At 37.0% G+C, this 107,266-nt stretch overlaps 10 protein-coding genes, 1 non-coding gene and 1 pseudogene across 12 annotated transcripts; 5 read left to right on the top strand and 7 right to left on the bottom strand.

Moving 5' to 3' along the window:
• Positions 1-9,588: 9,588 nt before the first annotated feature.
• Positions 9,589-12,081, bottom strand: LOC149013200 (putative purine permease 11). The gene is made up of 2 exons (XM_089158841.1): positions 11,895-12,081; positions 9,589-10,850 (listed from the first exon to the last, which is right to left on the bottom strand). Exons 1-2 carry the CDS (start codon positions 11,932-11,934, stop codon positions 9,793-9,795), a joined length of 1,098 nt encoding a protein of 365 aa, XP_089014967.1. The 5' UTR covers positions 11,935-12,081; the 3' UTR covers positions 9,589-9,792.
• Positions 12,082-14,462: 2,381 nt separating this feature from the next.
• LOC149013199 (putative purine permease 11) lies at positions 14,463-18,035 on the bottom strand. Of its 2 annotated transcripts, none has more exons than XM_089158084.1 (2): positions 17,612-18,035; positions 14,463-16,392 (listed from the first exon to the last, which is right to left on the bottom strand). In XM_089158084.1, exons 1-2 carry the CDS (start codon positions 17,616-17,618, stop codon positions 15,293-15,295), a joined length of 1,107 nt encoding a protein of 368 aa, XP_089014210.1. In that variant the 5' UTR covers positions 17,619-18,035; the 3' UTR covers positions 14,463-15,292. The 2 variants fall into 2 exon arrangements, with proteins under 2 accessions (XP_089014210.1, XP_089014211.1); XM_089158085.1 differs by having other exon boundaries at positions 14,463-16,365.
• Positions 18,036-27,093: 9,058 nt separating this feature from the next.
• On the top strand, positions 27,094-27,289 carry LOC149013198 (U2 spliceosomal RNA). The gene has a single exon (XR_016174169.1). It is a non-coding gene; the product is annotated as a U2 spliceosomal RNA (small nuclear RNA).
• Positions 27,290-30,150: 2,861 nt separating this feature from the next.
• On the bottom strand, positions 30,151-39,472 carry RAB6A (Ras-related small GTP-binding family protein). The gene is made up of 6 exons (XM_089158083.1): positions 38,990-39,472; positions 35,127-35,197; positions 33,398-33,486; positions 33,067-33,178; positions 31,135-31,225; positions 30,151-30,868 (listed from the first exon to the last, which is right to left on the bottom strand). The coding sequence occupies exons 1-6, from the start codon at positions 39,104-39,106 to the stop codon at positions 30,722-30,724; spliced, it is 627 nt and encodes a 208-aa protein (XP_089014209.1). The 5' UTR covers positions 39,107-39,472; the 3' UTR covers positions 30,151-30,721.
• A 6,801-nt stretch (positions 39,473-46,273) lies between these two features.
• Positions 46,274-48,379, top strand: LOC149013196 (uncharacterized). Its single transcript, XM_089158592.1, has one exon. The coding sequence runs from the start codon at positions 46,277-46,279 to the stop codon at positions 48,254-48,256; it is 1,980 nt and encodes a 659-aa protein (XP_089014718.1). The 5' UTR covers positions 46,274-46,276; the 3' UTR covers positions 48,257-48,379.
• Positions 48,380-48,417: 38 nt separating this feature from the next.
• On the bottom strand, positions 48,418-62,027 carry LOC149013195 (SH2 domain-containing protein A-like). Its single transcript, XM_089158591.1, has 12 exons — positions 61,645-62,027; positions 60,143-60,331; positions 59,762-59,968; positions 59,598-59,687; positions 59,098-59,175; positions 58,831-58,995; positions 52,138-52,518; positions 51,068-51,351; positions 50,279-50,441; positions 49,369-49,706; positions 48,984-49,049; positions 48,418-48,769 (listed from the first exon to the last, which is right to left on the bottom strand). The coding sequence occupies exons 1-12, from the start codon at positions 61,795-61,797 to the stop codon at positions 48,739-48,741; spliced, it is 2,145 nt and encodes a 714-aa protein (XP_089014717.1). The 5' UTR covers positions 61,798-62,027; the 3' UTR covers positions 48,418-48,738.
• Positions 62,028-62,950: 923 nt separating this feature from the next.
• On the top strand, positions 62,951-68,126 carry MTACP-1 (mitochondrial acyl carrier protein 1). The gene is made up of 2 exons (XM_089159472.1): positions 62,951-63,231; positions 67,682-68,126. Exons 1-2 carry the CDS (start codon positions 63,031-63,033, stop codon positions 67,856-67,858), a joined length of 378 nt encoding a protein of 125 aa, XP_089015598.1. The 5' UTR covers positions 62,951-63,030; the 3' UTR covers positions 67,859-68,126.
• A 1,210-nt stretch (positions 68,127-69,336) lies between these two features.
• Positions 69,337-69,912, bottom strand: LOC149013193 (putative invertase inhibitor). Its single transcript, XM_089159471.1, has one exon. The coding sequence runs from the start codon at positions 69,910-69,912 to the stop codon at positions 69,337-69,339; it is 576 nt and encodes a 191-aa protein (XP_089015597.1).
• Positions 69,913-71,843: 1,931 nt separating this feature from the next.
• Positions 71,844-74,868, bottom strand: LOC149013191 (uncharacterized). Its single transcript, XM_089157710.1, has 3 exons — positions 74,802-74,868; positions 73,593-73,922; positions 71,844-72,376 (listed from the first exon to the last, which is right to left on the bottom strand). The coding sequence occupies exons 1-3, from the start codon at positions 74,866-74,868 to the stop codon at positions 71,844-71,846; spliced, it is 930 nt and encodes a 309-aa protein (XP_089013836.1).
• Positions 73,585-74,343, top strand: LOC149013192 (putative invertase inhibitor pseudogene; annotated as a pseudogene).
• Positions 74,869-86,224: 11,356 nt separating the features above from the next.
• LOC149013190 (putative invertase inhibitor) lies at positions 86,225-86,764 on the bottom strand. Its single transcript, XM_089157709.1, has one exon. The coding sequence runs from the start codon at positions 86,762-86,764 to the stop codon at positions 86,225-86,227; it is 540 nt and encodes a 179-aa protein (XP_089013835.1).
• A 6,634-nt stretch (positions 86,765-93,398) lies between these two features.
• LOC149013189 (TRIGALACTOSYLDIACYLGLYCEROL-like protein) lies at positions 93,399-105,864 on the top strand. Its single transcript, XM_089158808.1, has 5 exons — positions 93,399-93,785; positions 95,036-95,285; positions 97,660-98,041; positions 104,842-105,173; positions 105,456-105,864. Exons 1-5 carry the CDS (start codon positions 93,514-93,516, stop codon positions 105,651-105,653), a joined length of 1,434 nt encoding a protein of 477 aa, XP_089014934.1. The 5' UTR covers positions 93,399-93,513; the 3' UTR covers positions 105,654-105,864.
• Positions 105,865-107,266: the final 1,402 nt, after the last annotated feature.

Raw genomic sequence — 107,266 nt, 5'->3', positions numbered from 1 at the left:
CCACCCCTTCCCCTGATAGAATGTAATGGTCCACCAATATTGATGTTTCTGTACATGCTTTTAATAGTTCTAGTTGCATCTGAATATGACAAGACTGCTGCAAACAAACAAACCAACCATTGTTGGTCGGGGGCTGTCTATGATGATCAAGTCAATACTTCGTATAGCAAGAAAGAGAAGACTCTAGTTATAGGGCCTTAAGAACAATAATCAATATGAGTGAATTCAGTTATCTTTGCCCTATGCAACTCTAGGGTATTTTTAGTTCTACCTTGATGAACGATCGTTGTTAGATCTACTTGGCTGCCTTTTTCCTCATCCATTCAATTCATGTAGGAGACAGACTCCAAGTTGTTAACAATGTTTGGTTGTGTGTTGGTATGCTTGCATCTTACCTTGCCATTCGCATTCCTTTATTGCATGGACCCTCATCCTAGCTATCTGTAGAGGTAAGGGTACCCCAATCCCAATTGTTAGGTTTACATCATGCTATCTTGGCCTAAACTATTTAAGACCGTGCTCAGAAAAGGGGAATCTTTGCAGGCTAATCACTGTCGGATCTAGTTTGCCATTCCGGGTACAAAAAGTTCCAATACTAACATAAGGGCTGCTTCATCTTTAAGGAAACCTTATTCTATAATTGCGTTGAACTTGGATTTTTAACACGTGTTTAATCTCTCATTATCAAACTAGAGAAGTAGAGTAAATGTACTGTAGTATTTTGAAAAACAACAAAGAAAGACAAACCTGATATCAAAGGATTTTACATAGGCAAACTGAGAAGCCAAGGAAAGGATAATTTTTCTATGTATTTTTAACAATTTTCAGTGGTAAACTATTTTAGGGCTTGTTTGGTTACTTGAATCAGTAGATTTCAAAAATTTAAAGATTTCAAATCTATAGACTTCAAATCTCTGGAATCATGGTTCATAAAATTAACTGTTTGGTTAGCTTGAATTTTTTAAATGAAATTTCTAGATTTATCCTAAATTTTTTTATTGAATTATGGTTCAAATGTGTAACGTTTTGATAGTAAGGCTGAAATCTCTGGATTTCACCTCGTACCCATAAATTTACAGATTCATGTTTTTAGTGTAAAAAATTGAATCTCTAGATTTCATGAATCTAAGAATTCACACAATCAAACGGGTAAAATTCTCTCAAGTTGTGAATCTGGATTCACTAACCAAATAGGCCCTTAAATAAATAAACAACAAACCTTTTTTTTTTCCCTTTGTCCGCGTCATAATAAGGATGAATGGATGACACATAGGCAAGTCAAAATTAGACCATTTCATTTCAATATCTAAGAGACAGCTATGCCTAGCTTTTTTTAATTACATTACTTGTATTGTGATTAATTTATAATTAAAACATTACATAAGAAAATTCTCCATTAACCAATAGGTAAGGAATATCCATAAATAAAATATAAAGAGAAAAAATGATTTTCCTTTCTTAACATAGTGGATGACTTTATTAAAAATAAAAAATTCTGAGAAGCCAATGAATTTCAAAGCTTCTTCTCATCATGATTACGTCACCCAAACACTGCCTTGAGCCCCTCCCCAATAGTTTGCTTAAAGAGACATGGATAGAGATAAGATTGTTGTTTAGTACTTCTAAATCCAACATTAAGGAATACTAATTACTAAAACAACCATCGGGATTGGAACTTTCTTCCTTAATTCCCCACTTGGTAATTATAATAATAGAGAAAATTATTACATTGGAGTGCAAGTTTTGTCTCCACTGATTTTTGTCGGTTGGCACCAATAAAAGGTATTCCCGAAAGCTACAGTTTCGGTTTTTCACTATTTTGAGTGGGTTGGTTTAAAGGTTTAAAGTATCCCACGTTACCATACGATAATAGTCGATACTTATCCGTATTTGACTCAATCGATACGATACATTTCGATACGTCTCTCTATTAAATTACACTAAAATATATTAGTCAGAATAACGATATATCTCTTAAAATCACCTGACTGATATGATACTCGATACTGATACTTTAAACCTTTATTAATTATATCAAATTCATTGGATTGTATATATTAGTAAAACTATAATTTATTGAAGACCAGGGCAAGAGGAACACTCAAAAACTTGATTACAAAGATCAAGAAGCCAAGGCGAGGAAATGGGCTTATATTTGCCAAAGACAATGCCCTTCTAGCTAAAGCATTGGCTACACATATCCATCCCTCTATGAGAAGATTAGTGGCGTCCTTAGTAATGGATTAATGAATTGTTTCCGAGACATTGTTAGGTTAATGCTATTGATATAGTGGTACCTTTCGTTACATGCATGTCGTATGAATTCTATTAAATTTCAGTCGTTTAAAATATGATTCGATTTAATATGTACATGATATTTTGAGTAGTTGAAATTTGATAAATTCTATGTAGCGTACATCTATGGGTGAAACACCATCAAGCAAGATTCTTGTTTTTGGCATTGTAGTTATTAGAAGACATAAAAAATATCTAAAATTATTTGGTAAATTGAGTCATTTTATAGGTAAACTTTTTACAAAATAACTTTAACTTATTTCCTAAGAAATAAAAATAAAAAGTCTTAAACTAGAAGCGAAAAGGTACACCGCATGCAAATTTCATTTACAATGACTTTAAATTTCTTTCCCAAAAGAAAAATCTCCTTCTCTGGTCTTTGACGAGAACGTTATACCGTTCTCTTTCCGTGCCGTTTCGTTCGTAGCGGTTTTACAGAAACTAGTCCAAGAGTAAATGTGCCTGCAGAATGCGTGGGGTCACTTGGAACCGCGTGTCTTCAATAGAACCCAGTGCTTCAATCTTTGACCCTTCTCTCTCTACTAAATAAAAATAAAAGAAATTCTCAAAGCTCTCTTCCAAGTTCCAAGCTTCCAAGAACAATTTCCAGGTTCTCCTCATAAAAAGCCAATCTTTTTCATCTTTTCCGAATCTCTGTAGCAGACAAATCTCTGAGAAGACAAGGTAAAGAGGGACCGGCCCTGAGGCCTGGGTTCAGATTCTTTCGAAACTGCAATTCTGGAAAACAGGGATTTGGGGTATTATACTAAAGATAAATGAAGTGTAAGAAGCATTATCCTAACGACCCCAGCAGCGGCGTTGGCGTCTGTGCTTCTTGTCTCCGTGAACGCCTCTTTGCTCTCATCGTCGCCCAAAGTCGTCAACAAGCCCGAATCCAGGCGGAGGCGGAGGCCGCAGGCTGCCGGAAGTCTGATGCCCAACACCCTCCTCAGCTTATCTTCCCTCGCTCCGTCTCTCCTTACATCTACCGGAGCTCCGATATTGTCCACAACCTATCTGATCCACACTTCTACTCAAGTCCCCAGTTGGGTCCTGCCTCTGCTCCCTCCACCAACACCCATCACAGAGCTGCTCCCAAGAAGAAGCATCGTAAGTTCTCGTTTTTGACGTTTCTGTTTGGCTCCAAAACGGAAGAACCAGAAGCAGCAGTTGTTCCAGATCCAAGAGATTCGAGGGATTTCAGGTCACCTATAGCTACTTCTCCGTCTTCCCCGTCGATTTCGCAAACCTGGTTTTCAACCGTCTTACCCAGTCGCCGGAAGAAACAGTCTCGTCTTTTCTCCGTAGAAGACGTCGCCGCTACCGCAGACGCCGGCCGTCGAACTCGCCGAGAAGATCGTGGATTGTCGCCGGCAAGAGTCACCGTTGACGATCACTCCGGAGATTTTGACAGTTCTAATGGTTACTCGGTGGATTCTTCGCCGCACTGGCGGAAACAGGGGTTGCCGTCTCATACAACACCGCCCCAAGCAACACCGTCAAGAGATCGCCGGCGAACACAGCATAATCGGAATCCTTCGGGGTTAGCTATGTGTTTCAGCCCATTGGTGAGGGCAAGCCCAACTAGGCACCCCCGAAATGCAGGGGCCTCTCACGTCTGGTGAGAAAGATTCTCCTTTCTTCCCGAGCTTCGAGTAAGCTCCCATCTGTTGCCGACAAAAAATTTCAGGTTCCTGCAGGTACAACATTACAGCCTTGATGTTTTTGACCGTTGGTTGTTCACAACAGTAGATTACTAATTTTTTTCTTTTGGGAACGCTTTTGAATTGTAATTTGCGAATGGTGAGCTTTTGCTTTTGCACTTATAAAGATATAAACCTGCTGCATCTATCTCTTTCTCTCTTGTTTGGGACCCCTCTTGTTTTGTGTATTGTGTACTGTGTACTGTTCAATTCACCCCAAAAAGGAAAAGGGTACTGTTCAATTCAGAAAATTTAAATGACTTGAGTTGAATTCTCTCTCTAGAGACCCTCCACGTTTGTTGTTCCTCTGTTTAATAATAGAAAGATAGAGACCCTGAACGGTTGAATTGATTCATCGGGCTTCCCTGCTTGTGGTTTTTGGTGAGACCTTTATTAAATGGTTTAATGGTTCATGGTTTTCTGCTATTAGACTCCAAAAAAGGGGGAACCCTCCACCCTTAACCTTTATTCCTTCTGGCCTTTTGGGTAACTCTGTAGCTTACTGTTCTTTTGCAACTTCTGTGAGTTCACATTAATGGTGTCCTCTGCTTTTGTGGTTTAATGGTGAAATAAACTGAGACGGCAGAGAGACCTCGCAAGTCTAGAGAAGATGCAAGAGCCATCGTCATTGTCGTCGGTCGAGAAGGATTACCAGATTGGATTCTGTAGACCAATTTCTGCAATGAGATACGATCAAAGATTTTGATTTTCTTGGGAGTCAAAGTAACCCAGAAACAAAACAATGGGATTAAACTTTCTGTTTTGATTTACAAGCAATGGGATCCTCCCTTGCCTCCCTTAACTATTTATAAAATCTGTTGTATTGGCTACTTTGGCATTTTCACGAACAATTGGTGGGCAGTCGTTGGTGAGATTATAGGGCATAAATTTTTGGAAACCCTGGTGGGTTTAATTTGTCGGCTTTCTGGTGTCTCTTTTTGTTATGCAGCTTTTGGGTTTCCATTTTTTATGTATAATAATCTCCTCCATGCGCAGTTTCCAAAGCTGACATGAAGCTTTGTGGAAGCAATTTTCTTTCCAGAACTTAGAAAAGGCAGGAAAAAAAAAAAAAAAAAAAAAAAAAGAAGAAGAAGAAGAAGAAGAAGAAGAAGAAGAAAGGGAAGGAAGGAAGAAGAGAAGAATCTACCTTTCCAGGAAGACCCGTGTTTGACCTTCTTTGTAGTTAGTAGTTACACCAGTTTGAAGCTAAGCTGGTTCTGTTATTTTCTTCGAAGGCAAACAAAAATAACTGGACCCAAAGAATACTTTTGAGAAGTTTATGATTAAAGATCTTTTGGTCTACCTCACCAAAAAATATTTCCATGTTTCCAAACACCCTCTTAGACATTCAGTTGGGCTCTCCGTCTCTCACATTTTACAAGTGGGAGAAGAGAGCTGCAAGGAAAAACCAAACCAACTTCCTGTTTCAACCAAATAATTAATTCCTAAGAGTTTACCAAGCAAGTGAACAGACCAGTGGTTCCCATCAGAAAGTGACAAATGGGTTAGGTTGGGTTGGTCAATGGTCCAATTAAACCAACTCCAACAATCAAGGAATGTGGCAAAGCCATTATCTTTCAAATTTTGCCCAAAGAAAAATCTCTCTTAGCCAAGGCAATACTCATTCAGTAGGTCAACTTACTAAGAAAAGTATTAGTTATAGAAGAGTTTGAATATTTTATTCATCAAGATAGAAGTCCTCATTCTTTTCATACATTTTTATCACATATTAGGAAGGGAGGGTCCTACTTTGATTCATCTCATTAGAAATTAGAGATAATTCTTCCTCATAATGTAGAATAGAGAGATGTGATTGGAGCACCTGTCACTATCTTGAAGGCTGGAGGATCCCAATTTCTTTTAGAAGATTATTTATGCACTCCACGCTTAAGGGGAAGAATGGGCTTAGACTATTGTGGGGTTGGTCGATTGGTATAACCAACACCTTTTAGTGAAGAGGTTGTGGGTTCGATTTTGCCTGCTAGTATATTATATAATACTTCCATTGCTAGTATCTAAAAAGAAAAAGAACAAGAGAATGAGCTTGGCACTCCTGGCAAGTATATTTCAATACTCACTATAAAGAAGAAGAAAACTATATATATATATATATATATATATATATATATATATATATATATATATATATATATATATATATATATATATATATATATATATATATATATATGATAGTGATATTTGAATACTTTTTCAAAATCTTTAGGAAAGTTTTTTATGAAAAGGATATATTGTCATTTAATTCCACCTTATTTTTATTATTTCTTTGCTTCATCTTGTTTAATCTTGAGGGGTCCCTTAAGCATGATATTATCATTCCTAGTGCAACATGAAAGGTTCATTCTACATTGACAAGCTGTTTGACACCTACACTCAACAACCCTTTATCCCCCGAAGTTAAGAATTCTCTCTCTTTTGGATACCTTGTCTAACAAGAATGGCGATACGACTATCTTGCCCATGAAATGAAACTGCATCCCTTTCGGATACCTTGAAGCATAATACAGTTACCCTCTTACCCCTTGTCATAGGAAATGAATTTTTTTTTTTTTGGATGAATGGGAAAAGAAAATTCTATCCCTTTTGAGTGCTTTACATGTTCTCATTAGTCTTTTTTTTTTTGTTCCAACATATTCTCATTGGTCTAATATTAGTGTATTGACCAACGGAAGTTAAGGCAACCTGCCTTCCAAGGAAGGCAATGATCTCACTAAAATAAAAAGCTCATGTGGACAAACTTAATGGAACTAACTAATAGATTGCAACGAACCTTCTAGATCACTCGAAAGGTATAAACGGCTCAAGAATTGACCTTAAAAGGTATTTCAAAAGTTCTTGAAATAGAGAAAGCTTTCCCACCTCGAGAATCAACAACAACAACAATAAAATTTTTTTCCCTTATCTCTTACCCTGCAAAATGAAAATTCTATTTCTTTTGGGTACCCTGTATATTCTCATTCACCTAACCATGCAGAGTAGGGCAATCTCCCTCCCAAAAAAAATAGAAAAAGAGGATTTATTGGGGTCGTTTTGAATGGTTTTTCTGTTCTTTGGGTAGAATAATAAAATGGTTTACTCAACGATACAAATTGAATAACTAGAATGGTTTACATAAAGATGCAAATTGTATTGGAGTTAGGTTACCTAATACACAAATAATGATACAAGTAAAATTTTGGCTGTAAGCCTGCAAACACTTGTCATCCCTCACAACCAAAAGCTTCAAGATAGCTAAAAAAACTTCTTTGGTAGCTATAACTGTTGATGGAAATTTTTAGTCCTCCCAGAGGGCTTGATCTGGTGGATCTAAGATGACCTAAAATCCAATTTATTGTCTACAAAAAAAAAAAGGTGAATCAAGCGTTAGAGTTCAAATCTTTTATCTCTTAGGGTAGAAGTCTATGTTCCTTTGACAATTCTCTATCATACAATAAAAGATAGGAATCCCATATTCATTTATGACAAAAGATTTGAAAAGTACAGATAACTTTACCTTAACTAATGAATGATTGAAACACCAAATATAAACCCTATTTCTAATTGATTGAATACTATAATGAAAAAAATACAAAAGGAACATAGTCTTCTACCTCTGCAAGTAAACGTCCAGCTCCAGGTTTTATATTACACACATCTATCTTTTCCTTGATTTTTTATTTATTAATTATTATTTGGGTATTATTTGCTCATTGATTGTGAAAAGCAAACAAACTTGTCCTTCAATAAATTCATTATCTGTTCAAATTAATCTGAATCCAACGTCGGGCCTCATTATGGGTCTAATAAAAAACAGAACACCTCTCTGTCTGTTGAGTCTTCTTTGATTTTCTCCTCAGTTCTCACTTGCTCTGTTCATCGCTTCCCCAGTAGTAGACATTCTCAGATTCTAGTCTTGACTGAAAGTCTCTTTCTTCTTCTTCCACTTGGAATTCTTCCTTCCCTTCTTCTCTTTTAAAACGAACCCAGTTTACTATTTCATTTTCTTTCTTCTATTCTCACTTGTAGATACTTGCAAGATCTGAGCCAATATTCAGTAATGGAGAGAGAAGCTACAAAATCTAAGAAGAAAGAAGTGCGACTTCCCCCAAAGAGAGGGGAGATTAAAAAGAAGATATTTGCTGACTTGTTCACTTCGGTTTCAAAAGGGAAGGAGCAGGAACATGGGAAGAGAGAAGATGGGAATAGCTGCACTACAAGCTCCACCGCCTCTGCAACTACATCTCCAATCAACTACGCTTCTGACAATTGTTCTGATCCATGATTACTGGCTATTGCCTTCATGGCGTGTATGTATGATCTCTGAATTGATCAAATTTCATTTAAACTAACAACCACCATGGAAACAACTTTGTGGAAGTGGGTTTTTTTGTGATTGTGATTTTGTTGGAGGGAGATGTGGATGTATAAAGATGATAGGAACCTTTGTACTCTTGTTCTTATGGGTTTTTGGGTAAGATAAATTGTGCTTGTATAGTAAACAAATTCAATTTTATTGATTCTCAAAGTTCTGATTTCTTTTCTGTTTTTGAAGTGGATAGTGGTGCTGAGTCAGGGCTGGGCATGTAGTGATTAAGATTCTTAGACCCTGTTTCCATTCCAGAAAATGATTTTCATATTTTTATCAGTTGGCCAAATTTCTGGACAACAAATTTTTGTTGATACTTGGTAATGCACAACAATTCTATTTTGGGTCAGAATAGAAGCATAAATTCTGTTACCATGCTATTAATTTTAGTTTCTGAAATTCTGATGAACTCATAAAATTTTATTGAATACCAAAAAATACTGGGTAAGATGTCGGTGGTGGAGATGAATTCGGGAAGACAGGTCGAACATTTAGACATTATTTATCCGTTTTACCTATGAAAAGGAGAGTTTATCAGATTTTTAAAAATGATTTGCTGTCAAAATTAATTGTCTATATCTTGATGGGGAAAAAAGAAGAAGAAGCTGAAAGTCCTTAGCTTCGACGCTAAATTCAATAGCAACAAGTCAAATCAGATGAAATAATTCTTACAATTACTCAACATTTAAATCTCATCACATCAAGCGCCACAAACAAAGAAAGGATGCTTAAAGTAAATTTCTGCAAAAGAGTTTTCAGAAATAATTCGAAAGCAACAACACAACTTTACTTGATTGCATTTAGTGACTTATTATGCACAAAAGTTTACTAAGTTAAAGCTCAAATCGAAAAGGATTTGTTTCCTTACCAAAAATGGAAAAGAGAAAAGATTTGGGTTTCTAATCAACGATGAATGGTCCAACAGATTTGTGCCGGAAGTTGACCCCTTCCACTCCAGGTGAAGAATTTCATGCAATCATGCAAGAACCAAAAAGAATTCAAAATATTTTATTTTCTGTTTCTATTCGTGATTTCTTGATGTTCGTTCTAACGCATCAAGATTGTTGGCGTTATCCATTTCTGTTGAATTTTGCCGTCTATATTTCTTCCAGCATAGGAGAGAACATTCAGAAAGTCCTGTTCTGTTTCCTTCTCCCCCACCCCACCAAAAAAGGCAAAAAAAACAGAAAAGAAAAAGAAAAAAAAAATCCCATTAAAAATATACAAGATCACCATCTCAATAAGGAAGCTGTAATCTGAAATTAACAAAATAAAGTTTGCTACAACTTATACAACAACAGGATGAACTATACAAGAAATGTGATACATCTTCATCTATCAGAAAACAGAAGAAAAAGACAGATATCTTCAATACATACACAATATCTTCTTCCTGAAGTAGCTGTAGTTTTTAGAACTATCATTTGCTTATTCTGCAACTTTGTCTGGCTTTGACTTTAAATCATCGAGATAGTTCTGATACATGTAAGAGATAAACCCCCAAAAAGCTAGAAGCAGAGCCACCACTGTCACTCCATCCATTTTGTCATGAAAAAATATCACACCAAAGACGGGAATAATTGGCAAGGACACTGTATTAATGACATTCATAAAGAGTGAAGAAACCTCATAAATCAAACCCATTGTACCAACATAAAACACTGTCCATGCCATAGATGTAGAAACTAAGATCATCACATATGAAACCTCTCCAAATTGCTTCATTTCTCCCTTCAGGCTCCTCCATTCTCCACTAATGGAAAAACCCACCAGGCAAATACAGGTTGACACCATTGCTGGATATATTTGCATCTCCAATTTCACAAGAAATGTTTCATCATTCAGAACTTTGTCAAATGCAAGTTGGGTAAGTGAAATTAGCAGGGAGAACAAGGCAGACGCACCTATGGTGCACAATAAACCAACTATAAATTCTGTATTTGTAATTCCATAGACTACAGTGGATTCAGAGTTGAGAGCAATGAGGGAGGCAGACATGGTAAGTTGGACTACTGAATTGATAACAAAAGGAGTGACCTTAAGGGAGTTAAGGAAGTAAGAAAATAAGACATTAAAAGCCAATTGGGATGCACAGACAAGGGAAAATGTAGAAACAGGGAGATATAACATTCCATATGCATACATCAAGTTATTCGCAGTAAGGGATACACCAAAAAAGGTATAGAGTAGAATGAGGGTGATAGTAGAAGGTGAAGTGTCAGTGAGAATATTGACTTTATCATGGTTTGGGATAGAAGGACTACAGAAGTAGAATAGAGCAGGGAGTAAAAATGGAAAGCCTGCACTTACAACTATGGATTGCATCCATTTGCTATTCCCTCCATTGTCATAGTAGAGTCTTCCTAGAAGAACTCCAGCGGTTTGACCAAATAGAACAAAGAATATGTAAAGTGACACTAAGAGCCACCATTTAGAGCCTCTTTTTTTTGTAGGAAATGGTGGCATTTCATCTTTGGCCGCTTCCTCTGGATTGATCAGAAAGCAGAGAAGTTACTGTGTGATTAGAATATGATAAAGAGCAAAACCCGGCATAAAAGTATTTGCATTTGAGCATGAACAACTCATATTTGTGTTTCAGATGCATCTTGAGACATTTATTTTTAGTTTGTCTCGAATTTTTTTATGCTCATTTTCAAAGTTTGCCCCACTTTTAACATTTTTTTTGGGTGACTGCAAAGGATATTATCATGGTTGTTATTGGCCCTAGCTCTTAAGTACCATCACAAATCTTGTTTTGGAAAGCAGGGGCAAAGTCCTCGCGCTATGTGTAAGCAAAAGAGAGAAGTAAGATCTGGAGATCTTAGAGTTAAAATTTTTTGAGAGTGTTCTTATAACCTTTGATGTTCAAGAGGGATTTCCATATATGTTTCTTCTAATACATAGTAAATCATCTTAATTTTTTCCTGTGGATGCACTATGTCGCGTAAGTGTGTAGAACACATCAAGTATCAGCATAATCTGTGCTTGAATCTGTTTTGTTTTTTGATGTTTCTTGTTGTTTTCTACGGTAGTTTACATCAGAACAATTAGTTAACAACAAACAACTGATAGATTTGTACACAATGACCTTGCCTGAATGGTCATGAAAAGGGTTCCATCCTGAATAGAAAAGCATGCTCTTGAAAGTGCTTTATAGTTTTTTCGATTTTGCAGGAATTCCATAAGGAGCTACTTAATGGATAAAAAGGGGAAATCTAAGAAAGCCCACATCTATGAATACAGTTTGATCATAAAATCTGAAATCAAATGATTTATTATGCAGTAGCTTCTGCAAAGAGTTAGGTGAGGAACCAATAGTTTTGTGCAGTGAGCTGGAACTATAATCTTGAAGTTCTTAAGTGATGGTTTTACTACTGTCGCAACAAAAAGCAAGAAACCTTGCGTTGAAGAGTAAAAAGATTCTTGCAAAACTAGTAGAGCATGAATTCTCAAGACTTTTGCAGATCTAATGACTCTGTTAAACATAAATTGATTCAAGACAAGTAGGAAAGCCATCAAAATAAACTTACCAATGTCATGGAGGAGCAGTTGTTGATCTGCCTGCTCCATAAATCAGAAGAATAATGCTTGAAGATACCCACGAAGAGTAAGAAAGGCTTCTCCAAGAATGTAGGGGAGAAAACCCAACGAACAGTAAAAAGATGAATAGTTTTGTTGCTGATGGCCACTCTTTTATTGTTCTTTTGGTTCAGTGGTAGCCACTCTTACTCCACCAAACGATCAAAACTTGAACGAAAAGGTATAGAGAGCAACCACTTGCAATTTGTCTTTTTTCCATTATTTAGACAGAGACAGATACCTGAGTCTGCTTAGAAAAAGTGACAGGGGACCAATTCTTTTGCAGGAAAAAGGTTCAGAATCATGCGCCGTGTTGGAGTTGCATAGAACTTTAACAGCAATGCGTCCACTTTTGGGTTTGTTTATTCCACATGTTTATAATACTAAATCAACTCCTACGTCCTAACGAAAACGAAGGACTTTGCTTCAGTCCTGCACATTTATTGTCAAGCAAGATAGTTTCGATCGTCAAATCTAGATTAAAATCTCAACCAAGATTTGGAATCCGACATACCAAAATCTTGCTTGACAGCTAATGCGCATGATTGAAGCAATTTTGCCCTAAAGGGGTGTAAATTTGACCATGAAAACTCAAACCCAGCCCTACCCACCCCATGTCCATAAAAGATCTAGACTGGTTTTTCAACCCTGAGAACAAATTAGGGCTGGGTCAAAGCTAGGATGGATTAGAATTGAGGATTCAACCTAGCCCAACTTATCCATACCTAACCTTGATTTTAATCTTGATTAGATTAACGATTTAGAATGAATAAGATAGCTAATGCATGTTCTTGAGGACATGTATCTATAAATGGTTTTGGAATTGTATTTAAACATTTATTTTGAATATGACTAGAAGATGTAATCCCTCTTATTGACAATTCTGGACATCTGGTGATTTGTTGATTGCAATCGTTTGGATAAGTAAACATTTGAATGTTACCTTCTATCTCAAGGTTTCAGAAAACTCAAAATTCTTCTTTTCAGTGCAAGATTAAAAGATCATTTAACACCAATATGTTTAATCAGGACCAACTCGACCCTAACTCAACCTGATCCGGAGGGTGGCACTAGGCATAGGCCAAACCTCAACAGAATGTATATCTTTAAATCGTTGTCTTACCCCCATTTAAAGGTGGAATTTTTCAAGAAATTCCAAAGTGATTATGTCTTGAAGTGCTTGCTACCCTTAGCGTACAATCTATCCCCATATGAGTCTCATTAATTTTTATTATTTATTTGGGAATGGCCTCAATTATTGGATTGAGCTGAGAGTGAGAGCTCAAATCCATATAATTACGTATAAGAATTGCTATGACTTATTTGAGTGGATGCGTGTGTGATTGCAAGTCCTGTTAAGAACACGAAACTTAATTAATCCTAAGGGATGGCTCAGTTGACAAAGAATAATATCTTATAAATAATAAATGTCTAGAGCTCAAATTTCTTGGGAACCTAACATATAAGCTCTTCTAGGATTAGTCAAGGTGCAAATAAGCTGAGTCAAACACCTGAATCCGAAAAGGAAAAAAAAAAACGGAAAATACATGTAAAAGCCAGAGGGATATATCATAAATTCCACCCAAAAATGCATCAAAAAGAATCCTTACAAATCTCACTGCAATTGTCCTCTTTTATAAATGTCTTAATAATAGTTTCCATGCAAGGACAAATACTGTATTACACACAGCATTAATTTCTATCCTAACATAGGGCACTATCAAATGCAGAAAACCATCATTATCGAACTCAATCAGCAACATAACAGAGAAATGTTTGATGGGTTCCAAGTTCCAACAGCTCTGGGACCAAAGTTCGGTAAAAAAACCTTCAATTGTTGAAATTTTGTTGAAGACTTGGTGGGGGACCATGTTATTATTCTCTTAAACTATTAACATATGATCAGTGATATAACTAGATAAGAAATGATACTGACCATAAATTTGAAAGATTTTTCGATGCAATGATGTAGGAATCTACAACAGTGTAATATATGGATAAGCAGAAAGTAGATAGGTCTTTTGAATAACATGGCATTTAATTTCAGTTTCACTTGGGTTCCCCATTGAGTTAAGGAACAACAAAAGTGAATAAGAGGGAACACTATAATATTTAGATAAGCAGCTTCCATCAGAGACAGAATGGCGATGGACACAGCAGTTCAGTAGAGAGCAAAAGCATGAAAAAACTGCATATTACTTGGAAAACAAACAAGTACAGCTTAAGACTTGCAAAAGCACAACATTGTAGCATTTTCCTTCTGCCGGGCTCTGAACAGAGGCCAGAGTAAGCAGCTCTACAACTGGTGAATTTATGGCAGTAATTCAAGGCCTTCAATCATTGAGGGGCACTTCAATGTCATGCTCTTTTGGTTGCATATTTCTACAGGTGGACCTTGGAGATATATACATCTCATCTGGAAAGCCTTGTCCCTACAAAATTTCAAAGGGAGGATCACATTCATCAATGCAAGAAACAGCAACCCCCCCCCCCCAAACAAAAACCAGAAAAAGGCCACTTTCTTTCCTGCCTCAGGCTTCTGTAAAACTCGCAACTTAGGGTGCCTCGTCCTATGGTCGTCCTGCCGTATTCCTCTGGTTCCCTCTCTTTCCCTAACAAAAAATTAATTACTTTCTATTAGAAAACATCAAATAGAAAATTGTTGCTTGTCCCCTTAAGAATCCAAGTAGCTGATTCCATTAGGTTGGGACAAGGCTATGCTGTTGTGTTCCATACAAACTAGAACCCTCTTCATCACAAGAGATCATGAACAGGAACTTATTAGTTTATATAGCTCTGCTATGCAATGGAAGGTTGGGTTTCAAAAGGCCATAATTAACTGATACCAAACTTGCAGATATATCCCATACAGAACAAATTAATGCATTGAAGCATAATGTTCACAGCATCATGAGAGTGCTTGCCTCAGTGTCGCGAGAGGGCTTTTGTTCATTTTAAGACCAAGTCATATTGAAGTTTCAATTCTATCACCACAACAAATAGAGAGTGCTTAATAGGCTCAGATTGGAAGGACTGCTTCAGTTAGATTTTAAACCAAGTCATAGTGGAGTTTGTGTTCTATCGCTACAGGAAAGTACAGAGCACTAAGTTCAACTATAAGCCACAATTCGTATTTAAAAGATAAAATTAGCAATCAGTGAGCTAAAAGTACCCTATTCTAAGAGACATTAATGCCAAACTCTGATAAACACAAAACAAACAAATGAGGATGGATCAATGGTCCAATACATGTCATGCAACAATTTGGGAGAGAAAAAAAGGAGAGAATATATTAACCATCAAATAATTTGCAAGAATACTTCCCCTCCCTGTTTGACACAAATTTCATTCAAACGAGTCGCCTCTCTAAAGTAGTCTCATTCAGAACTTCATCCTTCTGCTTAGAATCATCAAGGTATTGCTGATACAAATAAGAAGCAAAACCCCAAAAAGCCATCAACATTGCCACAACTTTCACCCCATCCATCTTGTCATGGAAAAACAAAACAGCAGCAACTGGACCAAGAGCCAAAGCCAAGGTACTAATTACATTGGAGAAAAGTGAAGATAACATAAAAATCAACCCCACAACACCAACAGAGGACACTTGCCAAGAAACTGCCGTCCAAACTAATGTCATCACATAAGATAATCTCCCCTTACCAAACGCATCCATCTCTCCTTTCAAGCTCTTCCATTCACCACTGGCAAAGAGGCCTACAATGCAAGCACATGTGGCAACAACCGAAGTGTAGATCTGCATTTCCAATACCACAGTAAAATGCTCACTTTTCAGAACCTTTTGGAAGGAAAGCTGCATGAGTGAAAGCAGTAAGGAGTAAACGGCTGATGCACCAAGGGTGCACAGGAAGCTCAATATGTACTTCCCTCTAGAGACTCCAGCAGGTTCTGCGGAATCAGAACGCAACCCAATGAGGGCAGAAGATAAAGTAAGGATAACAACAGAATTGAGTATTAAAGGAGTGAATTTTTGAGAATTGATGAGGAAGGCAGATACTGCATTAAATGCCAATTGGGATGCACATATGAGGGAATAAGTTGAGGCAGAGAGATATAAGAGCCCATATGAGTACATCATGTTGTCAGCAGCTAGGAGAATCCCAAGTGAGACATAGACAAAGATGATAGCGGTAACAGAAGGTCGACTAGAGATGATTGTTTTGGGGGTGGTAGAAGATTCCTGGTAGGAGAGGATGAAGAGTGGAATAAAGAGTATGGGAAATGCTACAGTTTGGACAAGCGTTGCCATCCATTTACTATTTCCTCCCTGATCATAATAGAACCTCCCAAGAAGAACGGCAGTAGTTTGACCAACAATAAGGAAGAAAATATTTATTGACACCAAAATCCACCAGTACCAGCCCCTCAGACTGGGTGATGATTGACCAGTGGCTCTTCTGTCTGTGAGAAAATTTGGTTCATGAATATCTTGTACCAGAAAAAAAGACAACACTAAAATAAATTAGTATGTTGGAAATGCAACTGGGTTTGAAAAGATCACCACAACAATACAATTTTAGAAATTAAAAAAAATATATATGCAACGCAGAGACTGAGATGGAGATCAGTTGCTAAAGTTATTGAAAATCCTCGATTGATGAACTGAGTAATAAAGCATGACGGGGAAAAACACCTGGAGTGCAGATTAAAGTATGTTCAACAGGTTTACACTTTTGTATTCTCAATGACACAGTTGTTGCATTCCTTCTAGACTCAATATTATAGAAAAAATTTCACAAGGAAAAAAAAAGCATCTGATTGTCCAAGAAGCCCACTGCAAGCCACAAGCTTAGTAGTAATTTTCTACCCAAATCAGTGTTCAGATTTTCACAATTGTAAACAATTTAGTAGACCATTCAGTACTGTAAACCTAGGGATTTTGTATCATGGAAAAGCTGTTAGGACCTTTATATGTGCTTACAGGATAGTCAATTTAACAGATAAATCACTGTAAAGAATAAAAATGATACAGGGAAAAAAGTCAATGGAACCAGTATATCTTTTCATTTAGAACTTGGAAAACAAAATTATATGATTAATAAAGGTCTCTTGAATTATTGGTTTCCTATGAGGAAAGATAATATAAAAAATTTATAATAATAACCTGCAAGAAGGACAGTGAAATTATTCTAACGGTGAGTTCTTGGAAGCTTGAAGACAAATGAAATGAATCACAGGTTTTTCTTCAAAACCGCTTGGAGGAAGAACATCAGAGGCTGGGGGAAAGTAGTATTTATGATTCATGGGAAAACGGTAACAGCCCAATTTCTTAATACTTCTCAATCATTCGAAATAGTGAGGTTCCTATGTCTATACTGGAAAAGCAACCAGATGGTGAGAGAAAATAAACACTCTTTCCTACTTTTTCTCCTCGTCGAGGGTCTACTTCTATAATGATTCAAAAGGGTTTTCAACCCATAGCTTAAGATGAAAAGTGCGCCTATTTCAAACCCCACTGCAAACCCAACAAATTCAAAACCCACTTTTGGTTTCATCATCCCTTCGTTTCGACTGCTAAAGGATAAGTGAACGCAAATGGGTTTCAGCTTCTCTCATTATTCCGCAATCAGCAATTCACCACAGAAGGAATTCAAAAAGGCATGAATCATTACAAGAGGTAAGGTCAGAGAGAGAAAGAAAGCAATACCTGGCATGGTGATTTGCAGTGGTTGAAAGCTTGGAGTTCGGCGAACAAGAAAGAAGAGGAGACAGAGAAGGCAGAAGAGAGGAGGACAAGAGGTGACCCTTTTTATCCTTCTTCCTTCCCGTTAATCCGTATCGCATTAGAAATCAGATAAACCCGTTGAACCTTGTTAAGGAATTAGGGTTCTTCAGATTGCTTGAGACTGAATCACATACAAGACTAGGAAGAACCAATCTCCTTTGCTTCTGTCACTCTATTTTCTTTTGATATAGAACAGGGTGATGACATAGCGGGAAACCAAAGCCAGAGAGAGTACTGTGGTGCTAAATCGCAGAGAACGTTCTCCCCAATTATAGAACAAAACTTGGATCGACTGGAACGCCTTAAATAGTAAACCAACCGCACTGTACCAGCATGAGAAATGCGTTGATCCTTCTCCACATTTAAATTTTGGAACTGGAAGACAAATTCTTTTTAGAACGAAGGTAGCTTCACAAAAGTAAAATAATTTAATATTTAATTCTATAATATTTCTTTCCATGACATCATTCCTAATAAGGTTAGAATGATAGAGTATGAAGATTAAAATAAATCTCTACATTGATTAAAAAATCCAACTAAAAAATTCACATAAGAATACTAATGTCACCTCTTGAGTTATATTTATCAGCTAAATCCTCCTTTATTAATATTGTTAGTTTTAGTTAGTTTTTATTTATCCATTTATCATATTACTCGTACATCTTAAGTTTAAAAATGTTACCCATAAATCATTCTTTCAAATTATGAGGACGTATAATCAAGAAAGGAAAAAGTTGCACCTGGTAAAGGAAGATGAAGACACAAGTCGAACATAAGATTTTCTTATTTTAGGTTATTTTTGTCTTTTTGAACAAATTGAACTTGCTTATATAAGCATTTAACTATGATTTTTTTGAGAACATGGGACATTGGGATGTCATTTATGTGTAATTTTTAAATTCCAATTTTCGATTGATGATGCGAGGTAAGAGAGCAAGGAGGAAGAATTTGCAAGCAAGGGTGGGGTGGAGGTAGTATCGAGAGGCTTTCACCGTAGGACCATTTTTTCAAGCCTTGTTTCCTTGACTTATATTCTGCAACAGTCATTTTTCAAACCACCTTTCTCATTGGTTCATCTTTTAAGAGAAAAAGAATATTGAAGCCTCTCCAAACATCCCATAGATGTCAATTGTCTGGTTTCCCAATTGCCAACCAAGATTCTCATTTCGTACATGGTTGGCTATTCAAAGTCACTTACAGACGCAAATAGATCTACATCGCTGGGGAGTTGTAGATAATCCAAATTGCCCTCTCTGTAATTCGACCTAGAAACAGAGTCCCATCTCTTCTTACGCTGTGAATTTTTGGCAAAAATCTGGAAGGCAGTCCTTCACCTTAACGACTATCACAGGGATCCATTTGAAAGTTTGCAAGAAGAACTAGATTGGTTGCAAACCCATTTCACTGGTACCTCCATGATGTTGCAAATCCGGAGGTTCAGTTTTACTACCTTTGCTTACCGCATTTGGGAGGCTAGAAACAATGTCATCTTTAATAATGAAGAGGTTCGTACACAACTGGTACTTCATCGTATCTTCTTTGACACTCGGAATCGTTATCGCAGCAATTGACAAGTCATGGACAATGCAGAGCATCGTCGATTTTTTGTGTCTTGGTTTACTTCCATCCGCAGGAATGTCATTTAGTCTAGTCCAGGCCTTGAGATGGATGAATAGCCATTAATTGTGATGGATCTATGCGCTCTAACCATGGAGGCTATGGCGCAATTGGCCGTGATTCAGATGGGAAAGTTTTATTTGCAGTTGCAAGTAGTTGCCAAGACAATAATGTGCTACGAATGGAACTACAGGCCATGGCAAAGGGACTGCAAACTGCAATATACAAGGGTTTTCAATTGGTGGAAGTAAGGAGCGATTCCACCCAGGAACTTACTCAAGTTACTAATCCTGATGCGGCGCTTTGGTGTGTACGTGATCTTCTAAAATACATTTGGGACCTTTGCGAAGCCTTTGTTAATTGTGCTTTTGTTCGTAACCTACATGAGGTTAATGCGGCAACGGACTTCTTGGCGAACCATGTCCAAGAAGATGCTGAGATTTCTTTGCTTGTTAGACACTTGGCACACGTCTGAGTGACATTGTTCACGATGATAGGAGTGGTCATGTTTACTATTGTCTGTAATCTACTTTAAGTATATAATACTATACGTTGCAATCAAACTATTGCGCGTTAGCGCAACGGCTTTCACGCGTCGCGTATTTATTGTCGTTGGCATAATACGCACCTTTTATTCAAAAAAAAAAAAAATTAAAGCCTTTTAACATGCACCAAACACTCGTTCTTCTATTCTGTAAGGGAAAAAAATATGTCAGAATTATTCTTTGACATCCTAAGTTCTCTACTTTTATTTTCCTTTTCAGCCTTATATTAAAATATTGTACCTGTACAATGAAGCATATGACACTCTAAAATCCAACCATACAGAATCCAATCCAATATATATCATGATTGACTCTTAAAGGTATCATGTACCCCTAAACATTTCTTAACCTTCAATTGGTATTAAAAAGGGGAACACTGTTTTTTCGTTGAAATAAAGGAATATTAAATACCCATCCATAGAAAACGAATGAAAGAACATGCAAGAAAGAATGTAACTGGATGGAAAATCCATGAAAAGGATACGTTCTTTTCAAAAGCTAGGGCACTTAACCAACAAGGCCATATAGTATTCATATTTTAGTTTTGCTTATCTTTAATTCCTGTTCGCATTTTTAAAGCTAGGTTCTCTTTAATGTCACGCTAGATAGTCTCATTAGCCCAAAAAAGTATGCTGGTAAACCTTTGTCAATAATTTAAACTGTACATTCTGTTGGATGCTGTTTGGTATACCAAATTGATTTATGCTGTTTCATGAACCTCAAATCCAGTCAATTTCTTCCTTTTTGATGAAGACTTAAAAAGGAGTTTATGGGTGTTGCTCCAAAAATTTGAACGTTCTCTTTGAGAATGAGTATTTGCAAAACAATATGCTCGACCAATGATGATAAGAGCCTAAATACCAAAAGTGTGTAACTTTGCATGATATTCGATAAGAATGTATATCATAGGTTTAGGTGTTGCCAGCAGCTAGCTACCATGCTTATGGGACTTGCGTGGATACGAATCCAACAACTATGAATGAAAATTCATGGATTTAAGTGTAAATATAATTTTTATATTTTTAAAATCTCACTTAATTTTTTAAAATTTACAAAAAAAAGTCCCTGGTGTTCACTTGAGTCAGATGAACTCAATATTAGGCTTTTCGATATCTCCTTGAGTCAGATGAACTCAATATTAGGCTTTTCGACATCTCCTGCTTTCTTCTTCCTCTCTTCCTTCCATTCGTCAATCTTGAAGTCCCACATATATTACAAATAGCCACAAAAAACAAGAACTTCAATGCACCAAATCACTAGAACTAATTTCACAAGAAAAAATGAATACCACTTTGAAAGGAAAAACAAAATTTGTAGTTTGTTCTCCACGAAAAAAAAAATTTCTTCATTGCTTCACATCACCTATAGCCAACAAAATAAAAATGCTATGAACACTATAACTCAACTAGTGAACCTTTTGCGGTAGTTGGACGGACAATAAATCACACGAAAAGAAAAAAATAAAGCTACGAATCAATCTCTCAGCAACAAACTTTAGACCTTAAAGCTCGATGTTCATTAAACTAGAATGATCTTTAATCAAATCAAAATGAATTCCATTATTTCCTTCTTTTCCCTTAAGGTCATGAAAGACTTTGGAGGAGAAATCAAAAGCTTTAAATCAAGTCCATCCCACAGTGAGGGACATTTTTCTCGAAATTTCAAAGATTATGTAAGATTTTGTAAAAAAATAAAAAGAAATTACATTCATACTTGAATCCCTACATTTTCATTTGATGGATTTGTATCCGGACACATGGCGTGATCGTGGCCCACTCATACTTTTTCCTTATCAATAAATTTAGATTTAATGTTTCCTATTATTTTTAATTCCCCATGAAGGCATTTCTCTTTTTTTGTGGTTGGATTTTTGAATAATGATTATCATTATATACAAATAATAAATCTTGACAGATACTCTCCCTGATCTTTTAGCCAACAAGCCGAGACCGACTTGCTTTAGTCCATATTTCTATTTCGCTATAGGTTACGTCGGCACAGCCATTTTACCCTGAACGATGTGGGACCATATTTACACTATCACATGGATGGGTCGTACGTCCCTAAGTGTAAGCAGAAAACATCCGTGACACTAGTTTCTTCAACCATGTTAAACCTACAGGAATCACAAAAGCGATTGGGAAAAAAAGGTTTTAAGATTATACTGGATATAGAATTTGGAAATTCCTCAAAAACCCCCCGTATCCTTATGGCTACTGGTCTAATCTGTCTTCCAACTAAGGCTAAACCAAGTGTACCATGCGTAAGGACAATATATACATATAACACCCTTTTATGTTGGTGGTCACTTCTGCTTAGCTTCCATAGATTTAGAACACACAGGCTATTACTTGTGAGTCAAACATCTATTAAATAAACCATTTCTCGTTTTAAGTAGATCCACAAAGAATAGACTAGTGATCGCAGACGGGAATACTGATCCGCCGTTGGACCTGTATAACTCATAGCTGGGTTGTTCAGTAAAATTGCAACGGAAGTTTCTGTGACAAATCATAAGATATCTCAAAGTCGACCCCAGAAGAGACCTTCACTATATGAAACAGTAAACCTACCATTCTCATGATCCCACCAACCTGTTTGTCTCATGTGAAAGCAGTAGATGACAACAAAAAGCCACAAAGCAAAACGAAAAGAAAGTTTCCCGTTATCTCAAGTATATAGATGACTTACCAAATCCTTCACCATGATGAACTATGTTTTACCATGCCAATACAATAGGGCAGCTAACGAAACACAATAGACACCTAACAAAGACAAGCCCCTAAACCAATTGGCCTAAGCTTTTTCCCTTCTTGCTCTTTCCCCTTCAAGTCCACTCGAATTCTAAACCGAACTCCCATCACAGTACACCCAAACTCCAACTTAACAACCCAAACTCCCACGGTCCACTCATACTTCCCCGTAACAACCGGAACTCCGACGTTCCACACTAATTTCCACATAACAAACCAAATGGCAAAACTCACCGGACCACCTCTTCCGAATGAACTGTTACGGAAAATAGAAGAGTACACGGGAGAAGACAGAAATAGTAGAAATTCATGCACGGAATGCCACGTGGGTGGGCCTTCCTTTATTTATAGGCTCGTCTTCCTTGCCTTCTCCTATGGTTCATCAATGTGGGACTAAAACATAATCTCTGTGAACGACAAAGACTGATTGACGCTAGAAGTCTACATGCGCTAGAGTATGCTACGGCCTATGTGGCCTAGCAATGATCGATCTTCAGACATTAAGGCTGCGTTTGTTTGCAAAGGTGGGGTAGGAAAAAAGGGGTGAAAAAAAAAAACATATGGGTCCCACATGTAGTGGGGTGAGGGAGAAGAAAAGGAAAGGAAAGGGTTTTGTGGAAAAGTGATCGGGTGGGTCCCACTTTTTTACTTTTCCCAACTTTCCCACAAAATCCCATCAAATATGTGGGGTTTTAAAATAGCATGGGGTGGGAAAGTTGAACTGCCACATCAGCAGACAAGGTTCCTTGATTCAAGGAACCTTGTCTCCCACTTTCCCACCCCAAGCAACCAAACACTCTATCATTTTAGGATTTAAAGGAAAAGTAAGAAATTTACACATTTTTCAAGAATTTTCCCACCCCTTTTTTCCCACCCCACCTTTATTCCACAAAACAAACGCAGCCTAAGAGTAGATCCGTAAACGGAATGGATTCGGCTTGGATACATCAGTATTCGAATCCAAATTTAATTAGCAAATCATTATCTAAATTCAACTCCAAATCCACATGAGTCTAGAGATTTTAAATATCTAGAGATTTTAAATCTATGGAGTTATAATTTATAAAATTAGATGTTTGGTTGTAGAATGAAATCTGTGGATTCATCCTAAAAAACTATTTGATCGACGTGATTTTTGTGAATGTGCAAATGTATAGCTTTTTTGAAATCTCTGGATTTCACCCCTTACCCATAAATCTACAGATTCACGTTTTTAGTGTAAAAAGGTGAATCTCTAGATTTCATGAATTTAGAAATTTTTACAACCAAACATGTATAATTCTCAGATTCATGAATCCAGAGATTTCAAATCTCTGGATTCATGTAATTTAGAAAAGGCATCCTTATTCGAATCCGGAACTTTATATAATAATCCGATCCGATAAACTATTCGATTATTGATTGGTGATTGTCATTTTTTTTAATATTTTATTTAAAATTTCCGGTTACCAATTACTGGTTTCCAAATCCGATTGTCAGCCATTTTTTGAAAAAAGTGTTTAATACTTTATTCTAACCGGATAATTATTTTTATTTTCGATTATCCAATTACCGATTACCGATTTCTAAATCCTATTATCATCCATTTTCAGAGAAAAAATATTGAATACTTTACTCTATTCGGATATTATCTGATCCGATGAGCAATTATCCGAATCCGACTGCTTAACGGACTCAGATATTTCCTGGTAAGAAAAAATTCAGATACGGACATCATTAAATGAATATAAATGCGAATTCGGAGGCGGATTTCAGCTATCCATTTACAGGTAATTAAGAGGGGTTCAACTTCAGTACTGCGTATTTAATGTGTAGCATTGTCCTACCAACAGGTGATGCACATTTAATGCACATCATTCAAGTCTGCCCCATTAAAGGTACATGTTTTTTAAAAACCACCGCAAAAAATAGAAGAAAATGATTTCCATAACAAAATAAAAAATAGGTTGAGACCAGGTTTTAACTTTTGATTTTTTTCGACTCTTTTAAAATAGAAAGATACTCTATTAATTGTACCAAATACTACCATTTCTATTTATTTAGGTAAAAATAAAAGAAAATCATGCGAAAACTGCCTAAAAAAGCATCAAGTATTGAATTTGACTTCTAGTATCTTTGGGATCACTTAAAAAGTATTTAGTGCTTTTCACTAGTTTTCATTTTGATTCTCATTCAACACCTTTTTTTAGTTATACCAAACCAATTATAATGAGCAGGGGCTCATAGATTCTGAGAATGAAAATATATGGAGAGCCGGAGATTCGAACCTGTGGAACTAGTTAAGTCGAAGACTTATACCCTGGTTAGAACATGGGCGTTAGATCAGCTTCTTCTGAAATGTCTTCGAAGGTCCTAATGAGTTGGGCAGTTGTTATACATGAGCTTTGTACTGGTTCTTGTGAGCATGGAAGTGTTGACCATCAAGGTTTGGTATTTGGTGATCGGGGGCCCACAGGCCCAGGGCAGAGGGGAGGGGCAAGGGAGAGAGACATGAACACAAGATCTTCTTGGACTTTGACGATTTCAGAATTCATGAAAATGTAGACGAATACCAAAGATTTGCTCAAGTTTTGTGCTTAAAATGCAATGCTTGATCAAATTCTGAATTTTTTTTTCAAATATTTTGCCACGCTCTCGCTTAATTTTGTGTTACCTATAAAACTTATCTGGTTTTGTTTGTAAATACTTCATTAGTGCCGTGACCAAATCTTGCCATGTATGCAAATATTACTTGCTGCATTGATTTTTTGTTTCCACCCATATAACCCCATGACATCCCATACATGGTTTTGGACTTTTAGTCATAACCAATTGTACTATAGACATGTTCCCTGAGCATATTCAATCAGTTGTTCACTGCAAGATGGTGATCGATCCTGTATTCTTTTCCAGCATTCAAGGCTCAAAGAGGCTTCATGCCATGACTTGCACAGAAAGGTGATATGGGGAACCTACAATCTTAACATTCTTGCTTCAACCAGTAGTGCATTGCAGGATGGAAGAACAGAGACACTAGTACTTATATTCATTTGAAGTCCTGACATTTACAGTTCTTCAATACTATCTTGAAAGAAATCTTATCTAATGACTCCAAGTGTAAGTCAAAATTAGATTCTCAGACACTGGTGGTCATTGTTCATGTCATCTATTGTTACCTATAACAGTGTTTTGAAGGATGGACTAGAATATGAAGGAAGAAGGAAGGAATTCTGAAGGCCAGATATGGGTTGCTTGATTGAAGTGTTTGAGAAGGCCAGACTAGGATCCCTAGTCTTGGGTTTGTGTGTAAATGACGGTGTGAACCCGAGTATTGGATGCTGGAAGGAGTAACAGATCATCATCTTGAGAAATAAATTCATTTGTCTATGTTACAAAGCAGTTTTGGTTGAAGTTTCACCTACACAAGGTCTGATATAACCGAGCATGACTAAAACGTTTTATTATGTTGCAGGAAAGTTACAGAATGTGAAACAGAAACTCATGCACCGAGAAATAGTTGGATTCTCTGGAAGATTTAATCAAGTCACTAATATAGCATTAATACACAAACCCAACTCTCAATGAGCATTTAAACAAGAGTGGGACTAAATTCTTGGAAAGATTAACAAAATTTAATCAATCAAGCACTACAAGAAACATTTGAACAATTTTGTATAATTTGATGGATGACAAACAGATGTCTAACTATTCATACCCCAAAAAAAAAAAAAAAAAAAAAAGGATGTTTAACTCACTACCAGCCTTATTGGGGAAAAGGGCAACTAAGTATAATTCTGATTGTTCTCTTTGTAAATGGTATACAGATCATGGTATTATTAAGCCTCTGTGGATGTTGAATGCTGCAAGCATGGAAAGAAATTTCGGCGAATTTCGCCGAACCAGAGGGCGAAACAAAAATATCGATTTTCCGACGAAACCAAGATTTTCTGGCGGAACTTCCAATTTTCTCGTCGATTTTCCGGCCAAACTTCAGATTTTTTTTTTTCTTCTTTCTACTACTATTTGAGTCGTGGTAGCAGGCTCCGTTGCTATTTCTGCCGGAGAAGAAGAAGAAGATGAAGAAAGAGAGAGAGATAAAGAGACCAATCTGATCTGTTTTGCCGGAGAAGAAGAAGAAAGAGAGAAAGGGAAAGAAATCCCGAATGAACTGAAAACTTCTCGCCGCCGAGATCTCGGCAATTATTCGCCATTTCGCCGGGCGGCGAACCGAGCTTCGTTCCCTGGCTGCAAGGAGAAGATGGAAATAGTTTATAATCCCACTACCAGTCAACTATCCAACAGCACCCAATGGCTATACTGAAATTCAGAATGTCTAGTATCCAGTCCCCTGTGATAGCTTTTTAATTTAGTCATGAGAATACTAACTGGCCCACTACACGGTAACCAATGTGGCAAGGACAAGGTGGATATAATAATCCCACATTGCCAAGGATACAATAGGCTGAGCCAATGAAACCTATAAAAGTAAAATGCAAATACTGAATAAAGCATACCTTTCTCGGCCTTTTGGCTAAGATCAAGTGTAGTATCTGTTCTTATCAGTTTAATATCTGATACGTGGGTCATCGACCCACATGATATTAAATTAATTTTTCTTGGGGGAGGGCCCACCACAGTAGCTTGCTATTGGGGACCTCAAGCGTCGCCCATGCGTTGCACTACTGCACGGGCCTGGCGCACCCCTACTAACTCTTAGTTAAACTGTTGTTTTATCTCTTATTTTGGAGCGATAAGGTCTAAATGATTATCGTTTGCATTATATATTTACTTTGAGTTGACAGTTTTGGCAATGCCATGCCATCTACATTATACTTCGAAGCCCTAAAGCTAGACTAGATTGATATCAGAGAAACGTTCAATAGAAAGCAACGACGATCAGTGCTGAAGGCCGTAATCCGTAATATTCTCGCCCAGTTGTTATACTTGTGCCTTTGAAATCGAACGATCCCCGTCTTGGACATGACTTCTGTTATTGTGAATCCTACCAGTAGAGAGGAGCAGCACTTCCTTTTCTGGTAAACTACAAAGTAGCAGACGAGTTCAGCACAACACCAGAACACTTCAGTACCTGATGACACGCCCAGCTCCATTTGGGAAAGAAGAGAAAAAACAAGGAGGCGTTACATCTCAGACTGTTCTTTTTAGTACCACATCGGTTAGTTTCCGAAGGCGATCAGGCTCCATTGCACTTGGGAGGGGTGCCCGCCTAACATCTCCCCAAGTGGGAGAGTGTACGTCATAATTTGTGGTGTACGTCATAATCGTACATAATTTGTGGTGTACGTCATAATTTGTGGCAGCAGGGGTACGCGTTCGCGCGGCCCTACCATTTCTAGATTTTTGAAAGCTTTTGGTCAGGCAATTTCGTTGTGAAGCTTTCAGGTTTCTGCACCAGATATGTGGCCGAATGGTATTGCTGCATGGGCAATTAGTTTACACTACTAGTCTTTGTCACTAAAGATCAATTTATCGTCAATAGAATCCAAGAGCGAATTAGACACCAAGAGACTATTGTCACAAATTACAGAAATTAAAATGAGCCATGAGCCATAACGCTGTTCTGGTTGAAACCAACACTCACAGTGTTTAGATACTTTCATGAACCCTTAATCCAATATTTCTTTGAAATTTAAGATCTACAATTTGAAGAAGTCTTGTCTTTCTTATTTTTTATCTTTTAAATGTTTGAATTTCTGTGAGAAATGAGTGGAATTTATGTGACACTGGCCTTTTTCCGTAAAGCTACTGGACTTAAGTTTATCATTTTGTGGAAGAGAATTTGTTTTCCTTTACCTCTCAATAAAAAGCTAAATTATGGCCTTTTGAGTTTTGGCTTCATGAATAACTAATAATTACGAAGTGCACCATAATTCGGTATGAGATTTCAGAATCCATCCAAATATAGACTAGTACCGAAAATTTGCCTACGTTTTGTAGTTAAAATGCTTGATAAAATTCTGAAATTGTTTCCAAATATTTAGTCTCTTGCTTAATTTTGTGAAATAGATCTTCTCAGATTTGTTTGTAGATACTTCAGTAGTGCCTTGATCAAATCTTGCAATGTATCCAAACATTACTTGCTGCATTAATTTACTTTCTCCTCATATGACATCCTATACATGTTGATACCAGAAAATTTGTAACGAACCGAGTCTACCTTTGGATCGGTCTTTAACCCCGGTATATAGCTCAACCATGGTCGGGTTTAGACATCTGGTAGAATCGTTATTACATAAGAAAGAAGGAACCATGCGGTTCCGAAGACGAACGTGACCCCAAAGAATTCGGGATACATGATTGAGTTATAAACGACTGTTACTACTATGAAGAGTGGACAATCGTGTTAAACACGATGACTACCACTAATACGGGGTGAAGGATCGTGTCCTGAAAGGAAACTACCTTCACCTCCGAAAAAAGGGGTTAACCCTAGGATCAAACAGTCACCAAGAGGGAACACGAACGGATCCAACGATTGGGAATCAAAGGTAAAACCTATATAAATGAGTAATCTACGCACAGTGAAGGTATCTGAATCGTTTTGCTTGATTATCGTATTCAGTTCGAGCTCTATATCTCTTTAGAGCTCTGTGATCAGCTCCATTACTGACTTAGCCTTCGGAGGTGGCCTCCCGACCCCATGGTTGGACCACGTCTAACATTGTTTTGCAAGACAATTGCTGGAAAACTAGAGACTGAGCAGATTTTAGACGCATCACTTGGTTTTTGTAATAGCCAATTGTATTACACATGTTGCCTGAGCATATTCAATCAGTAGCTACCTTTCTACATTGCATCCTCTGCATAATGTCTTCCACTGGGTTTTGAGCCTCCGTGGGTCTGGCGCACCAGGCACCCCTACCAAAACCTACTTCTAATTGTTTTCAATCGGGTGGTTCCTGTCAAGGATTTTAATTCCACAGCATCGTAATTGCCTGACTCCCGCTGTATATTTCTCTTTGATCATGCATGATTCCGCTTATAGTTCCCAACTTGACAAAGGGCTACTTGCTACCCCATAAATAACTTCTTCCCATAAGCTCTTTATTGAAGGGCTGGGAGAGCAATAAATATAAAGATCCAGATTCAGGCTAGAGTGAGTTGACTGATTTAGATGCTGAGCTTTCCAACTGTGGGCCAGCTTTTACTATAGATGCGTGAAGATGGCTGGTTACCAGATCAGAGAGAAAGGACATGATGCCTAGGAGTAGACTTAAAAATTGATAGTCGAAATCTGCCTCAGAATTTGCATTCGTATTCGTTTAAAAGTGTCTGTATTCAAAATTTTTCTTATTTGCATCTGTCCAATAAACAACCGGGTTTGGATTCGAATAATTGTTTATCGGATCAGAGAATATCCGGATACAATAAAATATTCAACATTTTTTTCTCTAAAAATGAATAGTCTGGATTCAGAAACCAAATAATTAGAAATCAAAAATCATCTGGTTAGAGTAAAATATTAAACATTATTTTCTCTTAAAAAAGGCTGATAATCGTATTTGAAAACCGATAATCAAAAATTCAATATTCGAATTTGGATGACTTCTCTAAATTTTCACTAAATTCTAATTTGGATACAGATAGCGGTTTTACTAATCCAAAGTAGATATCCAATTCGGTTACAACTTACAAGTCTACCTATGAGTCGCCTAGAGCTAAAAAGACAGGCATTCTATTATACTGCAACAACTGCCAGCTTTTAGCAACGTTCTCAATTGTTACTCCTTTCGGAGGGATAAAAGTCCGATTCTCACTCAACAGCTAAAAGGTGCTATAATTTTTAACGTTTCAGGTCCTAAAGAGACAATTGTAAAACCACCAAGCCTCACAAACTACTCTAGAATCTTATGTTTTAAAGGGTTCATAATAGATCATAGTATCTTACAAAAAATCACACATTAATACCAATTCAGCTACCAAGTCTCTCCTCAATTGCTAGATCGGTTGTCAGCTGCTTCAAAACAATCTGGCAAAAACAGCCCATCATGCAGGCCGACCAACTTACCCAAATTTTTCAGAAGAAAGTAACAAAAGACTTTACAGACGAGCAGACCGGAAACTCTAAACCAGGAAAGACAACAGAAAATTGCATGTCAACTACCCTGTCTTGGCTATCAACAAGAACAACCCCCAGACTGTGGCTGTGACTGTGATGCATGACCAGTGGTAGATTTCAAATTAACATCAACCATGTCTTCTTGCTTCGTTGAAGAAAGTGTTTCCATTCCTGGCAATGCAGCTGCTATCTTGCGGAAAAGTGCCTGAAGAAAGACTCATCAAAACAAATGAAAAAATTTACAATTATGAACCGAAAATGAGTAACAACTGATTGCGAAGTCTTCAATCAACAACTCCATAAAAAAGGGATCGGTAATTCAACGTTGCAACACATTGTCACTCAAATAACCAACTCGCCATTCTTGTAGAAAACTGAACCTGTGAATGAGTTGACTGGACTAGCAACTACCATATTGAGGACAGCGATCCAACGTAAAGCAGAAAAGATGATACGATCCTACATTCGTACCTTAATGTTGAAGCCGGCTTTGGCACTAGTCTCTATAAACATCACATTCATGTCACGAGCTTTGTTTTCTCCTTCCTCAATTGAAACTTGCCTGTTAACCATCCACAAGATGTCAGAGATGAGATTAAACGAGGACAGAATATCATTAGAAAAACAAATATTGGCTGGTCCATTGCGACGAGGAGAATCATGTACTATGACATGTCAAAGAGAAATCGTGGTTCTGCACACATATTAAAATCAGAAAATGAGATTCTTTGTGCTAGAGAAAGCAAACCAGAACCCCATTTAGACATCAATAAACCCTAAATCCCCATCTAAGGAAATTCACAACATGTCAAGAATCTCCCATAAATCTTTTCTTGCTTAAATTTTTAACCCCACTCCTTCCCATTTGGAAACATCACTACATTCATATTGTTCCAATGAAAATTTTTACTGTTCCACCTGAAACCAACACACCCCATCTGAGAGCCCCTCAATAGAGGAATCCTGTGCGACATAACTGGTTTACCCTAACCCTTTTGTCACATTGACAGCAGTTTCTATTAAAAGTCTTGGCTCATTTGGCCCTCATTTACTTGAAGACAAAATCAGACAGCCAATTAAAGAGCTGCGGCAGCCACCAATGTTGAAACCACCCCAGCAGTGCTCCCAGAAGCACTTGCCCCATGTGACAGTCAGCATGCCATTGAGCTGGAAGAGCTCATTGAAGAGGTCAAACATGTGATTCAAGATGGCTTTTAACAGATAGAAAGTAAGGAAGACCATGTGGACATGGCTTCTCAGGGAACAGATTGAGTTCATCATGCCCCCATGGCTCTCTGCAGAGAAAGCTCCCTAAGTTGAAGAGTTCATTCTTAGTGCTCCTACACTGCTAAAGTACTATATGGGAATGGTCGAGCCCGCTACACATGGTAGTCCCCAGCTGCCCAGCCACCCCCACCCCAAACTAAAAAAAAAAAATTCCCTATCAAATCCAAGGACAAAATTTTTCAAGATAAGGAGACATGATGCAGAACTGGCACCAAAGAAGACTTATTTTTCAAGGAAACAACCTATGGTTTGGTCACATAGGTATTTGGCCTTCATTTGTTGACTTCCCATTTGTAATTGGACAGCTGAATGGACCTAAAACATGGCTACATGAGTAGAGAAATAAATTCCCCATAGTTTATTTTTAAGATCCTGCAAGAACTGGCCATTAGTTGACTTGTCAATCTAAGGCTACAACACCATTACACCCAATTTGATTTTGATCCATGAAACCAAGTTGATGGTATAAAATGTAACTCACTCCCAGAATATATGAACTTTGTAAAAAGGGCATATGTAACAAGACTCCCATCACTACAAGATTGGGGAGAACAATGCTATACACAGCTTTGACCCTCATTAGGACCAAGATTCTTTCCCAACTCGAAGCCGCAACTACAAGTTTGATTGAATACATCAGTTGCATTTTGTTATTCGTATACATTTCTAGCTATTTTTCTCTTCTTTTTTTTATAGGTTCAATCAGACATACAATACAAATTATTTATGAACCCATGACATGCAATATAACAGTTGAATAACATCCCTCACCCAGAAGCCCCAAAAAAAAAAGGGTCCACCTTTCTCTTAGAACACTATCTGAATATCAATTTGGTCTAGATCTTGAAACTGTTGTATTTCAGTCTTTTCAGCCCAATGGAATACTTATACTAAGAACAGTTGAAGCATGTAAAGCACAGTGCATTTTGCTTAACCCATTTTCCATGAAGAAGAATGTATGTATAGGAAATAGCAAATTAAAAGGTCCTTAGAAGGTGGATGTGTTTCTAGCACAGTGGTGGCAGTCTCGGATTCAAAACTCCGTCTCTCCACACCTTCCCCCACCCCCCCAAAAAAAATTTCAAGATACAAATTCATCATTTAGATAAGTCTTACCTTTTGTCTACAAGATCTGTTTTGTTGCCAACAAGAACAATAATAACATCACTACCACGCTCAGTGCGAACCTCTTCAATCCACTTCGCAGTATTTAGAAAAGACTGCCGACCTACAACATAGGAAGTTGATATAAGTGTTAGCAAACAAACACGCCAAGGAAATTAGAAACGCATTTATAAGATATCAAGTCAATGAACAAGGAATAAAATTCATAACCTGATTTTTTTATTTTTTGTTTTTTTGGAGGGGGGGGGTGACAACTAGCTGGAGTCAATGTATGAATAGAAAGGGAATTTCTAAATGGATGAAATAAGGGAGATTTTTTTACTTGCAACATCATATACAATGACCGCAACAGAGGAATCCCTGATGTAGCTTGGGATGAGACTCCTGAATCTTTCCTGTCCCGCTGTATCCCTAAACCAAATAGAACACAGTAACAAACATTTAAAAAGAAGACACCATATGCAGTGTTACCAGAAATTTCAAGCTTCCTGCCAATATAAAATTAACAAAGCTTCTGATTTGCATAGTTGTTTTGATCCGGTGATTCATTCTTGTAATCTGTCATTCATTCACAATATATGCATATATACAAAAGTTTCCTCATCAAACGCTATTATCCTAAAGCTACACGTCTTGCACAAGCATGGCAAAGTTCCTAATTAATTGAAAAATAAAAAAAGTCAAGTGTTCCCATTCCCAATTCATGGACACAAAATCCAGGTGCCCTCAATGAACTCTTGCTCCTAAGACCATTTAAATCTACCCCTGATTCTTTTTGGTTCCTTCAATCTGCGTCAAATGACTCTTCAATGTTGGAGCATCCAAATGGCTCCATTGGACATCATGATGCCACCACCAAAAAATAAAAATGACTTTCTTGTATCATACCGGTGTTATTCCCAAATCAGCTCCAATATGATCCTTCAAGCTGAAACTCTAGGGAATGGTCAGAACCTCGAGCATGTATACTGATTTCCCAATAAGTAATGAAGACATGTGACATTGTGACCAAGACAACAAATCAATCTCTGAAAGCAGGTCATGTAAGATCTGGTTCAGATCAATAAAACCCACAGAGGGAACTTTAGGCGATGAGACTAATGTCTTGCCCAGAGTAATGACCATATTCCCAAAATTTCAGGTTAACAGAAAAGGTACTGCAAGAGAACATACTCTTTACGAGTTCTTCAAATGCAGAAATATAAAACAAGTTGAAGAAACAAAGAAACGGCAAGCAGGAGAAGTGACAGGTTGGTTCCACAGTAAGGTTAGTCCATTGTGAATAATAACGGTTCCTGGAAACAATCTCTTTGCAAAAGCAGGACTAAGGCTGCATACATTATAACACCCCCAGACTCCACAGTGGTCGGAGTCTCAAAGGGAGAAATGATCAAATGGCTCCCTTCTTTTAATAGCAAGAAGAGGGTTCATATTGGGGAAAAATGATAGGAAAGATGGAAATCGGAAAGAACAAGAAAGAAAAAAATGAGAAGGAAACACTCCTGGCCAGTAAGCCTATGCATTCACACCAGACTCATCTCATTCATTAGATAAATTTCTTTTTTCCGTCTCAACTGATTACATATACAGTTCTGTTCACCAAAGAAATTGGAGTGAAGTAGAAAAGTAGAACAACTCAAACAATGTAATACATGACTAACTTAAACAAGGAAACTAATCCAATATCCTATTCGATGCTAGCTATTTTAACAAATTTCTAATAAAAAATTAATAGTAAAAGTAAACACCCAATAAAATGCTACAGCATCACCAACTCTACCCATCAAGGATGATAGATGCAGGCATGATTCAGTGGAGCACTTCCCTTTCCCTACTGAAGATTTTCTTGTCCAAAAATATATATACAAGACCTAATTAATTTAATTTCAAACAAGAATGAACTCCAGACCAACATAAAACCTCCCTAGTAGCGACCACCCTCTTTACCACAATCTGATGACTGATAATCACCATATCTACAGATAATGTTATTGCTTTAGCAATAATTTTGAATGGAAAGCCATTACAAATAATGAAGTTAGTAAACTTACCATAGTTGCAGCCGAACAGTTCGATCTTCAAGATACATTGTCTTCGATAAAAAATCAATACCAATTGTAGCCTGATGACCAATGAATGATGCTATATAAGCTCAAAGAGTAGTTAAAGAAAGAAGGAAAGAAAGAAGCAAGCTACTACAGATAAAGTTAATCCATAGTAACATGGAAAAGAAAGAGAAAGGGGGGGGGGACAAAACGATAAGAACCGGACTTAACTGCAAGAAAAAGAAAGATCTACTTAAGTAGGCCCTTAGTAGACCAGCACTACAAAATATCAGACCCTCTAAAAGGGCTTAGGGTGGAAAATGGGGACAAATGGGAGGCCGAAATCAAAAATCCTTTTCTAGATATTGATCCTTAATTAGTTTTTTTATAGATAATCACTAAAACAGTTTCTACAATTTGAAATAGATATAACCAGGATAAATAATTTTATGTGTTCGTATACACTACTAAAAATGTTTTCATAAGCATTGTCTGTGGGATTGGAAGCAGTTTCCTCAATCTCCTTTTCTTTTCCTCTTTTTTTTTTGGGGCGGGGGGGGGGGGGGGGGAGTTCGTTTACCTTACAACTGATTAACTAATCAAGTAATAATGAAAATGAGCATCATATCATTATACCATAATGCATGGAATGAGAAAAAATATAGGGGTAGCTTGATGCAGATCCAACACCGAATTGGCCTATTTTCCTCTGAAATCAACCTAGGGCTGATAGACCTGAGTATTGGGCCTTTGTTTAATAGATTTATGTGGTTGTGAGCCTATTCTATAAGATCAAAAGTTAAGGGTCTAGGCTCAGTACGAAAATAGGTAAGTTAATTGCTTAATTTGTCTATTATGTAAATTCAATTCAACTAAAGTTATGAGGGCAGAATAATTTGTCCTTATGTTTTTTTATGGTAAATAAACAGGGTCAAAGACCCAAAAAGGAGAAACAACTAAGCAAAAGCAAAACCAGGTAATCCATCAATAGGATCTTCTCAAACTCCGGAAGGGGATCTAGAAAGAATGTCAAGGTGTAATGAATTATGAGAGACGCCTTCAACATCCAATCAGTGGCAACGTTCTCGTCTCTGAAGATGTGACTGATCTCTATCTGTCCTGCAGACATAATCAACCATCAATAGTATGTTCATATGTTTTTATGTCAGTTTTAAGTGTCCCAGTCTAAGTCAATTAGTTTCTATTTTGAATTTGACTTCAATCAGGCATTCAAATTAGATTCAAACTCCAGCTTATTAATAAACAAGCTTCTCCACTCGATGCGAAGCACCCAACTTTGATATGATTAACAAAGCTTCTCACTTCAATCTCTTTTGTGTTGCTGCTGGACTGTGCTTGTTCAACTTGGAAGGTCCAAGATTGAAGAACAGTTAAGGTCTATGGTGAGATTCTGGTTATGGCTGAATTGACAGCCTACAAACTCCATCTTCATTCAATCCAAAGCTTCACAAGGCTCCACCATCCAGGTATTTGCCAGGCTACCTCAGCCCCATCTGGTATCAGACGTCCCAAGACATCCACAGTTCAATGTCAAATCTAAACCAATCTAACCATTAGGTAGATTCTGGTTATGGCTGAATAGACAGCCTACAAACTCCATCTCCATTCAATCCAAAGCTTCACAAGCTCCTCCATCCAAGTATCTGCCAGGCTACCCCATCCCCCTTCTCGTATCAGACATCCCAAGAATCCCACAGTTCAACGTCAGATCTACACCAATCTAACCATTAGGTTTGTCTCATATAGTAGGTACCTCATCCCCTAATCAATATGACCTTAGATTCTAGTTTGAACCCATTCCAACCAGGCAATTTTTGAAGATTTTAATATTTCCTTGAATTTTCATACCCCCAAAATAAGAACCCTCATATCTTTCAATTTAGCCATCCAAACCAGACCAAACTTGCGGGATCGTATCCCTATAATATTCCCTACATTCCTCCAAGTTCCAACACATTTGGATACCTATAGACCTCAGATTCCGATCTCAAGGAATTTATCTCATATCTCCCATGGGATGGGTAAGTATCCTAATATCCTAGACGTCATTTAAGAATGCATTACTTTTAACCATAGAGTCCTAACCTAACCCCTTTACCCTAAAAGGAACCTATTCACCTCCATATGAGTTGGTTCTCTAACTTCGAAAACCTGGCCTCATTCATTTGAGGCTCATCTTAACTTGGAAAGTTCTTAGCAAAAACCCGTTCATCCCTATTGATGGCCAGAATAATAGATTAGAAGGTACCATGCTAACCTGATGAGTACAATCAGGTACGCTAGAAGTCTTGGACTCAAGATCATAATCTCAGGTTGCATCAGGCTACTTTCAGCTGGAACAGCAAGGTATCAGCCACAACCAACCAATAGTGATCTGATTCTGCCATACAGACTGAGGATAAAAGGGTAACTTATATAATTTTCAATTAAAGCAGGGGCCAATTTTCATCTGAATCCGATATCGAGATTATAAACCTAGGGTGGGATCATTTTTCTGTTTGGGATTATTAACTTTATTTTTCACTCTGCAAGAAACTTCTTTGCTCATTGATCTGCTGTTATAAGAGGCATTAAGGCATCAACTCATTTGATTCTTACAGCTTGAATTTTTTCAGAATGCAGTTCTGTACTTTGCCAATTAAACATTCTTTCCTCCTTTTCATAATAGTGTTTGACGCTGAATATCACATACTCTTGCTAATTTGAAATCTTTTCTCTTAAGGTTATGTGTTATATTATCCAAATCAAATAAATAGTTAAATGAGAATTTATGGTTCCAATCTTATAATAGTGCATAGCCTTAGCGCAATTGTTAAGCTTCTCTTTTGTAACATGTTGATTGTCGGTCTAAAACTTGCAAATAGCCTAAGCAATAAAGCAAGGGGTAAGGCTGCATACATTTGCCCCCACCCAGATCCTGCAGTAGTGGACGCCTTATGTACAGAGTTGCTCTCTTATGGTTTTATCTTTTGGCATTTCTTGCTGTACTTTACCTAGAGCAACCAGAATGTTTGTGGATTTTCCCTATAAATTACAATGTCATAACTGCTAGAATTCTAAATCCTCTTTAGCTAGCTTGAAGAACCTCTTCCACGTTTCCAACTCTTGGAAATGCCATAATTGTTAAACATTTTATAGATTTTCTCAAAATCCACCAGATACTTTCAGAACCTGAAAATCTTGGTCAGCTTCTTCATAAGACTAACCCTTTCTAAAATCTCAAAATTGACAAAACGATGGAATCATTTAGCAAGGCTCAGTTTTGCCGATAAATAAAATCTGTCGTGTAATAAAGCAGTATTAAGCAATAGAGAATGCTATTGTAGTTAGCCATGGAGCTACTCTATTCTGTACCAACACTATGTGTATATATATATTATGATGGAGATCTTAATATACACAAAGTGTAGGTACAGAATAGAATAGCTCCATGGCTAACTACAATAACATTCTCTATTCCTTAATAAGCAGAAACCTGTATATCAGAGGCTGTAGTAAGAACTTCAGCCTGAGACCCAAAGGTTAGCAAACATTCACTGCCCTCGTCAGAGCAGTAAATCATATCCGAAAGAGCGTGTCTTCTGCTTCTACTCAGCAATTCCAGAAAAAGGAAATGTTCAAATTATGATAAAACACAATTTATATGATTGATGATAACTGAATATTCCAGATCAGCTAATCTAAACAGCCAGGAGAACGTCACAAAATGAGCTAGAAAGAATCATCCGGCAAATACGATGGCTAAACAGCACATAATCGTAGATCCAATACTTCAAGACAAAATACCCAATCCGATCTCGGGAATTTAAAAGAAAAACTAACAAATTATCAATGATGCAATCTGATACCTGATAAGTATTGTCGAATTTATCATACATGAAGCGAGTAATGATGCTGGTCTTCCCAACAGATTGATCTCCCAAGAACACCAGCTTATATTTCGCGAGGGCAGAAACCGGAGCCATCAGAAGGACAATATTACCTTACCAACAACTGAAAACAGAACAAATTAATTCTCAAGATCTCCGACGAATTAATAGGACAATCGCCGGAAATCGTATGAAAATGCCACCAAAGTTCTCGTGGAGCTGCTCTATGATCAGAAGAAACCGGAAATTCCCTTCGCTTCTGCCTGTGCTTGAGCGTTTAGATCCTTTGCGGATCCAGTCTACAGCGAAGGGAGCAAGAGAGAGAACAGAAAATGATTTTTGGTAGTCCCTGGAGGCCTGGACTATAGATTTTGATGAAATGACTTATTACAATTTACAAATTACAAGTTGGTTTTCCGCGTTCAGCGGTGGTTTCGTTCCCGGATCTCTACGAAACCTTGCGTTCCTGGTACGTTCTACTTTTTATTCAAGGATCGGCACACCGGGTTGGCTCGGATTATAAGTTTTGGAATTTTTTTTTTTTTTGGCAAACAAAAAAAGAGAGAGAAATACAAATGATAGATCCATGAAAATACAAGGTTTGGCTTGAACCAAGTAGTGAAAATTGACCAAGATGTTATACATGCAATAAACAGGGTCATCTAGGCTAAGTGATGGGTAGAGCCTAATAAATCCTTAGAATAAGAGCTGTAACAATCATAACAATAATTAAGCAAAATAGATACAATATACGTATCTTCCATTACCAACGCCAAAGGAGGAGAAGATACGCCACAAACTCAAAGATGGACACGTTGCAGGGCAAAGGCAAAACACGCCACAAGGGCGGAGACTCGGTTGTGGTGGTGGAGGCACCCGTATTGCGGAGAAGGCAGTCGTTACGGTGGATCCAAAAGAAGATGAATCCATTCAGGGCAAATGGGAATAGATCTCGATTCTAAACTATTATCTATCGCTGTAGCAAACGCGAAAGGCTAGCAATCGTAGGAGACAACTAGCAGAAGCTCGCTGCAACAGATCTTCTAGATTTGCGGGAGGCACTTCCGGATCTTGCTTTAGTGGTGCAATGAAGTTTGACTCTAGCTTTAGTGGTGACTAGCTTCCGCCTGATGCAGGCCACGTGGATTTTTTAAACTTGAACCGCTCAAAACACGATATATACGTTTAACTAACTTAAGTGAACAATTGGAATAAAGAAATTTATGGGGTGTGCATCCAACAATGGGCACCATAAGCACCACCATGTTAGATGCACTATTGAAGTACCGTCCATTTTGAACTTATAACCTTTACAGGTTCACATTATCTTTTCGTTTGAGTTTGCTTCTATAAGAATTTAAACTCTTAACGTCATATTAAGTTGATATTTTGCCAATTGAGCAATCCCTCTAGTTTAGGTGGTTCAGATTTTCTTCCATTCTCAGCATGGCGAGGCATGGACAAACGCCATGATCTCTTACAACAAGGTGAACCCATCTGATGGTGAAGATCCCCCAAATGTTGGTCCCACGTCAAGATGATCTTTTGTCTCCAAAAAGACTAGATTGCCATGGAATTTTATCGAGTTAATTTCTTTGTCAGAAATGGATAATCCATTTCCTTGTAAATGTATGACATGTGTCTCAACACCACATCAATCAAATGGTGAAATCCATTTATAAGTCACATCAAAGAGTTGTGATTAAATTTTTTTTTTTAAATAATATGACTTATAAATAAACCTCAAACCTTTTGATGTGATGTTAGGACACATGTCACACATCTACAAGGAAATGGATGGAGAAATAGACAGGATATTAGTTCGGGTTGCTACATGGAGAGTCAATGAAATAAAATAATTCAGGTTATTGTAGATTTTTAAATATCTTTAGGTTTTGTTTTTTTTCAAAATATTTTTATTGATTCTTTTTCATAATCACAATCGATTGTAGCATGATAATTTGCTAGAATTTATCATGTCTAATTTCATTCTAATATATTTGCATCGATTTTTTCACAAATACATAACAAGTGTCCAAGTTAATATCTAATCTAATAGCTAAAAATTAATGCAATTTAAATCCCTAATCCTTTTCATTAATAAATTTGATGTGCCTTCTTTACCCAAAAAAGAAATGTCCTACTCTCAAACCTAATGGGCCACTGCGAGGAATAAAAAAGCCTAATGGGCCTGCTGTCCAAAAGCTCTCAGCCCAGTTCGGTAGAATTCCCTTAAAACTAATAAGATGGATCACAATTAGAGCCCATTTAGAAGAATGGCTCGAAGGAATTTAGGAAGTATATGAAATTTTCGGAAAAAATGTATAGGACTAAGATAATGAAACTGCAGCCAAGCGAGTAAATAAATAACATATTAACCCGAGCGATGTGTCACGGCCTTAGTTATTGACTAAGCCAACTGTGCTGGCACTTAGCACTTACTTGTACTAAGTCAGCCTAACCTAGCTAGAGAGAGTAGAAGAACGCTTAGAGCTCAAAGAGAACATTGAAAGAACTTGTATTGATCACTTACTTGATGCTTTGTATAAATGAGTCCCTCCCTTGTTTATAGGTGAGGTAGGATATAATTAATGGTTATGATTTGTACAAGTGTCAATAATCTAAAGGTTAGGAATATTCTAGTGGGTCTAGATATTTATAGGGATATTTATAGAGACAACATACTTTCTAGATGTAGATTCCTCTAAAATCTCCCTCCTTTCTAGAATGTGGGCTAAGTTTAACCCAAACTTTAGCTAAGTTGGGCTAAACCATGTATGGCCTATTAATATTAATATCATTGGGCTTATGATAAATTGGGCCTTGTCATTCTAATTTGGCCGTGTCAGATGGCTCAATTGGTAAAAAACCAACACTTCCACATAGGAGGTCAGAGTTTGAATCCCGTCGGCGCAAGGACGAAATCTCGCCCATATTAATTATATAAAAGCTCCTCTGATTACTTGATTGGATTTTCCTAAGTATTGGGTGTCAAACAATTCAATTTTGATTACTTGATTGGATTTTCCTAAGTATTGGGTGTCAAACAATTCAATTTTGATTACTCGATTGGATTTTCGTTTGATACAATGATACATAAGTCTAAGGTAAAAATCGAGTGGGTTCTAGAATTGAATTCAAATCATGCTCAGTTTTGATTTCCTTACATTCTAATTCGATTCTAAAATTTAATTTCAAATCAATTCTAAATATGATTGTAAGTTAATTTATACAATTTCCGAAAGCAGGTGAGAGAAGCTCAGCGACCCTGATCGTCGCCCACAACACTTGTGCCGTCTGAGAGGCGGAGAGGCTCGCTTGGTAATCTCTCCGCCTCCCCTGCTCATTGCCTCCCTTGCTCGCCACCCCTGCTCGTCGTCCCTGCTCTCCGCCTCTGCCTCTCCCATCTTTGCATCGTCTCTCCCCTTTCCTCCCCTACTCATCTCGTCTCCTGCCTCTCCCATCTCCACCCCGCTTCCATCTTCTACCTCTTCCATCTCCGCCTTGCTTCCATCTTTCCCATTTCTCCCTCTCTACTGTTTTCTCCATCTCCTCCCCCGGCTCTGCCTCATCTTTCCCGCTTCCCTCTCCCCTTTCTGTCTGTTTCCTGTTGAGGAACACTAGATCTAGTGTTCTTCCTCTCTTCCGCCTCTACAGTCTCCACCTCCCGTCTCTTCGGTCTCCACCTTCCGGTCTTCGTATTTTTGCTTGGACACCAGATCTGTAGTTGTTTAGCTTCGATTTGTTTGTTTTTTCAGCCGATCTCTCTTCCTCGTTGCAACACCTCTTTTTTCCTTTTAGTTTTAAGATAACAAATAAATTATTTGGTTGCAGCGATCGTTGGTGCACACTGCAGATTAACTCCACATCTGAATCCAAGTTCTTCTGCAGCTAAGCTTAAACGCCTCTACGGCAAAGCCGGATGGCGATCCGACCTTCCTCTTGCACTTTTGATGTTACCACTGCGATAACCGAACGATTTTTGTGTCCGCCCTAGTGGCGTGTTGTGTGTCCGCCTTTGAGGTGTGTTTTTTGTTCTCCTATGTGGGTGCCTGTGCTTATTTGGTGTTGTATTTGCTGCAACTTTCTTTCTAAGGGTATACTGGGTTAGATCCTCTCTGTTGGGCTTGACCTATCCCTTACTCTGGAGGACCCTGTCTATTGCATGAATGACAATATGGTTGCATTCCGCTACTTGGTTCGTTTTGAACCTTGTGTTTTCATGCTCATGTGCCCGTATTTTTCTTTTGTTCGTGTGTCTGTACTTTTCTTTCTTTAATGAATGAAGTGCTGTTTACAAAAAAAAAAAAGTTAATTTATACCATTCAGTATAAAATTATTTTTTATGGGAAGATGGTGACTTTAGTCATATAAATTGCTTAGTTAAATATAATATAATTAAATCTGAATCGTCCATCATAAATGGTTTAAATTAAATTCAATAGATTTAACGGTAAGATTTACTTCACCCATATTTATACCAATTTTTTTATTATATTTTTAAAATAGAAAAATTTTTTAAAATGGAAAACGAAGTGACAATGAAATGAAAGCTTGAGACTCAATTATTAAAATATGTCCAAATAAAGTTTTTAAGGGATTAGGGTTCTATTGAGATCTTATTCCTTGGACTCTCTCTCAATTCTCTCCACCACATATTAGGAGTATTATTATTATTATTTTTTTAATAAATGGAAGAGTTGAGGAAATATTAATTTTCGAAGAGTCAAGGCTCCTAGCATATTTAGTTGGGGTATAATAATTTTTATTTGGCTGAAATCGAAGAAATTCAATAAATGGGTGGTCCCTACAATTCATGGACGGTGCAATAGTACTTTGATACTATTATAATAAAAGTATAAAATTCGATGTTGAACGGAGACCCTGACAGTGTACACGGGAAGCACATGATTGGGATCTTCTTTTAGAAAGATCTCATTTAAAGTGAGTGACACATGGGATGCACATCATACTAGAAACTTTTGAAACTCCTCTGCATAGGGTTTCAAAAAAGACGGAGAAAGTCGTCGTTGGTCAAATTGAAGAAAAGCTCTTGTAAAAGAATAAAATAACCAGAAACCCATGTTCGAATTTAAAAGAAGATTGAACGAAAGAAACTTCATTGGCGGTAGCAGCACTCTATAATAGAAAAATGTCAGGAAAGCATATTGTACTCATTCTCAAAAAGAAAGTGCGATTGAGATTCAGTGAACGTGTTTACCAAGTTCCTAGACGATCAGACAGATAGGGAATCTGCTGCACATCATATTAAAAGCTTTCGAAACTTCCCATAAAAAGAATTCGAGAGAGAGACACAAAGAGACATGGTTTACTAGTTTATCAAATTGAGGAAAAGCCCTAGTCAATGAATATATCTACAGTTCTTATTGTATTATGTGATGCTAGTTTTACAACAATTGAAGAGCAAAATGGGATTGATTATGCTTTTCTTTCTCCAAGTGGAAGTCATGTTGTTTCGGATCTAAAAAAGATTTCATCTTCTTTAATGGGTGAAGCTTTGTGCTTTCGTGATGCTCTTCAGGATGCAATTTGAAGTGGATATAGATGCATCCACATATGTTCTGATCAATTATTCATTTCTTAAATGACATCAATTTGTTTTTAGATTGGGATGTTAATCTTATTTTAGGAGATATTTTAAGGCTATGTCAGGATATTGATGTTTGTAATTTTCTTTTTATTTCAAGAGTGTTTAATGCTTTAGTAGACACCTTGGTTAGGAGGGCCCAGTTAGTGTCAAGTTTGACTGTTTGGCCCATTTTCCCTCCTTGGCTGGTGGATTTCTTACCTCTACGTTGTTCTTCTCGGTAGTTTTTTGATGAATGCAATTCTATTACCAAAAAAAAAAAAAAAACTCGAAATTATTTGGTTGGAGAAACCTACAACGTGAAGGCCCAGGAACCATTCAACTTAACTTCTTCCTGGCCCACCTGAAATCCACGTTGCCGCCCTTTCTTCTCGTTGCCCTCATTTGAATTCCTTAGTACTTAAAAATTTACTGCAAAAACAATTAGAATCAAATTGTGGCCCTGTTTTTTTTGGTTGAACATAATTCATAAGAAACTAAAAAGTCTGTCATGGAATTTGGAATTTTTTTAAAAAATTTTTTGAATAAAAATAAGTAGTAGAATAAATGTCAAATATATAAAAAATTGAGAATGAGAATTGATAAAAAAGAAGAAGCTTTAGTCTTTATTTTTTTATTTTATAAGTGGTTTTTCTTAAATGAGAGGTATACTTAAAATACATAATGTGTGTCTCATACTCCTAGTGAGATTAAAGCTTTTTTTAATACGATTGGTCTCAAAAATCAATACGAGATAATCAAGTTATGGTGTGAGGATCTTAAATCATTGATAATGATTGATAAGGAAAATTGTCATAACTATTGATTGTATATAAGTATTTATTTATTGTCAAAGTTGGAATTCATATTATTTTATTTTGAGCTAAACTGGGATTTTAGGTGAATATTCATTGTAAATAATCACGAGACAAAATTCATTAGTCAAGTTAAAGATACGTGCTCCCCTCATATCTCTTCACTTCAGATTAGTACAGACCTTCCCTTTTTATCCTGACAAGAAAAATTATAAATGGGTTATTCTATTAATAGTGTAGTAGAGAGTATGAGAGAAGTATAAACCTCTATTCATCAACCTCTTATGATATAAAATCCAGACTCATAAGAGTTGGACCTAATATGGTAATTTAATAATCTAATATAAATTATCTGTTGCCAAAATTAATTTTAGGGTCGCAAATGGAGGAACTGAGGAAATATTTATGTTGGAAGACTCAAGGCATGTTCTATATTTATATTCAGATTTCAGAGTGGTTATATAATTTTTACTTCGTTTAAATTAAACAAAATAAGTAAAGAGGTGGTCTCTTTGCCAAAAGTGGCATATTAAAGCGGTTAAAGATCCAACTTTCCTAGGGGAGGTCTTGGGTTCACACCCACTCGGCGACATTAATATAAAAAAGCTTCTTGAGAATGTAAATGAGTGGCGGCATTAATATAAAAAAGCTCGCGCAAGCTGGTTCGGATCAACCTCATAAAAAGAAAAAAAGAAAAAGAAGAAGAAGTGGTCCCTACAAGGCTACAATCCATGGACGGCGTGATACGGCTTTGATGATTACGTGGCATCTATTGACGGTGAATTATTAACGTGGAGGCCAAGGAAAACCTCCCTATTTAAAAACTGAACATGAAACTTCATTTCCACGCAGAAACCATTCAACATGGCTTCTTCTCACTCTCTTCTTCTCGGTCCTCCTGAAATCCATTTCTCCGCCGCTTCTTCTGCTGTTAAACCAGAGCCAGCTTCTTCTGCTGTTAAACCAGAGCCGGCCATTTCCGGCGATCATTTCATGGATGCTTTGGTATCTAGTTTCAACAACAACGTAAGCAAGCCGCCGATGGGGTTGACGGAAAATTTGTCTCCGACTTTCTTATCTACTGGTAATCCTTGCCTCGACTTTTTCTTCCATGTAGTGCCTGATACACCACCGGAAGCCATCCAAGAACGGTTAGATTTGGCTTGGAATCACAACGCTTTAATCACTCTCAAGCTAATCTGTAACTTGAGAGGTGTTAGAGGCACTGGAAAGTCAGATAAACAAGGATTCTATACCGCTGCTCTATGGCTCCACAAAAATCACCCCAAAACCCTAGCTTGCAACGTGAGATGGTTTGCGGAATTTGGTTACTTCAAGGACTTGCCGGAGATTCTCTACAGGCTGATCGAAGGAGATAATGTTCGGAGATTAGCAAAGGAAGGGAGACGGTGTAAAGTACGACGAAATTCAGGAAGGTCGAGTTCGTTATTCAAGAAGAAGAGAAAACCTAAGAAAGAACAGAGACGGGAAAATGGTGCTAAATCCTCGGTGCCGGCGGAAAAGAGGATAGTGGAATCATTGGCGAACTCATTGGCGAACTCCAAGATTCAACAGGAGAAAGCCAGAGAATCCAGAAAAGAGAAAATTGTCTCCATGGCGAAGAAAGCGATCGAGAGGTATAGCCGTGATCCGGATTACCGATTCTTGCATGATCGGGTATCTGAAGTCTTCGCTGAGCTCTTGGTCGCCGATTTTCAATTCTTAAAGTCTGGAAAACTCGGAAATATAAGTCTTGCAGCCAAATGGTGTCCGTCTCTCGATTCCTCTTTCGATCGATCGGTTCTACTATGTGAAAGCATCGCAAGAAGAGTATTTCCGCGCGATTCTCACAAAGAATACGAAGGGGTTGAAGAAGCTCACTATGCCTTCAGAATCCGTGATCGTCTCCGGAAGGAATATCTCGTTCCACTCCGTAAAGCCTTGGAGTTGCCGGAGGTTTACATGTCGGCAAATTTGTGGAATTCGCTCCCTTACAATCGCGTTGCTTCGGTGGCCATGAAGAACTACAAGGAATACTTCTTCAAGCATGACAAGGAGCGGTTCGAGAAATATCTCGAAAGTGTGGAACGAGGAGAAGCCAAAATCGCTGCTGGAGCCTTGCTGCCGCACGAGATCATAGCATCCTTAAACGATGCCTGCGGAGGCGAAGTTGCAGAACTTCAGTGGCAGAGAATGGTGGACGATATGTCAAAGAAGGGAAAGCTAAAAAACTGCATTGCAGTCTGTGATGTCTCAGGAAGCATGAGCGGAACCCCAATGGAAGTCTGTGTTGCACTGGGATTATTAATATCGGAGGTGAACGAAGAACCATGGAAAGGGAAGGTAATCACCTTCAGCCACCACCCACAGCTTCACAAAATCGAGGGAAATGATCTCGAATCGAAGACAAGGTTCATTAGAGAGATGCATTGGGGAACGAACACGGATTTTCAGCAAGTGTTTGATCGAATTCTAGAAGTCGCCACTCAGGCGAAGCTAACGGATGAGGAGATGATAAAGAGGGTCTTCGTGTTTAGCGACATGGAGTTCGATCAGGCATCAGCGAACAATTGGGAGAGCAATTGGGAGACGGACTACGAAGCGATAGTGAGAAAATTCAAAGAAAGCGGGTACGTATCGGTGCCTGAGATTGTATTCTGGAACTTGAGGGACTCGAGAGCAACACCGGTGCCCAGCAACCATAAAGGGGTGGCTCTGGTGAGTGGATTTTCCAAGAATCTGGTGTCTCTGTTCTTGGAGGGCGATGGGGTGGTGAGCCCAGAGAGCGTGATGGAACTCGCCATCTCTGGCGAAGAATACCAAAAACTCGTCGTTTTGGATTGATGTTTCCGAACCAAATTTTGTTCAATAAATTACGAATCCTATGAACGTTTTGTATCAGTTTTATACATTTCAAGAATCTGTTGGCTTCCTATACAGACCCTCTCAAAATTAATTCGCGGAATATAATTCAAACAAACATCTTCAAAGCCAAGGTAACTAAGAAACTATCTGATTTGTATTGCATGAGAAATGTAAAAGTCCTCTAATGGACACGGAGTCAAATGAAGTCTAGGGAATCACAGGCACTGGTCATCCTGTAACTAGTAACTAATCTCGTGGACATTGTGGAGTAAATATGAGAAGAAAGAAAATGGTCGATTTCTATTTCAGGTCCTCTATTTTGTACATGAAATTGTTTATATGCCTACAGACAGATGGCATTGCATCAGGATTACAAACATACGCGATGAACAAAAGAAGGTTGAGCTCATCAACTGTCAGTCAGCTTCGCTGAAGAGGATTAACCAGCTCCCTTTTCCATTCTAAGCATGATTTGTAAGCTCCCTTGTTACTCTGGATTTCACATCAAAGTCAATCATTAGTATGCATATTAGTGAAAGCATCACTGCGAGCATGAAAAAAATGTGCAAACACGTAAAACTAAAATATTGCAGCAATATAAATCAGATCTTGGTCCTGTGATTGCAATATGGAGACCTGATATTAGAGTTTCAAATCTTCAAAACAGAGATATGAAAAGAAAGAGATTAGATAAGATATATCTTGCCTTCCCAATCGAATAAGTTCGGGCTCTGCCAATATCAAGTCTTGCAATTGTTTTTCGTTTACATCCCTGTGAGATGATTGGTTTAGATCATATCAATTTCAGAGGCAGAATACTTGTAGTGCATAATGTTCACAGGATCAAATGAAGTATTTGATAGAAATAACCAAGTTAAACTAATAGTAGCACCAATTCAATGAAGTATTTGAATTTCAGCAAAAGCTAGGTCACTAGTTGAACTGCCAAGAGTTCAAAGGAACAGCATCATGTGCTACTGATTGCCAAATGCATGGCCGAGGGAATTCCTATCACTATTAATTCCTGCTATAGTAACAGATAGAAAATAAAATAAAATAAAAACCTTGCATTACGGAAAATGACAACACACCTATAACCCACTGAAAGCAGTCTGTGGTGGAGTTTATAATTGGCACCAACATAAGTGACAACCAAGCTACCAGCATCTGGGTGTGGCCAACATCGAGATGTGGGGAACCTTAGGATGAAAGTCCCAGGGAGTCCCAATTGACCTCTGAGTGAAGACTCAGCTTCATCCTGTGTAATAAAACCTTCTATCCACTTGGGTGATGTAGACATCCACATGGCATTTATACTATCCGTCGATATCATGAAAGCTACTGGGTATAACCAGTGCCACATCTTCTCAAAATTTTCTAGTGTCATATAGTCTCCGCATCCTGCAATTCTCCGAAGAAGATCCAAGTCCTTGAAACATAGAACAAAAGAAAACCCATCAGGCTTTCAGTATATTTCTCATGAAAATCAAAATGAATAGTTGCTCTGTGAACTCCTTTCTTCACATCTACCAAGTTCAACTGGCTAGGCTATGCTTCTGAGATGGAACTCTTGACCGTCATTAGTTTCCAAAGTCCCTAATGTAGTGACTGACAAGCCATTGCATTATCCGGGGATTTTTTTTTGGGGTAACTCATCATCCAGGGATATAAACTATATGATCAATAGCTTTCTAAGCCCATAGGATGAAATAACTAGGTTCTCTCACCCTACTCATGTTTCCCATGAGGAAATCAAAATCAACTCACAAACCCCAAAGGGTTGGTTAAGTTGGCAAAGATCAACCCCTCATAAGTAAGAGTTCAAGAGTCAAAACCCTCTTGGAGCCTAGTGTATATAAGCTCCCTTGAGGATTAGTTGAGGTGCATGCAAGCTGACACACACCTTAGATCCAATAATAATAATAATAACAATTTCAACTGAATAGTACAGCTTTCAATGGGGTTACTAATTTTTGGTGTCCTAGAACAAATATGAGTTACCTGTTCTGTTAGAGATCTCATTCTGCACTGGGAGATTCTCATGAACTGCTCTTCAATCTCAAAAATTGCATTATCCCAAAGAACCTGGTGGCTTTGTGGTGATATAGAGTTCCACACTTGTGCTCCTTCTTGTACTAATCGTTTTGCAATCAAAATTTGATACCTGCAAAATCAAATGGGTTAGACTGATCCACTGACAATGACAGGGGAATAGTGTTAAGCTCAGAATAGACTGCAAATTTTACCAATTAATGGCATAGCTGTGTACATGGTGTAAAAGCAAGAAGGTTTCATTGATCCTTTGGTAGGGGCCAATTAAGAAGCCCCCATGCCACCTTGGTGCAGGTGATGATCTAAACCAGCTAATCATTTAACTTGTGATTTACTTCCACATTTTCATGTGTGTATTTGTATGCTTTGGACTATTCGATGGATTCAAAAAGCAAGTTACAATTAATACAAAGTAGATGGTAAAAAATGTTCACTTGGCTCATCACTATTTCAAAGTAATAAAATAGGAAAACATATGTAAATCAAGCAATCAATTCCAGTTCATCATTTGGATGCTAGTCTTCACCCCTTTGTCCATGCAGGGCATGATCATTGATCAAGCAACTTACTCAAGGCTGACTAACACATCCCAGTCTGAGTTATAGTTTAGCACATTGTACTTTGGTATCCTACGGTTTGATACTAATTCTTAACACACCAACTAGGACCCAACTTATATTTGGGCTCACTTTTACAGCTACAACACATCTCAAGTATCAAATTTGTCGAAACAATTACCTATGGTGAAAACACCCTGTGAACAGAGAAACCTGCTGTGCAAAGTCTTCCATCTCCTGATCCGTAGCAGATGTGGCAATCTCTTTAAGCAGTAATGTCCTCTCCTTGATGTTTCCTAGGCAGTATTTAAACAATGTCAAATCTGAAATTGGATCTTTAGATATTGTCACCTTCTTGAAAGTGGAATTTCTTGCTTGATAACTTTCAGAGTCCGATGGGGTATCATCTGTCCCTTCAATGTCTTCATATCTCCCCTCCAGATTTTTCCCAGAAGCATTCTCACACTGTATTTAGTGATGCACAAGTAAGATAAGCATAAAATTTCAACATACAAATAAACATAATTTTTTTTTGGGAAAAGAAGAAGCATTTCAAAAGGAAAAGCTGTGATGAAGTATTTAGATCAACAGATGCACGAGACGTCAATATCATGGTCCCTTAACATTTTATTCGAAAAGAAAAAAATCCTAATATGGAAATTTTTTATGAAAATTATTCCCATGTAGGATCGTTAGTGCTTATCAAGAGGGAACCAATGTGAATTTTATTCAAGAAAGCTAACAAATAATTCATTAAATGAAAATAAAAACAGTACTGAAGGAAAGCAACCCTCTAAAACTCCTAAATTTGTATCCACCAAACTTAAAAAATAAAATATAGGGATTCAGAAATTAAAAACCATTCAGCTGCGCCCCCCCCCCCCCACACACACAAAAAAAAAAAGGCCTCAAAAAGAAGATCAACTCAAGGAAAACTCCTCAAAAAAATTTCAGCCTCCAATGCAGTCCCGTGATGTTTTGACTCCATGAGCCTTGATGCAAGGGGTTCTCAAGAAATAACCTCGTATGCCTTTCCAAACATCACTTACCTAAGTACCAATTAGAGAAAAGAACCCAAGGTTCCAGGCTTCCAGCTATATGAAGAGCAGATTCTACCAACGGTAAGACACACAGCTTCTAACGTTTTATGAGGATACGCAGACCATCAAGCAGTTCATAATATATCTTTGTACTCTTCTAAATGGTATTTCAAATTTGAAATAGAAATGAATGGACACAAAATGTAGATACCTGATTAGTGGTGAAGACATTTGAATTGTAATCAGGCTCTAAAATGGGATCAGCCTGGACCCTCACAGATGATTTTTCAGGTCCTGCTTTTACGCGTTTTGGAGGAGCAAACTTAGGATCGCGTATAGTTGATACTGGAAAGAAACCATCGCCAATATTGTGTTGAGTTTCTGGGGATCCATCATCCAAACCCAAGGACTGAGGCCCATCAAGATGGGATGAAGAAATAGACTTCTTTAATTGCAGAGAGGATGTCCGGGTATTACGGTTCCTTGAGATACATCGAATTGGGCGTGAATAAGCCTCAAGAAAAGGATATCTTCCAGCTTTCGGTGATTCAAACCGAATATGGAACAGCCTATTGTCACATTTTGATGAAAGCTGAAACAGAAAAAGGGAAATGAATCAAAAAGCTTTTCTTTTCAAACCAAAATAATAAATCCAATAACAAAATGGCAGAAAAACCTGGTAATGTTATAATCGAAGACTTTACCATTTACAACTATGAAAACATAAACTTTATCCTACTTTCAATTGAATTGCAGTAAACAAGCATTAATTTGCATATGAGATGTCGTATGTGAAAGGCAACAGTCATCAAAATGGGTACAGAGCGCACCTTTAAAAAATGGACCAAGCCACACAGTTGAATTGGATTTAACCAGAACCAGAAATGTTTTGCTGGTTCTGAACCTGCATCAAACCAGCTGGTTGTGGCAGTTCTCTATTAACAGTGAAAAATAAACTTGGTCTGGTCTGGAATAGCCAGATTTAAAAGGAGACAGTTGAAGCAGTCTCCTTTTCAATGTTGACTACTTGATTCCCATTACTTGTTTGAAATCTCTTTAAGTTTTATTATAACAAAATTCTCCTTGGGAAGCACGACCAAAAGATAATCTATGTTAAAATCTTGGAACCAAGTTGGATTTTCTTTTTAATTTTTAGAATGAGATTCTACATGAGATGGAAGTCAAATTTGGAAAAGTTGGTGAGGGAGATATTCTCCTGAAAAGGTTGCACCAACCTATGATAGATTATATGGGAAAAAGAAAGAAAAAACTTTCATACTGAGCTAAAAACTACAACTTACAGATCAGGTTGCCAAAGAAAAAAATTATCTCCTAAAATAGGGTGGCTACCAACTTACTAATGGTGGAACTAGATTGAAATTGAAAGAAACCAAAAATAAAGGAAATGACCAGTTTTGAGATCAAAATATGGAAGTGCAAGAGGACCCAAAATCTCCTTTAAATTAGAAATTAAAATAGAGGTTCAAACTCAAAGATGGTCTCATTTGAAGATTAAAATTGTTTCTAACATTACTATCTTTCTTTACCATATCTTGTCCAATTTCCTTCTCTCTCCTCACACATTCTCTTCACTCTTCATTTTCTCTTCATAAGAGAAAACGTCTGGAATTAGGTTTCTGGATTCCTAGTTAGAACTGTGACTTCAAAGTGATTTTCCTGATTTCCCAACTTTAGTTAATTATACATCCACTTTTATATGAATCATTGGTCAGTGAAAACCAGAAAAAACCAGAATTCAGTTTCTTTTCAAATTCAAAGCAGTGTGATTTCCTAAATTATCACTCAAAGTGTTTGAATTCAATTTTTCCTCTGGAGTTCTTTGCCAAAGGATCATAACTGGATGTCCCTTCCTACCACCACCCACCCACCCCCCCCCCCCCCAAAAAAGAAAAAGAAAAAAAGAGAGAGTAAGAAAAGGAAAGAACACTTTGGATTAGCCACTAGTTCACAATTCTGACTGCTAGCATTAAATTTGCCTGTTGAACTGTATCTGTAATCCGGTCCATGGATAAGAGCTGTGGTTACATTTGCATGTGTGCTTGCCTAAATGAGCAAACAGGTTAGCAGGACAAGAACATATCAACAAGTTCATGGTTCCATTACAAAATTAAGGATAACAGGTCTGGCTTGAAAGCCAAGAACAAGGATAATCCATGAAGAACCAACTCCAGTGGGTGCCATGAGAGGGATATTCCTCTGTAGATGGTCTAACAAAATTAAGAAGGGAAGAAGTCACGTATGCAGAACATCTTTAATGAATTTATTCACTTGAAAAAATTATTACGCTAATCTTCCTTGACCTTTCTGATAACCTTGCAAACCTCCTCTCCTTTTTGACATTTACTCTCATAGTCTCATACCCCTGAAGCTAATGGAGTTAGTAAGAATCTGTGGCAACTAAAACCGCCTTGTATATAAAGGGCTAACATCAAAACACCTTTCCCATTGCATCCCATCCACCTGCCTTGATCCCCATGCGGCTTGGCCATTGCCCTGAGTCCACATCACAGCACTATGCGCTGCTCTCACCTTTCACTCTCCCTCCTTTCCCTTTCCTCTTTTTAGGAACAAATTAGAATGAATTGACAATTTCTTCATAAATTATCTGTTGCTTGGATTTTAATCTGTAAAGCAATCTTATGGATGACCAGTGCACATGTATTGAGAGCATTTATAGACTTGGGTCTTCTAGCTCTATATCCTGGACTGTAGGCAGCACCAATAGCCTTTCCTCTTATAAAGAAGCCAAATAACGCCTTGATTGCAAGCAGCACTAAGGTTGAGCAAACTCTGAAAATGGTTATGAAAAAGACTGCAAGCAATACAGGCTTGCCCCTTTGTGCTCCGGCTGGTGAAGAAGCTGAAGTATGCATGACGGATGAAGACGGGCTGGAAACAACAACCGCAGATAAATGCAGCATGCCCACAAATTGGCCTCTAACAGGAAGCGGTGATCATGAAGGACAATAATGGATAGGTGGTGCTTGAACGTGACAGTTTTGAGTGAAGGAGCTGCTAGTGGTGGTCATGCATAGTCGTGAAGGGAGGTTTCATGGTTATCTGCGCTGGTTGATTGGTGTTGGACTGTTGGGAACAGAGACATCAGCGGTGGTGGTTGAAACAGAAGAGGTGAAAGGAAGATAAAATGGGCATGAAGTTGAAGAGAAGCACTATGAAATTGCACAAGGTGGCATGGGAGATCAGGAAGGCTCAGTTCTGTAATTTTCTATTATGGTTCTGATTTCTGAATTTAGTTCCATTGAACAAGTTTACTTAATTAAACCTGAGCGCCAGGACTTTCTGCAGCATGGATCTCAATTGCAGCTCCCTACAGCCTTGAGAAATTGCTAAAAGGCCCACTTCAGGACCGAATCCTTCACCATCTTCACATGCATTCATGGGGAATCTTCAAAGCTCATGGAGTTCCTTGCAAGTTCCACAGCCTGAAGTCCTTACATCATTTAAAGATTCAAGGACCTACAGAAAGCCTGAACAATTAGATTGGCAGATTAGGCCTTTTTTTTCTTTTTTTTGGGGGGGGGGGGGGAGGAGCATGGAAGTTTGGAGAGACAATAGATTTAGGCATCAGTCCGTTAGGGGCTGGTAACTTTCTTAAGGGGGAGAACTGTAACACTACAAGGGTAGTATGGTCAATAAAAAAATTGATTTTCAAATTAATCCATTTCTTTACCTTAAAACACTAATGGGCTCAGCCTGTGATGTGACCTGATTTTTGGGTAAGGTTTCTTGGAAAGATTCCCTAAAATTGCGGGTTCACCTTGAATCTTCCAGCAAATAATTTTAAAAAGTATCAAGAGATGCCTATGCCCATCTAAGAAAGTTGTTGGAATCTCTTAGAAGTGATGTGGGTTGTTAGGAGAAGATATGGGAATAATGGGATGAAAAGGATTGATACGGAAAACTTAATTACGTCAAACCTTAATGATTGGGATATATTAGGAAAAGGGAAAACTAGGCTTTCAAAATAGAATTGGGTTTGAGAAGGAAAAGAATCTCTTCTATTTCTTCCTTGAATATTCGTTTTCTTTTCTTTTTTTCTTTCCTTCTTTCTTCTCTCTTTCTATCTTTCTTTCTTTCTTTCTTTCTTTCTTCTTCTTCTTCTTCCCCCCCCCCTCCCTCTCCTGATTCTGCCACAAGGAAGAAAAGAGAGGAGGACGCGATGAAGAGAAGACCCGAGGGGGGGGGGGGGAAGAGGCTTCCGCAGGGTAGGGGTGGGGAAGGGGCTAGCCTATCTCACGGGGGGTAGTGGAAGGGTTTAGGGTGTCATAGGGGCTGGGAAGGCTGCTGCCAAAGTGCAGCAGCAAGGGGAAGGGAATCCTAGGGCTGTGCAGGGGAGTGGAGGGGGTTAGGGTTGCTGAAACTGCAGCGAAGAGGGAGGGGAAAGGGTTGTGATGGAACTAGGGGAGTACGAGGGGCTGTGTGTACCTGATTGGAAGAGGGAAGCTGCTGTAGTGTTGCTGGATTGCTTGCTGGATCGCAGGAAAGAGAAAGGAAATTGAGAGAATTAGACAACAGGTCCTACCCAATTAGGACCCTGCTGCACCTTTCTTGGCTGCAATTATCAGTAATTTTTATTCATTGAGACTTAAGTTACAAAGAAAGAGTAGATTTATTTATAACCTACTAAAAGATCCCGACTCTAAGTGGGATTCCTTTGTAGATTAGGATCCCACCACATTAATCACAACCATTCAGATAAAGAATAAAAAATCTAATCAAGTCTCCTTGAAAATAGATTCCCCCTAAGACTTAAACATTAAGGAACTCCTTTTGTAAATAAAAACTGTTGGGAATTTTATCTTTAAAGAAGAGTCCCAAGACTTAAGAACTCTTACTTAAACTGGACTTCCTAACTGACTGAAGCTCTTCAACAAAATTCAAAATAAAATTCTAATAAATAAACCAGCAACTAAATTAGAGCTAAAGTGACCAAAATACCCCTCCTAGAGGATTCAGTCAGCCCTAGGTGCACCTTTTGGAGTGGTCGTGGGGCCCACTCTAGGGTTTTGGCCAAGGGGAGGAGAATTTTGATTCAAAAGAAAAGCGTGACTGCAATGAAGTTTGTGAAGTATCAAAGGTTTGGATAAATGTCAAACGCAGAGGGGAGGATCATCTAACTATCAAAAAGGTCATTGTAGATTACTCCGAAATAAAATAAAATCATAGGACAAGCAGGTTAGTGGAATAACCTAAAGTACCATTGAGCAGATTGGAAGGATATGGGTGTAACCTTGAAAGAACTAAGGGCCAATAAATAGGATCTCAACAGAACCAGCTTGAATTTGGCTAATTATGGGTAGGGCCAGCTAATATTAAATTGGGTGTGTTAAGGTTTTGATCCAAAAAGGGTTATGGGTTGATATGGGACTAATGTTACAATAGGTTAGAAATATAGGATGAGATCAAGTGATGTCTAACAATATGTAGGTTGATTGAATGAGTTTCCAAGATTCTTGATGAGTGTTGAAATGGCTAGGGTTTTGAAATGCAGTATCACAACCAGGGTTTGGAGAGGACAATTAGGGTCAAGAAGAGGGTTAAGCGTATGGGATGGAGTAAAATTTAATTTCTTTCAAATTTGGAACAATTTAAATAGTTTATAAACAAGTTGCTTGAAAAAGTTAGGGTTTGGAAGATTTTAGAGTTGTATGATTATCAAGAAACCAGGTTGTGAAGGTTTGATGGGGCTGTAACTTGGATCCAAGGGGATGTGTAAGCACGACGGCTATGCTCCAAATCTTGGAGAATGCAAACGGTTGGATTGGAATTTAGGTTAGAAGTTTGGGTTTCTTGGGTAGGATCAAACTTTCAAGAAGGGGCTGGAATTTAGGGTTTCAGTGATCTGATATGAGTGAGGGTTGGATCAACTGCTAGGATTAGAGTACAGCTGATGTGGTCCAACAATTAAGGTGATCTCTTGGTCAGATCAGACTGGCTAGAAAATTCACAACACCATACTTGTGTCTTCTAGAAGATTGTGTCATGTCGTTGCAGTCTTCAAAGGCAGCAGCTGAATTTATGGGGAAGATCTTCAATCTGGTTGAAGAGAAACTTTGTGGAACCTCTCAAGCTTCTCACTGCCAAGGAATTGATTGGTCCAAACAATCTCACCAGTTTAGGCTTGAAACACTAAGCAAAACTCTCACTTGATGGAGTAGAAGACAATAGTAGCAGCTAGAGTATTGCACATGCAATAGACTAGAAATTCTGTAACCATCTATTACTTCCCATAATGGGGGTTTAAAAGGGGGCCTTAGGCCTTTTAAGGTGCTAATTATGAAACAAAAACTAATTCAGAATAAAACATAACCCTAGTTTGCATGGGCAAGGTGTGGGGCTGTAATTACATGCTACTTATTGCTAAGTTATGTGACAACTTAAGTGTTCATATGGCCCATAATTAAACCCAACTAAATCTAACTTAAATTGGACCAGAATTGAACCACTGGTTCAACTGAAATAAAATAAAAGCCCCTAAATAAACTAAGTTCAATTGACTTAAATAAAAGACTTCAAATAAATTAAGGATAGAATAAACCTTTAGATGCCCATAAGAGAGGCCAATTACCATGCAAACCCATGGGATCGTAGATAATTCCAACCCTAGACTATTTCTTAAGGAAAGAAGCTCAAGGATCTGCATCAGTCTATTGCCAAGTCAAATGTTTGTATGTTTGACAAAGGACACCTCAAACCTCAACCATTGAACAGTTGACAACCAAATCATGCGTGTGTGCCATGCATACTGACAAGCTGTTGCTAGAGCATCATTGGAGTATATACAGATAACGTAAGACATTTCCATTTATGCAAGTGAATACGTGCAAAACCTAATTCCATATATATTCAACTGTGTAAGCACCTGAGATATCTTGAGCTTGAAGGATGCACGACCATGCAATAATTTACTCGGTCTATCATAAGAAGCATACTCAATTCCATCATAACTTGTCAAAAGGGGAGCTTCTGAATCTCTGGGCTTTTCAACAGGTGCTCCGTTGTCAGCATACAATAGTGAAGCAACAACCTGGAGTACAAGCAGCGGTTCTTGTAAAAAAATTCAACAATTTGGGGAGAACTTGTACACTATGCTTCTAACTGTAAAAGATAACAAATCCAGGTTACAAACCTCCATTTCTTTGTTTACAGGATGACCAAAGGCATCCAATAAAATGACGTCTAGAGAGAAATTCCTGCGGCAAGATGCCTGTGATTTGGTAAAAAATCAGTACAGGAAATTAAACAGGAAGAAGCCAACAGAAAGTATATTAAGAAAAAATAACGTACAGAATGTTGCTCCTAATACTCCCAGAACAGTTTCCATGATGGACAGGCAGATAACACATAACTTATTCAATTGCAAAAAATATGTAAGGAATTAAGAAGCACATAAATCAGGTGTTATACATGTCACCTGACAATAGGAAACTATGTCCATAAAAAGGGTACCCAATACATGAGTCTCCCAACACGGCAGGGTTTTGGGGAGGCTTCATAATAGGAAATTATTTCAATACATTGATAACTTTGCCATTTTATGCATATAAATATTACATTCAGATAATACATAAGTGCAACAGAATCCACAACCACATGCAAAAAAACCTGATATATAGAAGCACAACTAACCTTGCCACCAACAACACTCCACACACCATCACCACCTTCTTCAATCTCAGAAGCACACGAACTGTCAATGGATAATTCCATCGGAGGGTTCTGTCATCAGAAAAGGCATTCCTTAAGCCCAGAACATGAATTTCTACTAATAATAAATAAAAAGTTTGATGTACCTTCACAGAGTGATCCTTAACAGAGGAAGTCGAAGGCACAATCTGTGCATAATGAATGAAACCCAGATTTCTCCCATCCCCTCCACTGCCAGCCAAAATTACCTTTCTCATATCATCCGTAGATTCATTCTTCAGTTCAGATGATAGTGACTTCTCTCCCACTGCCACCACCCCATTCACATGAAGGCGAACACAATCTCTAGATACCTAGTATTAAACAAATCTAGAAATCAGTGATTCATGATCACCATTTGAGGATATAAAAGGTTTGCAACACTAATCGCAAAAGCTCTTCCAAGCACCAAAGACTCACTTAAAGGAAAAAGTAAATGCCAAAATGCAGAAAGGGGGCTGGGTTGATGACAGTATGATGAGGCAGACCTCACATCCAACATGAACCCATTTGTCCAATGGGCACTCAATCTCTGCAGATGTTGGAACTTCAGTCCATGAAGTTGGGTCTCCAGGATTTGGAGCTTCATTATGCAGTGATAACAATGGGAAAAGCATCATTTTCCTCTCCTCATTCAAGACCAGAAAGGGCGCATCATCTTCAATGTCAGACTTCATCTGTGCAAACAGAAGACATGTAAATTCATGCTCTCATTGAGGGTGTGGGGGATGAGAAGTAGATTGGGACAGCATATACTGATACAGGCATTCCCTTAACTATGGCTGTACTTGCTTCTGTAATAGAAAATCATTTGTTTTCCAACAGACAACATCAGTCATAATAATGATTTTGCAGCAAGACAACAACTTCTGTCAATCTTCAATCAGTGTGAAATTTCTATGAATTCAACATGGAAGAAAGTCTTCTTCAGCTTATAGTTAATACATCTGATGTTGTGGGCTCTGCTGCAGAGATACGGTGCAATGACTGACAGTCTAATACTCACAAAGAGGAACTTGACCGTATATAGTTAGTAATTTTTATATAATGAAGTTCCATGTATTACCACTTCCACTAATTGATCATGAATCAGGTAAACCATCACAATACTTAAAAGATTTGAATAACCCTAACACTATAAATTTCACAATCTACATGACTTATGTGGTTGGGTTGATGAAACTTGAGAACCAACCCTTGAATTTAATGATAAAACTTGAATAGAAACAATTGCCAAAAGAAGTAACATCTGCATTGACTACATTTGAAGACCCAGCTCTAAGGGGAGAAAAAGAAAGAACCCTGAATCTTCCATAACTTTATGAAACAGATAATGGAGAAGCTGTAATTTATCTTTTCTCTTGACAGCCAAGCTGGGGTTCTTGATGATAAAATACCAGGGAATACAAGAAAGAGAATGTATCCCCCTTGAGCAGCATCCTGAATTTGGGTATCCCCGGAGGTATAGTGCACAAAACTTTATTTTATACATACTAAATGCTAAAAGCAAGAAGCTAAAAATAAAGTTTGTATGATAACTTGATTCAATCAACATATCATAAATTGAAAGGCATTCAAAACGTTGGACTGCATTTTAGTTGACCATCGCATTCTTGATATAGTTACCTTACAGAAAATCAAGGGAAGAAAAAAAGACATCAAGTGGTACCAAAAGTGAATGGGTAGTCACCAAAAAAGTAATAAATAAATACATAATGCTTCTTCTGAAGACAAGTTGGTGTTGATTGGAATAGACGGAACATTTATCAACCGCCCAAACATTGCAATTTTCCTAAAAAACCGTGACAAGATGGAACGACAAACGAATTAACAAGGTCCAGGTTTTGCAGATTATGGAGATAAAAGTACAAACAAAGGTGGAAAGTTTTAACAAGGGGAAAGAAACCCCAGTATCTATTCAAACAGAACACTCTCAGTAAAGAACTACTCAGGTAGAAAAAAACAAAGAAAAAAAAAGGGGGAAACAAACCTGACGAATGATCGTCGCTGGAAGGGGAGTGGAGCTTAAAATGTAAATCCAAAGACAGATGAAGAATGTGTCTTCTGCTGGGTCGATTTCCACTTTCAAGTCTTTGAGCTGCGAATATTCATCTTCCAGCATAACTGATTCTTTACTAGCCATGGTTGTGGCAGTTGAGATTGAAAGAACCCAGACAGCAAACTCGTTCCTTTATCCGGCAAGAATCAGAGGTTCTTTAATCTCTGCTCACTCTGATGAGGAAGCAAAATTTGACAGTTTAACAGAAGAACGAGGAGGAAATTGAAGCGCCTGAGTAGGTTTTAGTGTCTGAGATGTTAAGTCTCGACTCTTGACTCTCACCATCGGTCTCTCTCAGTCTCTTCTTTGACGGCCGTTAATTGACGGTTGGTTCTGTTTCTCTTTCTCCCGCATTTATATGTGTTCATTTTCCACTCCTTGGGCATGAAATCTAGGGCCAATGCCTATTGCTCGGTTGGTACATATGGGCTTGGGCTTGGGCTTGGGCTTGGCTGATACAATCGTGAATCGTCTAAACAATAGGCTTACTACTTTACCATTTCGCCGGAAATAAATTTAGAACCAGTCCCCAAAATTAATGCCACCTCTTGAGTTATTCAACTAATCAATCAGATCCCTTATAAGGTAAAAATATACCGAAGTCACCTTCCATTGTCAAAAAATCAAAGTTAAGTGAAGAAGTAAGCAAGTTAAATATTTCAACAGGACAAGAATACGGAAAACCCACACTCTACTCATTTTTCGTATCTCCCTCTACCTTCTGTGATTATTTCTTCCCCCAATCATAAATCCTTACAAAGTTGGAAGATATGCATCATGAGTGGTGTTTTTAAATTTAAGATGTTGGGGTAATGTTTGGAATAGATAAATAAACACCATCTGAGACTAACGGTGTTAGTAATAAGTGGTCTATTTAATAAATTGAAAAACTTAGGAGATGACATTAATATTAGGGGTAACCCTGAAAATTTTTGGAAAATATTTTACATGGGAAGAGAAGGGAATCCTTAATAAAAGAAGGGAAACAAAATAAGAGAACAAAAAAAAAACATATACTTGGATATTCATGGATGGGTTTCATTTGGGCCACAATGGAAGTTTTGAGCCCAATATCATGTACAACAGTACAAGCCCATCTCGAGCCAACCCTTAGGTGGTAAAACCGAATTTGTCTTGCAAAAAAAACAAAAAAAAAAATCCAATTGTATATGTTTGCCGTAATTACCCTTAAGATATAATTTATTGACAATCTTTAATTACAACCGTTCCTCTAAACTGGAAAGGAGACGGCGAGGGTTGACAGTTGACAGTCAGTAATCGAGATCGGGTGAGGACGAGACAGCAAGAGCAAAAGAGATGGCTCTGAGAGCTGCGATTCTTCGCCACATTCGAGTCCCAGTTCAAACTTCAGCTCTAAATCGGTTGGGATCGCAGACATGGAATTTCTGCAACCCCAGTCGGTCGATGTCGTCCCATGACGATCATCTTGAGAAGGAAGAAGTGATCGCAAGAGTTCTTGACGTTGTCAAATGCTTCCCCAAGGTCGACCCTTCCAAGGTCAGTTTCTTGAATAGAAAAAAGTTCCCTTTTTCTTTTTCTTTTTCTTCCCCCATCCCCCCTTCCCTTCACTATTGTTGCGTTTATGGTTCGAGTCTGTCATTAATTTGTTATTCTGTGTTAATAAATTATTGTTATGTGGGTTTCATTTACGTAAAACCCTTTAGATTTTGTTACTATGTAGATCTACTGAATTCCCTGGTTTGTTATTGATTTTATTCACATTTACCTTTAAAACCCTAGGATTGCCACAGTCGGAATGGAAAAGCTTTTATTTTTCTTTAGCAATGTTAATTGGGGGATGTGATTTGATTTTCTCAAAAGTTGAGGTGAATTTCTTGTAATGTTTCCTGGGCCATCGCCTCATAACATTCTTGTTCAGCACAATGTGGAAAATTCATAGTTTCAGCACTCAAGCCCCTGACAAACCATGTTCTGAAATTAGGCCATATTTCTACCCACATAAAAAAAGGGAGGGGGACATTACCAAAAAAAAAAAAAAAAAGGGAGGGGGAAGTTAGATCATAGTGTTGTAACCTTTGTTGGAGCTTCAATCCATGGTCGTTGGAGGCTTGGAACTCAGAAACTAGTTATTTTTCACATAATGATGAATAAGCATCCCCTCTTAAAATAAATAAATAAATGAAACCATAAAAGTTGGGTTTTGTGCAGAATTTCTTGTGATTTTTTCTGTTGCTACGCCCTGTCCTGCCATGTACATTGTTTTGCACTTCCCTCCTTATACTTCAGTTGACTGTTTTAGTTGTTGCCATTGTATATCTTTTTTTCTTTTTCTGTGTGTGGGGTTGGGTGATGGAGTCGGGGAAGTGTAGGTGATTGTTTCTTGTACTGTTTGCTTTTATGTTGCTCTCTAATTTAAGGTTCAGATTTTTAGCACTTCCCTTGTTTTTTTTTATATTTTTATCTTAGGGTGTTGTTGTTATACAGACACTCCCATGGTTAAATTATCACACACCAATTCTGCTTTGACTGTGTCTACCAATGTCCAGTTTCCTCTTTTCTTTGTGATTAAATGTGGGTAGTGGCCTCTTTCTTTTTCAATTTTCTGGCAGTTACTCATTCTATTCATTCACCACATAAGTTCTGTTATTTTGTGCGCAGACTGCTATCCTTAGCTTTATTTGATTGCTTTGTGTATCCATTTAAATCCTATTAGATATGAAACTGTGTTATCCTACTGCATTATTGCTACTTTTCAATACCATTAAAAAATATCGAAGGATGATGGTTGAAATCATCGGTGTAGTTGTGGATCGAGGAGAAAGCCTTATGGCATTTCAAAATGGGTTATTGGATGAATCTTCTGTAAAGTGGAATATGTACACATGATGACATGATTCAATGGTAGGCATTAATATTACCCTGACCAAAGTCTGTCTCAGAATTTATGAAATGAAGTTCCCCATATTTTCTTTATTATTGTTCCAGTGATTTTTTTTCAGATAATAATGGATTTTTGCATTGAAATGGTTCAAAACCCAAGATGGAGTTTTCCTTTTTTTTTTTGCTTATCTAAACTATACCAACTGAGTTTTTATGGTTCCCCTTTTCCAGATGAAACTTAATTTTCTGTATAAATTACATAATCTAATCATTTGAATTATTTGTATGCAATTTAACCTATGCATTATCATTGACTTCCTGTGTTATATGCGCACCCCAAAATTTTGGTCTAATGAGGTAATAAAGGGGTTCTACCCAATGAACCATGAGTCGATGACTCTGATCCGGCAAGGGAAGCACTGGATACCTTGAATAAGGAGTCTTTCATAAAGTATCATATTAGACTAATGACTCTGGGCCTAGCACCGTAGTGATACCTTGGTCCTAAATATGAGGATACTAACATACTTGATTTGTCAAGGAACCCAAAGGTAATTGAGTGATAGTATGAAATGGGAATGAATTTCAAGTTCGAAATGGGTTGAAACCTAGTTTCATCTATGGGCCCCATATATGATGGAATTAAATTGAACTGAGAGTGGGGAAATGATCGGTAAAATTTTTTGAACCCAAAGGTACCCACAGTTGGACTTTTAAGTAGGTCCTATACAAGATATCAGGTGGGCCCATATGTCATTAGTTAGGACCCAAATAATAATTCAATAAAGCATATAAGTGTGTAATCTCCATCCCTTTCAACTCTTAACACTGCAAATGCAAAGCGGGTATTGTAGAAATCTCCTGTGCGTCCACCTAGGACTACTATTACTAATACATTTTGTACTCAATTAATGTCTAAGGCATCCCATCTGCTGAAGTTCTAAGGGAATCTTTTCTTCGAATTACCATTTTGTACTCAATTAATGTCTTAGAGCTGGTTTCTTCCCCTCCAGAGTCGGAATTCGCCAAGGGTGTCCCCTCTCCCCTTACCTCTTTTCCCTGGCCCTGGAGGCTCTCTCCCCCATTCTCCAAACCAAGACGGATCAGCTCTTGATTTCCCCCATTCCCAAATGCAAATCCCTCAATCTCACCCACCTTGCTTTTGCTGATGATCTCATGATCTTCTCCAAATCCGATCACAGCTCCATCTCCTCCATTCTCTCTTCCCTTGCCTTCTTCAAGTCCATTTATGGGCTTAAAGTTAACCTCAACAAATCTACCATCTTCCTCTTTGGGGTTTCTAATTCTCTGCGCTCCAATCTCCTGAATCCTTCCCTGTGGTCTACCTTGGTCTCCCTCTTATCCCTGACAGATTCACTTGCCATCACTGCTCCCCCATGTTGGACCACATTCATAAGAGCCTCCAACTTTGGAAAAGTCGGCTGCTCTCCTTTGCCGGTAGGGTGGAGCTCATTCGGTCTATCCTCCAATCCTCCTACCTCTATTGGTGTGGCATTTTCCCAATTTCCAAGTCTATCTCGTCGGCAATGGAATCTCTCTTCTGTGTCTTTCTCTGGAAGGGCTAGGATTCCTGGTGATTCCTCCGCCCCATCAATTGGTCCAACATCTGTCGGCCTAAAACTGAGGGGGGCCTAGCAATTTGGCTGATCCAAGTGGTCAATTCTGCTGCTTTGCAAACTCATTTGGAAAATTGTCTCCAAACAAGATTCCATTTGGGTCAATTGAGTTTACTCTTACCTTCTCAAAAATGACTATTTATGGACTTCCCCTATCCCTTCCAACACTTCCTGGATTTGGAGGAAACTTCTTCTCAAACCCCATGCCCTTCTTGCCATTACCACCCTAATTTCCTTTCCACTAGCTTCTGGCTAGATCTGTGGCATCCAATGGGCATTCTCCTCACCCTTTTTTCCCCCGTACTGTCTATGAAACCCGTATCCCCAAATCCACCTTTTTATTGGAATTCATCTTCGATGTCTCCTGGGTCTCTCTCCCCCACCCTAGTCTCACACAAGTCTGGAACTCTCACCCCCCATATTTCCTTCCACCCATGATACCATACTTTGGCTCCCTTCCGCCTCCAAATCCTTCAGCACGTCTTCTGCTTGAACCTGGTTCGATCCTCCTCGCCCTCCCCCACTTGGCCTCCCCTAGTTTGGTTCAAAGGTCACATCCCCCGTCACTCGCTTACCCTTTGGCGGGCCCTAAACCTAGCCCTCCCAACCCAGGCTTTCCTTATTACCCGTCACATCTCTGTGAACCTCAACTGTATCCTTTGCTGGACTAGTACTGAGGACATTGAGCATTTGTTCTTTTCTTGCCTTTTCTCTAGTTCCCTTTGGAAGAAAGCCCTTGCCTACATTTTGCCCCGATCCCAACACTCATTTGGGTTTGATCGTGACTGTTCTTGGATATTGAGTAACTTTTCAGGTCCCTCTATTTGTGACCAGATTGGTAAGCTTGTCTTTGGTGCTATGGTCCACCATCTTTGGTAGGAGCACAATTTCAGGCGTTGAACTTCCAAATCCCGCTCTCTTGACTCGATTTGGAATGCAATTTGCTTCGATGTTTCTGCTAGGCTTGCTTGTATCCCCCATCTCCCGGTTGTTGATTCCCCAAGGAACAGGCTCATTGTTGTTTCCTGGGGGCTCAACTCCCAATTCCATCCTTCTCTTTGATCCTCCCCTGTTTGGATCTTTCTTGTAGTTCGGTGTTTGTTCCTTTAATGTATATATTCATTCATCCAAACATCATCCAAACAAACAAAAAAATGTCTTAGAGCTGAACAATATTTCGTGGTGCAGCATAATAGCTAGTTACAGGTCCTTATGACTAGCGCTGTTATTATTGATTATTCCTTTCCACCATGATTACTAGTTACAAAGAGCATAACCTTTTTTTGGTTCGTTGCTCTTGTACATGCCACTCAACCTCAATGCTTTATTGGATCTGTGCTTCTCAAAACCTGAATTCGTGTTCTCTCATTTTAACATGTATGCATTCTGGTAATTTAACTTCTCTGCTTGGTCATGCACATGGTGTCAAGCTATGATCTTTTAGCTAACGTATAACTCTGTATCTGCAGGTGACCCCTGATGTTCATTTTGAGAAAGATCTAGGCCTGGATAGCTTGGATACTGTTGAAATTGTGATGGCTTTGGAGGAGGAGTTCAAGCTGGAGATTCCAGATAAGGAGGCTGATAAAATTAATTCTTGCCCACTCGCTATTGAGTATGTTGCAAACCATCCAATGGCTAGCTAGTTCTTGATTTTTGTCTCCAGAATGTAATGATTGCATCATCTGCTTTTGCTCAACTTTGTTGAGTTGTTGTAGAAATCTAAGATCCATGGGGGATGGTAAAATAATCTTGATCTATTTGATAATGTAAGTCGCTGATAAACGAATGTTTTCTTGAACTCTCACACATCAAGCTAAAACACTTGATAGTTCTTTTGTCTCCAATCAAATTTGTGGCTTTGATTGCCTTTGGATATATTTGTTCTATGTGCTTGTCATATATACTTGTGATTTCTTGCAGCAATCCATGCATATATATTTGATGAAGTTTGTTGAATTTTCCAGTGCTCTGGTTACGGTTTTCACATTGTGTAGGTTTCCCCCAAAAAGCACTCAGTGCATGTGTTTTTCTAGTTAGCTGTGCTATTGAATTCCAAGTTTTCTCATCATATTCAGAACTGGGTGGCAACTTATTCTGGGGAATCAATTGATGTGGCCAGGACTTATTGTTATCCAAAATCAACTCAAGTTCACTCCTCCTGAATTGTTTGCTTGAAGACCTGAACTTCTTAACTGCTAGTCCTGCTTGTTATTTGTTATCCAGTAGCTGGGTTTTCAGGGGATCTCAACCTTCGTATACCGGAGCATTTTGTTATTTTACTGTACATAGCTTTGATATTCCTGTCCTAGGCGCCACTCTTTTCCCTGCAAATGTTGTGAAAATGAATTGAAGGGGTATGAGTATAGAAGCCGTAAGGCTCTTAACCATTCCCAGTCGTGAAAAAAATAATAAGACCTGCATTACCAGTCCCTCTGTTCACTCGCCTTTGGTTTTCCATCTGTACGTTTGATGAGTTCTGGTTTCAATTAGTGAAAATTTTCTTGCGTTTGGTGAAAATCTTTCAATTAGTTCTCTTCACCAGGGTTGGGTCTCATCTTCTTGCTGTCCTCGTTGCTCTTTAATAAAACACCGCAGAGAACATCTTTTGAGTCTTGATGTTCAGCTAATACGATCCTTTTATTGCTCCAAAAAAATACTTCAAAAAAATCCTGGAGGCATTGAGTAGAGAAGAAACTCTGGAAATTCGAAAAATTCACCACTTGCAGGCCTTGGAACACCATCATCAACCAAAACCATCTGGCATGTAGAACTTCTACTGGGACCATGGATTTGTTTGCCATGCAGAAAATCTGGAGTTGGTTTTTATTTTCGAATTCTTATGAAAAACTTCGGCTTACCACGAAGTAAATAGAATTGACTTGTGAATTTGCTTTTAGCACATTGGTGGTAGTCTTTTATGTAGAAGTAGTAAGGCCAAGAAGGTTTTCTTGGTCGAAGCTTCGCCTCCACTCCTTTCTCATCGCTGTACTGGTGGTGCCTTGTGGCCTCCAATTTTTGCAGGAAATCAAAGGCTGTGAACATAATAAATGTAAATTATTACAAAGCTTTATTGTTACCATTTTTTTGGGATAAACCAAAGCTTTACTGTTAACCTCAATATCTAATCATTTTTTGGCCGGCTATGACCACCTTGACTAAGCTTATAAGTAAAATACAAAGCCAAATCACCGACAGAAATCAATACCTTAGCCAACTTCTTCATGGGGGAAACTTCACTACTTCCCTCATTAAACCCTTCTTCGCAATCAATTGGTGAGTCAAATGCTGCACTCATTTGAATATTTGCTGTGCTATAATCTCCAACCTTGTAGGCCATCATTGCTACCTTCACTGAATCAATTCCATCCGAGTAAAGCTCTACACAGTCCTTCAAGGCTTCCTTCGTATATGAATCATTGAGCTTCCCGTACTTGACGAGGTGTATGGTGTAAGTTTTCAAGGCACTCATATGAATTTTCTCTAGCTTCAGTGCTGCAAGCCCGAGTTTTTCAAAGCTTGCATATTGGCTGCTTGGGTCTCGTTGGAGGATCCTCACGCAGAACTTGTAGGTCAGGTATTTGCTGTCCTTTGAAGCGTCTTTGCAGACTTTCTGTATTAAGGTCTGTGATTTACCATTGGAAGAGGAGAGAAGGAGGAGGAAAGAGAAGAGAAGGCGATGGGAGAAGGTAGGACTCATGCTTGTTATGAGGTGAGAAAGGGTAGTTTCAGTGCTTGTTAACTGAAAGACTTAGTTATATTCATCAGTTTTGAGTTTTCCCAATAAAACTCTTAACCGTCTTATTATGGAAAAGGGTATCTTGTTTGTTTCTTTTTCTTTTCCAAATATGAAATTGTTTTCAAGATTGGGAATCAAATGGGTGGACTCAGCCGATTCATAAGTCCGATTCCACCGGTTCTTATTGTTACTTCCTGAATTGGAATTGGATTGGCAGAACTCAAAATGGATAGGTCGATTCATAATTCAAGTTCAATAGAATCAAGTTTATGGGTTAATTTTCAATTCATAAACCGATTCAGGTCAATTCAAATCCGGTTTCTAGGCAGTTTCATTACTACTATTTCATCAACAAATGACCACCTTCCCTTATCTCTCCCTATAATGCAATCCTTCTTCTTACTCTCTCTGTGCTTCTTCAATGGCACAACCACTGGTGGTCTCGGCAAGAACTTAATTGGCCTCATTCGCAATGAAGAGAAGCTGACAAAAACCAATGCCGCCTCCACCAAAACTTTCATCGATAACTTGTTGAAGATCAAGAAAAGCTTGCTTTGCGGGACTGCAAAGAAATCCATTCCGAAGCCATGATGGACTTCAAAGATTAACTATATTCGGAAGCTAATTTCAGAATGGAAATTTATCCAATTCATTTTTTTAGAAGGAAATGGATTATTTATTTTCTTTTTGATGAGTGATATGTGTTAATAAGTCACATCAATGATTGAAATTAAATTAAAATAAAATAATTTCTACATTCTAAATCTTTTTTTTTTTTTTGTAAGTACATTCTAAATCTAACCTTAACCTTTAATGTAATCTATCGTCTATAAGGAAATAGATCTTCATTTTCTTGATTGGAAATGAATAGCATAAAAATCCTATTAGAATGAGCTCGTCTGGATTCACCTTCAACTTGGGAACAAAGGCTCACTGAGAAGAAAGATAAAGTGTGTCCGTGTCCGCCCTTGAGGCGTGTTGTCTGTCCACCTTTGAGGAGTGTTATGTGTCCGCCTTTGAGGCATGTATTTTGTTTCCCTATGTGGGTGCCGGTGCTTATTTGGTGCTCCATTTGTTGCAGCTTTCTTTCTAAGGGTATATTGGGCTTGACCCATCCCTTACTCAGGATGACCCTGTCTGTTGTATGTATGATAGTTTGGTCGCTTTTCGCTCCTTGGTTTGAACCTTATGTTTTCATGCAACTATGTGTCTGTATTTCTTTTTCTTAATGAATGAAGTGTTGTTTACCAAAAGAAAAAAAAAAAAAGAAGAAAAGAAAGATAAAGTATCTCCATTAACCAAACAAAACAAAGATATGTTCCAATTGGCTGCAATTTCGTTGTCCATTCAAAATGGTTGCAGGAAAAAGTTACAATTAGCTAGCCCTTCTAAATTACCATTTTTATTTTGGTAAACTCAAAGTTTATCATTTTAGTTGCTTAGCTATTGCCAATTCAATATGATTTGCCTTTCCTTTTCTTTTGTGTACCATTTTGAACTAATCGCTAAGTGTCATTACTTGATTAACAATGATCATATATCAAAACGTCAATAAAATGATGTTTTCAATCCTCCATTTCTTGAGTGAGAGAGAGGTAAAGGTTTGAGTTCAACTTCTTACCACACAATAAGGGTGAAGCTCACCTTTGAGTGCTGAAAAAATAAATCAGAGGTCATCCTAATGGGTAGAGGTTCTCGATTCTTGAGTAACCAATAATATTAATGCCATCAAATTAATTATCCAATATACCTTATAGTGGTGGAAGCCTTTGACATAGAGTCATTTGATGTAAATACATAAGAGGAACAAAATATTAAAAATTAAAATCAGAGGCAGTGAGCATGATTAATGTAAATTATTACAAAGTTATACTCATACCTCAGTGATCTAATCATTTTCTGGGCGGATTATGACCACCTTGACTGAGTTTATGGGTAAAATACAAAGCCAAATCACCAACAGAAGTCAGAACCTGATCTCGCTTCTCCAACTGGGAAACTTCAGCTCTTCCCTCATTCAACCCTTCTTCGCAATCAAACGGTGAGTCAAATGCTGCACTCATTTGAATATTTGCAGTGTTAAAATCTCCAACCTTGTAGGCCGTCATTGCTTCTTTCACAGACTCAATTCCATCCGAGAAGAGCTCTACACAAACCTTCAAGGCTGCCTTCACGTATGAGTCATTGAACTTCCCGTACTTGACCAGGTCCATGGTGTAACCTTTCAAGGCAATCATATGGATTTTCTCTAGCTTCAGTGCTGAAAGCCCCAGTTTTTCAAAGCTTGGATGTTGGTTATTGCTTCGGTCTCTCTGGAGGATATTCACGCAGAACGTGAAGGTCAGGTATTGGCTATCCTTTGAAGCGTCTTTGCAGACTATCTGGATCGAGGTCTGTGATTTACCATTGGAAGAAGAGAGAAGAAGAAGAAGGACAAGGAGGAAAGAGAAGAGGAAGGAAGGACTCATGCTTGTTAATTTGAGATTAGAAAAGGAAGTTTCAGTGCTTGTTAACTGAAATACTTAAAAAGAAGAGAAGAGAAGGCGATATATGGGAGAAGGAAGGACTCATGCTTGTTATGAAGTGATTAACTGAAAGACTTAAAAACAGTTATATTCATCAATGTTGAGCTCTCCATAAAACTCTCAACCGTCTTATCATGGAAGAAGGTATCCCATTCACATTCCTTTGCGTTTGGGTATAGAAAAAGGTACTTTGTATTAATAGAAAGAGAACAATTCCGTTAAGATAGTTTAAAATAATTAGAGCAGTCAAATCTTTGTCTACCAGAGTAGCAAGATCTGGTGCAATAATTAAGAAAAAAAATGAACCATAATTTGGTAGCTCTTTTTTTTTTATTATTATTTTTAATTATTTTTTAATTTAATATTATTTTTCAGTTTTTGTTATTTACTTCTCAATTTAATATAATCAATTTTAAATTTTTTTTACTTTCATTAAGTTTTTTTTTTATTTATTATTTAATTTGACATTATCATTTTTTGGTTCCTTTTTTTTGCAAAAAATAATAATTTAAGTAGTTATTTTTATAATTCCATATTATAAGAATACAATTATAAAATTGGTACTTTATATGGTTTTTTTCCTTCTTCTAAATGAAGATAGTATTGTGTTTTAACTTTTTAATTTTAGATAGACATTAAACATGCAACTGTAACGGTCTCTTAACACTCTTCATTATTTTTTTTTTTTGTGGTAAACCATCTCTTAACACTCTTAACACCGATAAAACTGAGGGGAGCAACAAATGGGTGGAATCGGCCGATTCATATTAAAATTGGCTGCTACTGAATCCGACTTCCACCGATTCTTATTGTTACCTCCTGAATTGGACTTTGGATTGGCAGAACCCAAAATGGATCATGTTGAATACAATCAATTCATGGGTTAAATTTCAATTAATGAACTGATAAGGTCAATTCAGATCCGGTTACTAGGCATTTTCATTACTACTATTTTGGTAAGAAGCTTCTAAGCTTTTTATTTTTATTTTTTATGGGTAAATAAGAATCTTCTAAGCCAAACAAAGGTTTTAAGTGTTTTCCAATCAACCTCCGATCTGCATTAAGAAGACATAGAGGCCCATCTCCAATTCTCAACAAGAAAGAACAAATGACCACCTTCCCTCATCTCTCTCTTCTGCAATTCTTCTTCTTGGTCTCTCTCTGCTTCTTTAATGGCACAACCAGTACTGGTGGTGGAGGTGGAGATGGCGGTGATATTGTCAAGGAAAGCTGCAGAAGATGCGCAAAGGGTGATGCAAACGTAAACTATGACTTCTGTGTGACCGCTCTCCAAACAGTTCCCAAAAGCCACAATGCCACTCTCAAAGAACTTGGTCTCATCGCAATGAAACTCACAAAAACCAATGCCTCCTCTACCAAAACCTTCATCACTAACTTGTTGAAGAACAAGAAGATCGACCCAGAAGAAAAGCTTGCATTGAAGGACTGCAAAGAAATCTATTCGGAAGCCATTGATCTGCTAAAAGAAGCCATGATGGACTTCAAATATAAACTATATTTCGAAGCTAATATCAGAATGAGCTCAGTCATGGATTCTCCTTCAACTTGTGAACAAGGGTTCGCTGAGAAGAAAGGTAAAGCATCTCCATTAAACAAACAAAACAAAGATATGTTCCAATTGGCTGCAATTTCTTTGTCCATCATCAATATGGTTGCAGGAAAAAGTTACTATTAGCCCTTCTGAATTACCCTTTTTGTTTTGGGAAACTCAAATTTATCATTTTAGATACTTGGAAATTGCCAATTGAATATGATTTGCTTATGCTTTTCTTTTGTCTAACATTTTTAGTAATTAATGTTTGCTTAGAAATGTTACTACTTGATTCACAATGATCATAATATCAAAACGTCACTAGAAAGTCTAAAATATAATAGGGATATTTTCAGTCCCATCCCTTACCACCTGAGTTAGTTTTAATTTTTGACCAAAAAATAGTTAGTTTTAATTTATCATTTCTAGTATTATCTTCATATCTTAAATTTTAAAACACTATCCATGAACCATATCTCCAAAACTTTTTGAAGGTTTACGATTGAGAGACGAAAAAGTCACAGGCTAAAGAAAGATAAAAAATGAATTAAGTGTGTGATTTTTCATCCAAGATCATCATCCTTCTTCTTCTTCTTCTTCTTCTTCTTCTTCTGATTGATAAATTGGAGAACTCAAGGAATGTCATTAATTATAAGCATTAAGTATGGGAGAGAGTGGAAGAGCAAACACAAACTTAATCTGAAATGAATTTTCTGTTATTCAAAAGCTTGTCGCTCTGTGAGCCAATCTTTGTGGCCTTTTTTCCATTAAACTCAATGAGATGAACCCTAACCCTTGGAGACTGGCACAGTGGCCCTTGGGATCTTCTCCAAGGGTCATAGAAATCGTAATGGAGTCTTGAACCACTACCCATTAGGGTATAAGTTTGTGCTCCCCTCACGTTTCTCTAATATGAATTACTGGTAAAGCCCACCTCTGAGTACCTACAAGATAAATCAGAAGTGAGACTCCCAATGACCTCACGTGAGCCCTCTCCTAATTTATGGTAGAGAGGTGTAAGAGGACCAGAGAGCCCTACCCTTACATTTAGAAGATCTAGACTCGTCATGATGAATGTTCTTGTCACCTTGACCGACTTCTAACATGTTTCAATAACCATATAAACACCAATTACGACGAGGAATAGAGTGAGAAGAAAGAACAAAGCAAAAGAAGATTAATCTTTTAGAAAGATAACACAAAATATATACTTCGTTAATCTGTATCTTTTTCTAAGAATTTCAATCAGGACAGAATATTCTCTACTTTGGTATCTTTTCAAGCCAAGAATCTAAATTAATACAAGAAATTGATATGAACTTCTATACCTCCTCATCACTGACCTTGTTTGTCTAGTCCAGTTAGCATGTCGTTAATTGCTGTAATAATACATGTATCTGATGACATTTTATCGTACATTAAGCATGCACTTAATGCTGTACCCGACTTCTAAACGTAGTTATATTGATTTTTTTTATTAATTGTTGTTTAGTTGGCATATTAATTAGTTTTTTACTTTTTTTTTTTACAAAAAATTAAATAATAAAAGATAGAAACCCAAAAAGATTATATATATGCTTCATTTCAATCATTCGACTCATTCATATAGTTTTATTTTTTTCTTTTTCTATTTTTTCTTTGCTAACAAGCGATTCTCAATTTCTAAGACAATAATTGAACTTCGCTCCAATTTGTCTTTCTCCCATGTTTCTCTTTCCCTCTCTCTTTTCTATTATGTCTCCCTTTTATGGTTTTTCTTGGACAGCAATGAGTTGAGATTATTAATGAAAGAAAACAGGTAAAGAGAAGAATTAGAATTAAATTTGGACAGATTTGAAAATTCAAGTCGATTGTTGAGAAGGCCGGTCACACAAGAGCTCTTTTTATAAAGTTAGAAACATCAGAAGGGATTTGATAAAATGAAAAGTTTATATTCAAAGTTAAGTCGTAAGTAAGTATATTAATTTTCATTCCCAATTGTTCAATAGATTAATATCTCTATTCAAAAAAACACAACACAAAAAAAACATATAAAAAAAAAAAAAAAAAAAATCTTCTTCTTTTTTTTTTAAAAAAAAAAATTTTTTTTTTACATCACCCCCACCCACATCTATATTTTTTTTTTTATACCCCCCCCCACCCCCAGAAAAGAAGGTAACTATTTTTTTTAAAAAAAAAAATGGTTTGGGGGGTTTTTTAAAGGGTTAAAAAACCCCCCTGTTAGAATATTAATTGAATATTCCACATAAGGTGGGCTTCATTGATTGTGTTACACTTTGATTTGGTTTCTTATTGGTCTGATATTGGTAATATACAGTTACTAGAACTCTTATATGGACTGGCTAGTGTGGGCTAATAGGAACCGTTAGATCTTGATGGACGATCTAACGGATTTGCCTATATAAAGGATGCTAGGTCCCTCCTCTAAACCCTAATCATAATCACAATCACATCTGCTTAGTCAGAAAGGATATACCATCAAGCCAGTGAATAGGGAGGAGTCTAGAGGAGAAGATCCAACATCAAGTTGATCATAGAATCAACTTCCACCTCAAGTTTGTTCCTAGTGGGAGACATAAAGAAGATATTCCGCTGCGCTTCGTCTCCAATAGAACCATAGAAAGGTATGCTCATCATCATCTTGTGTCATTATCATACTAAGGTGTTTTTAGTCGATCTATGCGATCTTGGATAGAAATATTCTTACATGTGGTATCAGAGCCTGTATAGAATCGATTAAAAACCCATAGGATTGTTGACTGATGAACTTAGGGTTCTAGAATGGAACCTATGAAACTTGTGAATTTGTTCTCCTGATTTTTTTCAACAAAACCGTGGGGTTTTTTGTCAATAACTTTTTTTCTAGAAAGAATTTTGAAAATCTAAAACTACCACTGCGTAGATCTCGGAAAAACGAAGAAATTGATATATTATGGGTCTCCATCGGACTTCGGACGCGCCGGCAATCGCTGCCGGAATCTGGCAGCATCTTTTTGATCTTTTTTAAATTTGTGCGGTGCTGACGTGGCAGTTTGACCGAGTCAACGGGTTGGGTCAACCCGACCCATGACCCGCCAAGGCGACCCGATTTTGAACCCGTCAGGTCAAACGGGTCGACCCGGTTGACCAGTCATCGGTCCAAGCGAATGGATTAACTTGGGCGAACCGGATTTATTGTTTGAACCATTTTGGACCAAACTCGTTTTTTGACTCAGCGAGTCAACTCGCTGATTTCTGTTTAATTTATGATTTCGATTCCGGTTCAATTTTGGTTCAATTCGATTTCTGATTTCGATTTTTCGGTTCAATTTCGAATCGATTTCTAATTTAGATTCTTGGTTCAATTTTGATTCGATTCAATTGCTGATTTCGATTCGGTTCAATTTAGATTTGATTCAATTGCTTATTTCGGTTCGGTCCGGTTCGGCCTAATAAGATTCTGATTTATTAGACTGTTTTTATTTGCTGGTTGAACCAGTTTAATAAATAAATAAAAAACCAGAATACTATATGTTTAGTATTTGTTTATTTCTGACCAAACCGTAAGAAACTTTAAAGCGTTCTTCTGGGGTTTTATATTTTGGATCATTTTGAACGCAATGGAATCATTTTCAAGACCCAATTCTACCCCTATATATGTGAAATATTATATATCATGTTTTGGTTGAGCCGATAATTGGAATGCTATTTATTTAGTATTTTTTTATTTTTGGCTAAACCGTAAGGAACTTTAAAGCATTCTTTTGGGGATTTATGTTTTGGACCCTTCCGGACACAATGGAATTATTTTCATGACCAAATTCCACTTTTATATGTATGAAACATGATATGACATATTTATGTTGTATATGTAATTTCATCGTTGGGTAAATTTTTTAATATGGATTTTTTTATCAAATGGCTTTGTATTGTAAGCATGTTTTATATGATATTATACAATTGTAAAATATATATCATGCATGCCTTATAAAGGGTTTGATTACTTCTAGGTAATCCGGATTTTTATGCAAATGTATTTTCGATTGCCTTTTGGTAATCCGGAATTTTAAATGTATGATGTATTTTATACATGCTTTGATTGCCTTTTGGTAATCCGGAATTTTAAATGTATGATGTATTTTATACATGCTTGATTGCCTTTTGGTAATCCGGAATTTTAAATGTATGATGTATTTTATACATGCTTCGATTGCCTTTTGGTAATTTGGAATTTTATATAAATGTATGATGTATTTTATACATGCTTCGATTGCCTTTTGGTAATCTGGATTTCTTCCAAACAATGTATTAGCATTATTTGTGGGTAACATAAAGTATATCCCAATATGAGAATTTCATGAGCTTGATTGTGAGTGACTTGCCAAAGTGGCATTCATGGTTGGGTTTATGGAATGTCAGCCATATATAGTAATGGGATGTCTCTTGATGTTAATGCATTTTTATACGCCCAAAGGTGGTAATTATGTGATAGCATTAAGAGGGAGACATGTACAACATTTGGTTGGGAGTTGATTAATCTAAGAAGTTTATACACCCAAAGGTGGTAAAATTTTCGAAGGTTGGAATACTCTCATGGACGCCGTATAAGGGAGTATCACAACTATATGTCATGAATTCTGTCCAACGGTGTTTTCATGATGATATATGTGTACTCTTTAAAGTGATGCACTTATAAGTTATATGTTACCCACATTGTGATAATAAAGCGATGTACTTATAAGTTTCATATTAAAGTGCTAATAAAGTGATGGAGTATTACAACTATATGTCATGAATTCTGCCAAAAGTGTTTTCATGATAATATATGTGTGCTCTTTCTAGTGATGTACTTATAAGTTACATATTAAAGTGATAATAAAGTGATTGAGTATCACAACTGTATGTCATGAATTACTGCAAAAAGTGTTTTCATGATAATATATGTGTGCTCTTTCTAGTGATGTACTTATAAGTTACATATTAAAGTGATAATAAAGTGATTGAGTATCACAACTGTATGTCATGAATTCTGCCCAAAGGTGTTTTCATAATGATATATGTGTGCTCTTTCTAGTGATGTACTAATAAGTTACATATTAAAGTACTAATAAAGTGAGGGAGTATCACAACTGTATGTCATGAATTCATGTCCAAAGGTGTTTTTCATGATGATATATGTGTGCTCTTCTTTAGTCACATTTTCTGTCTATAACAATATGATTGTTATTGAGATTCTTAAAAAGTCAAACTTCAAGAAATTGTTGATGATGTGTTGTTAACCACACATTCTTTGTTCTTGAGTAATCGATGGATATGACTCATAAGAGTATAGAAGACAAAAGTTGATTTTTTGCGAGAGGTGAAAAGTAGTTATGTTCTTTTACTTGCCCATTAAGAAGTCCATCAAGGAACACTTGATGAATTGTTTACCCACCGAATGCACTTTGTTTTGAAATTGTTGAATGCGGTAGCGTAAAGATACTAAGTCTCATCTAGTGTTGAAATAAGTATATTTACGTAAGAGTTTTTTATCATAAGGTGTGATGGTTTTGGAGGAGTTAGGGATTATTTCATCAGGATGATTATTTTTTAAGATAAAACTCATGATTCCTAATGTTTCTTTTATTACCCTTGCTATTATCCATCAATGCCCTTTGCATCCTCTCTTGAGTTTGGAATTATAAAGATCAATACCTTTTTCCGAGAAGAAACTTTGTTCTTATGAGCATCAATACTCATAAAAATGTTCGGGTAAAGACTAAGAGTCCGGTCGGACTAACAATTTGGGACTGTGAAAACTTCCTTATAAATAAAGATGATTGTTGTAAGTAGAAGTTGCATTGAGTATAAGGTCTGGTTAACTAAGTGCGAAAATGAAAGCTATGATTCCTTGGTTTTTGTTTGAAGATTTGATTTTCTCTTGTCCCATTCAGTCATGGTGTCTAGATAGTGGTCCTTATTCCTCCACCTTGCGTATAAATTATTATTTCATCATATTTGTTCATGACCACTCTTAATATGGTTTTTGTATTCAATTAAAGAATAATCTAAATCTCTAAGATCTTCAAGATTTTTTTAGACTGAAGTTAAGAAATTGTTAGATCGACCGGGAGGAGAGTATTATGGCTGATATGAGGATCTTTGGACAGACTTAAGGGCCCATTCGCCAAATACTCGGAAGATTCGGATATAGTTGGTCTGTTCACTATGTTTGATAGTCCCGAGCAAAATTGTGTAACCGAAAGGCTTAATCACAATTTTGTGAACATAGTGAACAGTATGGTATGAAAACTATTTTGTCTGAATTATTTTTTATAAGGTGAAGCCCTGATAACAGCCTCTTATATCCTTGATCATGTTCCTTTCCAAATATGTTCTTTTTTTTTTACTCCCTTTTCCATTGCAAATTATTCATAAATCAAACTTAAACCATTTTAGCGTTTGAGTTGTTCTGCAAATCTAAGGTTGAATAATCAAGTATTGTAGAAGTTGGAACATAAAAGTTTTTCATTGTTAATTTGTTTCTTACTCAGATCTTGTTTTACCATCATTGTTAAGACAACGAATTGTGAATTCTTAAATAGTTTTCTGGAGTTTGATATAGCCAAGAAATGTAGCTTGTTCCCAGACTATTTGATATAATGAACATGAATATAACATTGGCATTATGGTTGACCCAGTTACTAAAAAGTTGTTTTTAATTAGATTTATGATTGGGTGCAACGAGATATATGATATAGTTGATGAGACAATATGATGTTTGGGAAGCTTGTTAAGTTGCCCAAAGGCTTTAAACCCATTTATTTTAAGTGGGTGTATAAGACTAATAAATATTCACGAAGAAAGATTGTAAGGTTTAAAACCAGATTTGGCGACTAAAGAGTTTACTCATAAAGAGGAAGTAGACTAGTGAAATTTTCTCACCTATCTCTTCTAAGGACTCTTTTAGAGTTATACCAAATAGATGTGAAGATTGCCTTTCTAATTGAAAACCTTAATAAAGAAGTCCATGTCATTTAGCCTGAGGATTTTGCGGTTGATGACCCTGAGGATTTTGCGGTTGATGATTTTAATCATCTTGGTGTAGACTCAAGAAGTCTAATTTGTGGTTTTAAGTAAGCTTCCAACTATGGTGTTTAAAGATTAATAATATTGTGACTTCATTCGATTTTGTTGAGAAACTTGTAGATCAATATATATATATGGCAAGGTCAGTGGGAGAAATTTTATCTTTCTCATTATTTATGTTGATAATATTTTGCTCACTAGTAGTGACGTTGGCCTCTTGCATAAAGACCGAGCAATTGTTATTTGAGAATTATGATATAAAAGACCTTGGTAAGGCATCTTTGTCTTGGGCATTGAGATCCATAGGGATTGTTTATGCTATTTATTGGATCTTTCTCAGAGGGCATATATAATTTATATTTAAAGAAGTTCAGTATGCTAGATTGCATACTTGAGAATGGTTTTGATTCTCAAGGGAGATACACTGAGCTTATTACAGTTGTCCTATAAAGGATACTGAGAGAGAACAATTGAAGAAAGTATCTTATCTTGAGATACTTGAAGAGAACAATTGATGATAAGATAATCTACAAGCTTGTTCCAGACCTATAGCATTAAGGTATATATATTTGACCTTGCTAATTGTCCGAATAATAAGAAGTCTACTTGAAGTTGTTTTCCTTGATGGCATGAGGGATAATATTGTGAAAAGTGTAAAATAAGGTAAAATTACTTATTTCATCATAAAGGTTGAGTTTGCTACATGTTATGGGGCAATTACTCAAATTGTTTGACTAAAGAATCTCATCAGATAATTGACAGTTCTATTTTAACATTTTGCATAGATCCATCCAGTTGTACTATGATCACAATTCAGTTGTGTTGTTTATTAACAACAAGAAATGTGTGATCATAGGGTCTAAATACATGATGGTCGAGTATTTGACCACTAAAGAAAAAGTTGTTTGGTTAAGGAACCTCATTAGACAGTTGACATTTTTTTTTTTTATTGTGGATAGATCTATCCGGTTATCTTGTGATAACAATTCTGTTGTGTTGTTTGTTAACAACAATAAGGGTATCACAGGGTCTAAACACATGGAAATTAAGTATTTGACTATTAAAGAAAAGGTTAAAGAATGTGACACCACAGTAGAGCATATTTGTACAGATAATATGGTTATAGATCCCCTAACTAAGGGTCCCCGCCCCAGACGTCTTTGATAGACATGCGGTAACTATGGGTTTAGGAGGAACCTTAGATGCGGTTGTTTAGTGGGAGTTTGAGAACTTTGCTCTATTGTGTAATAAGGTATTCTATCTGTACTTGTCTCTTGTATGCACTTGATAATTTATTTGAATTCAATAAAGTTCTTTGGTGACATATTAATCTTCACATTATTATCATGTTGCATGTTATGAAAGTCTTAAAGTATGTGTTAACTTTAAGCAAAAGCTAAGGCATTCATGTATTAGCCTTAAGGTGTGTCATGTAACACATAAAGTTAAAACTCGAGTTATAAAGATGACACAGGTTCGTGGGAACCATAATGTACATATAATTTCATTTTTGTGGCATTGAGTCACAGGTTCGAACCATAATGTACATGCTTTCGTGGCATTGAGTCACAGGTTTGTAGGAACCGTAAAGTATATTCTTTTGTGGCATTGAGTCACAGGTTCGTGGGAACCATAAAGTATATTCTCTCGTGGCATTGAGTCAGGTTCATGGGAACCATAAAGTGAGAGATTTGGATTGACAACGAGAATGACACATGAGGATTTCTATAAAGTGTCATTAGTTGCCACACTACCATATTGCATCCATTTTCGGTAAAGTTAAGAGTATTTGTAACCATGGATGGTCTGTGTTGCATAAAAGATGCGATCCAACGCCATGATTCGGTACTTAAGGCTCTATGTGAAGGGATTGAGCTCTAGGATTATCCTCAGACCAATATAAAGTTGTGCACATAAAGGTCAAAATGTTTTCAATGTATTTTTTTTCAAATGTTTTCTTAAAATAAAGGAGATGTTTTGTTTTACTCGACTGTGTCACAATCAATATAGCCCAAGTGGGAGAATGTTAGAATATTAATTGAATATTCCACATAAGGTGGGCTTCATTGATTGTGTTACACTTTGATTTGGTTTCTTATTGGTCTGATATTGGTAATATACAGTTACTAGAACTCTTATATGGACTGGCTAGTGTGGGCTAATAGGAACCGTTAGATCTTGATGGACGATCTAACGGATTTGCCTATATAAAGGATGCTAGGTCCCTCCTCTAAACCCTAATCATAATCACAATCACATCTGCTTAGTCAGAAAGGATATACCATCAAGCCAGTGAATAGGGAGGAGTCTAGAGGAGAAGATCCAACATCAAGTTGATCATAGAATCAACTTCCACCTCAAGTTTGTTCCTAGTGGGAGACATAAAGAAGATATTCCGCTGCGCTTCGTCTCCAATAGAACCATAGAAAGGTATGCTCATCATCATCTTGTGTCATTATCATACTAAGGTGTTTTTAGTCGATCTATGCGATCTTGGATAGAAATATTCTTAAAAAAAAAAAAAAAAAACAAAAAAAAAAAGAACAACAACAAAAAAACAAAAAAAAAAAAAAAAAAAAAAAAAAAAAAAAAAAAAAAAAAAAAAAAAAAAAAAAAAAAAAAAAAAAAAAAAAAAAAAAAAAAAAATAAATTTTTTTTTTTTTTTTTTTTTTTTTTTTTTTTTTTTTTTTTTTTTTTTTTTTTTTTTTTTTTTTTATTTTTTTAATAAAAAAAAAAAAAAAAAAAAAAGAAGAAGGAGGAGGAGGAGGAAGAAAAATATTTATTTTTTTTTTTTATTAAAAAAAAATTAAATTTTTTTTTTTTTTTTTTTTTTAATTAAAAAAAAAGAAAAAAGATAAATTATTAAATTTTTTTTTTTTTTAAAAATTTTTTTTTTTTTTTTTTTTTTTTTTTTAATTTTAATTTTTTTGTGTTCGAGAATCAAAATCTGTGTTTTTCAAGTACCAATTAATATGTGATTTGATTTGATTTTAGAAATTGTACTTTTTTGGAGTCCGGATTCTCCTAAAAATAACTTTTCAGTTGATTTCCGTATCAGAAGTTATTCTTTGATTTTATCTCATGAGTTAATAAAGTTATTTGATTGATTCTAGAAATTGAGCTTTTTAGGAGTCCGGATCCTTATAAAAATAACTACTCACTTGATTTTGATTGAATATGTTGATACCATAGCTGAATTTTATTATTATTATTATTATTATTATTATTATTATTATTATTATTATTATTATTATTATTATTATTATTATTATTATTATTATTATTATTATTATTATTATTATTATTATTATTATTATTATTATTATTATTATTATTATTATTATTATTATTATTATTATTATTATTATTATTATTATTATTATTATTATTATTATTATTATTATTATTATTATTATTATTATTATTATTATTATTATTATTATTATTATTATTATTATTATTATTATTATTATTATTATTTTAACCAAGTGGATATATACTTGGTTATCATGATCGAAGGCTTATAGGCCCTTCAGGGATGGGACTAGAGAGGGGGGGCGGAGATGTGAAGGAAACGGAGGATCAAACCACAAACCTCCTAGGACTTTAGGCCTCTAAAGTAAGGTCGTCTCCCAATGCACTAGAAGTGCACCACCTTTGATTCTATCTCAATGGGTAATGGTTGTCTACTGCGAGAAAACCAAAATTCAACATTGAGTAATATTTATTTGATTGATTTTGGAATTTGAGCTTTTTAGTAATCAGATCCTCACAAAAATAACTTTCACTCAATTTTGATTGAAAATGTTAATAACATGGCTCAATTTTATTCTTGGATTTTATCTCATTGGGCAATAGTTATCCATAGAGTCAGAATCGGGATTTAACATGGATAAGAGAGCACTGACGTTTTTTCATCACATATTGCTAGTGGCCAATGTATGACCCACTGGGAGTCACTTCTAAATTATTTTATCATATTCAGACATGAGTCCACACAAAAAAAAAAGGGTAAATTATTGAGAATGATATTTTTACCCTTACAAATATAGTTAAATTAAGAGCAAATTGTACTGGCACCTCAAAATAGAGGTTTTAAAGCACAAACACCCTCACTTTATGTTTGAAAAACAAATAGGGATGGCTCAGGTGGGGGGCGTGTGCCTGGGTCATGTGGTAAAGCGTGAATGATACACATGGAAAGGTGATTGCAGAGAGACATCAGCAATAATTTTTTTTTTGAGGTGGTTTGCAGAATTCAAGCCAAAATGGAGATTATTGGGTTTGAGTGCTAGTATTCTACAAATCCATATAATTATAATTTGGTTGTATTTGCAATTGAACGGGTTAGGAGTTAATTACTTGTATACGGACAAATTTGTAATTATATGGGAATTAGGGTTTTATGCTTCTCTTTAAATAACCTTTATAAGATAATCTACATGGATCAATCCCTACAGGAGATTAGGGAATCCATCCCAAGAATCCATCTCAGAGGGGCAAGTAAAGGAATAAGCACTTTGTGAAGTGTGAGAGTGGTGAGGTTTCCATTATTAGTGAAATATCCTATAATGTCTCTTTGATGCATGCAATTTTGCCGAATCACACTAAACTTCCTTGTATGTGTTTTGCTTATGTTCTTCTTCGTGGTAGTGTATCCGTGCCCAACATTTGCTTGATGGTTCGAGAGCCAGTTGAACACTTTGAACTCAGCAGCTCTCCTTGGGAAATGGTTTTTCCCTCGATATCATCTCTTCATATTATCCAACTTCTCTCTTCAGAAAATGCTGCTCAAACCCGCCACTTCGAACCGGTAGGAACGGAGTCTCTCTCTCTACCTACCTATTTAAAAATAAAAAATTCCATCACCTTACTCAATGGGCCTTCCAGTAATTTGTGGTCAAACAGCCCATCCGTCGGGGAGACGATCCGAACTCAAGGTGTAGCTGGAGGAGGTTAACTCATAGAATAACCATTTCATTTAGATTTGATTTCTTTACCCAAAAAAGAAAAAGAAAATCTAGGAATCGAACTGCTTAGAGAGAATTGTAACTGTTCTTATAATTTTAACTGACTTTGAAATTGATTAAGCTAATAACATAGACAAAGCTGGTGTTTATTCACTTCACAGGTAGATTCTCAATTTTTTTTAAAACAAGAAAGTAAGGGACGCCCCATTGAGGAAGTTGATAAGAACCAATACAATTGCAGACAGTTGGGAGAAAGCAGCATTCTCTACTGACAATGGTGATTTCAAACCAGGTTTCTCTTTGAACCCATCTTCACAAGTCGAAGATGCATCTAACACCGAACTCATTTTGATATTTGCTGTAGGATAATCCTTAGATTTGAGTGCATTAACTACTTCCCTTATAGTTGATAATCCAGTAGAGTAGAGCTCCTTACAATCCTGTAATGGTATACTGGATTTCCCATCTTTCAAGAGCTCATCAATCCGTGCATTAATTTCTGTAGCGTTTTCTTTGACTATATTCAGAGAGATGAAACCTAATCCTTCGAGATCTGCACTGTGGCTCTTGGGATCTGCTCCGAGAGCTGCTACACAAAAGTTGTAATTGATGTTCTTGTCACTTTGAGCAGCTTTCTGGCATGTCTCAGTCACAATATCAGCATCAACTGCAACAAGAAACAGAATGACAAGAAAGAAGAAAGGCAAAGAACACTTCATCTTGTTTGTTGATTTCTTCAATTCTATCTCTTCTAACTGTGAATATCAGAAAGGGTTCACTATTTATAACACTAATTCTCTCCTGCATGCATACATGATTTCTTTAAAATGGAAAGTATGTGAGAAAATATTTTTGAAATCTGATACTTTCTTTTTTTTAATTTTTGGGTAAAGAATCTGATACCTTCCAGGTTTGAAGTGATATGTCATTTAATAACATAGCTGAATTTATTTCTTGAATTTATTTCTTTAGTTCTACCTGATTGGGTAATAGTTATCTACGCGAAAATAGAACATGCTGGCTCAACAAAAATATAATTCTAAACCCTTTATGTATGTTATAATTTTTTGATGAATAATGTTTTTCGTTTTGGTAAGATTTTTTATAAGTAATCGAAATCGAAATAAGGTAGTTTTAATACTTTTTCTAAAATGGAAAAATGAAAAGTAATTTTTCTAAAATGGAAAAATGAAAAGTAATGATCCTAAACAGTAACTATGATTAGGAAATTGGGTTGTATGCATGGTTCATTGTGTCGGCGACATATCGCTGACACAGGGCGATATGTCACCATGTCGCTGGGGAGCGACACAACTCCCCCTAGCGACACGATATATACCAAATGTCGGCGATATGTCGCCGACAAGTCGATATATCACCAAAAAATCGAGCGACTTTTGGCGACATGTCACCTGTGTCGCCAGGGTCCGACACGGCGACACGAGTCGACATGTCGAACCTTGGTTGTATGACAGTATTTCTATTATGTTTTTTTTGTTTAGATAAGAAATAATTTGTCCTATTTTTAAGTATATTCATTGATTCTGGGCGTTGAAATCATGTATGTTACAAGATCAAGATCACCTCCCTGCTCCTACTTTTTCAACCAAAATTTGAATAATACGGAAAAAAATTTATAAGACACATTGTAGGTCCTCCATGGATCCCACCCAGATTTATGGTGAAAGAGCGTCAGGGGCTCCCGACAAGGAGATGATATGGACTCCGGTTACACAAAAAACACGATTATGTAACCCAAAAAAAATGCCAATGAAACACAAGACTTTGTGTTTTTAGGGTTTCAAAATAGAAGATTATGTTTTTATATAAACAAAATGGTATATTGGTATTTCCTTACTTTTTCAAGAGAAATGCTATGAATTTATTTATTATTATTATTTTTTTGTTGAGATTTTCAGAGTGAACTCAAAATTGTGCGAAAGAGTCAATTTGTTTCAAAAAATGAAAGGGGGCCGAGGGAATACAAGAAACATATGGGATTACACGAGCCCAGATCCTCTTCACCCAACTGGTTCGCGAGACTATCCTTTCACACTCACATAAGGCTTGACACAAGGTGGAGCGGATATCCACCGTATTTTACACATGCATGATTTGGTTGTTTTTATTATAAAAATGCAAAAAATAAAAATGAAAAACAAGGAATATGACTAAGTCGCCTAAGGGCCTATTTGGTTACATGAATCCAGAAGATTTCATATCTCGGATTCATGAATCTGAGAATTATATCCGTTTGGTTGTAAAAATCTCTAGATTCATGAAATCTAGAGATTCACATTTTTATACTAAAAACGTGAATCCGTAGATTTATGGGTAAGGGGTGAAATCCAGAGATTTCAAAAAAAACTATACATTTACACATTCACAAAAATCACCTCGATCTAATAGTTTTTTAGGATGAATCCACAAATTTCATTCCACAACCAAACATCTAATTTTATAAATTATAACTCCATAGATTTGAAATCTATAGATTTAAAATCTCTAGATATTTGAAATCTCCAAACTCATGTAACCAAACAGACCCTAAATTCTTTTGAACCTTATTATAATAAAATACATAATCATTCAGAGTGATTCACCTTATCATGGTTTAGATGTAGTTCCTACTCCGAAATGTGTTATAGAGACTCGTAAGGTAGTTTTGTACTTTACAATTGAGGGAAGAGGATTTGTTTCCCACTCTGCATCCCTCAAAGTCTAGATCCCTCACCACCCAAGCAAGTTGTTGTCCTCTCATTCTTCCACACTCACATAGAGTATGCCGATATTACACCGACAAACTCTGCGTTAGGCCTTATATGAGTGTGGGTGGACGTAATGGCAAAGCCATTGGGGAAGGGCCCTCCGGATTTTTCAAAAAGTTGAATAATCATATAGTTTTTCCTCATTTCTCTTACTTCACCTATGAAATACCACTATATAGTCCTCCCGCCTCCAAAATTAAAAGTAAACTTTTAAGATAAAGATATGGGTATAGATGTCATTCTTAATCATTATCTGATGATTATCATTAAACCCTAATTTTAAGAAATAAAAAGTTAAATCATAATTAAAAACTAACTCATGATCCATGAATTTATCTCTATTTATTCTTTCAAATTTTTTCTTTCATGATTCTACTCCTTTTTTTTTCTTTCTATCTTTTTCTTTTCTTTTTTTTTTTTTTTTTTTTTTTTTTTTTTCTGGTGCTTTTTTAATACTGGAAATGAAATGTCACCGGATAGGTGCGAACCCAAGACCTCCCCATGGGAGTCTGGGTTTTTAACCGCTTTACTAACCCACCATTGACATGATTCTCCTCTTTTATTCCCTTTTTTTTTTTTCATTTAAAATTCAGCCATTAATTTTATAAGATCTAATCATAATCATTTTATTTTATTTTTGAATCCCTAAATTTTCGATTTTACTAATAGCAATTTAAATTTTAAATCGTTAGTTCGATTTTTAGAATTTAAGCCATTAATAAGTTAGATCTAATCATAATCATTAAATCCTTTTTACATAATTTATGAAAATTGACTATTTTTCCATATTTAATTAATTGACTTCAAATCTATATTTTTTCCTACAATTTCTCCCACATTTTCTTTCATGATAATTAAAGTTTTTTCCCCACAATTTTAGCCTTATGCTTTATTTCAATATATTTTTTATATTTGTTTTATCTATATTTTAGTTATCTTATTAATTTACCTAATTTTTTAATGTGGACCTCACTTTCGAATAATAAAATAATTTAGAGGTGGTTAGATCCTACATTGACCCACATATTATGTATGGTGAAATGACATAGTGTTTGCCCGACGGAGAGGTGATCCAAACTCATTGTTCAGCCCCCCCAATATTCAATCTTGGCTCCGCCCCTGGGTGGATACTTTAGAACTTGCTTGCATGGTTTAAAATAGCATGCAGAAATGCTTCTTATTTCTATGATGTTTCACCCTGAATTCCTGATATGTAAACCAAGAGCAGACCAGCGGCAAACCCATACACTTTGAGAGAAGTATAGAACGAAATACAGATAAGGAAGGAAAAGTAGAGGCGAAAAATGGTGAATCTGAGATTGGCAATGGACTCTGGTTCCTTGGACTACAACATTTCCAGTCCAGAAAACCTTGATGGGATTGCTCATCGTGCATGGTGAGCCCTTTTCGCTCGATGGTTCCAGAGCCAGCCGAGCACTTCGAGCTCAGCAACTCTCCTCTTGGGAAATGGTTTTCCACTCAGTATCATCCCTTCTTATTCTCCCAACTTCTCAAAAGGAACTGGGGTCTTTCTTCAGAAAATGCTGCTAAAACTCGCCACTTCGAAATGGTAGGAACGGAGACTCTCTCTCTCTCTCTCTCTCTCTCTCGCTTTCCCTCCCTGTGTCTATCTATCTATCTGTCTATTTAAGTTAATCTCACAAGCTACTGCTTTCATGGTATATCTCAGTGTAGAGGATTGGTACCTGGTAACAGCTACGTACATATCAATATTACAACCCTAATTGAACTCAAAAAAAATTGGGTAATTTTCATATGGACCCCCTTAGGTTTGGTTGAGGTCATTTTTAGTCCAGTTTAAGTTTCTTTTTGCATATGGTTCCCCTGTGGTTTAAAGAAATACCTAAATAAGGACAAGCTTAACAGAAACTGTTAGTTTAATAAATTTTGTGACAAAAATACCCTTATGTTTTTGAATTTTTTATTTTATTTTAGTTTTAATCTACTAAAAAATACTCCAAAATAAATAATTATCAAACTATTTCTCGCAAAAACAACAGAGTTTTTATTTCGATAAATTCCTAGATCTGCACAGATGGCTTTCACCTTCGACGAAGAAGCACTTGACACCGGCGTCTTGCGAAACTGCCGATGGTGATGGCAAATTGGACTAAGAGAGGACATCAACCCTTTCCTTCATCGATTGGTTATTCCTCTCCGTTCGTATCTCCTTATTTCCAAAGAGCTTACTGAACAGATATTGAGAGGGCTTACCTTCACACAAAGGCAGATATTGAGAGGGCACTGGTCACTGAACAAGGTTGGATGGCGAATCAGGAAGAGAGGTCTCGTTACCACTCAGTTCTACTTCGCAAAGTTGGTCGAGGCTATACCTGCTACTTGAGTAACCCACGGATGATGTGCGAACACAGAAAGAGAGAGTTTGGCTGTTGAGTTGATTTTCTACTGCTGATCTTGCTCTAAGGGTTTGACGCCGACGCCACACTATATATCAGTGCTATTAATCCTAGAGTTTCTTCACATCACACTTCTTTTTGTCTTTTTGGAGGCTTCTCAAGTACCCTTTCTGTCAAGGTCTCAAAACCAATCTCTCTCTCGAATCAATCTTGAAAAGATTCAACTTCACTAATGGTTTCTCTCATCACGCACAAATTTCTCTGCTTTGCCTCTTGTGATCGTTTTTGGAAAGGGTTGATGTTCCTCTTTTAGTCCAATCCGCTGTGCAGTTTCGCATAGACGCCTATGTCAAGTGCTTCCGACTTCGTCGACGGTGAAAGCCGGTGTAGATTTAGGGGTAAATGAAAACTCTATTGTTTTTGCGAGAAATAGTTTGGTAGTTATTTATCTATTTGGTAGTATCTATTTTAACAGATTAAAACTAATATATGAAGAAAAAAATCCAAAAGACACAAGGGTATTTTTGTCACAAAATTTATTAAACTAACAATTTTTGTTAAGTTTGTCCTTATTTAATCATTTCTTAAACCACAGGGGAGCCATATGCCAAAAAAAACTTAAACCGGACTAAAAGTGACTTGAACCAAACCTCAGGGGGTCCAGATGAAAATTACCCAAAAAAATTCAGAAGTCTTTCTTATGATTCCTACAATTTCGTGGGTTCTGTGTCACAATAATTCTGGATGGACAACTATCTGTAGTTACCTTCACCAACAGAGACCTGGGTCGGCTCCCTGAAATTATCTTCAACCTGTGTTACTCATGTCTCAGTTTTGTTATCAACTAATCGGGTCAGAATTCTAGTCCTTAAAACCATGGAACAAAACACTGTTCGAGTATTTTCAGCTTACTCTTTTAATCATCAGAATCAACCCTTTTGTATAATTCTTTCCATCGGTTAATTAGTTTTTTATGAGTTTGCAGTCTTGTTACCTTTCAATCCTTCTCCCCCACCCAAAAAAACAATCAATAGTCACTTGTATTGCAATTTCTCTTTTTAACCTCCTAGAACTGTTAGAGTTTTCTCAGCTATCAGGGTTTTACCACCAAATTGACTAGGGTTTAGAAAACCAAGAAAACCCTCAACCGTAAGAAAAGGGATTTACCAGAACTCGGTAACAAGAAAAGTCTCAATCTGCGATGACTTTTTGTGTGGTGTGTGTGAAAAATCAACAAGGACTTCTAACTAAATATTATCCGAATCTGAATCTGGTTGCTAATCGGACGGATGATTCCAGACTCAAACAACCTTAAACAAATACGAATCTAACTTCGGAGATGAATTTTGACCATTGACCATATTTACAGGTCTACTTTAAACAACAAAAACCTCTCTTTTTTTTAATAATAATAAGGAAGAAAACCACCTCGTTTAAGTCCGACTTTCACCTGTTCTTATTGTTACTTCCTAAGTTGGAATGGAATTCACAGAACCATATGGATGAGTTCAGATCCTCGGATGAGTTCAGATCCTCTACCAAATAGTGTTCCTTCACTCTTCTTCACTATAATAGGGGTAGACCCACATGAGATCCACTAGCAACTCTACTCCTAATTTATACTAGCAGCACTCAAAGTTGGGCTCTTATTGTTAGCATCCAATTTAATTTTTATTTTTCAATTAGCTTTACCAACCTCGAAAGTTATTATTCTTGCCACAAGATTTGCAGACCTTATTTTCTAAGTAGTAGCCCAGGAATTTTTGCCAATAATATTCAAATAGACCTTTGTCCTATTGTTTTTGTTTTGTTTTGTTTTTTTTTTTTTTTTTTTAATTTTTTGTTTTTTTTCTTTTTTTTGAATCCGAAGAATTTATATATAAGGTGGGGAATATTACTAATATAGGTGTCGCTGGATGGATGCGAACCCAGGACCTCCCCGTGGGAAGTTGGGCTTTTAACCGCTCTACTAATCCACCATTGGCTTTGTCCTATTGTTGTTCATGCCTTCCATGATAATAGATTGCTTGTACTCAGGGATTATGAATATGGGCTGGACCTGGATTGCCAAAAGGGCCGATAGGGCCCATCTGGGCTCACCAGCCATAGCAACTTTTCCCGTTGAAAGTTGAAACCACTGGGGCGCAGTGCTTACATGGTTTAAAATAGCAGAAATGCTTCTCATTTGCTAAAATGTACCATCCTGAAATCCTGAATTTCTGATAGGTAAACCGGGAGTTGCAGAGCCAGCTGCAAAACCCATACACTTTGAGAGAAGTAGAGAACGAAATACAGATACGGGAGGAAACGTAGAGGAGAAAAATGGCGAATCTGAGATTGGCGATGGACTCTGCTTTCTGGGACACCAACATTTCCAGTCCACAAAACCTTGATGGGATTGCTCGTCTAGTGCCTGGTGAGCCCTTTCCCCTCGATGGTTCCAGAGCCAGCCGCTCACTTCGAACTCAGCAGCTCTCCTTCTTGGGAAATGGTTTTCCATTGGGTATCATCCCTTCTTATTCCCCAACTTCTCAGAAAGAGCTGGGTTCTTTCTCTCTTCAGAAAATGCTGCTCAAACCCGTCACTCCGAACTGGTAGGAACGGATTCTCTGTCCCTCTGTCTATCTATTTAAGCTAGTTTCACAAGTTACTGCTTTCATAGTATATCTCAGTGTGAGGATGGTACCTGGTAACAGCTACATATCAATACAAACCTAATTGAGCTCAAAATTCAGAAGTCTTATAATTCCTACAATTTCGTGGGTTCTGTAATTCTGGATGGACAACTCTCTGTAGTTACCTTCAACAAAAGAGACCTGGGTTTTGCATTTATCTAAGAGCCATTTTCTAGAGTAATAATGTGGATTCAGTGGCGGCTTTGGGTCGGCTTCCTGAATTATCTTCAACCTGTGTCATTCATGTCTCAGTTCTGTTATCAACTATTCGGGTCAGAATTCCAGTCCTTAAAACCATAGTACAAAACACTGTTCGAGTATTTTCAGCTTACTATTTTAATCCTCAGAATCAACCCTTTTTGTACCATTTTTTCCATCAGTCAATTACTATTTTATTCTTCTTACCTTTTAATCCAGTCCCTTGTATTGTAATATCTCTTTTTAATTTCCTAAAGCTGTTATAGTTTTTCTGAGTGATGTGGTTTTACCACCAAATTGACTAGGGTTTAGAAAACCCAGAAAATCCGGAACCATGGTATTAGGGATTACCAGAACTGGATAGCAAGGAAAGTCTGAATCAGTTTTTTTTGTGTGTGTGAAAAATCTGCAAGGACTCCTATCAGTTGATACCAATTACATTTAGAAGGTAGGATTTGGACATAGCGGCAGGGGCAGGTGGTGGTGGGGGGGGGGGGCAAGGTGGAGTTGGAGGTAGTATTGGTGGATAGTTCTGTTTTTTTTGGAGATATGGAAGAAAATGACTGAAGGGGATATATTTCTTCACCCTCCTCTACGAGTTTAGGGATGAGTGAGGGGGGAATATCATCAGTTTATAGTTCTTTTCATGGAACAGATACGATGTCATATGTGGTATAGCAGAGGAGGTTTCTGTCGTTTTCAAATTAGTATTGAGAAGGTTGGTGTTAAGTCATTTAAGAGGGAGGGAAATGTCAGTAACCTTTGATTTCCTACTATTAAGCTGTTTCTGCTGGAATTTTTGTCTGCAGCAGTTGCAAGAGTCACGCAGAACTGCTTAAGATACAGAAGATATGTTGAAGTTTTATTTTCAAGTTGGTGCTTCAGATTTTCATGTGTTTAGATGTTATTTTTATATGTTTAGACTTATTGCCTTACTGATTAATATTCTAAACACACTTTGTATTGTGTAGGTGGCTTACGTTGATTGGGCAATTTCGTCCAAAGAAACTATTCTCTTCCATTAAAGCAGAAGTGGTGGGTGCTGAAGAGCTGGAACTGTCTACATTAAAAGAAATACCCAAGCATTTCTTGGACAAGTCACTCTATTCAATTGGTTTGGGCTCACAGCTTTCTCTTGCCCCAGAGACATCGTTACTGATAAGCACAGAGAAACATGGTGAGAGAAAGACACACTGTTATAAAGCAATGGTTTTTCACAAGGCAAGATTTCCATCCTTCACTCTAGTTCCTAAATAGTTCTTTGTATTGGTGTGTTTTACAAAAACATTTGGCAATGTTCCTCTTCTTCCATTCAGTTGCTTTCATTGAATCATGATTAGGCATTACAATCCTGTTTGAATAACTCAGCTAGCCTCTTTAACTGTTAAGATTTGCAAACACATCTCTATCAATTATCTTGGTAGTTTAGTCTTTACCCAGCCTTGTTGGTTTAGTCCCAGAGACCAAAACTGAGCCCCCGGCCAAGTGGATAGAAGAAAATGTAAGCGTCTATCTAAATTTGGTTAGGAGAATCATCATTTTGAGTTTTGTAGTATCTGCCAAAACATGCTGTAATTTGGACCCAGATTGGTGGAGAAGTGTCAAGAGATGTGTAGAACATGTGCTTTGGTGAAGGTTGACCTTTTCTATGCTGTATGCAGGTGTGAAAGGAGACACATGCACATGAACTCAACATTAATTAAAGATAGATGTTTACCAAAAAAGAAAAAATTAAAGATGGATGTTAACTAAATATTATGTTACTTGTATGATTCTTTCTGTGTATTAGATGTCTAAATGCATCTTTCTTTATAAATTAAATGAGACTGTATCATCCTGATAAATGTAAAATTGCATCTCTATTACTTTTATGTGGAGTAAAATTAGATGTCCAATGCAGCGTCAAGTTGGATCGATGTGCTTGACTTCTTAAAAAAAAATTCCCATTCACATTCAGTCTTTGGGACTCTGTGTTCATATTACAGTTTCATTTTTTGGAATTATTTGTCTGTGATGAATATTACTTTATAAACCATATTCAGTTTGATGCAGTATATAGTTGTTTCTATAATCACGTAGTAGTTAATTAAGCTGACGAAGTAAATGCAGGTATTGAAATTGATAAAGAAATTGCAGACAGCATACCATCTTCTACTATCCAATTATGGACACACAGAGATATTGTTAGTTAGGTAGGTAGGACCCCAGAGAAAGTTGAAGTCATTACATCTTGTTTTTGAGGCATTGGTCTCTTTGCCAACTGAGCAACTCCCTTGGGATACTTATAAAGCCTCATCAAACATGATGATGACACGCAGTTAGTTTTCTCAAGCTGTTGTCTTTGTAGCAGTTCAGAAAAACAGGATGGCCACACACAAACTAGGTCATTGGATTGGACCAATATGTTTCATTTTGATTGTCCAATGGGTTATATGGGCCACAAGCTTAGAATCTTGTATTCTTGGTTTAATGGACGAATTATTTAAGCCCAAAGATAAAGGATATAAGGCCCATGTGGGGATTAGTATTAGTTTCTACATGGGATTAGTGCATCATGACATATGCCCCTCCTCAGACCCTGCAGTAACAGGAGTCTTTTTATTTTTTTATTGTTTTAGAAGGGATAAATGGTTGTGATACAGACTCATCTCAACTGGGTGGAGATCTTGCAGAGTTTTTGAACTATCAAGCCACCCCTGTTTTGTCACTGGTAGTAGTACCAGTTCTAAGTTTGTCTGAAATTCACCAGTGGGAAGTCAGTTTGATCTAAAAGTTGCAGCTCTGAACCGTCCTAGTAGACCAGACCTGAAAGTGCTCTCTGTTGTGAGAACCAAACTGCTACCAGGATCCGATTCTCCTTCCTTCAGCGACTGCTGCAGTTCACTACTGTGGAATACAGACCTGAAAGCACTTTAGTCACTTGGATGTATTGGATTCCAGAGAGAAGTGGGTTAGTAACTTACCTCTGGAGTTTCAAAAGAGATGATTTGGCTGGGTTCAACTGTTTGAGTCTTTGAGACCAGTTCTTGGTGTACTATCTCCTTCTTCCTTATTAAAAGGAAGAAAAAAGGTAACTCGGTAGTTACTCAACTGGGCCTTTAGAAATGTATACCTAACCGCTCCTTTCTGAACTTTTACTTTTAGTTGTTCCAACCTGATTCTGTTTTGCCTTGGTCTTTGATCTAATTCCAAATTTATCCAAGCTACTATTTTTCTTAATCAAGAAAGATCCTTAACTGTTCTGAAATTTACAGAATTCCCAGTGTTTCTCTTTACCCTTAAAGGATTTCGAATTCAGTTTATTTAGAGTTTTGTCACTAATTTGCTTGAGTGATTTAATATTAGTTCATGTGGGCCCATAAGAAATCTGAACTGAGTTTTGGGACCTCAGATTTCTATATTATGCGTATAAACTTCAAACTGAGACAATTTTTTACATCTTAATTTCAAAGCTGTTCCTTATGCAACAATGTTTTTATTCTTAGAAATATTTTATTGACTGCTTTAACTTTTTCTATTCTATACTCCCATAAATTTTCTTGTTAGGACTTAGGACCTTAGGTGTGGTGCCTCAAAACTTCTTACATTTTTGCAGCTTCCTCATCATGACGTTACTATGGAAGCAGCATGGCCTGAGCTCTTCCTTGACCAGAACGGAGGATACTGGGATGTACCTGAATCAATCTCCTTAGATTTGTCATCCCTTGTCTCTGAATCTGGTTTAAGGTACCGTTTCGGTATCCACAAGAATAGTGGCCATCCCCAGGCTGTCAATGGTACAATTGGTGACCCTCCAGTAGCTCTAATGCCTGGTCTATGTGCAAAGGCTGCCTTTTCATATGAGAAGAGCAAGGATATCTGGAGAAAAAAGGATATAAGAAAGGATTTGATGGTAGAGACAGACGAGGGTCCTGTTTTGCGGCCACCATATGATGTACGCCTGAGAGAACCTCATGCAGCAATATCTGGAATTATTGGTAATGTGGTTTGCCTAGATGAAATATTACTATTGTGGGACTTCAATAAATCATAGAATTGTTCAAATTTACCAATCCTCTTTTATCTGCTTCCTTTCCTTTTTCATCTATAAAATTGTCTGCTAAAGTGGATCAGATATTTGGTATGCTATTAAGAGGGGGACCCTATTCTGTTCCCTGTTTTCTTATTGCCTTCACTACAGGATGCAACTAATGACTTTGGTTGTGTATCTATAATTTACTTGTTTGCTGTATTGAGACTCTTAAGTTTTTGACAGCATAGTAGCACATCAGACCATATTTTCCTCTCTTTTTTTCCCTCCCTCTTCTGCCTTATAATCTGCTTGTATAACTGAATGAAAATTTTCAGATCCTTGAATCTGTATTTTCTCATCCCTGAGTTGTGATGAAATCTGACCTTCTCTTTCTAAACCAACTGGTATCAGGTTGTATTTGAATTTGACTTGGCTTTTCAGTTTAGTTGTCAGACTAGATTTGACCTTTTTTATATTTGCTTGTTACTTGGTGGAAGATTTTAGTTCCATTGGACAAAGTGTATAGCTAGAAAGCATGAATATTGGGAGTCCGGAAGTCTTTAGGCTTTTGTGGATCACCTGCTTCTACTTGCCAGATCACATACAATTGTATAGCTAGAAAGCATGAATATTGGGACTCTGTAAGTCTTTAGGCTTTTGTGGATCACTTGCTCCACTTGCCAAATCACATACAATCAGAATTGCAATTGCTTGTTAACATTGTGTAAATCCTATTTTATAAAATATTAAGTCATATCCTTATTGATTTGTTATTTATTTCTTACATTCTATATGAGGTTTCAGTCAGCTGACGAATTAGACTCAACTCAATAATTGTTATAATGTTCATTGAGATTGGGTGCTCATTTCTCTTCAGATGCCCTAGCAAGGTTTTTAGATCTCATAGCAGACATGGTTCTTGTGGCAAAATCAGAATAACCAGTGACTGGTACATTTGCAGATCAATTATAATGAAGAGGAGAGAATAAATAGGGGAGAAAACAATAAGTGTTTGACTAAGAGCTGTCTTTCCTACCCATTGACATCTTAAAGATTTATTTATAATCATAATAATGTACCTGATAGGCCCCTTGTATCACGAGGATATATTCACAAGCATAGAAAGAGGGCCACAAGATCTGTTGAGCAGCAATCTAGGAAAGAAGGAATCGATTTGGAGGCAGAGATTGCCATATAAAATTGGATTTGGGGGATTCTTTTAAGGGAATAGTTTAGGAAAGTATTTACTATTAATCTTGGGGAAGGGAAGTAGGTTAGGTTCATCGTTTTGTTATCAAGGGAAATAAGGGTGAGAGCTGCTGCTCTCGGGTAGCTGTAGGAATACCTACTGCTGGTAGGGAGTTGGATACTGTGTTCTGCAATTCAGCCCTTTATAAAATCTATTGTTATTACTATTTTTCTGTTGTTGATCTGCCATTGTTAAGCTACTGAGATTGGGGCTTAACAGTACCTACTTACAAGAAATCCCTCTATATATAAGTAATTACCCATATGCCCCTGAAACATGAGATTCATTACAAATCACTTATGTGGTGTAACTTTACACTCCCCCTCAAGCTGGAGAATATACATCTTGATTCCCAGCTTTGGACGACCTTGAAAAAATGCATTTCAAAATAAAGCACTTACGCATTGTAGCATCTCACAAAATGACAATCAACTCAATATGTTTGGTTCACTCATGACAAATCGAATTACTAACAACATCACTAGTTGCTTGATCATCACAGTACATGTCAATTTGACTTGGAAATTGAGTTCTTGAAGAACTAAATTTAAGCACAATAGGTGCGATGGTGGTGCATATATGCTGCCTTGGACTGACCAAAACACGAAGGAATTTTGTCCATTTCTGACAAGGAAATGGACCATCCTTTCCTTGAGGATGTGTGACACATGCACAAGTCACATCAAAGGGTTGTGATTAAATTAAATTATTTTTTTTTATCTTGTAAACCTAACCTCAACCTTTTGATTTTATATAAGGACACATGTCACACTTCCACAAGGAAATAAATGGTCCATTCTCCTAGTCATAAATGGACTGGATAAAAATCCAAAACACGACTGGATTTCTAGATGATGAATTGGTTTCTGTTTGAATCATTGGTGTAGTAGAGTTTTTGGAATTTATTTTATCTGGGGAAATAGTGTCTTTGTTTATGTTATTTTAAAAGTTATATTTGTTGAATATTTTATTCTTAATTCCTTTTAATTTGTTTATTTTTCAAATTAGAATCCTAGATAGAGAGTTAGTCTTGGTCTACGAGTCATCTAAGTTTCTTGTATATGAGGTAATCATTAATCAATCCCCCATCACTAGAGAACGATTAGAAATATGAATTAAGTTTATGTTTGTGAGAGCCTGTGGGGCTGTGCATGGGAGCACCCTTCTTTCACCACCCCTTTACGCATTCTTCTTCTCCTCCCCTGCGATTCTGAATTTTCTTTTGGCTTCCCTATTATCTACCTACGATTACATGGCCTCAACATCAGTATCAAATCTCACCACTGTAGTTTGTTTCTTAGTCTAAGTTACAAGGTTACCACCAACGAAGTACTGTAACCTGTGATTGACCTCTACTATCTTTAACAGTTCCCCAGCCAGCATTAGAGTGACCAACAAGGTCAATATGGATATGAGGTTTATAAATGAGACTCTTTTCTGAGCACCCTTAAGATATTTCAAAATATAACCTGCTGCCTTTGGGTAGGCCTCTTGGGCTTCTTCATGAAATGGTTCAAACTGCCAACTGCAAGTAGTTTTTTAGGTATACTTATAGCAAGATCGATGATTCTCTCAATCCATTTTTTGTATTGATGCTTGGTTGCAAAGTCCTTGTTGTTACATGTCATAGACTTTTAAGGTCTTTATGAAGATCCATAAGGAGTATCAACCAGTTTAAAACCAGTTGAGAAGAGAATATCCATAGAATGATTTGTCTTCTCTTGAATGACAGAGATGATTGTTTATTTATACAGAGGGTGACAAATACAACATAGATATGTTAGGTGAGGACAAGTCATAGGCCTTTGTTTGCAAAATAAAATAACTGCAAGCGCACAGTATTGTGTAGCTAACGGGTCGATCTCAGGGAGATATGCCACCTAGAATTCAACTTCTTAATGGTAGTGCGAGAGTGGAATGATTCAATTTTTGTTAGCTAATTAACTAAACTAAACAATCATAATCCATACATCTAATGCAATTGAATTGAAACGAAAAATAAAGCAAACACAACCAATGCATAAATAAAAGACAGGGAAAAAAATGCAAACAATAAAAATAAAAGAGAAGTGATCCGAGTGTCAGCTCTGGATCGAGGGAAGGGAGTATAATTATAATGACTTTGACCGTGGACCCTTTGCCGTAGCTTACAGTCCACCGATCGAGGGAAAGGATATTAGGGAAAAAAGAAATTACAGAAAGGAAATAACAAAGCAATAATAGCAAAAGGGAAACCTTAACCAAAGAGAGGCACGACTGCAGGCATCTTTGATCAAGGACCTAGGGGAAGGGAGAACAGTAAGTAAATGCTGAAATTTAAATCCTAAATTAAGAATATAGAGGGATAGATAGAAGCGGGAATGGAGGGGGAAGAGAAGATTATTAAAGAATCTTACTTACTTGCATATTTGAATCTCCAAAAAAGACTTGAACAACCAATTCGAATCTCAACCAACCCTAACAACTAGATGTAGAATAATCTAGATCTGCAATTGCTAGATCCAAAGAGAAAGCGAATCCTCAAACTTGAAACTTGAACATGAACTTGAAATTGAAATTGCATTGATAAAATAAAGGAAATACACTTGCATAAAAGAAAATTTACACAACTTCAATCTTCCTTGCAAAACATTACTTCTAGAATTAGAACCCACAAATTAATCAAAGAACTAGAGAAAACCTAAAGCAAGCTAAAGAGAATAGAAAGTGCAAGACTAAAACAAACTAAAGAGAAAAATAAAGTGTAAGACTAAAGAGAGAAAAAAGTGTCTAGACCTAAGAGGGAGGTAAAATTTATAAGAGAAGGAGAATAATTTACAAACAAGGAAATAAAATAATAATACATAATAATACTAATAATAATCATAATAATAATAAGAGTAAAATAGAAAAAGAAAAAACAAATAAAGAAAGAGCAAAATTCATTAGAAATAAAAAGAGAGAGAGAGAGAGAGAGAGAGAGAGAGAGAGAGAGAGAGAGAGAGTAAGTGGATAATTGAATAAATTAAAAAATTGATTTCACGTGGAGAAAAAGTGGAAGAAAGAAAGAAAGTAGAAGAAGGAAAGAAGGAAGAAAAATCAATATTCTTAGAAAAATGATTTTGTGTTAATTAAGGAAAAAGAAAAAAATAAAATAGTGAAAAGAATAGAAAGTGGGAAGAGAGAGAGAGAAAACTAATTAGAGAAATAAATAAAATCTTCTAAAAAAAATAGAAAATCCTAGTCTTTGACTACTTGTGGGCCCCATACAATTCTTTCAATTACAATAAAGAAAAATAAAATAAAAACCCTAATCTAATTTTACAAGATATTTTGGAGTTGGCCCAATTGCATCTTTAGCCCATCATGCTCCAAATCAGGCACACTTTAGCACTTGAGAATTTGAACGGACCTCTTGACTTGTAAAATCGCATGTTTAATACCCAAAACTCAAGATATTCGCTAAAGTCCTAGAAATTCATAAAATCTGCAAAAACAACATACCCAAGGTAGCTCCACTCAAAGTGTGTAAAATGCATGCTTTATGTCCTAAGATTTCACACATAAATGTGCTCATCAGCCTTCACCTAAAATCAGGCACACTTTAGCACTTGAGAATTTGAAGGACCTCTTGACGTGGTAAATCACATGTTTAATACCCAAAACTCCAGATATTCGCTAAAGTCCTAGAAATTCATAAAATCTGCAAAAACAACATACCCAAGGTAGCTCCACTCAAAGTGTGTAAAATGCATGCTTTATGTCCTAAGATTTCACACATAAATGTGCTCATCAGCCTTCACCTAAAATATAGTTGCATTGACACTAGACATAGTTTATTCAATTCTGTGTTGGTGTCCTTCTTAAATACTTTGGGATGGAATGACCTAGAAATCAAATTTTGGTGAATACATCATCTAATTGGTTCTTGGAGGTGACAAGTGAAAGCAGATGGTGCCTTGTTCAAGTTAGGTGTCTGTCAATCTCAATTTTCTTGGTTCTGCCATGCTTGACCAAGTGAAGGGGGCTGAAACCTGTGTGGGAGGTAATCATTTAAACCTTCTGATGGTAGAGGGGAAAAGGTTACCTGAAGTGTTGGGACTTAATACCACTTGAGAAGTTTAGTTCCTAAGAGTGATTTGGCTTGTTTGATTGACAATGGCCATTGTTTTTTTTTAGTGAGGATGGCAAATGCAAATAAGTACGATGAGATAGAATGCATCACACAGCCTTATTATAACACGCAGATGCAATGAAGTTAAACATATTCAGCTCTTTATTCTTGACAAAGTCTAGCATTTCATTCTCTAACAGACAAGGTCTAAAGTGTGGAATTGGACCCTGACAATTTTGATTTGGATGAGAAGTGGCCTTCAAGAACCCTAAAATTGTGTCCACAGCTCCAAGCTGGGAATTTCTAGGGTTTTGAGCGTGAATTTCTTGTGTCAAGTAAATGAAATTGTGGATTGGTCATGGCCGCTTCAACATTCTGATTCCTGGTTTATATTGCTGACAAAATATCAATAGGTAATTCTATAAGGATTGAACCAAATGTCAAAACATTCCATGTGGTAGATATGGATAAACATGGGAAGGTCCAAGGTGTAGAGAACGCCATACTCATTCATTTGTCAGTTTTCTATCCCAAATTAGCATGGGAAATGACTTGAAAGTAAGTTCATAGTTTCAAACTTTGAATCATCTCTAGTCAATGGGATTGTGCATTAAATTTTTGCATATATAAAGACCTAAAATTCCTAAATTGACTCAAAAGGATTCTTAACACCCATACATACTCATATAAAGTTAATAAATTCAAACAGAACTCTATGTCATTGTTGAATGTCCTAATCCTATTCAAATTCTTCACTATTGGTCCCTTATACTTACTTTGTTCCCAGTTGATGAACATATAAATTAGACTCGTTACCGTGAAACCGCAAAAAAGAATAAAGGCCTATTAGCCTATAACATGACTACCCAAAAGTCAGTTTAGCCCATTGGACTGCCTACTGCTTCTTACACATTGGCATTTAGCATCTGAAGCAACTGCATCACATAGAAAAGATTTAGGGGCAATATTCCTAAAATCTGCAACGAAAACATTACAAAATGAGTAGGTTTACAAGAAAGTGCAAAACAAAGTGTTGTAATTGGTTTCTATCTCATGATATGTAAGCAATTTTCCGAAGATTTATACACCCCCAATTTCATTCAAACAAATAAAATCAACTTTGTTAAAATTTTAGTCAAGTTACTTTTCTATTTTGGTGTCTTCAGCTATGCCTGTGTTCTGCATTATTATTATTTTATTGAGGATTTTATTGCCAAAGCAAGGCTTTACGTGAGGATAATACATTGCCTTGGTGGTGCTTGGAGACTGTTTGTTGTTCATTGTCACAGGATTAGAAACATCAACATTTATGATGTGTTCAGTCAGGCGCTTTGTCTGTGCTGCCTTGTAATGTTTACAAAAATACCAGCGTACTCTAGGAGTGCTCTTTCTTTTTATCTTATGTTTTTCACTGTAAAAATAGGGGGGACATGTGCTGCATGGCTTTGGAGCTCAGAGGCAGTTGATTCAAGGACTCAGTCAAGAGATGGAGGGGCCATTACTTTGAGCTACAAAAAAAGAAATCCACTTAATGCAGATCTGTTTGGTTCTATTTGCTATACATTTCAACATGGGTATTTCAGGAAACAATATGGTGACCTGACAAGGATGGATGCACGCCTTGACATTTGTTCAGGACCCGCATTTGTTAGAAGGGCTGTTAATGCAGCTGCCAACATTCTAAGGAGTTCTCCAGTCAAACGGGAGTTGGATCCACTTGCTTTGCCAAGACTTAATTTAATCTTCCAACAGCAGGTATTGCTTTTTTCAACCAATCATATTCTGTGCTGAATTAACATCGCACTTGAATTGACTTCTACACCACATAAGCCGTTTTCATGGTTGAGCTTAATTTTCTTGTCTTGCAACCACTGAAGAAGATGCATTACTTAGTTATACAGCATCTGGTACAGCATTATTTCATGTCATCATTTCCTATAAATGTTGGTTCAACAGTACATTTGATCAAACTTGATTAGTGCAAGAGCTTATGCCTGGCCTATTTTCTCAATGTTTTGTGACTGTTCTGTTGTGTAGGTTGCAGGTCCAATAGTCTTTCGGCTAGACTCAAAGTTTTTGTTGGATTCATCAGCCATTAAACATGGCCCATTTATTGAGGACATCAGGTACAGCTTAAATTACTCTCTGAGGTTCCTACGTTCTGGGAAAGTTGTAGCTTGGTATTCTCCAAAGAGGAAAGAAGGAATGATTGAGTTACGACTTTTTGAATTCTAACACTCATTTTGAGAGGGGATTAATGTAATCGAGCAGATCCTGCCGCAATTTTCTTGTGCTGTTTTCTCACTTTCGCTTCTTTCTGTGTTACCTTTATTCAATTGAATGTTACTTTTAATGAGATTGAGTTTATTCATGGTATGCTGTTCTGGCTTTCCTTTCTACATTTATTCAATCCTGTGACCTGCTAGTGTCAAGTTCAAATATGATACTTGATACAGTAATGGTGTGGACAAAATTATAGAGCAAATTGCACTGGCACCCAAAATTACTGTTTATGTTTAAAAATACCTCTATGATAAACAGTGTTTGAAAGGTTTTTAGTGATAAATTTGACAAATATATCTAATGAAAATTTAATTTTGGGGTCTCTGTGCTTTTTAAATATAAAGAAGGGGTATCAGTGCTTTAAGGTCTCCATTTTGGGGTGCTAGTGCAATTTGCTTTAAATTATATAGTGTCCCCTACCACAAACCCCCCCCCCCCCAAAAAAAACCGAACAGAATATCATAATCATATGGTACTGCTGAGCGTAAAAGATTTTATGCTTAAAATATGTGATGCTATTTATGGAAGGAAATGATATCATATTAAAAGAAAATTAGTAAAATGGCCATCGGTCGAAAGGAGTCCAGATCCTCTACCTTGTTTATGCGTCTCTTGCATTGCTTCATCCCACATTAGAAGGAAGTCTACATGAGGTTTTTTTGGAGATTTATCTTTGATTCATTTTGTCCGAATACAAAAGTGGGCCTTCTTTTTAATATATGGTAAAGAGGTGGACTTTGATTCTCTACCCTAACTAGGAGAGGTCGATACTTTGCCACACTTCTCTGCAGCATGAGAGAGAGATGGGGCCCACATGAAATTTATTAGGGGTATTACATCGTATTCATTTATTTACATTTAGAAATGAGTATCACCCCTATTATATGGAGTTGTAGCATATATGGTGGTGAAGTATAAGAAAAGATGTAAGTCTATTAGGCTGCGTTTGTTTGCAAAGGTGAGGTGGGAAAAAAGAAACATGTGGGTCCCATATGTAGTGGGGTGAAGGAGAAAGAAAGAAAATGAAAGGGTTTTGTGGAAAAGTGATAGCGGTGGATCTCACTTTTTACTTTTCTCAACTTTCCCACAAAGTACCACCAAATATATGGGGTTTTAAAATGACTTGGGGTGGGAAAGTTGGGCTGTCACATCACCAAACAAGTTTTCTTGATTCAATAAAACTTGTCTCTCACTTTCCAACCCAAACAACCAACATTCAACCATTTTGGAATTTAAGGGAAAAGTAAAAAATCTATACACTTTTCAAGAATTTTTCCTCCCTTTTTTTCCTATATAACGCAACCTTAGGCTGCGTTTGTTTGCAAAGGTGGGGTGGGAAAAAATGGGTGGGAAAAAAAAACATGTGGGTCCCACATGTAGTGGGGGTGAGGGAGAAGAAAAGGAAAGGAAATGGTTTTGTGGAAAAGTGATGGGGTGGGTTCCACTTTTTACTTTTCCCAACTTTCCCACAAAATCCCACCAAATATGTGGAGTTTTAAAATAGCATAGGGTGGGAAAGTTGAACTGCCACATCAGCAAATCAAGGAACCTTGTCTCCCACTTTC

Source organism: Hakea prostrata, chromosome 6 (assembly GCF_041222555.1).
Source record: "Hakea prostrata isolate BN-2017 chromosome 6, UWA_Hpros_2, whole genome shotgun sequence".
Classification (NCBI taxonomy): Eukaryota; Viridiplantae; Streptophyta; class Magnoliopsida; order Proteales; family Proteaceae; genus Hakea; species Hakea prostrata.
Note: the sequence above shows the minus strand (reverse complement) of the source record. Positions and strands in the feature narration are given on the sequence as shown.

Bases quoted from the DNA above. Each gene is read 5' to 3' on its own strand.
- LOC149013200 (XM_089158841.1), bottom strand. From the start codon at position 11,934: ATGGAGCAGGCAGATCAACAACTGCTCCTCCATGACATTG. The intron at 10,851-11,894 runs GTAAGTTTATTT...TGATCAATCCAG, and splicing joins ACTGCTCCTCCATGACATTG to AGGAAGCGGCCAAAGATGAA.
- RAB6A (XM_089158083.1), bottom strand. From the start codon at position 39,106: ATGGCTCCGGTTTCTGCCCTCGCGAAATATAAGCTGGTGTTCTTGGGA. The intron at 33,487-35,126 runs GTAAGTTTACTA...TATTTGGTTTAG, and splicing joins ACTGTTCGGCTGCAACTATG to GGATACAGCGGGACAGGAAA. The intron at 33,179-33,397 runs GTAAAAAAATCT...CCTATGTTGTAG, and splicing joins CATTGTATATGATGTTGCAA to GTCGGCAGTCTTTTCTAAAT.
- LOC149013196 (XM_089158592.1), top strand. From the start codon at position 46,277: ATGGCTTCTTCTCACTCTCTTCTTCTCGGTCCTCCTGAAATCCATTTC.
- LOC149013195 (XM_089158591.1), bottom strand. From the start codon at position 61,797: ATGGCTAGTAAAGAATCAGTTATGCTGGAAGATGAATATTCGCAGCTC. The intron at 60,332-61,644 runs GTTTGTTTCCCC...CTGTTTGCACAG, and splicing joins CAGCGACGATCATTCGTCAG to ATGAAGTCTGACATTGAAGA. The intron at 49,707-50,278 runs GTAACTCATATT...CTATGTTTCAAG, and splicing joins TGAGATCTCTAACAGAACAG to GACTTGGATCTTCTTCGGAG.
- MTACP-1 (XM_089159472.1), top strand. From the start codon at position 63,031: ATGGCTCTGAGAGCTGCGATTCTTCGCCACATTCGAGTCCCAGTTCAA. The intron at 63,232-67,681 runs GTCAGTTTCTTG...CTGTATCTGCAG, and splicing joins CCAAGGTCGACCCTTCCAAG to GTGACCCCTGATGTTCATTT.
- LOC149013193 (XM_089159471.1), bottom strand. From the start codon at position 69,912: ATGAGTCCTACCTTCTCCCATCGCCTTCTCTTCTCTTTCCTCCTCCTT.
- LOC149013191 (XM_089157710.1), bottom strand. From the start codon at position 74,868: ATGACCCTTGGAGAAGATCCCAAGGGCCACTGTGCCAGTCTCCAAGGG. The intron at 73,923-74,801 runs GTTTAATGGAAA...ATTTCTTTGCAG, and splicing joins GTTAGGGTTCATCTCATTGA to TCCTTCAATGCAAGCTTTTC. The intron at 72,377-73,592 runs GTGGTCATTTGT...TTGTCCTTCTTC, and splicing joins GAAGAGAGAGATGAGGGAAG to TTCTTCTCTCTTCTTCCAAT.
- LOC149013190 (XM_089157709.1), bottom strand. From the start codon at position 86,764: ATGAAGTGTTCTTTGCCTTTCTTCTTTCTTGTCATTCTGTTTCTTGTT.
- LOC149013189 (XM_089158808.1), top strand. From the start codon at position 93,514: ATGGCGAATCTGAGATTGGCGATGGACTCTGCTTTCTGGGACACCAAC. The intron at 98,042-104,841 runs GTAATGTGGTTT...CTGTAAAAATAG, and splicing joins AGCAATATCTGGAATTATTG to GGGGGACATGTGCTGCATGG. The intron at 105,174-105,455 runs GTATTGCTTTTT...TCTGTTGTGTAG, and splicing joins ATTTAATCTTCCAACAGCAG to GTTGCAGGTCCAATAGTCTT.